We start from the raw sequence: 144179 nt of genomic DNA, 5'->3' as shown, positions 1-144179 counted from the left end.
GTGTTACTATAGTCAAACATTTATGTTTTAATTTTGCAGGTCCTCCATTTTGCCTTATTTACCTGCACATCCATACACACCATCTGTGCAAGCTGTGAACAGGTAAGCTGGAAAAGTTAACTTTTATCGTGAGAGACCAATTATTGAGGTGATACAAACTTTGTTGAGAATGTAAATCATCAGAAAAATTACAGCAATGATCAAGACAACCCTCAAAATGTTGACCCTTCTATCTCGCCGTATACTTTTAATCCACGTCAGCGTTGCAGGCACCCACCTTCATTGTTGTAATTAGTAAGGCAGTCTTAACACTTTCATGGATAATGCTAAATTGAGAAAAATCTCTATAGGGGTGTCAGGAATATGAATATAGCAGTCAGCACCTACACTCGCACAGATGCCATCCGTAACTGCTACAAAGAAGTCTAGAGCCATCCTGTTTTGGAAGGTGACAGACCCTTTGTGCTGTGCATTGCATAGTTATGAGCACAGGAGCATTTGCAGTTGAACTAACCACTCCCTGCAGCATATTAGAAGCTTGCCAAATCTCTTTAATGAATAGTCCATTCAAGAGCTTGGAAATAAGTTGGCAAAGAATCGTGAAGTCTCTGGAATGTCCCTTTTCTTTCTCCCACAAAAGGCAGGCTGGCATTGAGCAGAGTGTCTGAAAGGTGGTACTTCCTAACCAGGTAAGCACGAGCCAGACTAATCTTTGGTTAATCATACATAATCTTGGTTGCCACAAACATATTACATTTCAGCTCGATCAAAGTCACTTCCGCAGGTAAACAGTGTACCTGAAGAAAAACAGTTCTTGGAATATCAACTTGGATGAAAATTAGTTCGGTCATTGAGTCTGCGCTTTTGTGGATAGTCATATTACATTCACTGCATCCCTGGAAAATGTTACAATTTCCTTCAGTGCAATCATCCCTTTGGGGGCAGACGCGTGTTAAAAACAAGAAGAGTAACACAAAGGGTGTAGTTATCACATTCAAGAATAGAGTACCCGTGCAGATATGCATCAGAACACAGCTCTTTCCATTCTGTGTGGATTGGGAAGTCAGTGGGCACATTGGAATACAACCAATCTGAAGAAAGGTTTAGAGCATGCTTGTACTGATCCAGTACTGGAAGTGTACAGAAGAGTAGATTGATTGCTTGTTTCTGGGCATGGTTGTGATCTCAGCACAATCCTTTTCTTCACACCCTCCAACCTGCTCCTTTCATAGTCACACAATGAAGAATGAAACAGGCTTGCTGGGAGGAGGGTCGGCTAGGTTAAGTGTAGGATCATGTCTGGGACGCTTCCTACTGTTATGGTCGCAGGCCAGGAGGTGGGGCTGCATCCTTCTTACACCTTTGTGGTACACCTCTGGTGCCAAGAGCCTCTCTATCAGTAGGTCCAGCATCTGTTGGCTGTTTAGTCTGCTTTCTTGTTAGTTGGTACATTGGAGGCCAAACACATACTAAGATCTGTATTTTTTCACGTTCCTCAAGATACACATCAGAATGAAGAAGCCAGAGCAGGGGTCTGACTCTCCCTAATGACTCAAAGTAAGCTGTTTTGTGTGAGGGCTTGAGTGACATTGATCACCACGACTTTGTAATATGCTGTTCTGCTCACAATGTAGACACACAAATAGCAGTTGTATGTTTGCCATTCTGCATGAATATTGCTTTGGCCAAGGATGGTCCATATGTTTCTTAGAACCCTAGTTCCAAGATGCAGATTTTTATAGCAACCACTTCTATTAATTTATACAAACTGCCTTATGCTGATATTAACAGCTCTTTCCTTTTAGGTGCGGATGGTGAGTTACATGCCACAAGCCTATGTGGGAGCAACTAGGTTTATTACTATACTGTCGGAGGGACGGTTGGAAACAGAAGCGAGGAGGCCGTATAGGGTGAATAATGCGATGTTTATTTGGATTGGGAAAGTAAAATGGGGGAAACCGATAAGGTCCTAAATGAACAAATTAAGTCAAAATGTTTGTTCCAGCACAGGGCACTTGAGTACTTCTTCTTTGGAAGGTCCGTGTCCGAATTAGAGATCCATTGGTCAGGGATGTCGGTGGAATGTAGATCACGTCCCGGAATGTACTCGAGAAAAACAAATGAGAAAAAGGAGCAGTCATTATGGCATTCGATGGAGTTTTCTACCGTCACCAAACCACGTGTAGTAAAGAAAAAGGGGGAACATCCTTTACAACGTGGATTTTACTCCGCAGTACTTTTACAACACGTCAGTTACAGGGCGCTAGAGGATAAAGAATAGTATATTTACTATTCCAACACCTTCCCTAGTATCCACGGGGACTGTTGTTAGAATAGTATATTATACAATTCACTATCAGCACCCCCCAACGCAAGTCGTTGTAACGAATTGCGTTGTTAAAGACGCGTTGTAAATGCACGCGTTGTGACGGTACGCGTCCTACCGTCATACATCCAAGAAAAAGTAATAGAAGACAAATGACGTCCTAAGAGAAAACAAAACACAGTCATTAATCGGGGGAGTTACCCTTGTCGGTTAGAGGCTAGAGGCTTAGGCGGTTGATATATGGTGCCTGTTTACTTCCTAATGGGGTGAGGGTCATAGTCAAGAGAGAGCTGAGGCCAAAAGAGTGGAGACAGAAATTGAAGCAAGAGCAACCATCACCAAGCCGTTTCCTCCGTGTTTTCACCCTCCCTGTATACCTGCTCTCTTCCCCCCCTTGTCCCGTCACATACCTCTAAAAGCCACAACTCTGCAGAGTTGTGGCGGGTCGTGTGTCTTCCGGGGTCCACCAGTCTTCCATCCACGTTTCAGGAGCCTCGCAATCCTCCTCGTCAGCGGTTCCAGCTTCGGTGGTTACAGCAGTGTCAGGTGGTGTCTCAGCATCTCTCCAGCAGTCCGCGTCTTCCCCCTCCGGATCCGTCTTCCTGGCTGACACAGCAGAAGTGTGCTCTCCCCCCCTTTTCTGCTGCCCGTGACCTTGAAGTTGCATTGTTGATTGGAATGGCGGAATATCTGGTCCGCCTTCTTCAAGGGGGTTCCGCTTCCAGGTTAATGGGCTTGTCCTGCGGAAGGGAGAAGTCTTTATTTATTCCTGTCAGAGACATTTCATCATCTTCCAGGCGGTAAGGCGCCCATGCTGCCTTGGTTGTGGTTTGGGGGTTATTCAGGTTCTCAACCCCGGGGTCTTCCTCACATATAACTGTTGCAATTTAATTTGATTGGGATTATTGAACTAAAAGTATGCTATTCAGTGTGGGAGGGGGAAGGGAGTTGGGATCTGGTTGTTTTAATGAAGCACTATCATGGCACAATGGCTTATTAATTCGGCATTTGCATTGTGGATGCAGTTTGGGATGACTGCATCCTGACATATGCCTAATAAACTGTAGAATTTCTTGTATTAAACTCCTGTTGTGGAATATTTGAGAGTTAAAGAACCCTCAGATAGAGAGGCTGGTGAAACCACATTAGGGTAAGCACAACATAGACATTGCCTTTTTAAACTAGGCACACTTTTGTCTTAGGAAACCTTCTTTATTTCCTTCAAAATAGGGTTGATGCTGGTACTTTGCATTCTACAGTGCTTAATTTGAGAAGTGATGCAATGGAAGTATATAGATTTCTAAACCACAGTAGATCCATACTAGTGGAGATAAACTGTTCGATTTTCAACATATAGGGAGACAGTAGAGCGTAAGATCAAATTCTTTAGCAAGTATGCAGTGGCACACAGATACTGGGAAGAGGAAAATCCAAATAGTGTCATACGGCTTGTACCAAAGTATGGTAAAACTGTGCATTTGTCAGACAACATAAATGTTGGGATGGTCCTGCATGCTCACAGTGCACCATCCTAACCCTTAATCTTACAGGGTAACAAATGGGTGGGCAACCTCAAAACATGACAACCCTGATACCCCCAAGGAAATTGTGGTAACAGACCTAGAACCTTTTCTTTTGGATTTCTGTGCATACCTAAAGAAGTACACAAGAAAGACTCAGCAAGACTTTACAATATTTATTGCAGCGTTGTGATTCTTGCATAAAATATGTGCACTGCGATTATGAGTCGAATGATAAAGATTAGCGTAATTAGCATTGAAAGAACAGTGAAAAGAATAAACATTTCCACCATTGTGCTAAGACAGTGTATATAGGCAGGCACATAAGTAATGGTATGTATGTGTTCCTAACAAGCTCTTCCTAATCTAGTCTCTGCCTAGGGTGGGTCATCTGCCAAATCCCTGTCAGCTGAACTAGCTTCTTGTTACCTGTGGGTAAGTGTCATTAGCCTGTCCGTCTTGGTGTGGAGCTGGACAATCCTCATGTTGGTATGCAGGAGGCAGCTGAGCTGGAATTCTGACATTTATTTATTTATTTTTCCATTTATAGAGCGCGTGGTTGCACCACCGGTGTGTCCCTGCGCTCGTAGCAGAATTTCAGGTGGCAATGAAACAGCGAGTAAGGCATGTCACATTTGTCCAGGGGCATATGACTGGAGATCTAGTGTGATTAATGAGATTTACTGGTGGGAAAAAGCCATGTTTTTTCCGGAAGGTGGCTTCACATGGCTCTGTTCTTATGGCCACAGGTAATAAGTTCCAGTATTTGGCTGCCAGATATCTGAAGGAACGACCTCCCATTCTAGCCTTCCTTATTCGTGATACATATGCTAGCCCCTTTCCTTTAGATCTCAAGTTTCTGATGGGGGTGTATGCTGTTGTCCTAGTTTGAAGGCACCGTGGGCCTTTTTTTCCAAGATTCGGTGGCAGTAGCATATTGCCTTAAGTGATATTCTTTCCTCTACCGGTAGCCAATGCATGTTAGCTAAGGCTTTTGATATAGATGTTCTTTAGGGAGATTCAGTATCAGGCGGGCTGCTGCATTTTGTATCGATTGCAGCTTCATTAACTTTTTTTAGACACTCCTAAATATAGGACATTTCCGTAGTCAATCTGGGAGGTGACCATGGCATGTACTATAGTTTTCCTGACGTTGACTGGAAGTAGGTCGAGGACCTTCCTCAAGACTATCAATGTCCCAAAGCATTTGTCAGTTACTTTCCGAATCTGACCTTCAAAAGTCAAATTGGAGTCCAGCCATACTCCAAGGTTTTAGACTTCGGCTTAAGGGATTGGAAGTTGGCCAAGTGTCTTGGGCCACCACGCAGATGTCCAGACAGATGGAGCTCCACCCACTATCATTGCCTCTGTTTTACTGCCATTGAGATTCAGGCAATGATTTGACATCCATGTTGTTACCTCCTCCAGGCATAAGGTAAATTGGTGGGCAATGCGTTCCAGGTTGAGACAATTGTGACAATTAGAGGTGTAACATCAGCGTATGATACAATGGACACCTTTTGTCCTTCCACTATACAGGCAAGAGGCCCCTTGTATAGGTTAAACAAAGTGGGGCTCAAGATTGAAACCTGAGGGACTCCTTGTGGTAGGAGAAAGCCCATGGATGTGTATTCATCTGGTGTAACCTGGAAACCCCGTGACCCCAGGAAGGAAACCATCCAACATAAGGCCATACCCTTAACACCGCACGTTTCTAGTCGTTGGAGAAGGAGGTCGTGGGAGACCGTGTCAAAGGCTGCACTGAGATTTAGCAGGATCAGTGCAGCTACATGTACTTCATCTGTGTGTTGTCTTAGGGTTTCTGTGGCCAGGAGCAGAGCTGTCTCAGTGGAATGAGCAGCTATGAGACCAGATTGCGAGGGATGCAGTAGGGCATTCCTATTGCTATGATTAATGATCTGTATGTTTACTACATTCTCTGCAAACTTTGCAAAAAAAGGGTGGAGCGAGATGGGGCGTAGGCTCTCTAGCACATTTACGTTTTTTTCCTCAATGAGCGAACCATGACTTGCTTCCTTTCATAGGGGACTTCTCCCGCTTGGAATGATCTGGTGATTAGAGCTGAGATGAAAGGCATAATGCGGCTATCTCCCTGCAGCAGGATTTATGGCCGTGCTGGGTCCCGTGGGGAACCTGATTTAATTCCGTTGGCTAGCTTTCTCATCTCCTCTGGCTCTAGCACCTTAAATTCCTCTAGGGTTTCTCCCATAAATACTGTATCTAAAGTACAATCACTGCTTCTGCCCTGCCGTGCTTCCGTAGGGAAGGTGTCATAAATCTTTGCCACTTTCCCTGCAAAGAATTCCGCAATTCTGTTACAGGATTTCTCTGAGTTGGTGGGGGCTCCGTTAATTTTTCCATTGATTGTAGGGATTTTAGTATAGTAAACATTTCTTTTTAAATGAGTGTATGGTATAGTTTTGGTCTTGCTTATACTCCCCTTGTTTATGGTACAGTAGTTCCTACACCATCTGCATTCTAGCTGTTTCGCTTCTGTTTGCTCTTTATTAATATCTCATTAAACAAGGTGCAAAAGCCCTTGCTCTCTTGGTCTTTATTGTGGTCCATGGTGGTACTTCATTCAGTGCTTCTTTAATCCATGTTCCCACTTGTCTATTGGCTATATTTATATCCTTATCCATCTTAGGCTCATTTTTTAGCAGTGCTTGTGTAATTGTGGAATTATATGGTGGTCTGACCAGGGAACTGGCCAGGATTCTCCTACTTCGATGTCTGTTATATTAGTGAAGATTGGGTCTAAGATGTGGCCCGCTTCGTTTGTTGAGCGCTGACCTTTTGCTCTAGGTTAAACATCATCAGGTCTTTACAGACAGTCTGTACCTCCAATTTTTCAACTTAATCAAAGTGTATGTTAAGGTCACCTGAAACTAGGAGTTTGCTGTGGCGTATCGCTGTATGAATCACTTTTTCCCCAGGCTAGTTATAAACTGTGACCCTGGGCCAGGTCGACAGTAAATCAGATAATCCGCTATAATATCGTTATCTGCTAGTAAGAAAGTGAAAAAGAGACCCTCACACTTGTCTAGTTTAGCTGTAGTAAATGTTCAAGGTGTTGGTATAATGTACCCAAAAAGTAGAAATGTAAGCAATGCAGATTCAGAGACATGCACACAAATGTATGTCAAAATCTGTTCTATGTAAAAGATAAGGCAACTTAAGAAACAATAGCATGTAAATGGTGGTGTTTCTGCTAGGACTATACTGGCCACTTGACAGCAGAACACTGGAATGGGTTCTGCTGCCACCGGGCAGAAATGTCTCTGTCTACAAGGCAATCCAGACCAAAGAGGAGACAGAAACTATACTAAAAAGACTATTCTGCAAGAATTTGTTGACTTTTATACCACTTTATATTCAACAAATGGGACCCCGGATACAGAGTATATTAATGAATATCTTGAAGTTGCAGTTGTGGCCTGGGTGAGTAGGGAATAAAGATCTCCAATAAGTAGAGCCACTTAGTGTGGACAGAAATAAACTAGTCATGGACACTGCTGCAGACAGCAAGGCCTGAAGCTCCAATAACTTAACTGCCAAGTTTTATAAGGGATATAAAACATTCTGGCACCGTGGTTGTTGGAAGTGTTCATGAGGTGTTAGATATGAAGCACCTTCTGCCCACCTGTAGAGAGGCGATAATAACTACATTGCTAGAGATGGGCAAAGATGCATGTAGAAGCCAATTGTACCATATAATATCATTGTTAAATCTTTATTTTTACAGATTGGTAAAAGTCATAGCAGAGAGACTAGCCCTCCACAGTCTGGCATTATCAGACTACACAGGATTATTTCCCGGACAGGCTACATCCCATAATTTAGGGATGCCGTTATTTTTGCTGCATAAGAGTAGCCCAGAGCTGGGGGCAGTCTCAGTATTTCTTGACACCAAGAAGTCCTTTTGGTCCCTGGAACGGCGCGTTCTCATGATAATTTCCGACAGAATGGCCTTGGTTGATATATATTAAGCCTGGTCAAATTGCTATAAACTAACCCAATGGGCAGGTTACAGGTTAATGCCTGCATATCCAATGCTTTGCTGATTAGCATGGTCAAAACATCCAAGATAACTCCTGCATAGCTGGTGTGTGCCTACTGTTGCTCCTGTGTTTTGCATTTGGCACTGGAACCACTGCCCTGTGTTCAGGGAACACCAATATGTAGAGGGATTTCATTCCTGTCTAACCAACCAGTAGTATCTTTCTATCATGATTATGTGCTATTATTCGTCCAAAACAATCCTATCTGAATCTACTGCATCCTATAAGTTCTGGGTTGTTCTCTCAAACTAAAATAACGTGGTGGAAGACTGAGATCTTCCCACTTCCAGAGGCCACATGTTAACTGGAAACAGAATACACTCTGCTCTGGCGCTGCACAACAGTGAGATATTTAGGGATATGTATTGTAGTGTAGTTCCAATATTCCCAATAGGCTCTGCGCATTGGAATAACATAAACGATAGCTTAGAAGTAGTACTGAGGTCGACTAGGTCTCTATTGAATATGTTAGACTTAATTGTGTGTGCCAGCTAGCTCAGAGGTCACTAGAAACTTTCTCGAGTAAACTAGAAGGCATTTAGCTTTCCTGAATAGACAAGAAGGGATTCGTTTCTGACAACCATATCACATGACAACTTTGTTCCCCCTGCAATAAGGAATATATCTCTAGACACACGGAAACAATAGATAGCTATTTTACTCAGTCAATCGTGCATGCTTCGTTTCACCAGAAATGCAGAGAAATAGAGAGACGGGCGTTTTCAATAAAAGGGTTATTTATTGAGCAGTCTTCTTTCTCATGCAAGAGAAATGAATTGCCACAATTGCAATACTTGTCATAAAGTAAAGTGCGTACAGTAAAAGGAGTATTATGAAAATAATACTGTAAAAGCATTTATATGGTTTCTAAGCCATATGATACTTAAAATGGATAAAATACATACAATGATAAAATAATGACTAAACGTACTCAACTGGTGTTTCTGAGATACGCCTACCCCAGTGTACCTAACCTAAGCCTAGTACAGGGAAGGAGTAAATGAGTTACAGTTTTTGCCAAGAATCTGAATCAAGAATTCTCTATGGGTCTAATCAGCTCCGTACCTTAGGTATAAAATGAAGGAGGTCTTGTATCTCTCTCTCAGGACTCGATCTCCCAGAAACCCGCAAGGGTGACCGGAAAACACTGAAGCTGGATTTCTCGGCAGGAGAAAAGACAGCGTTTCTCTCAGTGCGTCAGCAGAGAGGGTCAGCTTCCTTCGGCACTCGCATCAGCAGGGCGTCGGGCAAGTAGATAGCCGATTCTGCTCCAAACCACCGTGTGTTGCTTATGGCAGATGCTGGTATATTTATACCTGGAAGGTGCCGAGTTTGACGTAAGGTTGGACATAAGACGTCACTAAGAAGTGGCAGTTCTTTCAGGACTCTCAGGAGTTCTAGGACAAATCAAAACAGAAGCAGGGGAAATTCCCGGGCTGCTGGAGGCTTGGTTTGTTTAAGAACGCGTTGTACTTTCTAGGAGTCTATGGGAGTAGCCTTGCCTGTATTTGGACTGCATTGGCTATGACTTAATATCAATATGATTCTTATGCCTTTATAAGGATATGATTTATTATAACCACACAAGGGCATAAATCGGGAATATCTAATTAGGGTCCTAGATACATTCACAGCAGTATATACTTCATGACAGGGAAGTTGTATTGAGAGATAAGTACAGTTCAGACCTTGAGAGGATAACAAAATCAAGTTGAGAGAAGGGTAAATTAATGTTCTCATTTGCTGGCAGACCTGCTTTTATAAAAATGGTAGTGCTCCTTTAATCCTTGTATTTGTTTACGAACATCCCCATGCCATTGCATAAGACAATTTTTGCTGAGAAACATGATTGGATCCGATGGGACATCTTAACATTAGCCTATGATTGAATAGGGTTCACAATTAATGAATCTGAACTACATTATTTGGCTGCCCGGTGGCATTTTGTGGCATACTAGCTATTTTTCAACTGCTATTGGTGATCGAGAGGGACCATGTTGAGTCTGGGACACTCCAGTCTTCTTTCTCTATTAAGCTACCCAAGCCAGCTTCCATGATTCACACTGGGGGCCTGATTCACAAAAGGCATTCAAACTTGTGGCGAAGGCCCCGCAGTCATAGCGGGGGCCCTCACTTGTAGTGGGACCTCTGCAATGAGAAACTGCAATGCCGAGGTCCCTCCATGAGTTCTTGGCCCTACACGAGTGCGGAGGCCCTTTGTGAATCAGGCCCTAGGTGTTTAGGACCGCAAACAGGAAAGGGATGCATGCTTCATTGTACTATCTGGGCCTAGACACTTTTAGAAAACACTCTGATATCCCCATCACAGTATGTAATGAATTGGGAGATTTTGGTAAATAGTGAACAGCCCCCAATTGGTCATCTGGTCTGGGATAAGAGATTCTAGTCTCTAGATAACTTTAAAGAGTTACAGCCTGCTACTGAAATATTTTCATATACTTCAGGCTGCATTAAGCTGCAAGGGTTGCATTTACTACATTCCCAGTAGATCTTCCAAGTTTTGACTCACTGGCATAAATGGTATACTCACTTTCACTAGAAGAAGTGTGTTGAAACAGTACGCAATTGCAGCCTTGGCCGTTCAGGTAAGGGCGTTGGGGCTTGGGGCCAGGTGGGGTGGGTATTTCAATGGATGATGATGATGATGATGAGAGAAAATACATTATTTATTTAATTTTTCCTCGCCATCGTCTGTCGAAATCCCCCACCACTCTTACCCGTACGTGCTGTGGCTGCATTATGCTCACAGACTCCTGGATGAACGGTATGCATCCAGCAACAATGGGTTGGGAGGCAGACTTGGACATGGAGAATGAAGGTAGGACCTAGTACTACTGTTCTGCACAAACTTAAACTATCCCTGCGAATCATTGCCGCAAACTGCTTAGTTTTACATTTCTGGATGATATCTTCTATATCCTAGTGTTGCTGAATAACATGGAACCCATGTTAATCCTGAAATGTTGCCACAGCCTCGCGAGGGTACAGATATTTAAAATTTTCATTGACATGTCCTGGTTTAGCTGTGTTCCGGAAAGAGCCAAGAGAAACCATGTCAGAAATAACACAAATGTCCTCTGAATTGATGTCAATGTTGGAAAATGTTGCTGACATTGAAACTCCCTGCAGTTGGCCCATGGAACATTTGCTACTAATGTATACATTTTAGGGTGGCCATAGTGTGGTTGAGACGCTAGCTAACAAAGTTGGTGGATTATCTCCATGAGGCTATCTTTTGCAGTGGCTCCACAGACACCTTTCCTTCACTTTGGCCCACATCTAATAAACCCAGAGGCAGCTTCTCCGTTATGGTGGAGGAGCGTCGCCCCACTGCCTCAGCCAGCACATAAAATAAAATGATAATGAAGCAGTTTAATTATCATTTTATTTGCAGGGCACAGGGCACTGCAAGTGCATATGAAGGTTTAGCCAACTGTCTTAGGATGGCCAAACAGTCAATTCAATTCAATTCAAAAATCTTTATTCGACTATTAAAAACAGCCATAAAAGCACAGACAATAAAATACATACAAAATTGGCGTATATTAAAAAAGTACAGACATTGGTGTCATCCATTACTAGTTTATAACACAAAGCTTTCCCTTGCTGAAACTGATTTTAAAATAAACAGGGCAGTGCTATAACATGTCAAAGGATCTTCTAGGCTTACAAGGAATTTCATAACCAATTTATGGGACCTGATTCCACGGTTAACAAGCAGGGGCTTCAAATAAAAATTCCTAAACTGACAGAAAAATTTTCAGAACAATATGAAGTACAGCGTGCTTGGTTTACTCTTATTATCACAAGGGCTGGGCACCTTATCTGAAGGGTGTATCTTCATTTTTGGGAAAGCAACACAATAATGTACAATACCACATCTCAGCCTCAATAAAACAAACTGATGCTGCGCATGAGTCACATGCAACAGGTAACCATTAATTCCCTCTTCTAACATATATATTTTGTATAGAGCCACATTTGGTTTATTTAGTTCCATTTTTTTTTTTGAAAACCTTTATTTTGTAGAAAGGAAATACAGTTACTGACCTACAACCACGGAGGCTGGTCAGTAGTACGCAATACCAGTAGCACAATAATACACAGCTCATCAGCCGACAACTCGAGGGCCCGGCTGCGAAAAGGCACGATATAATGGAGAACTTGTGGCAATAAGAGGATAAATAAAAGGTTTCACATTTTATATTTTATAAATAACAAAAAATGAAACACAAAAAAGAGTCGAGGCGATACCATGCAATGTAATGACTGTCTTATACGGCAGGGGGAGACAAATGATTAATGAGTATTGCTATGAAGGAGGAGAGATCTTGGAGGGGGGGGGGGGGGCCGAGAGCAAAACAATACATCACATACAACGGGAAGCTGAGAAACCGAAACGCACAGTCAAGGGAATTGAGGAATGTCGGGAGCTTCAATAAAGGGGAGGGGGGGGTGCAGATCTCTCCTCGGTATGAATTCCATTGAGCCCATATCCTTCCCCATTTCTTGGGCCTACCTCGGGAGACATATACGATTTTTTTCTCTAAACATGCACCAGTTCATGTTTTCTTTCCAAGTTAAGACTGATGGTGCCCTCTGAGATCCCCACAATTGAGCAATGTCTCTTTTCGCAATCATGTTGCCCAGTGTGACCCATTGAGTCTGAGCAACAGTGCAATCATTCGGCTCCCAAATGTTCAACAAACAGCGTCTGGCCTCAGGCAATAACTCAACACCCGTCACTTCACCCATCACCGCATGCACTCGATTCCAGAAAACTACTACCTCCGGACATTCCCATATAATGCGAAGGAAGGTCGCAAGCATACCACAACCACGCCCACATAGCCCATCCGCAGAATAACCCATCTGTATCAAATGTGGACCCGTGACAGTGACACGGTGCAGAATCTTCAGTTGCACCAGTCGGAGACGCGCCGGAATCGAGACCTCTTTAGGGGAGGATATCGCAGCCTGCCAGTCTTCATCGTCCAATTCCAGTCCATCGCCAGTCCAGGCACCCCGAAGCTGTACAAGGAGGTCCAAACGGTCATTGATGAGTTTTTTATAGATGAGAGAGATAGTGCTATCAGGGACGTACCCATCAAGCACTCTATCTTCCAGGGGAGAAGACTCTGGGATCGTAGTTCCAGCAGGGAAAACCGATTCAAGTGCGTGGCGGACTTGGAGATATCGGAAATATTCCCTATCACTCAATTTATATTCCTGCTTAAGTTCATCAAAAGTCTTAACTCTGTTCTTGGCCCAGAGATCGCCCACTTTACTGATGCCAATAAGGTCCCATCTATCGAATCCCTTCGTCGTCCATAGACCACCCAGTCTCTCCGCAGCATATAGGGGGGTCGCTCTAGTCAGCCTGTCCGTCCACCCCTTAGCCGTAGTTGCACTACCCCATACTCGTACCGCCACCCCAGTGGGGCCCGTCAGGTTTTTCCTGGCGGCTCTAGAATGGAGCGCTCTATTATAGTCGCCCCCGGGCAGCTGCCACCTATCCATCTCGAATGAGGGATTCGGAACAGGACCGTACATGGCATGGTTAACAGCGCTCAGTTGGGATGCCCAGTAGTAGCGTTTAATATCAGGCAACGCTATACCACCGTCGTACCAGGGCAAAGTCAATTTTGCCAATGCTATGCGAGGTCGCCCGCCCCACACCAGCTTCCTCTGGAGGCCCTCAATTTCACGGAAATAGCTAGCCGGTACCGGATCAAGTGTGTTTTGGATGGCATACAAGAATCGGGGGAGAGACATCATCTTGAACAGGGCCGCTCTTCCCAAGGGGGACAACGGCAAGCCACACCACGCCGCAACATCCGACCTAAGCCGGGCAAGTAGAGGTAATAAATTCCGCTCATAGCGTACTGTGGGGTCCAATGAAATGTAGATCCCCAAGTACTTAAAGCCGACTCTAGAAATGGGTATCGGGCAAATGCGGGGCAGAGAAGGTACTTCTCCTGTGAGAGGGTAGATACAGGACTTGGCCCAATTGATAACTAAACCAGAATTTTTCCCAAAGGAACTCAAGACGTCAAATAGGACTCCCAGTGACTTACGGGGAGAGGTACGGTACAACAATATGTCGTCGGCGTATAGTGATATACGAACCTCGAAGTCAGGGGACCATCGAATGCCCTTGAGCGAAGGCTCCCAGCGGAGCCATGCGGCAAGGGGTTTGAGGGCAAGCGCAAAAAGAAGTGGCGACAAAGGGCACCCCTGCCTCGTGCCGCATCCGAGAACAAAGGGTTCCGAGGCCCTACCGTTGACTACCACCTGAGCCAGCGGTTGCTCATACAGAAGTCTGACCCACCCGATGAACTTAGGGCCAAAACCAAACTTAGCAAGGGCTGCCCACAGATATGGCCATTCCACCGTGTCGAAGGCCATCGAGGCATCAAGTGAAACCAAGATGGCCGGCTCATCAAGAGACCCCGCCCTTGCTAAGACGTCATGAAGACGGAGAAGATTGAGCGCGGAGTTTCGATGGGAGATGAAGCCAGATTGGTCCGGATTCCACATTCAAAAGCGAGATCGGCCGATACGATGAACAGTGTTCACGGGGCTTGCCATCTTTGTGGATGACCACAATGGACGCCAGTCTCTGATCCCGGGGAAGGGACCCGAGATCTCGCGATGCCGAAAACATCCGACGAAGATGCGGCGCCAGTTTGTCAGGGCAGAGCTTGTACAGTTCGACTGGTATACCATTCGGACCTGAGGCCTTCCCCGAGCGAAGTGAGCGGATAGCGAGCGCTATTTTTATCGGTGGAAAATTCCGCCTCCATAAGCTCCTTGTCCGATTCCGACAGGCTAGGCAACGCCATATCCCGAAGCAACAAGTGCGAGTCTTCCTCCGGCCTATCTGAGACCAGTGCATAAACCTTCCGAAAATGCGGGGCAAAGACCTCAACTATCTCAACCGGGTCCACCACTCGCGTACCATCCACTTTTTCAGCAACAGGCACCACCCGATTCAATCTATCTCTTTTGTCTAGCCAAGCAATCAACTTTCCCGCTTTGTCACCAACATCATAGAAACACCCCTGTTGCTCACGATTCATTGCCTTGGCCGCGTCAGTCACCAGAGCTCTATATTCAGACTGTTTAAGGGCCAAAGAATGTAGTCCCTCAGGTGTAGCCCCAGACTCCATCAGTTCCTCCAACGCAGTGATTTCATTTTCCAAGCCCACCACTTCCGCATTTTTGCGCCTCCTCTCGCTAGCAATCAAGGATAGAGTCTGACCACGGATCACAGTTTTATAAGCCTCCCACAAGGAGACAGGGGAGGACACCGATCCCTCATTCTCAGCAAAGTAGTAATCCATACACTTAACCACCTCCGTTCCTATTTTGGGGTTACGAAGGTGCCACGGGTTGATCGGGGCAATCCGACCCCCGGCCCCCAGCTGTACGTCAATAGTGAGCCAGAGTGGGGAGTGGTCTGAGATCCCCCTAGCTAAATGCCTGATTTCCCTTACAGAGACCATCTGTACCGCTGGTATGAGGATATAATCGAGTCTCGAGAGACTCCCATGAGCTCCCGAGTAGAAGGTATACTGGAGCTGCCCAGGGTACGGTTGCCTCCAACAATCCGCTAGACCCAACATGTCCAAAAAATTTCCCGGCCATAGCTGCGATGCGGGGAGGAGTCTGGGGGGGCTACGATCTTCATCCCCACTGACAACTGAATTAAAATCGCTACCCACAACCAACATGCCGTCAGGGAACCCTAGGACCACCCTACCCAAATCAGTAAATGTGGTGGACTGTAGACCGGGCGGAACATACACAGACAAAATGGAGATCGTTCTCCCCTCCCACCGACCCGTAATAGCCGCATAGCGGCCTCTATCATCCAGCACTGTGTCATCTATCTCCAGGGGGAGGGAGTTCCTGACTAGGACGCCTGCCCCCCTCGACCCAGTGGTAAATCCAGAATGGGCCACCAGGCGGTAGCCCCGTCTATTCAGTGCATGGCACGTATTTCCTACTAAATGTGTCTCCTGGAGTAAAACTATCTCTGAGGAGCATTGCTTCAAGTATTGCAAAACTATCCCCCGTTTTATCCTATCACCAAGACCGTTGACGTTCCAATCAATCAATCAATCAATCAATCAATCAAGGCATTTATAGAGCGCCCTACTCACCCGGAGGGTCTCAAGGCGCTTGGAGGGGGGGGTGGTGTGCCGCTACTGCTCGAACAGCCAGGTCTTGAGCTTCTTCCTGAAGGAGAGGTGGTCTTGGGTCAGGCGAAGGTCGGTCGGGAGGGTGTTCCAGGTCTTGGCGGCCACGTAGGAGAAGGACCTTCCTCCTGTTGTCGCTTTTCGGATGCGGGGGATGGCGGCGAGGGCGTGGTTGGTCGATCAGAGGTGGCGTTTGGGAGCGTAGAAGTTGAGGCGGTTGTTGAGGTAGCTCGGGCCTTGGCCGTGTAGGGCTTTGTGTGCGTGGGTGAGGAGACGGAAGGTGATTCTCTTGTTGACGGGGAGCCAGTGCAGGTCTCTCAGATGTCCGGAGATGTGGCTGTGTCGGGGGATGTCGAGGATGAGTCTGGCTGAGGCGTTCTGGATCCGCTGGAGTCTCTTCTGGAGCTTGGCGGTGGTTCCGGCGTAGAGGGCGTTGCCGTAGTCCAGTCGGCTGGTGACGAGGGCCTGGGTGACCGTCTTCCTGGTCTCGGTGGGGATCCACCGGAAGATCTTCCGTAGCATGCGCAGGATGTTGAAACAGGACGCGGAGACGGCGTTGACTTGTCTGGTCATGGAGAGGGAGGAGTCCAGGATGAAGCCCAGGTTGCGTGCGTGGTCTGTCGGTTTGGGTGCGGTGCCCAGGGCGGGGGGCCACCAGGAGTCATCCCAGGCGGAGGGCGAGGAGCCCAGGATGAGGACTTCCGTCTTGTCTGAGTTCAGCTTCAGGCGGCTGGTCGTCATCCACTCGGCTACGTCTTTCATCCCTTCGTGGAGGTTAGTTCTGGCGGCGGCGGGGTCGTTGGTCAGTGAGAGGATCAGCTGGGTGTCGTCGGCGTAGGAGATGATGTTTAGGTTGTGTTGGCGTGCGAAGGCCGCAAGGGGGCTCATGTAGACGTTGAAGAGGGTGGGGCTGAGTGAGGAGCCTTGAGGAACGCCGCAGATGACTTCCGTGGCTGCAGATCTGAACGGTGGTAGGCGTACTCTCTGTGTCCTTCCAGCGAGGAAGGAGATGATCCACTCCAGGGCCTTTTCCTGGATTCCGATGTTGCTGAGGCGCTGCACTAGGGTGCGGTGGCAAACAGTGTCGAACGCCGCGGAGAGGTCTAGGAGGATGAGGGCCGCTGTTTCACCGTTGTCCAGCAGGGCTCGGATGTCATCGGTGGCAGCGATGAGGGCAGTCTCGGTGCTGTGGTTGGCTCGGAAGCCAGACTGTGAGGGGTCGAGGGATCCATTCGTCTCGAGGAAGGCGGCCAGCTGCTTGTTGACGGTCTTCTCGATGACTTTGGCTAGAAACGGGAGGAGCGAGATGGGGCGGTAATTCTTGAGTTCGGTGGGGTCCGCTGTTGGTTTCTTTAGTAGTGCGCTGAGTTCGGCATGCTTCCAGCTCTCAGGGAAGGTGGCGGTGTCGAAGGAGGTGTTGATGATGTCCCGCAGGTGGGGTGCGATGACAGCGTCGGCCTTGTTGAAGATGTGGTGAGGGCAGGGGTCGGTCGGAGATCCGGAGTGGATAGAGTTCATCGTGCAGATGGTGTCTTCTGTGTTGATCTGGGTCCAGGCGCTGAGGGTGGTGGTAGGGGGCGTTGGTGCGGTCATGGGGAGCGTTGTTTGTGGGCTGAAGCTGTTGTGTATGTCAGCGATCTTGTTGTGGAAGTAGGAGGCAAGGGAGTTGCAGAGGTCTTGCGACGGGGTGATGTCGTTGATTCCGGCGTTGGGGTTGGCGAGCTCTTTCACGATGTTGAAGAGTTCCTTGCAGTTGTGTGCGTTGTTGTCCAGCCGGTCTTTGAATGCTGTTTTCTTGGTGGCGCGGATCAGTTGATGGTGCTTCCGGGTGGCGAGCTTGAGGGTGGTCATGTTGTCCGGTGTTGGCTCCCTTCTCCAGGCTTTCTCAAGGGCTCGGCAGTTCTTCTTGGAGCTCTTGAGTTCGTCGGTGAACCATGGGGCCTTCTTGCTGCCGGGTCTGCTAGGCGGGGTCCTCAGTGGGGCGAGGTCGTCTGCGCAGTTGCTGATCCACTTCGTGAGGTTGTCGGTGGCCTGGCTGGGGTTCGCTGAGCTGGCGGGAGGGTGCTGGCTCGGCGAAGCGGCCAGCTGGTCTGCTGTGATCTTGTTCCAGTTTCTTCGAGCAACCTGTTGCTGGTGGTGGTGGATCGTGGATCTTCTGAAGGTGAAGTTGACGCAGCTGTGGTCCGTCCAGTGGAGTCCGGTGGCGTGGCTGAAGACGATGTCCTTGCTGGATGAGAAGACAGCGTTGAGTGTGTGTCCGGCGAGGTGGGTGGGGTGGTCACCAGCTGCTTGAGTCCGAGGATGGCGAGGTTGTCAAGCAGGGTGGTGGTGTTGCGGTCGTTGTTGTTCTCCAGGTGGAAGTTGATGTCCCCCAGGAGGATGAAGTCAGCGGAGGGGAGGGCGTGCGGGCTGATGAAGTCGGCGATGTCTTCGCTGAATTGTGTGCGTGGTCCTGGGGGTCGGTAGATGAGGGTGCCTCTGATGGTGGTTTTATGGTCCGTGTGGATCTGGAAGTGCAGGTGTTCGGCGGTTGTCAGGGTGTCGTTGGTGTTGGTCGCGATACGGATGGTGTCTCTGTAGATGATGGCGATGCCTCCTCCAATCTGGTTGCCGCGGTCTCTTCGGGTGATCTTGTAGCCCTCAGGGATGGCGATGGCGATGTCGGGCGCTGAGGAGTCGTTCATCCAGGTTTCCGTGAGGAAGGCGACGTCAGGAGCTGTGGTGTCGAGGAGGTTCCAGAGTTTGATGGCGTGTCTGTGGACGGAGCGGGTGTTGAGTAGGATGCACTTGAGGTGGTTGCTGCTGGTGTTCGGCTTGGCGGGTGCTGGTGCGGGGCAGGTCCGGATGCAGGTGAACTTGCAGGCGTGGCAGCTGAAGGGTCCGTGGGTTCGTCTCGGGGTGGCTCGGTAGCATCCCGGGATTCGGCTGATGTTGAGTGCGTTGAGGGTGGCGGTGTCGTACGTCCGGCGGGTGGGCTGGGGTTTGTGGGGGCCAGGGGTCCTGGCACTGGGCGCGGTCCAGGTGCGGACGGGCGCAGACGGGCTTACCTTTGGCGCACCTTCGGCGCTCAATCGATGCTCCCGCTGCGCGCGTCCGCTGCGCGGTCGCTCTGGGGACGTCATAAAAAGGGAGCCGGTCGGGAGGGTCTGCGGGGGGGGCGGGAGCGGGAGCCAATCGGCTGGCGGGGGGGCGGGGCTAGGGCGGCGGGAAAATCTGGCGCGGCATCGGCGGCCCTCGGGTGGCTGGGGTGGCGGGAGGCTGGTGGGCTCGGCGACCCTCGGGTGGCTGGGGTGGCGGGAGGCTGGTGTGCTCGACGGTCCTCGGAGGCTGGGGCTGAGCAGGAAGGCACAGGAGCGTGGGGGTGACCAGGCCAGGAGGCACAGTGGTTCCAGCTCAGCACCCTCAGCCCCCTACCCCCCATCCCAGAAATGAACACTCTGCCCCCCGCCACGAAACAGGCACATAGGATAAAATATGGAACAACGCACAGCCTCGATACAAACAAGAAAAAACAGACCCCCCACCACCCCCAAAAGAACCCTCAAAACACCCCCCCCACCCTGCACCCCTGCGGTAGACCAAAAAGCCACCCCAAATTGCAGTGTGCCTGTCGCCCCATTAAACTAACCTACAAGAAGAGTGAAAAAAGTCCCCAGAGGAGGAAGAGTCCCGATTCCCCCCACCCCCGGGTATCCACACTATATAGACATAACAGTCACAGAGCCACTGCCATAAGTCCATAAAATTGGCTCCCCGGTGCAGACTCACTACTCCTGTTCTTCCAAGCCGCCTTCGGTGCCCCTCGAACTCTCTGGGCTGGTACGGTGTCTCGGCAAAGTGTCTTACCAGTCACTGGCCACCTCAGGGCGGTCAAAAAAGAGCGCACGTTCTTCATGTTCAATCATCAGGTGGGCCGGAAAAAGCATGGCGTACTTCAGTCCCATGTCCCTGAGTCGCCTTTTCACCCCGTAAAGCCCATACATTGTTTCTGCACCGCCTGTGTGAAGTCCGGATAAAAACTGATCGACGCATTCTCAAATTTAGTGGGACCATTGGTACGTGAGGCTTGCAGGATAGCGTCTCTGTCCCGGAAATTAAAAATCCTGGCTATTATAGGCCTCAGAGCGGCCCCCAGCTTGGGCTTCCCACCGGGGACTCCATGAGCACGCTCCACCGTGAAAAAGTTACTGAGGCCCTTTGGTGCCAAGTGTTTTAAAACAAGGTCTTCCACCAGAAGGTCTGTAGACAAGTCTGCGGAGTTCTCCGGAACACCTACGATGTGGACATTGTTGCGTCTGGCCCGGCACTCGAAATCATCCAGCCGACGGGCAAACAAGTCATTGGACGTTCGGAGATTGCGGACTTCGGTCTGGAGATCCGAGACATCCGTGGTCAGGCTCGCGGTCTTGATGTCCAGGGACTTGACCTGCTCATTGGTTTTCCCCAAGTCCGTCCTGATAAGATTGACTTTGATCGCCACTGTGTCTATCTTAGCTGCCAGGGTTTGATACTGCTGGCCCATAGTTGTCCGAACACTTGCAATGGCGCCCATAACATCCTTCAAAGTCGGCTCCTCAGTTGCAGGAGGACCATCACCAGTCTCCTCAAAGACCTTGCTCGCTCCGCCAGGGGATCCTTTCGGACGGGTAAAGCGATCTATGGTCTGGGATTGGGCAACCCCTCCTCGGTATGAGCCTCTGGTGGCACGCTTCTCGGAATCCGCCTTGCCCGCCATGATGGGCGACGACCTCTGACGGAACCTTTGGGATCTGGTCAGAATGATTCCCCTCGCGGCAAGCCTGTAAAGGCGAGAGGGCGAGGATCGAAAGCAAGCGTAGGACTGGTAGCAGAATCAGGTCAGTCGTGCCGATCGGCAGCAAGTCGCCGTCAACAATGACCAAGAGCGAAACCGAAAGTACCACAAGGCAGTGGGCGTGTCACACCAGCCGTTGTTGTTCAATTGCCACCTGGGCACCTCGGGGACTCAAGCCCGTGGATGGTCTTCGGTATAGGCCGCAAGTTTCAAAGTGCAGTAAGTCCGGTTCCCGGTGGCCAAATCGATTTTTGAAAAAAGTTTTTGTATCAGCAGGGCATCAGCGAAAAGTACCCGTCGTCCAAATCAGGATACTTTGCAGGATAGATGCTGGAGGCGGAAAGGGTCTCGGGAGCCCTGTGCTCACGCGTCCATCTTGTATACGCGCGAAGCTCCTCCTTAGTTCCATTTTTGCTCTACGATTTTGTCTAAATGACAAGAAGGAGGCCTTAAGTTCTTTCTTTTTAATAGTTAGTATTTTTCCAGGGTTCTACCATACAGACATATTGAATGAATTCCCCAGTGTAGTATTAATATAGGACAACCAGGGAATTTTCTGGGCTTCGTCCAGGATTAAGCAGTCTAAAATGATTGATCTGGTAAAAGCAGTTTCTTCATTTTTCCAATTTTGGGCCCATAATAATAAGGGTCCTGCCATCAAGATGTCCTCTAAAAATTGCAGCCCCACCTCATGATGTGCGATGGTATTGGATACAGGGAACGGTAAAAACAACAAGCGTTTTATAAAAACAATCCTTCAATTTGTAACGCAGCACTATTTGTGTAGCCCGGACGACCAGCCACCCTGGGTACATCAACTTGAATTTTCTGCACGTAAGTTTCAACCTTATTAATAAAAAGGGAGAATAAAATTGGGGCTAGCACGCATCCTTGTCGTATACCCCGACCCACTTTAAATTTAGGGGTACATTCTGCCTGGGGGCCAAAACGAACCACGCTGGTTAGTTTTTCGTATAAGCGTGAGAGAAAGTTAACAATTGGCCAAGGTGCTCCCAGGTCGATCAGAGTTTGTCATAGTAAGCTGTTGGCCACTAAGTCAAAGGCGCTACTCAAATCGGCAAAGCTTAGATAAATGGAACCCATCTTTGCCTTAGTGTATTTGCTGATGAGTAGCTCCAGATTAAGGCATACTGCACAGGTGTTAAGATGCAATGCTTATCAACCCATTCCTCCAACCTTTTAAGTAGAACCCTACTCATGACTTTTAAAGAAGTATCCAGGAGGGAAATTTTGCGATAATTTTTTGTGTCAGTTTTGTCCCCCTTTTTATATATTGGGACAATAATAGACTCACCCCGTGTTTGTGGTGTTGTTTCTTTTGCGGCCGAGTTGAACACTCTAGTTAAAATGGGTCCCCATAATTCCGGTTCCGATTTATAGACTTCTACTGGGACTCCATCAGGACCTGGTGCCCGCCCCCCAGAGCTCTCCTGAATTGCCAGTACAACCTCTGCACATGTGATATCTAAGATGCAAATCCTCTCTTCATAGACATCCCTATCTAACCCCCCACTATCTCCTCGGCATTGTTAAAGATTCCATAGAAGTGTGCCAAACAGTCATGCACATTTAGATAGCTCCCGGCTATAGCATATAGCTTTTAGAAGTAGCAGGCACAGGCTCTCAGTCCCTCTGGGAGCGTAAAACCAGCCCGCTCTGTCCAATTCTCGGGGTTGCTCTCATGCTGAGTAATAGTATTACGAGTATTGTAAGAGTAGCGTCTGGCTCTGCGCGGGGGAGTCTGGGAGCCCATGATCATGAGGAGAAGAGGAGCGCTGTGGCAGGTAAGTTTTCTTTTTAATTTATTTTTTATTGTCCCCATGCTGTGTCACCACTTTTCCCTGCTGCCAGCCGCCACTGAATAAACCCAATGATACTTGGGGGCCACTGAGAATTTACCTACCCAGAATGATCAACGTGACCCATTGTATTGAATACATGTAAGACTCAATATAATTCTATTTCTTTCTGGGAACATCTAAAAGTGCTCTCAATAACTGGTAGGGGCTTGTGTTGTGTGGGATGTTGAGACATTAGAACTTATGCTTTTCAATTTGTCAGAATTATTGAACAATGAATGTACATGAACCTTTAAAGAACTGTTCTTATTTCACAATTGTACATACTCCTGTACTAAACTGAAATGTCCCCACTTGCAAGGGTAAGTTCTGTATTGTATATTATCTTTGAGACAATCATAATCCATTTCTTTAAAAAAGTCTAGACATTTTGATGATTGAACAATCTAGGAGAAGATTTGTAATTGCTGTGGTTAAGTGATCCAGTCACGAGAGGAGCATAGAGCTCTTTGATGATAGTTGGAGTAACTCATACATATTTAAATTAATTTCAATTTCATTCGGGTTGCTCATTTGTTTTATAGGCATTAGGCAAGCGTGTCTCTGTTCTCAATGCTGTTTATGATTTGAATACTGGTGGATGTTGATGCTGGACTTGGAGAAGATTTCACCCATAGGTTTAACATACAGCGATTATTGAGTGTGTGTGTGCTAGGATATCTATTTGAGGTTCAGCACAAGGAAATGCTGTAGTAAATTATGACGATTTACCTATTTTAATGCATGGCGTCTTTTTGTCTGACGTGCTATGAACTAATTCAATGCAGTTTCTACAATATCCATTCTATTTAATAAAGTTTGCAGAAGGATATTGTTTACAGTGATGTTGAAGGATGTAGATATGAGGAGCAGTACTAGCATGCAATGCTTGGCCTTATCAAAGATCCCTAATGAGGCATCCATGAGCTTTAGTTTTGCAATATATTCTTCCCTCAAGTGTGCATGCTCGCACACACGCACACACACGCATACACACACACATAGCAAATCACAAAGCATATCACCAATACACTATCACAATTATAGACACACACCCAATAAACATATTCACAAGACACAAGTGCAGCTCTTGCCACAGATAGAACAATGCAAACTCCCACAATGTCACAGAGGACCTTAGGCACAACATAGACCTGCTACTTAATCTTGTTCTCATCAGGAAAGCGTGTTCTGTCACATGTATTTTCAACAGAATTATGATTGCATACTTTTGTAACTAATGCATTCTTTTAATTCAATTAGGTGTTACAAAGTAGTTCATAATATCAAACAACTGCCATCTGTTTTGTACACTCATTTGCTATTTTTCATGGCTAAAATACGCAATAAATGAAATGCATCTGTGTGTAGAGAAAGATGGAATCAGCTGTCTAGTTAACATCTGCATCTAACCAAGTACCACAGGGGCTACCAGAGTAGAAACATTTCCACTATCCTGGCTGAATGGGCAAGTGTAACAGTGGAAATTGTGAGGGCACCACTAACCTTGGGCAGTGAACTCCGCTCCGCTCGCCAAGTTTGCAAAACTTCCGAAAAACTCCTCTTCGCGTTGTGGAGCGGAGTTTTTTTCCTCGTTCACGTTCGTCAACGTCAAGTTGGCAACCACGAGCGAGAAAAATCAACCTCCCGGCAAGATCTTTCCTTGTTCACTATCATCAACATCAATTTGGCCTGCGCAAGTGTGGAAAATCAACATCCCGGCGAGATTTCTCAATGCGCATGTTAGAAATGGGATCTCCGGCTGGCCAAGGCTTGTGCCAAAACCAGTCAGAGAGCACCACTCTAAGTCAGGGCAACACCAAGATAACCCCTGCTCACCCCCTTGGTAACGTGACACGAGCAAAGTTTGCGCGCGCACCAAGCAACAACACCCAAGGCCCACCACAAAGGAAACTACACACAAGGTTATAGAAAAAAATAGCATTTGTATTGTAGCAAAACACCTTAGATAAAACACACACTTTACAATGTGCCAACAGGCACGGGCAGGATTTACAGGGGATATGTACAAGATAGGGCCACCTGGACCACTGTCAGGAATAAGCACTTTTAGAACTAGAAATACTGTTAGAAATAGCATGTTGTAGATCATAGAATAATAATCACTATAGCGCAAAATAGCAACTGTAGCACACAACCAGTAATCACTGGTAATAGGTAAGTACCACATATGCAACCCTAACCACCTTAGGAAAATATTACGCAGGGAACCAGGACCTCACTAGCAACACCTGTACTAGGAAGAACAACCACCTAGGTATCACTATACATTTAGGGGTATAGGCAAGAACACATTGCACATGATGCATCACAACATTTAGAGGTGTAGGGAAGGAAAACACATGATGCATAAACATACATTCAGCAGTGTAAGAACAAGGAACATGACGCATCAAAACACATTCAGAGGTGCAGGGAAGGAAAACACATGATGCATAAACATACATTCAGTGGTGTAAGAACAAGGCACATGACGCATCAAAACACATTCAGAGGTGCAGAGAAGGAAAACACATGATGCATAAACATACATTCAGCGGTGTAAGAACAAGGCACATGATGCATCAAAACACATTCAGAGGTGCAGCACAGAATAATTCGCAGAAATTACGTAAGCCACAACCTGTGGCTGTCCCCAGGCCAACTGACCTCTCAGGGGGCTAGGACGCCCTGTGTCCCAATGTCAGGGGGGCCTAAACGTAGCAGCTGCCCACTACGTGCTGGGCAGCTGGAGAACTGGGGGGGCCAACACGGTGGAGCCTCGCAGGCTATGGCCACCAGAACACTCGTGTCCTTAGGAGCCTCGTGGGCTCGAGAATAACTGGGGGGCAAGTGGGAACGGCTCGCTGATTTCCGGGGCCGCTCTATCACACCTGAACAATGCCCCCTTCAACGTTGGAGTCCCTCTCGGGGGACTCAGAAAAAAATGGCCACCAGGAGCCTCTCAGGTTCGTAAATCAAATAGGCCGCTTGAGCCTCTCCGGGCTCAGTAACCAAGTAATGCCGCCTAAATCTCTCTGGGCTCTTCAAGACAGATGCCCCCGGACGTTGGAGTCCCCCCCTGGGAGGACTCGGAATTAAGTGAGGCCCCACGGGCCTTCCGACACGACGGCCCTTGCTCTAGAGGGGAGGGGAGGGCACCGGCAATGTGCCCCGACACCCCCCCTCTCTTTCTCGGGCACTCACCGGGTCTTGCGGCGGCTGGCTGGAGAGCTCCCGCTCCTCGGGACTCTCTGATGTTGCAGCCTCCTCTCACTTCTCCGGGGCTCTCCCTCGCTCTTGGGAGCCCCGGGGGGAAAGGGGCAACGGTGATCTGGGCAGTGCAGGAGCGCGGAGTAGGCTCCCGTCGCTTCCTGCTTCTTCTCTAGTTGGGACAGCCAATCCCCACTCAGGTCGCCCGGCGAGCCTCCTGCAGCCTCCACCAATGGCAGCGCAGCTCCCGGGTAACGTCAGCGGCTGCTCCCTCAGCGTCTCCTCGGCCCGGTGCTGCGGCGGTGATCTCGGGGGCCAGGACGAGGGGTGGGCTCCCTCTATGAAATATCAATAATTTCCGGCAGGGTCCCTGGCGGGGTGGGCACCCGTCAGGGGCAAATCAAAGGCAGGAAACACTGCAATATGCGGCGTGGGCAGCCGCGAAAATGGAATAAAAGCGCTTTAAGCGCTAGGGGCAAGTCCAGCGCTCCCAGGCGCTGTAGGCTCCAGATAAATAAAAGAAAAGCCCTCCTCCTAATGCGCTCGTGCAATATAAAGCGCTCTCAAGCGCTAGGGGCCAAATAAAGCGCTCCCAGGCGCTAGTGGCCCAAAAGTCCAGCAACAAAGTCCTTCAGGAGGTGGGGGGGCAAGACTGGGCCCAGGATCCAGCTCACAGGGTCCTCCTAGGCAGGGAGGCAGTCCCCCAGTGGTGGTCTTCCTGGCGCCCAGCAGCATCGGCCCCCCTCAGGAAAGGATTCAAGAAGAGAACATTTTTCAAGGGGACACAGCCCCTTTTTATACAGGTACATCCTTTGTCTTGGTGAAGGGTGGGGGGAAACCAGTCGCAGCTGGTTTTGGAGCACTCTTGATGTGCTCAGCCACCCTTCCTATTCACTAATTAGGCTAGGGTCATCAGTCGCACCACAGGGGGCGGAGCCAGCATTGTGTGGGGAAAGCCCAGCCATATTCCGCTGCCAGGTGCACCCCTCCCTCACATCAGCATGCTAATCTCTCCACTCATCACCGGGGCGGACCCATCCAGACTCCTGGAGCCAGGCTCACCAGCCAGCTCCAGCCAATCACGTGCCAGCACACTCACTGCACACGCACACCCATGTCTAGAAGTGGCACTTCCACACTAAACACAATCACACCGCATAAATCATTGCACAGCATTTAATCAAATGATTCCGCACATACCAAACTCATACCTGCACTCCCCACGCATCAGGAACTAACATGGGCACATACATTCCCCATGCATTCCTATGGGAGGGCAGGCCAACCTCACCCCACCCACTCAGAGAGCGCACGCAATTTCCACTGGGACACAGTGAAAGTGCGCAGAAACCAAAAATCACTAGCATTGGGTCACCACACAAAGCAAAAAGTTTAGGGGTGAACCTGCCAGAAGGGCCAAGTCCAACACAACCCCCTTCCAGCCAAAATGCAGGGCAGACCAATCACCACCGTGATGGGCTTCCCTGCTTGGGGCGATAGAACACGGACGCGGGCCCGCAACTGCAGGGACACCCTCCTCTTCTATGCCACGGTGAACCCATGGGGTTCCTTCTAAAACCACTGTCTGGACCAACTGGGCTACCTCACTGGTACTCCCAAGCTGTCCGCGGCCAGGTCCAGGCCCTAGGCCACCCATGTGCCACTGGTCCTTGCCTATTCGCAGAGTGGGGGTAGGAACCCCTGGTACATAGTAGCCATTCTCCACTCGACCTGTCTGCAAGACAGGGCTAGACTGCCACTGGTTCTCCAGCCTAGAGTCTACACCCTCAGGCGGACCAGGAGTCTCAGGGAAGGCTCTCTTCCCCCTACCTCTTCTTCTAGGGTTCCTCCTCCTCCTGCGAGGGGTACCCTTAAAACGCCACTCTCCCAACCTAGGGTTTAACCCCTCAGGTTGCACCGAGGTCAGAGGTGGGCTCTCCCACCCTCTGCACCACCTTCCAGAGTCCTGCATCCTCCCAACTGGAGCGGTACCCCTGGAAGAAGAACCGGTCAGGACGCTGGTTACAGACGTCCCACCCTTCAGGTCAGGCTGATCCTGAACCTGGCCTCCCAACCTCTGGTCTAAAATCTTTGGTGGAGTAATTGCCTGGCACCCCTGGACTTCTGGGGACTTACACACCATCCCCCTGAGGCTAACAAAAGACTCATTTGTCGAGTGACTGTCCGTGTGGCGTAGATCTCCCATCCCCTGTCCACCTGACAGTGCGCGGAGATCCCCCAGAACAGAAGTGGTGTCACCATGGTCACTACACGGGAACTTAACCCCACTGGGTAGTCCCTGACCCAATGGTTCTTCCACTAGGGAACTCATCCCCCAATCACTCCTCATGCTGGACTCCTGTACCCTCCCTACCGGAGTGGCACCGCCAGAATCTAGAACCACAGGAGCTCTGTTTAGAGATGCTCCAGGTCCTCTACTCACTAGGAGATCCACCTCAAATGGACTAACAGGACAGCCTAGGTCCCCAACCTGGTGTTCCCTAAAGAAACCATCCAAGTTCTGAGGCAGGGCTTCGGGCGTCTGGGGACTCTGGGTAACCCACTTACTCCCGTTCCACTGACACAGGCCGTAAGCCCCTACACCCTCCTCACTACTCTGGGACCTATCTGAGCTACACTGAGCCTCTTTCACCACGCTGGGCTGGAAGATCCCTGACCCTCTACTTTGGGAGTCACTCACCAATGACTCCGCAGAACCTCTGGCCCTTTCCCAGTGCTCTGCTTCCTCTGCAAGGGTTTCTGGCTCAGTCAACCCACATTCCAACAGGTGTTGGCGCAACCCTGGCAAACAACTACTGAGCACCTGCTCTCTGAGAACCAGATCAAATAGTTTGACATAATCAGATTCCGTGTGAACCATTGACCAATCAGACAGTGCATCTTGACATTCATCCACAAACTCCCCCCAAGACTGGTGAGACAGTTTCCTACTGCCCCTGAATCTCAACCTATACTCCTCCTCTTGGGAAACAGGTACCATACTCTGGGAACTGGGAATGGGGTTTCCTGCACTGATGCCTATGTAGCTGCCACCACTGTGCTCAACCCTCCCTGGGGAGTGCAGAAAACTACAACTGTGCGCGGGGGATAGTCTACCCTCCAGAGGTAATTTATCTCTGGGGGAGGCCCTCTCAGCCTCCTCTATCCTCTCCTGTGCTAAGACCCTCTCGGTCTCCAGCTTGGCATGCTCTAACCTGAGCTTCTCCATGGCTAGCTGATGCTCCATTTCTTCCCTCCTATCTACCCACTTCTCTGGGGACAGGGAAAGGGATGAGGCGCTGCCTCCTACGCTGGACCCAGCAAGGGACTCCCTATCTATGGGGTCTTCACTCTCTACTGGTGTCCAGGTACTGTCATCTTCTCCCTCTTCTTAAGAATCTTCAGGTCTCACCACAGACCCACCACCCTCATGGCGTGAGGCCCGGGGACTTTCCTCACTGCGCTCCAGATCCCATTGATCCTCTTGTCATAGGATCGGGCTGTCCTTAACTTCGGACTGAGTGCCTGACTCATCCACCCCTATGTCTCTCTCTTTACAGAACCTTACCAGCTCCCACATACTGTATGTAAACACATCACCGAAATCAAAAGCAGACTCCATTTTGGCGGATGTTCTAGAGAAAAGATTAACACAGGGAGCCTAGGGGTCTGAGCTTAAAACAGGAGTACAAAATTCACAAAGGATTCAGCAAGCTCTCTATCCCAGAGAACTCACACTCACTTGTCTAGTGCCACACACCATTCATCCACACACAACCCCCCCCTCGGACTGGTAAGGCGGTTTCTATCACCCCTGATTTCTCAACCTGACCACACGTGACACAGGTACCAAACTCTGGGAGCGGGGCGGGGAACAAATGTACTGGACACAATTACAAAATGACACCTTTAGGAGGAGAAAAAATGGAACTTTAAAAAACAATAATCCCCAAAATGTGGTTATCTAAAAATGCAGAGTTTTGTGGTGCAGCCAGCTCCCACTGCGGTACAGCGCAAACGCAAATCCTTACCCCACCGCTGCCACCAATGTTAGAAATGTGATCTCTGGCTGGTCAAGGCTTGCGCCAAAACCAGTCAGAGACCACCACTCTAAGTCAGGGCAAGGGTGTTACACACCAAGATAACCCCTGCTCACCCCCTTGGTAACGTGACATGAGCAGTAAGGCTAAACTCGGAGGCGTTGGAAGTTAAGCGTTTGCGCTCGCACCCAGCAACAACACCAAAGGCCCACCACAAAGATTACTCCACACAAGGTTATATAAAAAAAATAGCCTTTGTATTGTAGCAAAACACCTTAGATAAAACACACACTTTACAATGTGCCAACAGGCACAGGCAGAATTTACAGGGGATATGTACAAGACAGGGCCACCTGGACCACTGTCAAGAATAAGCACTTTTAGAACTAGAAATACTGTTAGAAATGGCATGTTGTAGATCATAGAATAATAATCACTATAGCACAAAATAGCAACTGTAGCACACAACCAGTAATCACTGGTAATAGGTAAGTGCCACCTACGAAACCCTAACCACCTTAGGAAAATATTACGCTGGGAACCAGGACCTCACTAGCAAGACCTGTACTAGGAAGAGCAACCACCTAGGTATCACTATACATTTAAGGGTATGGGCAAGAACACATTACACATGATGCATCACAACATTCAGAGGTGTAGGAAAGGAAAACACATGGTGCATAAACATACATGCAGCGGTGTAAGAACAAGGCACATGACTCATCAAAACACATTCAGAGGTGCAGGGAAGGAAAACACATGAGGCATAAACATACATTCAGTGGTGTAAGAACAAGGCACATGACGCATCGAAACACATTCAGAGGTGCAGAGAAGGAAAACACATGATGCATAAACATACATTCAGCGGTGTAAGAACAAGGCACATGACGCATCAAAACACATTCAGAGGTGCAGCACAGAATAATTCGCAGAAATTACGTAAGCCACAACCTGTGGCTGTCCCCAGGCTAACTGACCTCTCAGGGGGCTAGGACGCCCTGTGTCCCAATGTCAGGGGGGCCTAAACGTAGCAGCTGCCCACTACGTGCTGGGCATCTGGAGAACTGGGGGGGCCAACACGGTGGAGCCTCGCAGGCTATGGCCACCAGAACACTCGTGTACTTAGGAGCCTTGTGGGCTCGAAAATAACTGGGGGGCAAGTGGGAGCGGCCCGCTGTTTTCCGGGGCAGCTCTACCACACCTGAACAATGCCCCCTTCAACGTTGGAGTCCCTCTCGGGGGACTCGGGAAAAAATGGCCACCAGGAGCCTCTCAGGCTCGTAAATCAAATAGGCCGCTTGGAGCCTCTTCGGGCTCAGTAACCAAGTAATGCCGCCTGAGCCTCTCTGGGCTCTTCAAGACATATGCCCCCAGACGTTGGAGTCCCTCTCTGGGGGGACTCGGAATTAAGTAAGGCCCCACGGGCCTTCCGACACGACGGCCCTTGCTCTAGAGGGGAGGGACGGGCTCCGGCAATGTGCCCCGACGCCCCCCCTCTCTTTCTCGGGCACTCACCGGGTCTTGCAGCGGCTGGCTGGAGAGCTTCCGCTCCTCGGGACTCTCTGATATTGTGGCCTCCTCTCACTTCTCCGGGGCTCTCCCTCGCTCTTGGGAGCCCCGGGGGTGGGGGGGGGGCAGCGACGGAGATCTGGGCAGTGCAGGAGAGCGGAGTAGGCTCCCGCCGCTTTGTGCTTCTTCTCTAGTTGGGACAGCCAATCCCCGCTCAGGTCGCCCGGCGAGCCTCCCGCAACCTCCACCAATGGCAGCGCGGCTCCCGGGTGACGTCAGCGGCTGCTCCCTCGGCGTCTCCTCGGCCCGGTGCTGCGGCAGTGATCTCGGGGGCCAGAACGAGGAATGGGCTCCCTCTATGAAATATCAATAATTTCCGGCAGGGTCCCTGGCGGGGTGGGCACCCGTCAGGGGCAAATCAAAGGCAGGAAACACTGCAATATGCGGCGTGGGCAGCCGCAAAAATGGAATAAAAGCGCTTTAAGCGCTAGGGGCAAGTCCAGGGCTCCCAGGCGCTGCAGGCTCCAGATAAATAAAAGAAATGCGCTCCTCATGCGCTCGTGCAAAATAAACCGCTCTCAAGCGCTAGGGGCAAAATAAAGCGCTCCCAGGCGCTAGTGGCCCAAAAGTCCAGCAACAAAGTCCTTCAGGAGGTGGGGGGGGCAAGGCTGGGCCCAGGATCAAGCTCACAGGGTCCTCCTAGGCAGGAAGGTCAAGTCAAGTCAAGTCAAAAGATTTGTATAGCGCGCTACATACCCAGAGGGTCTCAAGGCGCTTGAAGAAGGTTGGGGAGTTATTTGTCGAATATCCACGTTTTGAGTTGCTTTCTGAATGCGAGGTGGTTCTGAGTAAGGCGAAGGTGAGTGGGAAGTGAGTTCCAAGTTTTAGCTGCTAGGTAGGAGAAGGATCTACCTCCCATGGTGGTTTTGTTGATGCGAGGTACAGTGGCAAGGGCTTGGTTGGAGGATCGTAGCTGGCGGGAGGGGGTGTAGAAGGATAGTCGTGTGTTGAGACATTCGGGTCCGATTTCGTAGAGTGCTTTGTGTGCGTGGGTTAGTAGGCGGAAAGTGATCCTCTTATTGACGGGGAGCCAGTGGAGGTTTTTCAGGTGATCAGAAATGTGTTCTTGACGCGGAATGTCTAATATGAGCCTGGCTGAGGCGTTCTGGATGCGTTGTAGTTTTTTCTGGAGTTTTGCGGTGGTGCCGGCGTAGAGGGTGTTTCCGTAGTCCAGTCGGCTCGTGACCAGAGCGTGGGTGACTGTTTTTCTAGTTTCGGTAGGGATCCAGCGAAATGTTTTTTTGAGCATGCGAAGAATGTTGAAGCAAGATGAAGAAACGGCGTTGACTTGTCTGTTCATCGAGAGTGAGGAATCCAGGATGACGCCCAGGTTCTGTGCAGGCAGTCCCCCAGTGGCGGTCCTCCTAGCGTCCAGCAGCAGCAGCCCCCCTCAGGAAAGGATTCAAGAATAGAACATTTTTCAAGGGGACACAGACCCTTTTTATACAAGTACATCCTTTGTCTTGGTGCAGGGTGGGGGGAAACCAGTCACAGCTGGTTTTGGAGCACTCTTGATGTGCTCAGCCACCCTTCCTATTCACTAGTTAGGCTAGGGTCATAAGTCGCACCACAGGGGGCGGAGCCAGCATTGTGTGGGGAAAGCCTAGCCCTATTCAGGTCCCAGGTGCACCCCTCCCTCACATCAGCATGCTAATCTCTCCACTCACCACCGGGGCGCACCCATCCAGACTCCTGGAGCCAGGCTCACCAGCCAGCTCCAGCCAATCACATGCCAGCACACTCACTGCACGCACACACCCATGTCTAGAAGTGGCACTTCCACGCTAGACACAATCACGCCGCATACATCATTTACACAGCATTTAATCACAGGAGTCCGCACATACCAAACTCATACCTGCACTCCCCACGCATCAGGAACTAACATGGACACATACATTCCCCATGCATTCCTATGGGGGGGCAGGCCAACCTCACTCCACACACTCAGAGTGCACACGCACTTTCCACTGGGACACAGTGAAAGTGCGCAGAAACCAAAAATCACTAGCATTGGGTCACCACACAAAGCAAAAAGTTTAGGGGTGAACCTGTCAGAAGGGCCAAGTCCAACAGCGCAGGGTCAGATTTCTCATTGCGAGTGGTTGCATATGCTTACATTGAGAAACTGCCCATTCACGTTGAGAAAGTTGCCGCTCGAGTAAAAATCGACTCGAGCGGCAGAAAAGGAAAACAGAGACCGCTTGCACTGTGCATGGTGCCATTCGCAATGATTGCACAGTGCTGAAAAGCATCTGGCTCCGTGCAATCACCGCGAACCGCATTTTTCTATTGTACTTCACTGCTTGCGGAGCTCCGCGTAGTAAGGCTGAGTTTATTTTGCACTTCGCAGGTTTTGCATAGTGCAACTCTGCAAACTCTGCCCAGGGTTAGACACCACACACCTTTGTGTCTACCACCATAGTTGAAATAAAAAGACTTTGCAGGATGGAACAGTTAAGTATATGAATTTATTTCATACAACATCAGTTTCAGAGGTCAGTCCTTTTCAGGAAAAGACAATTAGTTGCCCGTAAATGATAAGAAAAGTATGTTGCACTCGGCTAACATTAACAAACACTAGATCGCAACAGGATTGTAACCACAATAATATGCAAACATGCATGAAATACACAATACTTATGCTCATGCTATAGCACACATACACAAACTTAACAGCACAGCTAGACATATTGACAGTCCTTTAAAATGTAGATAGCATGCAATTGGCTCTGCCCCAAGGCGTATTACTCTCTTACCTTGCACAATTGGCTGGCTAGTCATTCCATCATCTATCGAGTGTTTTCTTTGGAATGCATGAGGGACATTTTTACTTCTCAAAAATACACTTAGCAATCATGTATTTTTGTTTTTTCACTGGAGACACTCCAAGACTCAAGATTGCTTTGCCAGTCCTTTTTAACTGATTTTGTCACAGACTCTCCAGATGTGGTTTTTAAAAATTCTGCACACACATTTATGGCCTGTCAACCAGTGCTTGCTATTCCAAATCAGAACATATTTTGCCACTTTCACTAGAATTGATGGTTACCCACAACAACACACCATTGTATCCACCTCTCTTGACCTCCTGCATAGAGTATTCAACATTTCTTTCAGAAACCTCACATCCTGCCTTACATTCTAGGTTTTATCACTTTGAGTCACAATGCTACCAAAATGTACCTTCACAATTTATACAGGTTCGCCTAACTGACTTTCTCTCAGCGGGATGGCATATTGACAACATTTTTACACATTCTTCCACCACAAACTCACAAGCAACAATTGTCTTCATCTTATGTTTTCAACCTCTGCTGTGCGACACTTACTCACTCACTAGTTTGCTTCTCAGCACCTGAATCTCATTTCTCTCTGATATATAATTTCACCACTGCTTGATAATGCTACCTAAACAGACCCCTTCCTTTAATTAATTGAAAGCACCTTCTACAATACCATAATGTGAAGTGATTCCAAATTACCATATTTTCCCTTAGAGAATCTAACCAAGGAACATCTTCACCAACTACATTTTCCATATTAACTATTTTAATACAGTTTATGACACACACTTGTCAGTCGAACTGCATACAATTCAGTATTTAACTAATAAGTTGTATATCATTCTCCATTTACAGTGCTTTACGTGTAGCACTAGGATGCCCTGTTCTTGACTCACAATCTGCTTTATAGGAAGCCTATCAATTGTTCTGCTTCTTCATCTTCTTCATCGTACTGGCATCCCTTACCTGGATAGCCTTCAGATGCATTCCATAGGCCTATGCTACAGCCGTATTTACTGTCTTTACAAACTTGACTTCTGGCAACACCAATTGACAATCTACATTTAACACAGTGCACCTGATAACTGTGTGAGCAAAGCCATACACTGTGCAGAAATTTCCATTGCTACCTTCTGCCATGCATGCTGTGGCACCGCCCTGACCATTGTTAACATCAGGTCAGTTGAAGCACATGTATCATGTCCATTTGTACACCTATATACCCATATGTGGCTATCTGATCGTGCTTGACTGGGTCAAAGTCAACAATTCAAGCCCACCGCGATGAAGCACGGGTCAGATACAGTGCCAGATAAGTCAGACTGAAGGTTTACCATCTCAGGTTTTGCACCAAGAGTCCCGTTCCCATCGGAGAGGATTGCGGGGAGCATGGAGAGCATCACGGGCAGTGGTCGGCATGGCCCGAACAGCAGGCCGGGTATCACAGATGAGCGGGCTGGTGCTTTGAGATGGCAGTCCTCCACAGATGATCGATGCTTGCTGTGGAAATATACAGGCTGGAGGTGGCTTGCTCTGAATTTTGGTGTGAACAGAGTGGTCTTGGTGTGAATGGGTCCGTTCAAGGTTGCGAAGAGCACAAAAACGTGATTTAAAGAACCCATGAGCTACGCCAACATAGCATGTGTATTTGTAAAGCGCACGTTCACCCTTGGGTATCTTGGCGCTGAATAACAGATGTTTATTGTTACCCAACTCAATGGTACTCATTTTATCGACCTCAGTTGGCTGAAAGGCTGAGTGAACCCCTGGGATTTGAACCTGTGACCATGAGGTCGAACACAGGCCCCTGCAATGGACGCATTAGTCCACTGAGCCATCAGACCCGCCAAGGAGCTGAAAGGCAACACTTGGGGGTCTGAAAGTAACTGCAGCCCGGTCCAGGAGCTGGTTGAGGAGCCTTTTATATCCCCAAGGCTCAGATCAGAAGGTCAGCAGACTAGCCCTAAGTTCAGGGTAAAATTGCATGTCCAGTTCTTCCCCAGGCAAGAGGGCAGCATGTGGCAGATCATCACAGCATGGTAGCAGTTTCTTTAGAGCAGTAGTCCAGCAGAGTAGCAGTCCTTGTAGGAGCACAGCAGTCTTTCTTCCTGGCAGAGTATCCACAGGTCCAGAAGTGTACTGAAGAGTTGGTGTCTGAAGTCCAGTATTTATGCCCTTTTGTGCCTTTGAAGTTGAGGAGAAGCTTCTAGAGGGTTCCCTTTGAAATCCCCAGACATGCTGCCTTCCCTGGCTCCATGCTAACTAAAGGGGGAATGCAGCCATTTGTATGGAGGCAGGAGACAGCCTATTCAGATGTAAGTGGGGCTGTGCTCAGCTCCTGTCTCCCATCCTGCCAGTGATGGCCCATTCAAGCACACCAAAGCTCCATATTGTGTGTGACTGTCAAGGAGGAATACACAATGCTCAAATGTTATCTACACCTAGTCATGTGACCAGAGACAGTCTACAGGCACTAAATGGTTATGACAAGAAAATGCCAAGTTTCTAAAAGTTGCATTTTCGAATTGCAGTTTAAAATCTGACTTTTCCATAAGTTCGGATTTTAAATTGTGATGCCAGAGACACCAAAAATGAACTGGTTATCTCCTCCCATTTGGAAACTGGACTTAAAATGTAATAAGGCAACTCCAATGTTTTCCTATCAGAGTGATAGGTCTTGCAATAGTGAAAAATAAATCTAAGAGTTTTTCACTACCAGGACATGCATAACATAAAATTACATTGCACCCTGCCCTCTGGACCTACCCTGGGAGTGACTTATGTGTACTAAAAAGGAAGGTTTGGGCCTGGCAAAAATGTTTATTTTTCCAGGTCGAAATAGCAGTTTAAAGCTGCACACGTAGGCTCAGTAATGGCAGGCCTGAAACATGTTTAAAGGGCTACTTAAGTAGGTGGCACAATCAGTGCTGCAGGCCCACTAGTGCCATTTAATTTACAGGCCCTGGGTATGTGTAGTACAACTTAACTAGGGTCTTATAAGTAAATAACATGTTCCAATCGGGCATAAGCCAATATTACCATGTTTAGAAGAGAGGCTTTAGCACTGGTTAGCAGTGGTAAAGTGCACAGAGGGCAAATACCAGCAAAAACGACATCAGCACGAAATGGAGCAGAAAGTCAAAAAGAACAACCTAAGTCTAACAAGTCTAACATTCACTCTTTGTTAAATCTGATTTTCTAAGCCCTCAAGCAGCACACTTCTGTGAGCTCTGATCAACAAGACATGAATACACATCTCCTCCAGCACACAGTCACTAGAATGTGCTACTCCTTTCTTCACTTTCATCAAATACACCCTCTAACACACATGCTTTTTAAAGTCAAATGCAACCACACCTTTTTGCTCACCAGCATCTTATATTATGTTCTATCTCTTCAATAAGCACATGTATGGAGAACTTCTTTTCCGCTGTTGAGGAGAACACTACTTAAAATTTAGCAAATTAAATTGACCTGAACATGGTAAAACATATGCTCAAAGATGAGCGGGACAACACACTGATGATTAAGTAGCGAGGTTTTAAGAGCTTTCCTAAACCTACCATGTCTTCTGTACTTCCCTGAGAACATCGAGGAACTGAAGCCGCTCAAACACTACATCAAATTCATGTAATTCTTCTTCACAGCACACCACAAGGCAATCACAACAAACAATCCACTGTCATTGTTTTTTTTATCGAGGTGCATATTTGACTTCCATTGAATACTCACGTGACACAAAATAAAAAGGTAATGATCACCGTAAACAGAGAGGATAAAGATCTCATCAAAGGTTCCTCCAAACAAATTTGATTGTCGGAATTAATTGACTGCCCAGACACTCACGGTAACAACCTCGATTTAATCACAACTATTTCCTTTCTGTATCACTTAACGAGCATGAAACATAAGCCACATTCTACTTAGATCTAGCTCCCAAGTAATAGGCTCTGGAATCTGCAGTAATGATACAGACCCTTCCCATACAAAAAGTTTAAATCACATTATTATGCTGTATGTTTGCCAGATACCGTAGCCAACAAATTGGTGAGTTTGCTAAACTGACCAAAGATGTTATGGACTCTTGATTTCAGATCTACACATGAGACAGAATTGTTAACTAAATCAAGAATAAACTTTGGCTGTTAAAATTCAAGAGAAGGCTAGTCACATCTTCTCTTTTTTCAGAGGGCAATGGACCGCTTATTTAATGGTATGAATTTTTACTCCAAATGTTTCCCAAGTGGCATTCTTATTTAAAACAAAGATGTAGTTTCACATGAACATTTGCTAATGAAAATGTTTGATGGATTAGAGAAATTTGACACTAAAAGCAGAAAGTGAATATTATTCCATGTTACCCCCTCATTCTCTTGTGGGTGAATGTTAGAATGCGCAGCTCTGTGTTCAGAGGCAATCGTTTTATCAGTAGCAACTTTTTATGGGTACCACATCAAATTTGACCAAAATTTAACTGATGAGGTGGAGCCTCAGTGCACGTTGTTGTGAAAAGGTGGAAAAAAGTTAAAAGCAATTGACCTTGTCTGCATATTTACACATGCAATTATGTTGACCGTGAACATTTACAGATTCAAAAATGGTTTCACGGCAGAATAAACAGAACCCGGAAATTACGCCAGCATTAATGCACATGCAGACGGGCAAGGTTCCAGGCCCAAATGGACTGCAAGTAGAATTCTTCTGCAAAGTGTCCAGAAGAGTAACTCTCGATGTACCAGGGTGCCTTCCTCAGTGGAACATTACCGCCGGATATAAGGACAGCAACTATTTTCCTCATCCCAAAGTCGGGGAAACCCAAAGATAAATGTGAATTTTACAGACCAATCTCACTGCTTAATGTGGACAAGATAATCCTTGCAAACGTGCTTGCAAATAGGTTGCACAAAGAATATTAGATCTTGTCCACACAGATCAGACTAGATTCATGCCGTATTGATCAACTAACTGAATTTGAGACACCTCCACAATAACATAATGCAGGTTGGTGTGGATGGGGAGCCTTGAACATTGTGTCTTTAGATTCCGACAAGGCATTTGATTCAGTGGAATGGCCTTTCCTGTTCACAATCCTTGAAAGAATGAGTTTTGGACCTGTGATATTAAGTGGCTCAAGCTATTATACAAAAAGCTGCAAACTAGGTAAAAAAATCAATGGCTGCCTCTCTGGATGGTTTCCCATCTGGAGAAAGACACATCTGCAGAAGTATGGGACGCCAATGGAGTGGTAACCTTTGACTACCTGCAAGCAGAATAGAAAATGCTGACCACCCAAAGGCTAAAATACAGACAGTTGAGACATGCACTCAGCTGTAGCAAAGACAGTGAAGAGAAAACCCAGAAGGACTGCCCACTGAAAAGAGACTGCTGGATGGGAAAGTCTGCAAAAAATGGATTTCCCTGACATATGGCACAGTAATGCGAAACACACAAGGGACAATGACACATCCCAAAAACCGCTAGGAACAGGACGTAGGGGAAATTCAGGATGAAGACTTGCAGGAGGCATTACATTTCCAGATGGAACTGGCTATTAAAGCCAGTTACAACTTGATCCACATAAAAATCCTCCATCAGGCGTAGTACACCAGGACATTAATACACAAAACTGGGAGTTTGCTCTATGCCTAAGAAAGTGTGGTATGGAGGGCACATTTCTCCATACATGGTGGTTCTGCCCATGGTTATTCCGTTTTTGGGAACAAATAGTAAAATCCCTTGAGGAAGCAGTTGGGGCTAGCATTGAGCTAACATCCGGGTGACCCTACTGCGGATGTAGAATCCCTCAGACCTCACAACATACCAGAAGATTCTAATAAACATGTTTATGGGGGAAAAGTTAGATATTGCCCAGAAATGGGGCTGCAAGACACCTCCGCTATTAAGAGACTGGTAAACAGGGATAGAGCACTGTAAAATTGTAGAAAGAGAGCTATACAAGGACAGAGGATGTCAGAATTTCTTTGGCAAGATTTAGGGACCTGGGACTCGCGGCAAATATGCTAGAGAGTGTCGAGATTGGAGGTAGCTACATCTGGAGGAGTGATGCATGGGACATAAGAAGGAGGAGGTCATGGGGGCGAGAATGTGCATTTCCAAGACTGTTGGGGCAAGTGACCTGCCGATGTCATCGGGGATTACACCTCAGAAGAACTATGTTTATTTTTAATCCACTTTCTTCTGCCTGGGACACCTCCTCAATCAGCCTGCTGCAGCGCCATGAGACCCTTCGGTGATATGTGCGCTCAATAAATGGTCATAACATAACGTAACATAACATGGTTGTGATGCGGGTGGGGGAGAGGGGAAGGAGGGAGCGAGATCTGTAATTTCCAGAAAGGTGCTGTATAGTTATGGTGTCATTGTATTAATGTATTCACTTTTATTTCACAATAAAATGTTTAATGAAAAAAAGTGGTTCACAATGAATCAACTAGGAACTCACAATATAATTTAAGAACTATCCATGGAAAACTGCAAGTGTTGCAAATTCCACAGCCTGGTGGAAAATGTTGTGAATTCCACCAAAACGTAAATGCACTTCAAACAGAGCAGTAAGTCTACTGGTGTAGATTTATGCTTTCTTTTGGGAATCTACGTTTGCATGCACTAAGGGCCCCTTAATCTACATGTCTCTGAATTCCAAGCTCCTCATTTTGCAAGTCTACTCCCAGGGGCGCATTCACAAAGTTATTCAGGGGTGGGAAAGTAGCACTCCTGCCATGTTCGATCACGATTTGCCTTTGTGAATTGACCAGAAAACATCCCCAATGGGAATAAAAAGGAAATATTAATGGGATATTAGTATACAATTAGTAGAAATAGAAAAGCCCTCATTGCACTTTTACTAAAATGGAGTTGGGTATTTTGAGGGGAATTCAAAAGAGTGAGTAAAAATGTAGGGGCATATTATCAAGGGGGTTTATCTCCGCTTTTTTGGCTTTAAAAGCCAAGAAAGCGGAGATAAAATGATCTCCCTATTACCTAGCTGTCGCTAACACCAGTTAGCGACAGCTAGTAGGAGATAGCGACAATCTTGGGCCCCACTTTGCATGTCAGTGATATTTATCACTAATGATATGCAAAGTGAGCGTGCCAAGATGTTAGCGACTGAAAACAGTCGCTAACATCGCTATCGCCTATTACCAACTTTTGGAGATATTCGCGCTAAGCGCGAATATCTCCAAAAGCTAACACCTGCCCTGAGCAGTTCTTAGCCATGTTATCCAATGAGAGGTGGATAACATGGCTAAGAGCATTAGCTCGGTAATGCATGAATATCGCTGACTTTTCAGCGATATTCATGCATTGCGGCGATTTTTATCGCATTTGCGATAAACCTTGGTAATACCAAGATTTATTTGCGGTAAAAATCGCCGCAGCGCAGCGGTAAATTTTTGTCTCTAACCAAGCAATAGCGATAATTATCACTATTGCTTGGTAATATGCCCCCACTTCGGTAGTACTCCTTCCCATACTCATAAACACTCTTCTGAATCAGCCGCATTGTGTCTTTTTTCTAACCCTGGTGTTTTATGCTGCAATTCTATGTGCTCATGTGCCCAATGTGCCTGAAGCTGCCCAAGATACTCAGATTACCTGTTCAGGTGCTGCATGCTTCTCATTCTGCATGTCCATCCAGCCCAAGCAACTACATGTGTATGCAATATCAACACTATTTGCCAATATGCCCCAAACTATCAAACTCCTTAAACTATGTGTCATTGCATGTCTTATTCATTTCAGCCTGCGACACATTCATTTCAGCAAAACTCATATTCAATGTAAGGCATGTCATAGTGATTTAAACATGGGTCAAATTCGTTTTAACACTTGACATATTCATTTCAACATTTGTCATATTTATTTCAGTACATCTTGTGTTCATTTCAACAGTGTCATATTGATGTTAACACATTGTTTACATTGTTTTCAATGTGGATCATATTCCTTTCAAACTGTGTCAAAGTCACTTGAACACATATCCAGTTCAACATGTGTTATTCCTTTCAATTTGTGTTATATTACTATCTATCCATGCTATTTCAATTTCAATGCATGCTGCATTAATTTTTAGGAAAGTGGATTGTTATGTGGTGTGGTTGTGAGACCACATCATATAATAATGTCACAGTCTCTATGAGGTCCAATTAGGTTCTTTAATAAAATCTTTCGCTCAGTCCTGGGAACCTGTGGCACAGATAAAGCAGGCTTAATCAAAAGAATAACTGCAAAGCATTTAGAAGTACCAAAACAGTCAGTAAGCAAGAAATGCGACACAATAAAAACTGGACACCAATCTATAAAAATAGGTTATATTTTTATCATAAAATAGGCACCATAATGACAAAAATCTATTGTAGGAAACCGGAGATATGATTTTTCAAAGTTAGAATAAATTACTGTAGTTTAGTATTAAGGAGACATTAAATCGCTGTAGGTAATTTCAAAGTTTCGAGCCAATGGGTTGGAACGGCTACGGAAAGTCTCTTGAATGGGTCTCAATAGTTGGGAGCCAGTCAAAGGGACCACTCAGGTCCAGGGAGTTAGTTACCTGCCAGGTCCAGCAGTCTCAGGGTCCCCACTGTATTTTTTATCTCTGTTGCGGGTCCAACAAAGAAGTAAACATGATGTTGAGGAGGCTGAGGATGCTGAAGATGCTGAAGATACTGAAGAGGTGCAGCAAGTCTTCCTGGTGCCACCCTTGGGTCCACGAATGTCAGAAGTCATCTTGGGCCTCAGGACTCGTTCTCTGTGGGGTCCACGTCAGGTCCAGTCGCAAGTGGTCAACTGGTCTCAAAGTTACTGCAGTCTCAATAGTTACTTGCAAATTAGTAAATCTTTCTTGTCTGCGGCCAAGAGTCCACTCTTTACTTCAGACATAGGTCCAGCATCCTTGGGGGCACTTCATGACAGTCAAGAATCGGCCTCTCAGTCTGCACTTACCTGTCCAGGGCGGGCGAGCGTTCCTGGGCATTTGGGCTCTTGAGGGTGCAGGATTCTTTTGCTTTTGTAGTCCTGATGCTTAAAAGGGGTATAGCCAGCAACCCATTAGAGTCACTTCTGTCCTGACACAAGTGGAGATCTTTTCCACAAGTGGGCAGAATAGGCACAGTCCTCTTTGTGGGTCCCTCAGGTGCAGCAGGTTTAGTCCAGTATTTGGTGCAGCCTCTCTTTGCTGGGTCCAGGGCTCAGGAGGGCAATCCTCCTCTTGTATTCTTTCCAGCCCACTAGTGATCTGAAGACTGTGTGTGAGGGGTGCCACTTTATGCCACCTCTGTGTTTGTGGGAGGTGAGGACTGACTAGCAGTGGGGTAACAGTTCCCACAGCGCATTCCTTCCCACTTTACATCACTTCTTGGGGGTTTGGCCAAAAACAATCCCAGAGTACCCATCTCTGTCTGAATCCAAGATGTTTCGGGTCTACTTCCCCAGTGTGGAGCTCTTGGGCACATCGTTAGGGTGTACCGAGCAAAATTAGCCACTCGACATGTAAAATCAATTATGAATCGGGTTTTCCCACTCGGAAGGAGATCCCAGCAATATACATAAAAAAAAGACGATTGACTGCTTCCTAATCCATTCGTATAGCTTTGGGGGCCTGGAATAGACTGATTTGTCACACTTTTAGGAGTGTGATGATTAGTAATTGTGTTGATACTGCCATTGGCAGTGCTGGGAGGGGTAGTGTGTGGTGCAACCTACAGTGGCCTCCTGACGACGACCCTGGAATTTAAAGTTTTTTTTTTAACAAATTAAGCATTGGTCCCAATCATACTAGGGATGATTTTGTCATTTGCCAATATGAGTGAGCATATTCAGGATCATTTTGGCGGTTGCCAGTGTGGGAGAGGTAGTCTACCACTACGAGGGGCTTTTCTTCGGGTCTATTACATATACATGCTATGTTTATTCAAAATGGCTCTTTCACACCTGTGGGTTAATTGTCCAGCTGGTTTATGAGGTGATAGGAGATGAGCTAGGACCTCTACCATTACTTGAACAGCTTTCTCCAGCGCCTGAGGTCTAGGAAGCTTCTGAGGGCACAGGAAATCGCATTTGGAGCCTTTCCAACTTTCTTTTGCAGATATTTACTTCTATCTGTTTGATCAATAGATGCATGCCTCATCGAGCAACCTGAGCAAAGCACAGCTGGTAGCATAGCTAGGGTGTGGATATCTAGGGCTGGCCTAGCCCAAAATAGTCAATGCCCTTTCTGTGGTCCCTGTCCACTATCATAAATGGACCATGCAACTGAGATGAACTCCCAGAGAGAGAGAGAGAAAGAAATACAGAGGTGGAAAGTGAGTGGGTGAGAGGAAGAGATAGAGAGAGAGAGAGAGAGAGAGAGAGAGAGAGAGAGAGAGAGAGAGAGAGAGAGAGAGAGAGAGAGAGAGGAGGAAATACAATTAAATTCATGGTATGTAACACAATCTCTTATTTCTAGTAGGTGGTGTTAATACGTATGAAAGTACTCACATAACACGTTGCAAGCTACAATTATTTGTTTTAATCTATAACACAACAAACAACATTACCTACTCATTCCTATAGCAGCCTATGACAAGTCACCCAAAAACTCCTCGGCCTCCACTAGCTGAGAGATTTCACTGGTCAAATGAGCTTATGTTTCTTGGAAAAGGAATGGCTCTTATGCACTGTGGTCAGATCTGAATTATAACACGGAAGAACCCATAATGAGGAGAGTTTAACATGCTTAGCTCATCCGTTCCATGTATGACACCAAAGACAACTTCAGCCATAGGACAAGGGGGCATATTACCAAGCAATAGCGATAATTATCGCTATTGCTTGGTTAGAGACAAAAATGTATCGCCGACCTGCGGCGATTTTTACCGCAGATAAACCTTGGTATTACCAAGGTTTATCGCAAATGCGATAAAAATCGTCCGCAATGCATTAATATCGCTTAATAGTCAGCGATATTCATGCATTACCGAGCTAATGCTCTTAGCCATGTTATCCACCTCCCATTGGATAACATGGCTAAGAACTGCTCAGGGCAGGTGTTAGCTTTTGGAGATATTCACTCTTAGCGTGAATATCTCCAAAAGTTGGTAATAGGAGATAGCGATGTTAGCGACTGTTTCCAGTCACTAACATCTTGGCACGCCCACTTTGCATGTCATTAGTGATAAATATCTCTGACATGCAAAGTGGGGCCCAAGATGGTTGCTATCTCCTACTAGCTGTCGCTAACTGGTGTTAGCGACAGCTAGGTAATAGGGAGATAATTTTATCTCGGCTTTCTTGGCTTTTAAAGCCAAAAAAGCGGAGATAATCCCCTTGATAATATGCCCCAAGTTTCTGTCACTTGCAAGCCGACCTGTTAGCCTCATGCACAGTCGCCGGCTAGCTGCCTTCAGAATAGTGTACATGCCAGTTACAGGAATGGGCCGTCTTGAACCCCTGAGCTTTAGGGAACAAGGGCAAGCCAAGTCCAGGCCACATGCTCTGGCTTGCACACATGTGTGCTGTCAGAAGCGCCTTCAGTCTATTCCTGCAAGAAGGAGCTAGTGCTTGTAATCCTGAGAATGGAGGTCATTAGAGGTCATGGGAACCTCTGAGTCTGTGGCAAATATTTGAGAGAAAGGGGGCTGGGAGGAGTTGGGCATGGTCAACGGATAAATGAAAGAAAGCAGGAACAGACGAAGAGGAGGTGGTAGTATGCAAGGATAAAGCTGTGTGTGGGGTTAAAGCAAATATCTCATCTATATTTCTGTCTCGATGAAAGTGTTCCCACGCATCCACGGATTCTGCAACATTCCCAGATTTACCATTAGTGGTAGACCTGGGATTGTGTCAAAATGCTATGCCTTTTCAGATGAGGCATAACTAGGAGTAATATCTGTATTTCTCCTTGCTTTTTCCTCTTTCTGTGAGCTGTGTTCTGCAGCCCACATAGAAAGAGGAAAAGGCCTCCCAGGATTGTTTTTGTGCAGGAAGGCGTCCCTTCCTGGACTCAAACAATCCTTCTTACAGCACAGGCAACCTTGCACCATGGTGCCTCCGTTGACGCCAGGCAAACAAAAGTGCGCCAGAGCACGGAAAGGACAGGATGATGTTAAATATGGTGCATTCCTGCCCTTTACCTTTCGCGCAGAGCAGCACAGCCAGCACCGCATGAAACATTGATAAATCTCCCCCTCAATGTCTGAGGGTAACTCCGAGGAAGCGCCTGACTGACATACGCATGAGCTATGCAGCTTTCGGACCTATAATACAGGCCTCTCTGGTGACTGTGCACATCTTTCAGATAAGTTTGGTATAGATTCCATATTCTTTCAAACATATTGATTATTCATTCTATCATGGACTAATGCAGCTCATTTTTTCATGACATATAATAGCATACATGGATCGACCATAACTTAGACCCCCACGTTGACAACAGGAAACGAATAGGATTTCCATGAGTGGGAGACTGTGTGTGGAAACGTCAGTATTTTCATGATCTACAACATTCTCAGAGCCCAAGCTTTTGAGCCAACAACACTTTGCTTTCTGTGGTTTGCAGTTTAATTGTTCAAGTTATAGATGTGGCCCTATATGTGCCAACATGTGAAGGCCTTCTATCTAATAAAAGACGACGGCATTAAGCGTCACACCTGACATGACCTGACGTCGGGCACAGACTACGCACAAGTGACCAGAGCGGATTGTGCTCCGGGTTTGCAGCCAGGAGGTAGATGGGGAAATGGAGCTCTTTAGACAATTAGCAAAGAACATTGCTGTGAAGTAATGGCAAATTAAATTGAATCATTATTAGGTACATATGTGCTATTATTTCCTCTTCAGGTTTGGTTTTATAAGTTATACACAAGGGAGGTCGACTATTGTTTCAGCATGGCCCTCTAAAATGAAGGCTCTAAGTGAAGGCAAACACTTAAATAAAATAAATAAACCTCCATTTTCGAGCAGGGGGTGGAGTTTAACAGGAGGGGCCTTTCCGTGGTAATGTGAACAGCGACAATTTGCCATTTAGTAGGTGTGTACGGTGCACCTGCAAGAAAGTCTGGCTCCCACCACTAAACATAGCACGAGTCTTGCACGACTAACAAATACAAGCGCAGCTCAAAATATGCAATATTTTTTTTCATGAATGCAAGACATATTAAAAAGGTGCCTTTTGCTTTTTGTACACACAGGTGGCGAGGGGACCCGCGTAGAAGTATTCTACTTTTACCTTCAAAGGTTGTTAGTGTGTAATAACTTAAGTACGTCTTCAAAGGCCTATAACCTAAATAATATCTAAATGATACAACAATGCCTAGCTTGGAAGGTCCAAGTAAAAAAAAATGCATGCCTTACAAAATAGAAGAATCCTAGCTGCTTTACCTGTAAGCATATACCGTGTATACTCCCTAACACACGATACATATTTTCAGTTACTTGTTTGCGACTCTTGCTGTGAAAACCCCATGGCTGATTTAACAGAAACAATTGTGACCCACGGCCAGGTGTCTCGTCAGACTCACTGCTTCGCCTCTTGCAACAAACAGGTCTGATTGCGGCCTCACAACAAATCATGCCATATTTCCAGTTTAGCACGCTGACAACTAACCAAGATTTATTAGCGCCACCTTCTGGAATTACTTATGTTTTCATGTAGAAGAGAGTCATGAGGAATTGGGCACTTCATTCAAACAGCAGAGCCCTGCAGCCATCTTTTCAATGGCGTAATTCCCATTGGGGAAAGAAAGACTGAGCAACTTTATCCAGGTTAGGTAGCAAACTTTGACACCCTTATTTTTCATGAAAAAAATCTGAAAGTTAAATTAACTTGTTGGGATTACGTTTGCTGAAATCAGTTTTGTGAAGGCATATTACTAACAAGTACGTACTTGAGAGAGCGCAAAATTGTGTTAGAAATTGTAGGGGTGCACCATATTCCCGAGTAATCAGCACCCGCATATATAGAGGATTATAATCATGTTTGAATATGACCCCGAGCTATGAAACCATGTACTAGAATTTACATAGCTGTAACGTAAAGTGTTTTGAAAATATTAATGTCATGTTAACCAGAAATGTGTTTGTAGTGTAATACTAATTCAGATAAAGGATGTTCGAATAGGCATAGATGTGTTTAAATGCATGTTTGGACATTCATTATTGTATTCATGTAACGATATAGAAGTGTTCAGTTAGAAAATGTTTTCTTTTTACTATAATGATGTAGGCCTAATGAACGAAAATGTTTGCCAATGTTAGGGGGTGGTATCCTGAAACGTGCAGAGGCCCAAGTGGAGAGAGAGGATTGTGTAGGCCGAACTAGGAATGTTTCTTTTAACATTAAATCATGGAAATGCTGTCCCTAGAAGGTTGTTTTAGAAAACTAATTGCAAGTAGCATGGAACTGTGAATCGATTTATGTGCGTTCCTCTGCAGGTGCAAGGTTAACTAGAGATAGTGGAGAAGGGCCCATTGTGTATGAGCGTCAGGATGGTAGTACCAGACATGGAGGAGTGGCTGCGGAATTTTAGGGAAGCAACTTCAAGAGGAGAAGACTCTGGGACCCAAGGACGTTTTTCAACGAACAAGGATGAAGATGTCGTAATGGAAAAATCTGAAAGTTAATACTTCTGAAAGGGGCGTACCTTAGGGCGTGTCGTCCATATTGTGGGGTTTTGTATTATTGTTATTGTTATTTGTTATTGTTATTTTTGATTTGTAGCGCGCTCAATCACCTACAGGCCTCTAAGCGCTCGGGAATCGATGGTAAACAACAACTTTGACAGTACAGAGGGCATCCACTAGCCTACGTGGCTCTCCTGAACAACAGCGTTTTCAGCCCCTTTCTGAAACGTAGGAGGTTTCCTTCCTTTCGTAGTGGCTCAGGTAGTGTGTTCCATAAATGCGGAACCAGCACCGAAAAGGCTCTACCGCCCTTGGTGGCAAGTTTGTACCGAGGGCAGACTAATAGCTGAGAGTCTGAGGACCTAAGAGCTCTCTTTGGGTTATACATTGCCAGGCGATCTTTGATGTAAGCAGGTGCCATGCCATAGATGGCTTTATGGGCGATGCACAGATTTTTAAATTCCACTCGCTCCTTAATAGGGAGCCAGTGGAGGCTTTGTAGAAGGGGGGAAGCTTTAGTGTGTCTTGGCTGTCTGAAGATAAGACGAGCGGCATCATTCATCACCACCTGTAGTCTATTTATCAAGGTTTTTGGTAGGCCAAGGTAGAGGGCATTTCCATAATCTATGCGTGAAATCACAGTAGCTGCGACGATGGAACGTAGCATAGATTGGGAAATGATAGGCACTAATTTCTGTAGCTGTCGGATGATATTAGTACAGCTGCCCACCACTGAAGAGATTTGGCTGACCATAGAGAGGTCACAATCCAGTTTGATACCCAGGCTCTTCACGTTCAAACTGGGTTTTGGGGCTGGACCTAACTCTGCGGGCCAGTAGAGGTCACACCATGGTGAGGTGGTAGATGAAATAACCAAGACCTCAGTCTTATCTGGATTGATTTTTAGGAGGTTTCCTGTCATCCACTGGACCGTGTGTCTCAAGATATTCTGAGTGTGGAGTTGGGCGGTGTTTGTATTGTCAACACTCAGCAGCAGCTGCGTGTCGTCTGCGTAGTTATATACTGTGCAGCCCATACTCGCCAGGGAGGCAATCAGAGGCTGCAGATATAGATTAAACAGCAGTGGGGATAGGGCCGAGCCCTGAGGTACCCCACATTCTATTTCTCCCACTGCGGAGATTTCTTCTCCGAGTTGTATTCTTTGTGTCCTTCCTGACTGAAAGGACTGCAACCACTCGAAAGCCCGGCCTTTGATGCCAAAGTCACTCAGCCTTTCCAGTAGCAGCGCATGACTGACGGTATCGAACGCCGCTGAAAGGTCTAATAAAATCAGGGCGCTCGGTTTTTTACCGTCAGCCAAGCCTCTCAATTCATCCAGCACCGAGAGCATCACCAACTCGGTGCTGTGGTGTGCTCGGAACCCTGCTTGTCGTTCGTGAAGCAGGGAGTGGGACTCCAAGTACATGGACAAAGATTTTAATACATGTTGCTCCAGTACTTTAGAGAGGAATGGTAGCTGAGAGATCGGCCTATAGTTTTTTAGTATTGCGGGGTCTGCGCCAGGTTTTTTCAACAGCGGTCTTACCCGCGCTTCCTTAAGTGCTGCTGGTAGTTGTCCTAATTCCAGAGATCTATTTAGGAGATGGATGACTTGCTCCTCCAATAGTGGACGGGCTGCCTGAAAAACTTTAGGTGGACAAGGGTCCGCTGGAGATCCAGATTTGATTCTGGCCATCAACTGCTGCAGGCTCAAGATGTCAATCTCTGGAAACAGTGTGATAGCACAGTCAGTTTGATTTTGGGGGATTATAGGTGTATCCATTCCATTAAGCGGCCCATTTTTTATGTCCTGGATGATGGTTCTTACTTTCTCCAAGAAATAATCCTGAAAGCAATTGCAGTTTATGGGAGACTGAACGCTGTCTGGTTTTTTGGTCAACTCCGACAGGATCTTAAAAGTCTCTTTCTGCACGTTGACTGCCTTACTTAGACGGGATTCGTAGTACTCGGCTTTGGCAAGGATGATATGTTTTTTGTATGCGTTCAAGGAGGCACGGTAGAGGTTCCTGGTTGAGTCCAGTTTAGTTTTCCTCCAGCTTCTTTCTAGGGCTCTAAGTTTCTTTTTATGGTCCCTCAGTGCTGGCGTGAACCAAGGGGCATCCTTACCCGGGCCTTTTAGCGCCTTCATTTTTATTGGCGCTATCTGATCAATAGCTAGTGTCAGGGAACGCGTTACATCCGCGTTTTGCTGATCTAGACTATGATCTAAGTTCGGGGGGCAATCTCTGGGCAGGAATACCTCGGTCAGGGTCCTCAAATCGACCTCTGCCCATTTGCGGGATTTCCTAGCCTCCAATGTTGGTTTGATTATTTGGCCCTTAATACGTAGCTCACAGGAAATTAGGTAGTGATCAGACCAGATACATGGGGCAACTTCTTTCAGCGTTAGTGAGGGGTCTGTAGTCCATACCAGGTCAAGGGTATGACCTTTGGTGTGCGTGGGGACATTCACGATCTGTTTAAAGTTTAGCGCTGACATCAAAGTGTCCAAATGGCGCATAGGAGCGTCCCAGTGAGGTTTATCCCAGTGCAAGTTGAAGTCTCCTGTGACTAAGATTTTCGAGTAGCGAGTACAAAGGTCAGATATGATGTGGGCGAATAAGTCCTGGAAGGTTGGGGTTGCGTTGGGAGGGCGATAGACCGCTAACACCACCCAGCATGAGCTGTTTACTGTGACTTTCACCCCAAGCAGATCAGCCAGGTCGACTGTCTCTGATAGTAGGATTTCTACTGACAGCATCTTTTTGAAAATCACAGCTACCCCTCCTCCCCGTGTGTTTCCTGGGCGGTTTTGCCATAAAGCATCATAGCCGCTGGGGAGAGCGGCCAGGATGTCTGGCATTGAGCTCTCACTCATCCAGGTCTCTGTTAAGGTCAGTATATCAGTGTCGTTGTTTTGCAACAGGTTATAGACCTCGACGTGGTGGCAGTGGAGTGATCTGGTATTTAGACATGCTATTTTCAGGGTGGAGAATGCATCTTGATGTATAATGTTCAATGGTTTGTAGATAGCATGTGTTCTTAGTATCTTCAGGGTGTTGTTATCAAGGCAAGCCTCACCCTTATCCAGATTACGTAGGTCTTCCGAGGTGTAGGAGCGCATTAGTCCAGAGGTCCCTGCCCCCGAGCCCGTCCGTGCGTGGACGGGCGCAGACGGGCTGGACTCTGGCGCGACTCCGGCGACACTCCGGCGAGCCCGCCGCGCGTGCCCGCTGCGCGTCAGCATGGCTGTCTTAAATACTGTTCTAGCGTCCTTCTGACAACTAGAGCAGCCAATCCTTGCTTTGGATCCTTGCCCTCACCAAAGATGTCTGCCGTTCAGGCAGTGTGGTGCCCTTCCCTGATAGAAAATCTCAGCTCTAAACACAGTAATGTGGCGAAAAACGGGTGCAGGTATGCAGTCACAATGATTTTTAAAAGCAGGGTACAGTGCCTAAATAATACAGCAAAAAAACGGACAAAACGGGGATTTTTAAAAATTCAGTATTTCGCTCTCAATAAGTGTACAAGTAATATACATTTAGCGGAAACACCTCTGATCTGTCCAAGAGGCTATTCCCAAGTAGTTGGCCGCCTAATTTGCCTGTCTTAAATACTGTTCTAGCGTCCTTCTGACAACTAGAGCAGCCAATCCTTGCTTTGGATCCTTGCCCTCACCAAAGATGTCTGCCGTTCAGGCAGTGTGGTGCCCTTCCCTGATAGAAAAGCTCAGCTCTAAACACAGTAATGTGGCGAAAAACGGGTGCAGGTATGGGTGCAGGTATTAGGGACAGCACCCCGTTAGGAGGGCAGAGCAGATTCGCATGAGGGCGAAGAAAGATGCCGGGTAGGCAGAGTGGTAAACACAACAATTGCCAGTGCTGGAGGATTGATTTACAATACACTATTCAACTTCGCGGTGTGCATCACACAAGACATGTACACCTGCTTTATAAATTGCAATGTTATTTATTTCTTTCGTCATTCAATTTTTGATCTGCATCATTTTTTAATTTCATGCAAGGGAACACAACATTTTTTATACATATATATACAAACAAAAAATAATAAATAATAGACAATTAATTCGGTATGTACAAGAAATATACAACTTCCATACACCTCATTCGTGGCCTTCCATTCATACAAAACATACACTCTGGTCCCAGTATCACTCAAAGAAATAAAATTCAATTCAACCAATGAACAGTCTGATTTTTGTCTGTTAAACGTCAGATTTAAATTTTTCAGGCAAATACAAAGGAACACAGTACAATTTTTAGTTCCCCTAAGGGGTTCCTTTAGGACAGACTCTTAGAGGGTGACCTGGGACAAAATAGGTCGACGCGTTTCGAGCCCTGTGGTTTTCAGGGTTCTCTTCAGGACCAAACGTTTACTGTAAGGGAAAGGAACACAACTAATGAGTGTGGATACTAAGGGTTCAACACCTGATTCACAACCAAACCTATCTCAGCCTACCTCGTAAGTGGGTCATAGCTCAAACACGGTGTTCCGTGATGCAGCGTGGGGAAGAGGAAAAGGCTGGAACAAGTAGAAAAAGAGGGGGGCCATCAGTGTGCTACATTTACACTAACGCATTCAACTGTTCAGAGTGGCATAGTGTGGAAAGCTTACCTGATATAAATTGGCCGTGCGGCAGGATGGATCTGTAAGAAGGGGGAGGGCATGAGTATTTGCTGTTTGAATTAGGGCTAAGTGTTGGCGGAAGACCGCGGAATTAGCTTACCCGCTATGGAGTGAAACTCCGCTTTAATCGGTCGGTCGGCTGCTGCTCCAGTCGGAGTCTGAGCGCTCAATGGGATTGTGAAGTCAAGGACTATTCTGGAAGAAAACAATAACGTATTACGGGCCGATTTTTAGATAAACGCAATTTTTGTGGCAGACGCGTGGGGGGCGGCGGGTCTCCTGATAGCTAGTCTTACCAATAGTCCGCTTCTGTAACGGGTATGTGCCGCGCTTGTTTTCTCTCCAACCTCTTCGGTCTGTGGAGGCTGAGTGAGGCTTCACCCAGTGTAACGGGGTGTGGGAGTGGCTTAGCAAACTGAGGATTCTGGGACCTGTAGTCCACAAAGGTTATTAAGGCAGAATCTAAGTGCTTGGTCTATAAATTTCTGACAGTTCGTTGAGCCCATTTACTGCAGCATTATATTTCATAATGAGCATCGCCTCTCTCTGATTGAGTCTCAGTTCAATGTTTCCACCTCTTGGGTCATTTTCGATTTTAGAGATTACAGTCCATTTGACCTTGGTCTTATCATGTTTCAGGTAGGCAGAGAGCTTTTGCTATGCGAGATGGGTTTGTAGGCTAAGTCTGAAACAAGTGAGTGAGCTTCTTTGGAAGTCACCACAGCTGACACCTTTGTTAGGAGGTAACTCTGTTAGGTAGGGATGTCACTTAGTATAGTGTAGGGACAGCTTAATCTGGATGTATTTCTCCTTTTCTTCGATGCCTACCAAAAACCAGATAATAGCAATTCTTGCTAGTCTGGTGGTTCTGGAGATTATACTTGTGTTGTTTCTTAGTCGACTGAGACTTTTCCGTAGGATTATGTTTGTATTAGTGCCTGTTTATCTTTTGAACCTGTTACTGAGGTGTTTATATACACGACTGCTTTTGGCTTTATAATAAATCTTCGAACTTGACTTTTTGTCAGTGGTTCTTTGGGGAAAGTAATGGGGATGGTTCGAACTGATGTTATGATGTTGAGATAGATTGCCCTCCACACTCTATGACAGGTAAAAAGGTCTAGTCGACCTGTGGCTGGATTCTAGAAAATCGTTCTGATTCTAGAGCGAGAAAAATCCCACCTTTCCAGTTGGTAGCAGAGTAGGATGGTTTATCTTCTGGAGTGAGGGTAATCTAGAGTAGGCTAAGATTCCCCAAGGCCCATAGAGATCTGGAGATGTGAATCCGCAGAACCTCCGACGGAGGATGGCGTTCCACAGAAAATGACGGAGAGTGACGGTGCGGCAGAAAGCAGCAGGTCGTAAGAGAGTGAGTATAAAAAGGGTCATGCGTGTTAGATTGCGGTGTGCAGTATGTTGTTGAATTGTATTGTCTAGCGGAGTTGAGTGCCTGTAGTGTGAAAGGAGAACAGGTTGTGAGCGCGCGCAACCGGTGAAAATCTTAAGCTCAAGGAGAGTTTAAGTGGTTCGGGTGTATCGAACACCTACAGTAATTGTCGACCAGTGAAAGAGGGTCATGAGGTGCCATTGACTGCCCGCAGGACCGAGATAGGGGGAACGAATGTGTGAATGCGTGGGTAACGGACGCTGGTCGGAAGTTGCCGTGTGTATGTAACCTATCAGAGAAGCGATTGTCTGGTCGTTAAGCGGACAGACAATTGCCAGTCGGTGACAATTACAGTCAGACTGTGGATGTACAGTCAGAGAAGTGGTTGCTTGGTCGGAAGTGATCATTTCAAATTGTATGATTGGGACGCATGCATGACCGAGAAACGAGCGGAGAAAGGAGGGGAACTGCTGCGAAGCGGAGGCGATTGACGTCAGAAAGAACCGCGCTGGGATAGGACGGTTAATGTGGAGCCGTGCTGAGATTGGGCGGTTAGCGAGAAGCGAGTGACGTCAGAAGAGAGCCACGCTGGGATAGGGCGGTTAGAGTGAAGCCGCGCTGGGATTGGTGGATTGTCATTGTGAAGTAAACGAGCGTAGTAAACAAGGAAACGTTGTGGGTTTCATCATGAAATGTTTAAAAGGATTGCGAAGTTGTTTTTCGGGAGAAAAGAGGCTAGAACCTCGGGGTGGGGAAGAGGCTCCGCCCGAGGATACGCCAGCTCATTACATGGCTATGAATGTTGGGTTACATACTATATTGTGGCTTGAGAACTGGTGTAAGATGACTGACGGGAATGAGGAATTGACTTTTCCTAGGTACGGGACATTCAGATTAGAGGTGTTGTACCAGCTAAAAGCGATCATGTCTTCCTTGCGACCTTTGCCTAGGCCAACACAGTTCGAAGCATTGAATGCATGGATCAGGGCAGCCCACGAGAAGAACAGGGATAGGAGGCAGGAAAGAGTGAATAGATCAGTCAGGGCGGTACAGGACGCGAGGTGGGATGCACTGGCCAAGAGATGGAGAGTGCAGACCATAGAAGGAGATAGGTTTTACCCACTGCTGGTCAATGAAAGGGAGGTGCAGAAAAAGAATACGGAGGATGATGACAGTGAAACAGAAGACAGTCTGATAGAGAGTTCACCACCACCGACAGGAAGAGAGACGTCGACAGTGGACGGTGGAGTCCTAAGAGAGAGCGACTTGGGCCCAGTAGGGAACAGGTCTGGCTCGGTGGAAGGTGAGGGGGTACCTCAACGGACCCCAGAAGCGAGAGTAGTGGTAAGATTCACTGTACAGCAGGTACACTGGGAAGAGGGGGCCAGTGCTCAGAGGCTACCGGATGCCCTTACGGTACCTGTCACCATAGGTCCCATAGTGTCAGTGTACAACCCAGAACAGACACAAAATGAGAGTTTGCCACAGATAGACAGGGAAAGGAACGTCAGCGAAAATAGGAGTAATGTGGTGGACGAGTGGAACCAATGGTCCAGACCTATAGAGAGAAGTACCCCTTTGGCAGCATCGGCAGATTCCTCTAGGGAACAAGGGGGCTTAAGAGGACCGATGGATCTGAGAGGACCACGGCCCCGGTCGATTAGAGAATTGAGGCCAGATTTGAGAACTTGGGAGACAGTCGCAGATACCCAGAGCGACAGGTCAAGGGACGATTGTAGACATTGGGGTCCAGAGAATAGGGAGGTATCCCAATGCAAGTCTAATGGAAGTAGACAAGAAGGGGACCGTGGGAGTGAGGAAAATAGGAGTACGTTCACCCAGGGAACTGCAGAAAGAAAGCGAGAGTGAAACTGCGAAAGATGGGAGCAGGGAAGTGTTCCCCATAACACCCCAGAGGAAGACAGACGAGTGAGTCAGGAATGTAAAGGGAAAGACTCTAGCGAAACCTCTAGTCAAGGCACATTGAGAGCGGTGATAAAGGCTAGGAGAATAGATGTGCTAAGACTTAAGTCAGAGGTGGAAGAGATAGTGGAAGGCACAATACCACTAGAGAGAATAGAACTATACAAACCAGATGAACTACTGTTCGTAGCGAAAGATGTAACTCGCAGAGCTAGGACAGCTCACGAGAAGCTAACGGAACTAGCGAACAAATATTCAGTGGATCTGACTAGGATGAAAGCCTTGCAGGGTGGCCATAGGCTGCAGTACTCAGATCAAGATCTAGATGAGAAGAGAGTGATCGGATTAAAAACCCACATAAGAGAATTAATAGTGGGAATCCGAACATGGGTTCAACTGGATAAATGGGAGGAAAGGTGGTCAAAAAAGAGGAGTGTTAGGCGGAGCACCATAGAGATATTCCCAGGAGCAGGGCTGATGCATGCAGAAGCATACCCCTTGAGGGAAGTAGCTCATGGAGGATATGTGCATGTACCCTGGAGCAGGGGAGATTTGGCTGCTTTTACGAACACGTTTCCGAAATTAAGAGAGAGCCCAGTAGAGTGGTACAAACAGGTAGAGAGGTTTGTCAAGATCTCGAAAGTACTGTGGGTTGATTTGAACACATTGTTTGACATTGTGGTCCCGGGAGATCTGTGGGTAGCATGTAAGGTCAGTGTTGAATGGCCCACAGAGGAACCAGAACGAGATGCACTCACGAATGGACCCTCACCAAGAGTAATGATAAAGTACGAGCAAGTGATTACGTGGTTAAAGACAAAGGTGCCACCACAAGACATAGACTGGGTGAAAATAGATAGAACTAGACAAGAACCGAAGGAGACAGTCCATGAGTACTATGAAAGATTATTGCAGATATTTAAGCAGTGCAGTGGCTTGGATGTGATGGATCCAAAGGACATGGGACAGTTTGTGTCCAAGTTTGTTTTGGGACTGAGACCTGAGATCTGTCTCATGATACAACAACATTTGATTTGTTGGCAGAACAAACCCCTAGACGAGATCCTGAGGTACGCAAGGTACTGCAGTGATGAGATAGACTCTAAGACTAAGAAGCTCAAGGATAAGCTGATGCTAGTCCAGATGCAACCGGGAGGACAGGGTCAGTCTGGAAGTGGAACATTAGGAAGAAGAGGGGGGGTCAGAAAAGGGACAGCGAGGATGGTCCAAGGCCGAGGGTAGACCTGGCGACTCTGAAAAAGACAACTAGGTGTCATCAGTGTCACAAGATCGGGCATTGGAGACGCGAGTGTCCCCATAACCCGGAAAATCAGGTACAGGAAGAGGAAGAAGAGAGTCAGGCCTCTCAAGATCCGAGATCAACAGTAGTTAAGCTCAAGGTGGCAAAAGGGGGGACGTCCGCTCCTAGAGCTCCAGTACCCCAGACACCGAGGATTGCAGCAGGGAACAAGACATACCATCCAAGTTGTGGGAGTCGCAAATAGGAAGATGACGAATCCATTGACTGAACCAGTCCCAGTAAGAATAGGAAACTTCAGGGACAACCATCAATTCGTGGTATGTGATTCTAGTCCTGTGTGTCTGCTAGGAAGAGATCGACTATGCAAACTTAATTGCACCATCTACTGTACACCTAAGGGAGTAGAGTTAGAGACGAATGATGATGATGCTGCCTTTAAGGTTGCAAACACACGTGTGTGCATAGAACTGTATCCTGCACTAACAGTGGAGGAACTCCCCTGGGATTTGAGAGAGCCAGTCAGTCAGGAAGTTTGGGACTTTACAGGAGAAGAGATTGGACTGATCAAAGGTGTGGAGCCAGTTAAGATACAAGTGAGACCTAATGCAGAATTTCCAAGAACACCCCAGTACAAGCTGACCCCAGAAACAATTGCGGGAATAAAACCCGTGGTTGAATCCATGATTAGACAGGGAATCCTGAAGGAAATAATGGGCAGTCCGTGTAACTCTCCGATCATGGGCTTGCAGAAGCCTAGCGGGAAGTTCAGGATTGTGCAGGATTTACGAAAGGTGAACGACATAGTCGTTCCATGCTGTACAGTGGTACCGAATCCATCAGTGATATTGTTCCAAATTCCAGCACAGGCTGAGTGGTTCACCGTGATTGACTTGTGTCAGGCCTTCTTCTCAATACCATTGCATGAGGAAAGCCAATTTCTTTTTGCTTTTAAGCTGGAAAATCGTGTATTAACATGGTGTTGTATCCCTCAAGGGTATACTGAGAGCCCATCGATCTTTAATCAATTGCTGAAAAGAAATCTTGAGAGTCTAGTACTGCCCCAGAACTCGGTTCTTGTACAGTACATAGACGACCTCCTTGTTGCGTCAGAGACAGAAGATGCCTGTAGAATAGACACCATCGCTCTTTTGAACCATCTGGCAGAAAATGGTCACAAGGTATCTCCCAGCAAATTACAGTACTGCCTGTCTGAAGTCCAGTATCTAGGACACAGAATAGAAAAGGGCAAACAAAAGGTATCTCCAGATAGAATAGAGGCCATAATGAAAATGATGGTGACCTCTACGCAGAGAGAAGTTGGAATGTTTTTGGGAATGGTTGGTTACTGTCGCCAGTGGATTGCTAACTTTTCCTTAAAGGCAAAGCCCTTACAGAAACTGACGCTCAAGGACGTGAGTGATCCGGTACCATGGGACACAGACTGCATGATGGCTTTCCTTGAGTTGAGAGAGGACTTATGTCGTGCTCTGGCTCTGGGAATGCCTGATTACACCAAATTGTTTTCATTGTTCTGCTGCGAGCGAGAGGGTTGCGCGTTAGCAGTTTTGACCCAAGATCACGGAGGTGTCCATAGACCAGTTGCCTATTTCTCGGCTACTTTAGACCCAGTAGCCGCAGCGTTGCCCGGATGTCTCAAATCCGTTGCTGCAACAGGTGTCAGCATTGAGAGGTGTGAGAGCATAGTGATGGGACATCCATTGGTGGTACACGTTCCACATTCAGTAGAACTGTTAATGACCAGGACAAAAACGCAGCACTTGACCAACAATAGGCTCACACGCTACGAGCAGGTTATACTTGCCGCGGAGAATGTGACCCTAAAGAGGTGCTCGGTTTTGAACCCTGCTACGTTGATGCCATTGCCAAATGTCTTAGATGATGATTGTGAAGACCATGACTGCCTTGAAGTGACAGAACTATGCACCAAACCTAGACCAGACATTGTCGATGAGCCTTTGGAAGACCCTGATGAAATTTTCTTTGTAGATGGCTCATGTATAAGAGACAATGCTGGACAACTAAGAGCGGCTTTTGCCGTTTGCACGATTCATGGAATAATCGAACCTGCCTGCTTAGAAGGAGTACACTCCGCTCAGGTGGCTGAGATAGTTGCGTTAACACATGCCTTTCTGGCAGCCAACAAAATTCGAGTCACCATATACACCGACAGCCGATATGGGTTTGGTGTGGTTCACGTCTTCGGTCAGTTGTGGTCTCAAAGGGGTTACATGACATCATCAGGTTCCCCTATCAGAAATGGAGAATTTATCAGGCTACTGCTGGAGGCTCTGCAGGGGCCAGCAGAAATTGCTGTGGTGAAGTGTACAGCACATAGTAAAAGTACCGACTTTGTGTCCCTGGGAAACCGCTATGCGGATGAAGTTGCACGTTACTGTGCCGAACAAGCTTACTCATTCACTGACCAAGTTATCGAGGGGATGCATAGGGGGACCGAGCTAAACATGATACTTGAAGTGGCAGATACTTGGGATGAATTGAGGAAGATGCAGGAACAAGCGTCTGATTTTCAGAAAAGAGTGTGGGTGACTTCTGGTTGTATCAAAGGGGATCTGGATTTATGGGTTTCAGCTGATGGGAGAGCGGTGTTGCCTAATGAACTAGTGAGCCCGATGGCTCGCCAGATACATGGTCCTGTGCATTTGGGAAGAGATGCAATGATACGAGTGTTCAGGCAGACTTGGTACAATCCCAAGTTTAGAACGGCTGCGGAAGCGGTGTGTCAGAGGTGTGTTACGTGCCAACAGATGAATGTGGGGAAAAGGACACCAGTCACGTTAAGTCATGTCGGGAGGTCTGGAGGGCCTTTCAACCGAATGCAACTGGATTTTATTGAGATGCCGAAGTGTAATCGCCTCAGATATGTCTTGGTGATTGTATGTGTGTTTTCCAGATGGGTTGAGGCATACCCAACTCGTAGGTGCGACACACTCACAGTAGCAAAATTCTTGTTGAGGGAACTAGTGGCTAGGTTCGGGGTCCCGACCTCTTTGGAATCGGACAGAGGGGCACACTTTAACAGCGAAGTTGTGAAAATGCTCTGCGCTGCACTGAACATTGATCAGAGACTGCATTGTAGCTATCGACCAGAGGCTTCTGGTATAGTGGATCAAATAAACGGGACACTCAAAACACGAATGGCGAAAGTGTGTTCATCCACGTCCCTGAAATGGCCGGATGCTTTACCGTTGGTGTTAATGAGCATGCGTAGTACACCGGACAAGAGGACAGGACTTTCACCTCATGAGGTGCTGATGGGAAGAGCTATGAGATTGCCGTCCGTCCCGTCAGCAGCCTTGCTAAATATCACAGATGATCTGATTCTTGACTACTGCAAGGGACTATCTGACGTCATCCATTCTGTGTCCCTTCAGGTGCAGACCGCTGAAATCCCGGCTTCTCGAGACCTTTGTCACGACCTGTGCCCAGGTGACTGGGTTCTGGTGCAGAAGCACGTGAGGAAGAGCTGCTTGGACGTCCGCTGGAGAGGGCCGTTCCAAGTCATCCTGGTGCCGAACACTGCTGTGAAGTGCGGTGGATTGCCAAATTGGATACATGCTTCACACACCCAAAGAGTCCCAGCGCCCCTGGAAGAAACAGCTCCTCTCGTTGAAGAAAATCCAGCTGTGGAGGAAGATCCATTAGAGGGGACAAGTCAAGCTGTGGGGGTGTCTGAAGAAGCTGGTAACTCATCTGACCGGGCTGGGGGAGATCACGACGGCAGTGACACAGAATCCGCCTCCGAATGGGGAAGCTGCTGTGAAGGTGATCTCAACCCTGAAAGAGCTGAAGGCAGTGATGAGCAGGTTGTGCCGACGCGGAGCAGAGGAGTGAACAGCACAGAGGCGAGTTGGCCTGAAAGACGGAAAAGGCTGAACGTGAGACTGTCCTCTGAAAGAGATCTTGCACCTGTGTCGGAAGAATCAGATCCAGGAGGAGAAAGCCAAGAGTCAGAGGAAAAGGGTCCGAGGAGATCAAGAAGGGTGAGAGTACCTTGTAGAAGATACGCCACCCCGGACTGGACCTACCCGTTGACAAATGCCAGGTGTACTGAGATCCGGGAGGGTGAGGTCGGTGCTTGTGACTGATTCAACTCCCAATTTTAAGTTGGAGGTGATACTGTTGGTACCTGGACTGGAAATTGAAGGTATACTGACAATACAGTCCCTAATCCCCCTTTCCTAAGCAAGATAAATGACTTAATCCTGAATAGACTGGCTTTTCCTACATTTGGCCCTGAAATACCTGCTTATGAATCAGTAGTCCTTCACATGGAGCTCTTGGATTACGTGCTTTGTGCAGTTGGAGAAAATCTCATCATTGATCAATAAAGACTTTGTAAATAACTGTTAAAATTTCCTAGGCCAGAGTGGAAGAAGAAGAAAATTAGGGACGTCCCTTAGAGGATGGAGAAGTGTCAGGGACGCCTGAAGACCAATGAAAATGAAGAGTGAAAGGGGATCCTCGCTTCTAGGTGTGGTTCGAGAAATTTCATAAAGCCAAAGAGGAGACTTTGTGTTGCTGCTAGGAACGAATCGCACTGTCTGAGACCATGGAGGCTGGGAACCCGACTTGTAGGGCAAAATGTATTATGGGCACACTTATAGGGTTAGTGATTTTCTTTATATTTGTAGTAGTTTTAGTTTCTTATTTAGCACCACAAGAGCAGGAAGCGGAGGTCAAGGGAACACCTACACCTACCACACCTAGCCAAAAGGAGGTAAACATAGGAGCCGAGAAAGCTTTGCTAGCAGAAGAAAGCCGTAGATTACATGCTGATTTGTCCAAAGGAAACTTTAGGAAGAATGCGTATGCTAAGTTGTTGTATGAGTACATTGATGCGATGGATGCGAAAGATTGTTATGTGTGTATGCAACTGCCAGCTTCAGTAGACGAGGGTATTAGATACCATCACTTGCCGTTGACGTATGGAATTTCATGTAGTTTACTGCTTAGCATATTTTATGGGCGGACTCCTTTTGAATATTTCTTTTCGAATTACGATGCTGTGCTACCGGAAGTCCCAAACTATAAGCACCTAAACAAGTGGGATTATTATAAATCAGAGGATAGACTTCGATACTTTTTCATTCCAACGAAAGCATTAGACACCTCATATGCACACCGACACAACTTGACCTGCTCATTGACGGAGGTAGAGAAGAAGTTCATAGAACAGGTAGAAGATAGATATCAGAAACAGAAGCAGTTACAGACGTCAGGTCAGGGCAAAGTAGATTGGACGCATGAGGAGCTTGGACATAAGTCAAAGGGAAGCTATGGTCCGATAGCTTTGGATGTGGTGCAGAAGGGGAGGTTGTGTTTGCATAGGCCAAATAATGTGTATGTGGGCGAGACAACTTGTGAACACACTTTCAAGATTGAATATTACACCAAAGATTTCCTGAAGAGCGTGATGCAAGTGATCCCTACGGTATAGTTTGTGTGTGGGAAAAATGCGTACGTGAGGTTGCCGGATAAGTGGTATGGGATATGTTACCTGGCGATTATTTTTCCTAAGATATATCACACCACGGCTGACACCTTTGTTAGGAGGTAACTCTGTTAGGTAGGGATGTCACTTAGTATAGTGTAGGGACAGCTTAATCTGGATGTATTTCTCCTTTTCTTCGATGCCTACCAAAAACCAGATAATAGCAATTCTTGCTAGTCTGGTGGTTCTGGAGATTATACTTGTGTTGTTTCTTAGTCGACTGAGACTTTTCCGTAGGATTATGTTTGTATTAGTGCCTGTTTATCTTTTGAACCTGTTACTGAGGTGTTTATATACACAACTGCTTTTGGCTTTATAATAAATCTTCGAACTTGACTTTTTGTCAGTGGTTCTTTGGGGAAAAGAATGGGGATGGTTCGAACTGATGTTATGATGTTGAGATAGATTGCCTTCTACACTCTATGACAGGTAAAAAGGTCTAGTCGACCTGTGGCGGGATTCTAGAAAATCGTTCTGATTCTAGAGCGAGAAAAATCCCACCTTTCCATACTCTACTTAAAAACACTTCTTATGTCTTCAGTGAGAAGTATGTATGTACCTTTAAAAGCGTCAAGAAAGACCTACTGATATCCAGTGCACTTTAAAGTAGCTAAGTCTGAGCACTGTGGTGGGCAGTCTACGGAAGATGGTTGTGGCAGATGTGCAGTGCACCCTGTTGGTGTGTTTACTTCGCTGTGTCCCACATATTCGTGGAGTGACTGGTACCTTTGTGAGATTAGCATTGCTACTGGCGGCGCAAAGGGTGGCTGTTACATGGGGTGGCAGGTCTAAGCCCACACTCAAAGTTTGGTTGTCGGACTTAGTTTATTGCAGAGACAACATTAACATCTATGTGGAGGAGTTGCTAGTCAGGTCACGGCCGAGAGACATCTGGGAACCATTGAGGCTATATCTAATTAGTGAGCCAGAGTGATGCAACACATATGTCAAAGGTGGGGGGAGAGGTACACGTACAGCTATAATGCCAGTCAGGTGGGGTGGATAATCATGTGCCTGGTCAGACTGGAAGGGATGCTGATGGCCGAAGCACAGTCATAGAATTTTTTAATGATTGCCTTTATTCTTTTTGTCTCTTTTTTCTTCTTTTCTCCTTTTTGTTCCTTATGTTGATTATTTGAGTATGTTTTTTTTTATATCATTTGGTATCATGTGATGGTTGCTCCCACTGCCGTTACAAAGTTATGCAGTTCTATAGGATTTGAATGTTGACTGATGGATATGTCAGGTAGCTGGGAAGGGACGAGACTCTGATTGATTATGGCCACTACTCTTCTTTTACTTTTGCTCTTATTTTTATATTATATATTTGTATATTGCCCATGATGTGCAGATGGTATGTCATTTATGTTGTTTAGTTAATAAAATTTACACAAAAAACCCCCAAAAAAGTAGCTAAGTCTACGGAAACAGCCTTAATAATGGCGGCAGAGGAGATACGTAAGGGCATGGACGAGGGAGGTAGAGTCACTTTGGTCCTGTTGGACCTAACAGCGGCCTTTGACACCGTAAACCATGAGGTACTTACTCAAAGGCTCAGGGGCTCTGGTGTCAAGGGCATAGCGCTGGATCTCCTCACCTCCTTTTTGTCAGACAGAGAACAAGTTATCCTCTGGAATGGCTATCAATCAGAAAAATGTACACTTCCTGGAGGCGTTCCGCAGGGATCTGCTTTGTCACCCACTCTGTTCAACATCTATGTTGCCCCTCTGGCGAAATTAATTAAAAAGCAAGGCCTTAAGCTAGTGTCATATGCAGATGACACTCAGCTGATAGTGTCAGTCTCTCACTCAGTGGAAGCCAGGGCAGCTGACTTTTCCCGTTGTAATCTGAAGTTATGTTTTGGATGAATCAGAACTTCTTAAAGCTGAACACTGAAAAAACAGAAGTCCTTGAGTTCGGCCAAAAAGCATCCATTTGGAATTAGCTTTGGTGGCCTAGATCAGCAGGGGCTTGTCCGCTCCCAGTGGCTAAAGTTAGGAACCTCAGCATAGTGTTTGATAAAGACATGTCCCGGTGGCCACAGATTAATCAAGTGGTCTCAGCATGCTTTTTCATGTTAAAAGGGCTAAGAAAGATACTGCAGTTTATCCCTTTCTTCCTCAGGAAAACGGTTATAATTGCCAACCTCTTTTCTAGAATTGATTACGGTAATGCCGTTTATTTGGGAGCTGGCACTGCTCAACTGGCCAAGCTGCAATCAGTTCAAAATGCAGCAGCAAGAGTACTTTTTAACCTGCCTAAGCACCATCCTACCTCCCGCTCTATCAGGCAATTACACTGGCTTCCAGTACAACGGCGGGTGGAGTTCAAAGCATTATGCTTGGTTCATAAGGCATTGTCCGGAGATGGGGCTTTGGATCTTCAATCCCTATTCTCCCGATACCAGCCAACCCGTCTCTTGAGGTCTGCTGCGCAGGGTCTGGTAAATGTTTCTAAGATCAAAAGACTACGATGGGGAGGCAAGGTTTTCTCCCATCTGGCCTCAAGGCTATGGAACTCAATCCCGTTACACCTCAGACAGATCACTAACCGGACGCTGTTTAGGAAGGAAACTAAGACATGGCTTTTCACCCAATGATGGATCGGTTAGTACTTGTTTAGTTACTTTACTTAGCGCCAAGACGCCTCGGCATTAGTGCGCTTTAGAAATAACATCAGTCAGTCAGTCAGCTGGGAGAAACGGGGTTAGAAATGAGGAAAGTCAGCTGGTAACGGTAAGGCAACCTTTCCAAAGTAGTGACGAACAGATATATATTACAAGACAAGTGATTTATCTTTTCTTTTATTTATGCAATGAAGTTCGGCATTTGAATCTATGTATGAATGGTACAGAAACACCCTATTGGCCAGGCATGCTCAACGCAGAACACTGTTGATTTTTAATGCCTGTATAAACTATGATAAAAAACATTGTTTGTCGCTACTGTTTTTAAGTCACTTGTGGTCAATGTCAAAAATCCCCTCGGTTAAATCTATGAAGAAAGTTTTGTGACGGCCATTTTTATCCCAGTATATTCTAGTACATGGGTTGTTAATTTTTCACAGCAAAACTCTTACGGGCTTGCTTGTTGTTCTTTGTAGAGGGTGGAGTGGGAGGAGTATCCAGGACCTATGTTGGTCCCACGCTTATAGGAAAGAGTAGGTTATGCATGAAAACAGTTTTTTTGAGACCCAAGTCAACAAACAAATGGGCATATTTACAAGCCCCTAGTGCCACCACAGCGTCACTTTCAGTGACATTGTGATGGTGATAGGGGTTTACCCATATTTACAAGGCAACGTTAAGCCACTTAACGTGGCTTAATGCTGCCTTGTCTGTCTGGCACCCTTTCAAGCTGTACTCAGCGTAAAAGGGGAGGGCAATGGGTGCTACGGTGGGCGTTCCACCGCAACACCCATTCATTCTGATACTGCCTCCTATTTACAAGGGTGACGTAAATAGGAGGCAGCGTCAACATTAAGGCCAGAGAAAACCTGATTTTACCCTGGCGCAACAAGGAGAAATGCTTTATTTCTCTTCATTTTTGCTGTTTTCATGAGTGCTGCCTTGGGCAGCACACATAGAAACAGCAAATTGCCATTGATTGTGTATGTGCAGGAAGGTGACCGTTCCTACACAAAAACAATAACAACAAAAAAAGAGGGTTTGCAACTTCTATGTATGCTGCATTGTGCAGCACACATAGAAGTTTCAAAACGGCATGAATGATTGTTTATGTGCAGGAAGGGAGACCTACCAGCACATAAACAATCATTTCCTCCAACGCACACACCCTTGCACTATGGTATTTTATTGTATTGTAATTGTATTTATATAGCGCTTACTACCCCTGACGAGGCATCAAAGCACTTTTTCGGCGAGTAGCACACGACTCCGGGACCCATAGAGGGTTAGTGTTGAATTAGTATAGTGAAACATGCAAGTACATTTTAAGTGGTGGATAGGTTAGTCAGTTATTTGGATTTGGAATGATAGCAGAAGGATAGAGGAGGTGCCTTCGCTAAGGGAAATGCAGGGGTGCACCTCATTCTTGTGACTACGGCACATCCCTGTGTTTTCAGAATGAAGATGCATGGTGCTAAGCAAAGTTTGCTTAATGCCACACTTCTCCATTCTGTTGTAAATACGCCCCAAACTCCTCTGGTGGTCTTTGCGTTTCAGCTTTGGTTACTCACTGACCGATGGCATGTCACCACACCTGAGCCCAGGCTGGAAGGTAGACCAAGAGGAGAAGGCTCTCCTGCATATAATACTCTCATTTAGCAGGAACCTCTGTGAATCCCAGCTAAAGACTTTGTTGCCTAAGGAAAACATGCCCTGCCGTTCAAGGGAATAGTGAAATCTTAGGTTCCAAACACCAGTTCAATAGTCAACCCTTCGAGGCACAGAGAAAGAGGTGAATTCACTTCAGAGGCACTCAGAAGAAGGTGCCCACAGTGCAGTGTGGTAACACAGAGCCAAAGAAGCTACACACCTGACTATGGTGAGCAAGTGGAGAAAGCACAAAGTCCTCTGGTAGATGTTTCCTAGACTTTGCCCAAGTCTGGGCTCCTTGCCTGCTAATTTGGGATTCATCTTGATGGAGCGTGATTATTTAAGATAATCAGACTTGATCAAATCCTGCTTATTGGGTGTGATACTAATACCTACTTAAGAAACATGACTAACAGAAGTGTCTTGTGAGTCGTGAATATGTGAAAGTTTAAAACTGCATATTAAAATCATGCAGAAGTAACTTTAAAATTGCATTGTAAAAGCATGCAGAAGTGTCACTAAGTGGTTTGAAAATGATGTAATTCATGACAGAGAGAGAGACCTACTAATGTGCTGTAATGATAATGTAAAAAGTATTAAAGCAAATGTAGTTTAGCAAAACATGATTAAGAAAACGTTGAAGTAAAAAGATTTCTGTTTAAAGTTTCCTTGACACGTACATTTAAAAGAAAAAGTGTTTGCTTATATTTTAATGAATCGTAATCAGACTATGCTTATAAGTCTAATGCAATGATGCTTCTTATATTATTTCTTATGCATTTTAATTTCTTTAGTGTTTTCAATATTAGTGAGTTTATTCATTAGAAAATGATGATTTAGTAGTTTTCGAAATGTATTTAGTTCTTGTTATTTCCTTATTTCCTGTGGATGGAGTAGAAATGCTGACCCGATTGCATTGTAGCTATGAATATTATCACCGAAGTTTCTTTCCTACAGTTTGAATAATAGACATTTTCTCTGTAACGAAAGAACTGTATCAACCATGTTGCAAGCTCAGAGAAGAGCGGACATGACAAGTAGCAAATGTTAAATGTATTTCCTATTTCCGAAGGGAAGTGATATTATACATTCTTAGAAAACAGTGAACACTGCACAAAGGCATTACATATGGGTTCCGGATGATTTGGGATAAAAAAAGATCACACCATGGTGGCACCACAGATCTTGACCAATAAAAATCAACCAAACTGTGAAAAAATTATTTTGTGAGAAGGAACTGATAATGTGAGGAGGTATAATTACCCTGTGGGAAAAGGACTGGCGCTTCTCCTGGCTATTTTCCTTGCAATGCCTGAGCCTGACATGCTGCCAGCTTGAACCCTCATTTTCCCTGAACTGAATTCTCCTGATTAACCTGCACTTTACCGGCTGGTGAAGTTGAGCAGTGTTTGGCAATTGAACGCTGTACTCTAGCATTCTAAAGGACTCATCTCGTCTTTTGACTCGGAAAAAACTACAACCAAGTTTTGGTTTGTTTGATTCCTAATTGCACTTTGTATTTTGCAAATGTATCCCTCTTGCTCTCTCTCTCTCCCTCTCTCTCTCTCTCTCTCTCTCTCTCTCTCCCTCACACAAAATGTTATTTGATGATGTGTTTGCTCTAAGCTGTGATGTATTGTGATTTGCCTGTATTACAAAAGAATTGCTGCTATTAAATGATTCTAATGTATTTTTTACTTGCTTTGACCATTAATCCTGAAGTTTAGATAAATGTATTTGATGACTATTCCATGTGTTTTGTTTCTTTATTATTGATATTGTAAAGGTATTATTACAGCTTGGCACTTCTTTATTGCAGGTCCTAATGAATGAGTGGCTTTCCGACTCCAATTATCTAAGTCCTTATTATCTCTTACAAAGATCTATTGAAGGACCTTATGATTGTGATTTATTGATGAGTTTCTATTGGCCAAACTCTGTGTTGTTTTGAACAGTTTGCTGAGGATTTTGTTTAGGCATGGTAAGTAGCTTATGGTGCGAAAAAACACCTAGGAACCTCTTGAACAAGTGGACCTACAAATTTTCTTTAAAATATATGAATACAACCAGATGTATAATTTATCGTCCAAGACATTTATTAATTCAAAATTGTTATAAATGAATTCTCAATAGTTACATGTTTGTACACAATAAACTGAAAGTAGAATCATGTTCTAAATCCAGATCTCTAATTTATAAATTCTAAATATATTATTTATTCATACTCCCATATTCAAACCGTATCTCACGCTTCCATAACTCCTCAGATAATAAGTACAAGCCTGTAATATGTGCCTATAGGTACATTGATGATTTATATATGTTTATCTTTATCCATCCTTTTATACACAACATTCAATTCTATAATACAGATTTCCCATCAATTGAGAGTTTCTGCCACAATGTTAGGTACATTATTTGAATTGACCAAGAGGGCTATATTATTTGAACTACCAAGTAGGGTCAAAACATAATAATGTTTCTTTTGTCACTAGAGAAACAAAACAACATTCACATGGCTAAAGAGTCATGTCCTACACGCATTTCGACTGTGAACCTCCGCCAGGAAGCCATGAAATCATAAACACCTGAAATGCTTTGGAAAACATCTGGATAAAATTAAAGGTCAGTCCTCTAAAACTACACTTTAAATTGAGTGTGTGTTAAACAGAAAAGGTGTGTCACAGGAAGAATCTAAGTCTTTAAAAGCTTCAAAAGAAATGGAAGCAAATATTTTGAAACCATCATGCATATTATAGTCACAACACATGAGTAAAAGATCTGTGAGAATTAAATGATACCATTTTTTTATTAATAAATGTCTTGGAAGATAAATTATACATCTGGTTGTATTCATATCTTTTTAAGAATCTTTGAAGGTCCACTTGTTTAATAGGTTCCTAAGGTTTTTTTTTTCGCACAATTTTTATTTTTGCCCTGACTTAGGAACGTATCTGCTGCTCAGGGGTACCCCCTCTTTTTGACAATAGGTAAGTAGCTTATGTCTGATGATCTCTAAAATTTACACACCCTTCTGCTGGATCAGTTTTCTGGTTGCGTAATCGGATGGTTATTTTGACTAAAATACTAGGTAATGAAGAGACAGAGTTAAGAGACATTGACATACTATATAATTTAGTATCTTTATGTTTCATGCTGTAGTCCGTCATTGATCTTAATGGAAGTAAACAGGTCTGTCGTTGACCTAAGATCTGGGAATAAAGCCTAAGGGCGGTCTTAGTCTGGCATACACTAAGCGTGTATTTGTCTGCTGTGGAAGTAATACTGTGCAAAGGCATTGCCAAGGCTAGCATAGGGAAACCTGAAGTGTGAACAGTGGAGATTCTTGAGTTTTCTTCAAAAGAGCGCATTTGAGGGGATCTCAAAGGGTTTTCATTTAAGTGAGAGCAAAATTGCGGTGGTTGAGATTTTGCTGGAAGCGAAAGAAAATCTCATATTGTGTAGTTCTATCATTTTCTTTTAGAATTTTGCAGACAAGTTGTTTTACATTGTTTGTTTTGTTAAATACTTAGTAAGACCACAACGACTTTGTAAAGGGAGGGTCAGTCGCAGGAGTTAAACTGACATCACAGGTGCCACAATGTTATTGGTTGGTTGGTGAGAAATCATCATAGGGGCAGCTGTGGTATTGGTTGGCTGGTATGAGGCTGAGCTTTTATTGGGCAGCGTGATTGGATTTGATTTGTGTAGAGAATCATAACATTGAAAATTAATTTGTTGAAGATTGTTTTCATAGAAAGATTTGATTTTACCGTATGAAAATAATGACGTTTTTAAAATTGTTGAAAACCTTCTTTCTTAAAGACGAACCAATATCAATTAGAAAAGGAATTCCAGTGGCTCCGGAGAGAACAGCTGCTTCATTTATGTAATTAGGGAGGGAATATCACATGTGTATGTGGTTGAAGAACTGGATGAAATATACTGAGCAAGATGGTAGTTTAGCATTTCCAGAATATAGGACTTTTAATATCAGAATTTTAGAAAGTTTGAGAAATCAAATTAATAGTTTGAGGCGAAATTCTAGACCTATGCAGTATGAAGCTCTAGAAGAGTGGGAACATGAGGTACATAAAAGCGAAAGAGAAAAGCATCGGAAAAAGTACAGAAATACTGTGAGTTGATATACTGAAGTGAAATGGGATGCACAAAAGAAAATGTGGAGAAAAGATATAGCTAAAATAGAACTAATATTTCCATTTATGATAGCTGAGATCAGTGAAGGAGAGAAAAGCAAAGAGAAAAATCAGTATGTTGAGGGATTGAAGTAAAAAATACTGAGTTACTTGTTGAGGGAGGTGAGGCTATAGATGATGATTTCCTGAATGAGGTATTACTGAATAGACCTCCACCTTATCATGAAGAGCAGAATGATGTGGAGTCAAGACCTTTTGGGTTACAACCAAGTGCCCCAATAAGGCTTGAAAATTCGGCACATGAAAAAACATCATTAGTACAGAATCAGACTCCAGTTAGAGAAGGGTTGCCGGAAATAATGACAGCAATTAATCCAGATGCATTATAGGTCCCAGTAGCCAAAGATCCTACTGCTCCATTATACAATAATGGACAAATGATTTCGCAAGTCCATCTTCAACAGTCCATAATAAAAATATGAGTGGAATTCACCTTGTTTTGAAGAGAAAGAATATGAGGAATCAGAGAGTGACCACAAGGAATGGGTCAAATGATAGCAGTGGTGTAAATACAATTAACAGAGAAGGATTAGAGCCATTAATTTGTATTTCAGACAAATCAGCTGAAACACCAAAAAGAGGTTCGCACATAGAGCCAAGAAGGACGTTGCAGATGGAGAGGTGGATGACATCCTCATCAGGAGGGTCAAAGACAGGCAGAATAAGTGAAGAGATTCAGAGATCAGAACTAGGTTCATCTTTAGGACCTTCCCCATAACAACTAGATGAATGGATAAAAGAGATTACACCTGGTTGCAGCATAAAGAAAAACTGTTCTTTTCAAGATACGTGTATAGATGTGAGTAGATTAAAAGCGGAAATAGAAGAAATGATACAGGGAACGATCAGCCCAGAAAGGTTAGCTAAATTTTGAGATGAGGAATGGCTCTTTACCTGCCTTACCCGGTTGTTAAAAAAGCAGTTGCTGCTACTTGTGTACGTTTGCAAGAGAGTGGGATGATTGTAATGGGACATCCATTGAGAGTGCATGTACCACATTCACTTGAGATTTTGTTAAGGAGAACTCGCACATAACACCTTACAAGCAGTTGCTCAACAAATTATGAGAAAATGATCTTGGGTGCATAGAATGTGTCTGGAAAAAGATGCACAAGTTTGAATCCAGCTACACTGTTACCTCTTCCTAGTTGTGAAGTAATGATAGACAAAGCAGATCATGATTGTCTTGACGTGACTGAGTTGTGTACAAAACTGAGACCTTATATACAGGATACTCCATTAACTGAATCTGATCATATTTTGTTTAGGGCTGGATCATGCTTGAGAGACAATGGAGGTATGTTGAGAGCTGCATATATGTGATTTGCACAATGGTGGGTGTTGTTGAAGCATCATGGTTGAAAGGAGTGAATTCAGCACAGGTGGCAGAATTACTTGCACTTACCAGGGCATGGTGCGTTGCTGAACAATTTTGAGTTACAATATTTCCGAATAGTCAATATGGTTTTGGGGTGGTGTATGATTTTGGGCAGTTGTGGTCTCAACATGGGTTTATGACCTCTTCAGGTTCACCAATACGAAATGGAGAGTGTGTAAAAAACCTATTGATGGCACTACAACTGCCAGCCCAAATTGAGGTAGTGAAATGTTCAGCACACAAATCTGGTTGTGACTATGTCACAGTTGGCAATAAATATGCAGACTGATTTGCACGCTACTGTGATCTAAATCTTTATACCGATCTGTTCTCAGGCAAGGACAGTAGTGGTAAAGCGGGATGGGATTGGGTCCATTCCTGAAAAGAAAGCCATTCTTCAAGTGGCAGTAGGGGATGAAGGTTCCTAAGTCTACTCAAACTAAATATGGAAGCCTCAGACCATTCTTTGACCTAAGAAAAGTCAATGTCATGACCTTGCATTTCAAGATGGACTTTCTACTGCAGATCATTTGTGTGATGTAGGTGGAAAAATACATTGTGACAATGGATATTCTGGAGGCATATCTACATGTTCAAATTCTGCAGGGACATGTATTATCACATTTTACACATCTCTGATTTCAACAGTTCTGTTTGCATTTGTTGCCCCAAGCATTTACAAAGATTACGGCTCATATTGTGTGTCTTTTTTATTACACGTGTGTACTCTTTCATTTGTACAAAGGTGACTGAATGGAGCAATTTTCAACAAGACAGCAGACAGTTAGGGATATGGTATTGGTTGAAATGTTTGGTACTACATTAAGGCTTGGTATTCCGCCTGGACCATCACTCCCTGCAGGGTGCATGATTATTTGGGAAAATGTGCGCAGCAGGGGTCTGTTGTGATTCAACATTGATTCAGAGTATTGTAATGCATTGTATTATAGTTTAATTAATATAAAAATGCATACCCCTGATTAGACCTAAAAGCATACTTGAGGATGGATATTATGGTAATCTGGAAGAGTTCTTGGATAGAAAAGTATGTGTCTTTCATGTGTCTTTTTTGGGATGTGTTCCAATGCTGTGTGTATGTACTAAAGTCTTTGCTTTACAACATTTTTTGCTGTAGAATGGCGTGTATTGAAGCAAAAAAAAGTAAGCAATAGGATGCTTAAGGACTTTATGCTACTGTTTATATTGATAGAAGATGTGCAAGTGCAGTATGGCAGATGTGGAAATGTGGTGGTGTTGTCGAAGTGTGCCAAAGACTGCCCATACCACGTCTTAGCAAATATGCAACCTCTAATGTGTATTTGGAGCACCAAGGAGGATAGGTGTCAATTAAAAGGAAAATGCAGAAGAGGGAAATAGTTTGGATTATATGAGATGAAGGGAGAGAGAGTATTAAAGTGTTTTGAGAGCAAGATAACAAGGCCGAGTTGGTGAGTATTCCTATGGAAGAACTAGCATGATTAGAGGATTAAATGGGAACGACAAAAAGGAGAGGTGGAATCTAAAACACCTTAGTACATCACTCTACACTTACAAAATTATCACAGCAATACCCATGGTATATAACATCATTATCATGTCAGTGAAGGGATAGTCCTTATTGTTATAGAATATACCACACCTACTAATTACTCCATAATGACTGATAAACATGATCAAAATATGTCAAAGTTCCTGAAACAGATTTGAGGATCAGAGCCATTAAAATCCATTTCAACTGCTTTCCTCGCCGTTTACTAGCCTTGGCCTAAAAAATTGGTTTTCAATATCTTCTTCACTATGTGTTTAGTTTTCCATACATCTCCCACTTAGATGGCATTGTATAGTTGAAACATTATAAATCGACCACCCGTGCCTGAACTCATGTATAAGTAATAACATGAATCTAAGACCTAAATACTTGAAAAGTAAGCACTAATTTAAAGAGGTGGAAAGATAATCCTGTGGCTTAGTGCCTGTGTAACTATCAGCAATGAGATGTGGGAAGTAGGAGGACAGACACAGATCTTTCTCTGATCTATATGAGGGGTAACAGTGAATATCTTTCACCAATTTAAAATGTTCATGTTTGGCCACTGTAGAATTGGATTCTTGGAAATGCACAGCATTAAGAGTGATTACCTACACTGTAGAATGGTTTACCATTGTGGATTCCTGCCAGTCCTTTTTCTCTAGCACACTGCATGAGGACAGTCGACTCTTGTTCTCATTTGTATTTAGAGATAGAGTTTTGGCATGGAGTTGAGTTGCCCAAGGGTATACAAGGAGTCCGTCCATCATTAATCAGATCTTTAAAAAAATGGACACACTCCAGATGCCTTGCAATTCAGTTCTTGTACAGTACATTGATGACCTGCTTGTGGCTTCAAGTACACAAAATGATTGTAACCAGGACAAAATTGCTCTTTTAAATCATTTAGCCTGGAACAGACACATGGTATCTCCGAGCAAACTACAATACTGTCAGAAAAAAGTCCTATTTTTGGGATATCTCATTGAGAATGGAATGAGAAGGGTCTCACAAGAGAGAACTAATATAATTTTGAAGATTAACCCACCCAGAGCTCAGAGACAAGTCAGGATGTCCTGGCAATGGTTGGCTGCTGTGGAAAGTGGATACCCAACTTTTCCCTAGTGGCCAAGCTTTTACTGGGGCTGACACACAAACATGTGCATGATCCACTTCCATTGGACAACGATTGCTTGAAACCATTCCTAGAGCTTAGAGAAAGTATCTGTTGTGCCCCAGCACTAGGTGAGAGGCAGGGCTGCGCTCTTTCAGTGCTTACTTAATTGCATGGAGCCTCTCATTGATCTGAGGCATATTTTTCAACCACTCTTGACCCTGTTGCCACAGGACTGCCTGGCTGCCTTAAAGATGTTGCAGCAGTTGGTGTCAGGATTGAAAGATTTGAGACCATAGTGATGGAACGCCTTTTTACAGTGATGGTCCCACACTCCATGGAAATTTTGCTTACCTTTACCAAAGCACAGTACTTGACAAACAGCAGACTTACAAAATATGAACAAAAAATACATGTTGCGAAAAATGTTGTTCTCAAGCGGTGTAAAACACTCAATCCAGCTACTTAGTTACTGTTGTCTGAAAGTGAAATTGATGGAGATGAAGTTGAACATAACTGCTTGGATAATATGGATTTATGCACCCTGCAAGACCAGGCATTAAAAATAAACCTCTCAATGAACCCAATTATGTAATTTTTGTGGGCTGCTCATGTTTATGAGAAATTTAACAGCCGCTTACACTTTTTATTCAATACAGGAAGTGATAGAAGCCTCCTGGCTTCGAGGTGTTACCTCTGCTCAAGTGGCAGAATTGATTGCCCATACAAGAGCTTGCTATCTTTCAGATCAATTGAGAGTGGCTACATTTACAGATAGTCCGTGTGGCTCTGGAGTAGTCCATGATTTTGGGCAGTTATAGTCACAGAGAGGATTTACAACATCATCTGGTTCCCCATCAGATAATGTAAAAATGTGATGACATTGTTAGAAGCTTTGAAGTTACAAGACATTGCTGTAGTTAAATGTGCAGCCCACAGAAGTGGCAATGGTTATGTCACTATTGGAAATAAGCATACAAAAGAAGTTGCATGATTTTGTGGAATTGTGGCATGCCCATTTAACAGCTAATATACGTATGAGTCTGATGAAAACACTATTTTTTCAGTGTTGTTGTCGGTAGCTGATACTTGGGAGGAAATCAAAAGATTACAGGAAGAGCAGGATACGTTAAAAATGCCAATGACATTTGAGTTTCAGATAGCCTGTTGCTTCCCCATGATGTTTATGTTATATGTTTATGTTTATTAGATTTGTATTGCGCACAAATACCCGAAGGTGTCTCGGCGCAGTGGATTATCAATTGACGAGTTTAATGCAGAATGGAATCATTGATCAAAGAGCCAAGTTTTCAGTTGTTTTTGGAAAATTAAAAGGGTTGGACTGGTCTTGATGGTAAAAGGGAGAGTATTCCAAAGCCTCGCAGTAGCTACTAGGAAGCATCTATCTCCCCAAGCAACTGTTCTAGTGCGAGGGAGAGGAAGAAGGTAATTGGATGTCGAGCAAAGAGACCTGCTCGGGGTGTAGATCTTGAAAGCCTTTATTAGAAATTGAGGGCCCGAATTGTGGATGGCTTTGTACGCAATACAGAGGGCCTTGAATTTGATGCAGCTTCTGACTCTAAGCCAGTGCAGTTGACGTATGGCCGCAGAAACTTGATACTTGAGAATGGAAAGTAGTACCATTGCCGCCGCATTTTGGACTGATTGCAATTTGTCCAATACCTGCTGCTGGGCATTCATCAAGAGGGCATTGCAATAGTCCAATTTTGAGAATATTAAAGTTGTTATAAGAGTTTTTCCTGCTGTGGGAGGTAAATAGGGAAGTAGGTTTTTTATTTTTCTGAGTGTGAAAAAGGAGGATGAGATCACCGTATTAACGTGATGGAGAAATGTTAATTTGGAGTCGAAAATGACCCCAAGATTTCTGACCTTGACGACTGGTACTGGCGGGGGGCCAAAGTCAGTAGGCCACCAGCTGTCCGGCCATACAGGCAACAAGTTGCCAAAAGTCATCACCTCTGTCTTGTCCGAGTTTAATTTTAAGCAGTTCATCGACATCCAGGACCCTATGGCTAGCATAGCTTCCTGGAATCTTGATGCAACTGCCAATTCATTCTTATGAACAGCCAACACCAATTGGGTGTCATCTGCATAGGTGGTTAAACTCAGCCCATATGATTTTATGACCCTCGCCAAGTCCGACACATAGATGTTAAATAGTGTCGGACTTAGCGATGATCCCTGGGGCACTCTGCACGGCAACGTGGATGTGAGCGAGTAAAAAGTGCCCAGTTTCACCGATTGGGAGCGGTTAGCCAAAAAAGAGGCTATGAGATCTCTGGCTAGATGGTTAACTCCCAGTGTTGAGACACGGTCGATCAAGGTGGAATGATCGACCGTGTCAGAGGCGGTGGAGAGATCTAGCAATATGAGTGCCGCCGCCCCACTATGATCTAGAATGGTTCTGATCTCATCAGCCGACTTTATCAGTGCCGTTTCTGTCCCATGGCCTCGTCTGAACCCAAACTGGGTATCATCCAGCAAATGATGTTGATCAATAAATTCCGAAAGCTGATGGTTCATAAGTGATTCGAAAATTTTTGCTGGGAAAGGAAGGCAGTCTATGGGTCTGTAACTGGCTGGTTCTAGAGGGTCCAGAGAAGGTTTTCTTAACAAAGGTTTAATTATTGTTTTTTTCCATATCTCTGGATGCTCACCCGTGAGAAACATAGAATTGCAGATATCAGTAAGAGGTTGAGTGATAATCCCACTAAGCAGATTAAGTACAGATGGTGGACAAGGGTCTAACGGGGAGCCTGAAGTAATGGTTACTGTATATTTATTGATCGTGTCGGCTAAGACGGGATGAAACAGGGAGAAGGTTAGACCAGCAGCCGGTATAGGAACAGGTCGAGGGTCCAAACCTTGAGAGTGGGTTAATGAAGAAAAAGTTGCATAAATATTGGTGACTTTGCTAATGAAGTGATCTGCCAAAGAATTACAGAGGTCTTGAGATGGCTCAATAGCTGAAACTGATGGGGGAGTCGATAAGATGTTAACTGTTTGAAACAGTTTTCTGGAAGAATTTTGTGCAAGCTCTATTTGGGATAGATAGTAAGCCCTTTTATGAGAGATTATGGCACGCTTGTAAATGGCTATAGCAGCTTTATAGCATTGTTTATCATGAAGGTTGTAATGCTTTCACCAATGTCTCTCAAGGTTCCTGCAGTGCTGCCTCTGCAGTCTGAGTTCCTCCGAAAACCATCTCGCAGACTGGGTGGATCGATTAGGAAAAATTAATTTAGTGGGTACAGCCATACTAAATGCGAGGAGCCAATCCTGGTACCTGATAGATGCCTGATTAGGGTTAACAGACGTCTCAAAAAGGGGAGTTGTAAGTAATTGAGTGAGAAGGGGGAGGTCTAGATTTTTCCAGTCGCGGGTACTTTGAGCAGTTTGCGATTTATATTGTGCTGGGTTAGGGTTATGTTCTTTTATACTTAAAAATAACTACTTCATGATCTGACCAGATCAGGGGCAGCATGTTAGTTAGAGATATGGCTGAGTTGTTGGTGAACAGCCCATCCAAGGTGTGGCCAGCTTGATGGGTCGGGACTGAGACTAGCTGGTGTAGTCCTAGCGCCTCCAGGTCGGTGATAAGATGAATCGTATCTTTGTCCACGGGGAATTCAAGATGGAAATTAAAATCTCCCAGGACTGTGTAGTCCGATGGTCTGTACAAGGTTGTAGTATCTCACCAAGATTGGAGAGAAAATGTCTACGTGGACCAGGAGGTCGATAAAGAAGAGTACCCTTAAATACTTGGTTGTTGTTTAGTATGATGGAAAATTTAAGGGCCTCACAGTCCAAAGTGGACACTGGTTCAGTTTTTAGAAAGAACCTAGCTTTATGAACTATAGCAAGTCCCCCGCCCCTACCTAAGGGCCTGTCTAGTTTAGATACACGAAAACTCTCAGGAATGGCTGAACAGAAGTCAGGTCCCGACGCCGCATTACCCCAAGTTTCTGTGATAAACAGAATGTCCAACTCTAGGCTTGTGATTAGCTCCAAGATTTCCAGATTATGCCTGGGTAAAGATCGTGCATTGATGAGAGCCGCAAGATAAGGGGGCCTTAACTTTGAGCGGGAAGGCTGGATAAGTGGGCGAGGATCCGGGAGAGTGAAAAGGCATGTGGGACAGGAGGTAATAGGGGACGTAAATAATGACACACTGGGCAGAGGAGAGCAATGGAGTGGAAACGCACTTACATTTATCTCCCTTAGCTGGTCAGCGGTGTAACGAATTTGCGGGTCTTGGCATGGAGATGTATTTCGCACAGGGAGGGTGGCCCTGGGCCCGGTCCCGGCACGGACGGGCGCAGACGGGCTTGCCTTAAGCATTTTCATGATCTTGCACACATTGGAAGGGACACAACGGTTAGATTGTTTAGGCAGAATTGGTCTCATTCCTGATTTAGAGTTCAGGCTGAAGCGCTATGACATATGTGTGTGGCATGCCAGCAGTTGGATGTAAGGAAGAGAAGCCCTGTAATATTGAGGCACATTGAAAAATCTGGAGGACCCTTTTATAGGATGTAGTTGGACTTTTAATCGAAATGCCTGTTTGTAATGGGCTGAGGTATGTCCTGGTCATAGTGTGCATTTTCTCCCTATGAGTGGAAGCCTACCCAACACTGAGAAATGACAGCCTCACCGTAGCTAAACTGCTGTTACGTGAATTCATTCCATCGTTCAGATTCCTGGTTTCTCTGGAGTCAGACCGAGGGACCCATTTCAATATTGAGGTCATTAGAATGCTGTGTGTAGTGCTTCAAATGAAACAGCGATTATGCTGTTGCTATTGTCCGGGAGCTTCGAGATAGTCGAACAGCTGAATGGTATGCTGAAATCCTGATTGGCCAAAGTCTGTTCATCTACCTCTTAGAGTTCGGCAGATGTTTTACCACTGGTTTTGAAGAGTCTTTTAAGTACCCCTGACAGAAGAACTGGATTATCTCCACATAAATTTCTCATGGGTCTGAAGAACCGGGTTTTTCAGAACCCAGCGGCGCCAGGGACACGCCCGAAGTCTTCGAGTTCACCTGTCTTGGTATACAGAGACACGGAATACTTCTAGGTGGTGTCAGAGATCAAATTTATTAGCTGCAGTTAGTAACAGTAATCCCAGAAATACAACACGGTGTACAACTCAAGAAACTGTTCAATTTTCGTAGAGCAAGACATCAGTATTTATCCATATTTTACTCATTTACAATGCACACCCACTGCGACAAATTCGAACAAATCAAATAAATTTTCCCATGCTTCGTCATATCGTAAAACACTCACTTTACATTGTACCAGCCCACAAGTAAATTATTAGGAATGTCCCAAATTCAATTTCCACGAGCCGGACAAACCCATAATTGAAAGCACTACCCATGTCACGAAAAGACATAAGGAAAGAAGTAGTTTAGATATTGAGTAGGATAAGATATGTGCAAGCGAACTAAAAGTTAACGATATCCTGAACAGTGATTGGCAATTTCAGACAACAATCAGCCAGGGAAATTGGCTTCGCAAAGGGTCAGTTTCAGGTGACGGGGTCAGCGTCTTACAGTCCACTCGCAAGTCAGAAAATGCCTAGTTATTATGTACATGAACAACGAATCCCATGCAACTTTGTTCGTTCGGTCACCTCCACGGCCTACGTGAGGGCAACACAAAATGGCGGCACAGACAAAATGGAACCCATGTTCAGAGACAAAGTCTCTGAATACGTAATGAACTCGCTAGTTAACGCGACAAATTCATTCCATATTGGCCGTACTTACTAGATACGATACAACATCACCAAAATTGTGACGGAACCATAACCGCACAGGACAAGGCAGAATTTTACAGAGCCTCAGACCCTCCTTTTGCCATTACGTAGGCAATAACCTAAACTCACGTCAATCTGAATCTAGGTCTATGTCTATTCTCATCAGATCATCAAGGTGTTGCTGTAACATCATCCTATTCTCTGTTACTTCTCTCGAGACAGGTCTCACACAGATCGTAGCACAAAGACTACAAATGGAGGGACCACACTGGATGCATAAGCAACACGAGAAAAGGATAGCTAACGCCATACCAAGGAACATCAGAACCTTCCATCCCCATTTGGACAACAATTCCCAAATCCATCCTGTTAATGACCAGTCCCCTTCGTCTACATGTATAGACTCAGCGGACTTAAGTAACTTAAAGATGGCTTGGTACACAGTCGCGGCATTATCTGGTATGAAAACGCAGCAACTATATCCGATCAATTTACATACCCCACCTCTATCTGCAAGTATGATGTCTAAAACCATACGATTTTGTAACGTCATAAGACGATCCGCCTGAAGCTCCGCTGTAATATTGCTTAGGGCACCAGCAGTCTCATTAATAGTGGCCTTGACCACTCTCGTAAGCTGACGAATATTCCTGCTATTGGCCATAGGACCCCAAAAGGGCACAAAACCCTTAAAGAAGTCTCCAGCTTCTTGTGCGACAGTATCTTCCGCATCGATTACACCTCTACCATATCTTGTCTTGTGGTAATCGAAAACAGCAGTGTATGTAGGGGGAAGCAAAAATGCCACGTAACATGTGCCAGAAAAATCAGATGGCAACCACGTGTATGCTCTATCGTGACAAACAAAATACGTGCCCTTTGCTGGCACGAACGGTGGAGAATTCTGGGACGTATAGACATAGGTGTGAACACACACACTCTTACCAAACTGAGCTCTCGGATTCTGACCATTACCTTGCAGACAAAAATGACCTCGGTGGGGTACAATCCAAATAGGGGGAGACCTTTTTCGTCTCTCCTTCTCTGTTAAGCTAATGCTATACTCTGTCTTGTTCCAACCAACATATGCTTGTACCTCATCCTTAGGGATAGCATTATATGCATCGATATCTCTGATCATATCTACTATTCCCCGTATCAAGGCAGTATTACTCGCATTATCTTTCACAGAACGTACAGGTGGTGCTTCATTCGCATAAATAAACATTGACTGGAGTGCCCAAACTGACCCATTAGGCGAAAAAGGCAAAACCAAATAAGGCATTCCCTTATCTGTCGTATGCGGCATAAGTCCACATACCCAGCAGTTCGTGGTATTCACAACTAACTGATGCTGATGCAATAACCGTATAAACGAGTTGTTAACAAATTCTGATCTTCGTATCTGTTCATGTTCAGGCAACGTATGAAACTCATGTGGAGAATCAGTAAAGGAAGAAAGAGTAGGTTGGGACGTAAACGTAGGCATATGTTGTATGGCATAGAAAATCCAACCCACACAACCCATCATAATATTCAAAAGCATTAGGAAACACAATATTAAAAAACATTTGCTACGGATCAATATATACATTTTCATTTTTAAAACCATTTTCCTTAACACTCTTATCAGACCCAAAAGACTCCATCCTCTAACGTGCTGCTCACGGCTATTACCTTCTTCACTTAAGCGTGCGTCAAGATCGTACTAACAACCATGAACCACAAACCTTTCATCAATTCGCGGCTCACCCCTTAAGAACTTTCTACCGTGACCCTGCAGCTGAGTCCGGATGGTAACTCGAAAAAGTAAAAAGTAAAAAAGTCTCTCGGTCTGAAAAGGTGTAACTCACATAAAAAAAATATTGCTTTATTAGTCCCTTTTATCTTTTCTCGGTCTCAAATTGTAACGTTCTTTGCCAGGCACAGTCTGGTCTTGAAACAGGGTTTCTGGATCCATCGTATCAAGTCTCAATTCAGGAGGCACAGCAGCTTGTAAGATGTCGTCATCTGCACGTTCTGATTGAGTCCATTCCAAATGCGCATCACTAAAAGGCACGAATCTAGGGGTTCGTTCGCATTCAGAATCGCCAATACCTCCCCTCACCCACTTGTCATACGGTAAGGGTAGCGGAACTTTTTTACAATGGGTGGCATGCACCCAGTTTTTTTTACCAGCTACTCTAACAGCAGTCCGAGTTACTAACAAGACTAAATGCGGTCCAGTCCACCTCGGCTCCAAGTTTTTCGATCGCTGGAAATTCTTTAGCAGCACAAAGTGGCCGGGTTGGATCTTGTGACCAGGATCCGCAGACGCTGCCGGCAAACTGTCATAGACCTGTTGGTGGAGAACACGTAATTTAGCAGTCAAGTCATGTAAATAATCCACCAACATAGGGTCCTCGATGTCACTGTACTTTTTGGGCCTAGGGACACCCCAAACATTGGCCGGACGACCAAACACAATTCCATAGGGACTAAGTCCCATATGAGAATGTACTGTCGTCCTCGTTGACAAAAGAGCCAATGGCAAGGCATCTGGCCATGTAAGACCAGTGCTCCCTTGTATCTTAGCCAGTTTCAGCTGTAACATGCATTTGTAACATTCAACAAGACCAGCTGACTGGGGTGATTCGCAGCGTGAAACTTCTGATGGATACCCAATCCCGCACACACTTTCTTCATGACCTGGCCCACAAATTCACTCCCATTGTCACTCCATACAATTCTCGGCAAACCTTACCTAGGGAAGTACTCTTTGAGCAAAACCTTGGCTGTAGACAAGGCAGTATTATCCTTTAGGGGGTAGGCCTCTATCCATCTGGAAAAGGTGCAAACAACCACAAGGACATACTTCAAATTGTTGAATCTCTCCATGGGAACGTAATCTAACTGTATCACCTCAAACGGATACGTCGGAGGAGCAAAATGACCAGCTGGAGTTGAAGTTCCCTTTCCAGGATTATACATCAGACAAATCATACAATGCTTCACCACATTCTCAGCACACTTAGGAATTCCAGCATTCTGCCATACTGGAGCCAACAACTTGCATATTCCTTTCGAACTTATGTGAGCCATTCCATGAGCCATAGTAACCACTGGGAGCACATACGCATCAGGTAACAACCATCGCTGGTGCTCCGGCAACTCAACCCAACAAACTGTTGAATCCAACATACCCGTACTTTCTCTCCACGTACTCACTTCCTTCTCAGTAGCTTCAGCTTGAATCAACTTCACACTTTCTATTGTGTCTTCACACATTCCACTTTCCACGACCCATCTTGTGGGGCCTGCAACATACATTTGACTCATCATATTCCTCGCTGTCTCTTTCGCAACTTCATCTGCAAATGCATTTCCTTGACCCACATCGTTAACAACCTTTTTATGCGCACTGCACTTCACAATTTCAATCTGCTTTGGCAACGTAAGTGACTCAAGAAGTTCATTCACCAATCGCCCATGCTGTATTTTCGTACCATGCGAGGTCAAGAATCCTCTCTCTCTCCACAGACGTCCGAAACTATGGGCAACACCAAACGCATACTGGCTATCAGTGTAAACATTCACTCGCTTTCCTTCTGACAACACACACGCTCTCGTCAATGCTATTAGCTCTGCTGCTTGAGCTGAATTCTGTGCAATACGTGCTGTTTCAACAACTGTATGTAAAGTTGTGACAGCATATGCTGCAGTCGTTTCTCCATTTGGAAGCTTAAAACACGAACCATCTACCCATTATTATTATTATAATTACATTTGTTAAGCGCGCAGCTACCCGGAGGTTTCCCGGCGCTAAAGCAAACTGAGCGGTCACATCCGAAAGAGGAGTATCTTTTTTGGTTTAAATCTTTTATTGAAAATTTAACACAGAAGACACAGGTTACATCAACATCTCGGGCGAGCATGCGATCGCCTTGCCTGGAATCGTTACCCCACCCCTCCCACCGGCAGGGTCTCGTGTGTCTGCAGGGTGCATGTCCAGCCGCACCGAGTAGGCTTTGCACAGAGAAGCGAGCGATGATCCAGTCTTCCAAACATCCAACTCCCACCCCTCCCTCCCTGCCCTCCCCCAACCCACCCCCAATTTCCCCTCTCTGGCGTGGTAAATTCGATGGTATCAGTTTGTCGTGTGAGGCACGGTCTTGGCGTCTAGGTAGGTGAGCAGGGTTCCCCCTGGAAATCTCTCGGAAGCCTAAGTACCCTGAGATATTTCGGGCAAGTAATTTCGTGGAACTCCGCCGACAGGAGGGAGACGAAGGGCTGCCAGATGTCCAGAAAGGTGTCCCGTGTTTGGGTGAGGGAGGCCTGTATTTTCTCCATTCCCATAATATACCATAAGCGGTGAAGCCACCCCGTGTGTGTGGGTTTCCTGGGGGTGCCCCATAGTGACAGGATATGTTGAGTGGCTGCTCCCATCGCCAGCCCCATCTGCTTGCCCCTGACCGATTTCAGGGGGAACGTGATGGCGTTGGGAAGGCCGAGGAGTGTGTAGGCCGGGAATCGGGGGATTTCTGTGTCGAAGTGCTTATCAAAGCTGTGGAGCAACTCTTCCCAGTACCCCTGAACCTCAGGGCAGTCCCATAAGATGTGAGTTAGTGTCCCTCTGTGCCGGCACCCCCTCCAGCACCCGGGGTCTCTGCGTGGGTTGCCCTGGTGTAAACGGGCCGGCGTGAGGTGCCAATAATACGCTATTTTCACCGCTGCTTCTTTACTGGCTACATTGTGGGCGGTGTGGTGGGCCCTGAAGTAGATGTCCTGCCATTCCCTGTCTGTGAAGGTGCGCCCTAGTTCAAGTTCCCATCTGTTCTGTCCCGCTGACCGAGCAGCGGGGGGAGGGGGGCCGAGCATCGTGTACATATCTGTGATTGCATGTCTGTCATTCCTTTTCGTGTGGAGCCAGCGCTCATAGACTGTCAGGGGCCTGCCCACATGAGGTAGCACGTCTTTCTCAAGAAGCCAGTGTCTAATCTGGAAGTACTGAAAGCGTTGTATGTGCGGGAGTGTGTAATAGTCCTGCAAAGTGCCAATTGTCAAAAAGCCCTCAGGGTTGAAGAGGTCGCCCGCCGCCTTGCATTCTGAGTCGCGCCACTGCAGGAATGACCGAGGGGCCATACCCGGGGGAAACTCCGGGTTCTCAAAAAGGGGGGACATCGGGGACGGGAACGTGGTGAGGCCCTTTGGCACCGCCACCTTGTCCCAAACCTGCATCACAGTTCTCGTGATGGGGGACTTCTTGAGATATGAGGGCCTGTCCTTGCGGCTCAGGAACGGGACCTTCCATAGGGACATCTGGCCCATGGCGCGATCTTGAAACAGCCCTCGTTTTTCAGATTCGGGTCTGTTCCACTCCAAGAGGTAGCGGAGCTGCGTCGCCTGAAAATAGCGGAGGAGGTCCGGCACCCCTAGACCGCCTTCTGCCGTGGTCCATGTGTTGAGGTCCCTACGGAGGCGAGGATGTTTACCTGCCCACACAAATTGCGTGATGGCGTCCTGCAGTTGCTTAAGCACTCCGATCGGAGGCGTGACCGGGATGGTCTGGAAGAGATATAAGATTTTGGGGAGCAGGGTCATTTTCACCGCTGCCACTCGCCCCTGCCAGGAGAGCGGTTGACGACGCCATCTCACAAGGTCGCCCTTGAGGGCTAGGACCAGCGACGCGTAGTTCTCCTCGACCGTCTGAGTAGTGCTCGGGGTTAGAGAAATGCCTAAGTAGGGTATGGACATCTGCACAGACAGGTCCCCATATGCGCGATGTTCGCGTCGCGCTGCCGTCGCGTTCCGCCCCAAGGGGAGGACTAAGGATTTCTCCAGGTTCATCTTGAACCCCGATGAGGATGGGGTAGCAACGGTCCAGGGAATTTAAGGCTTTGAACAACACTTGAATAAGTAGTATTGATGGGTGGGTGGAGACACACTCGAAGCTCTGGGCCTCTTGGGCTTCAAATAAGGAGACAGTTTTGAAATGTGGTAAGTGTGTTCTCCACATAAAGTTACATCAGTTTTCCAAGATTAATATCCATTCTTTCCAGATCGTGATATGGAGGACAGAGACATTTTTGTTTGCAGTGAAGTTTCTTTATTTTTATTCATAGAACAAGGACAGCCGACACGTGTTTCGCCCCCTCTTGGCGATTTGCGCCGGGGCTTTCTCAAGGCTGTTGAAGGGGATAAGAGAGAATGTTTAAGTTGTGTGGTCTGAGGGCAGTTGACCCCAAGAAAAACAGAGGAAACACCTAGTGTGAGGAAGTGATTAAGGTAATTTTGTGATACCATGGCAAGAAAAAGCTTATCTTCGTGCTCAAAGAGAGGTGGTGATTCTTAAGTCAAATGCAGTGATTTGGAGAGTTCCAGAGCCGCGCAGAACAGAATTCGGAAAGAAACAATATAAGTGTTTTTAGAATTGTTTTAGAAAGACGGCAAGATCTAGTAAGCGTAGAAGCAAGTGTCACGATATTCAGTTTATCAATCAAGAAGAGGGTCCCAAAGTGCCAGAACAGAAAAAGGTAAGTGGGTAGAAAAAGGTGCAATGTGGTAAATGGAATACAATCATAATACCTAGGTTGGTTAAATCACGTAGACAGTTGTCGTTTCCAAATATTTACAGTGTCCCAAATACGAAAATATAATTCTTCAAAGGTAAAACATTTTCTGTCAATTCAAACAGAACAATTCATAAGTACGATTGTATTGACATCCAGTCTTTTGTATAACATGTTTGAATAAAACATTGTGAGAGGTACAGGCAAACTTGCACTATATAAAAGCATCTATCTATATAAAAAAAAAATTCAAACGTGAGTATCCGGGTTCGTGATATCTTTACATGAGGTTTATCTAACCCATTGGCGGTAGTGCCTATTATTCAGTTAGTTTAAACATGGCTATTGTGCCTGCATCACAAGGACTGCCATCCAAAGGATCATATATTGGCAATTAGTTCGAAATGGTGATGGTCCTAGTGACTTACATTGGGTTATAACGTGCATGTAGCAAAGTCATGGGTTGCCTCTATTAAGAGGAGTTTGGTTAATTTCTATATTCAGGAGACACATAATTAAAAAATATTAGCCGATCTATACATCTTCATTACACATTTTTTACACATTTTGTAGCATTATTTTAAAACGGAAAGGCATTCCTGTATTCTGTTGATTTATCAAAACGGGCATCATTTGCATAGCGGTACAGGTATTACTGAGTTTATTAAACCCCAACACCTCCCCGAAGCGCTCCACCTCCGAAAGGAAAGCCGGTACCGATGTCGAGGGGTCCTCGAGGGCCACCAAGATATCATCCGCGTATAAGCTCACGGTTTGTGGTTCCCCGCCAAAATGAACGCCGGATATGGACCTGTTGTCTCGGATTCGCTGGGCCAAGGGCTCGATATACAGAGCAAAGAGAAGGGGTGAGTGAGGGCACCCCTGTCTAGTGCCCCTTCTGATGTCTAGGGGGTCCGAGCGTACCCCGTTGACCGAGATCCTGGCCTGCACGGTAGCGTAGCAGCTGGCAACCCACGTGCGGAACCTGTCTCCAAACCCATAGCGCAGTAGGACAGCGTCCAAGTAGCCCCAGTCCACCCTGTCAAACACCTTCTCGGCATCCACGGACAGGAGGACCGCGTCGGAGCTGCTGTAGTGAGCTTTATCAATGACATGGAGCAGTCTGTTAGTGTTGTCAGCGCATTGTCGGTTAGGAACAAATCCCGCTTGATCTGGTTCAATAATCCCCGGTAGACATGGGCCCAATCGAGCAGCCAGCACGCTCGTGAACAATTTGAGATCGATATTGAGAAGGGAGATGGGTCTGTATGCCTTGCACTGGGACGGGTCCTTCCCCGGTTTAGGGATAACCACGATGTCCACGTCCAGCATGTCCTGGGGGATGGAACCTCTACCCTGGAATGAGTTGAATAACCTGGTTAACAGCGGAGCGATTTGGGGACAGAAAGTTTTATAAAAGGTGGCCGAGAAGCCGTCCGGGCCAGGGGCCTTCATAGGCTTGAGACGCGCGATCGCGGAGATGACCTCCTCGGTCCTGATAGGAGCATCGAGGGAGGCCTTGGCGTGTTCGTTCAGGGGTGTTATGGTCGCGGAGGTAGGTGTCAGTGAGTGTCTGTTCGGGTGGCGGATCCGCGGTGTGCAGTGAGGCATAGAACCCGCGAAAAGCTTCAGCGATGTGGACATCATCCTGGGCGATCGTTCCGTCCAGGGCATGGACCGGGGGCACTCTCGCTTTCAGGGTTTTAGCCTTGAGACAGCTCGCCAGTAGGCGTCCCGTTTTGTTCCCCCCCCCACATAGTACGTGTGGCGCAGTCGTAGGGCTGCGTATTCCGCTCTGTCCAGGTCTAAGCTGGCCAGTTGAGCCCTAGCCGCTTTAAGTTGTCGCCATATCCTGGGTGCTCCGGTTCGGCTGTGTGCTTGTTCGAGTTCAAGCACCCGTGTCGATAGGGAGAGCCTTTTATCTTTTCGATTCTTTGCCTCCGCCGCGGCCACCGAGATCAGCTCGCCCCTTACCACCGCCTTAAGCGCTCCCCACAGCGCCGTCAGGGAAACCTCTGGGGTGTCGTTAGACTGTAGATAGTCTGAAATACGGTCTTGGAGGTTTTGCGTGACTCCCTCGTGTTGCAGGAGGGCGTCATTGAGACGCCATCTGCCTCTGCGTGAGTTAAGCACTGGGGTTCGCAGGTGCAGGTGCAGCAGGAGCGCGTCGTGGTCTGAAAGTGCAGCCGGAAGCACCTCTACGTCCTCCATCAAGGAGGACACCTCAGCGCTGCCGAAAAAATGATCGATGCGTGCGTAGGTGTGGTGTACATGGGAATAGAATGTGTATCCCGGAGAAGTGGGATGTTGCGCACGCCACAGGTCCGTGAACCCCTCCTTTGACAACCATTGGCTCCCCTCCTGTGTGATCGCCCCCGCGAACCCTTGTCGGTGGCCTGACCTGTCTAAGTCCGGATTCATCACTAGGTTCGCATCTCCTCCCACCAGGACAGCCTTAACATTGGGTTGCAGCGCCTCTGCTAGTGCCCCCTTCAGAAATGGTTCCTGTTTAGAGTTTGGAGCATATAAGGACCCGACCACCATCTCCAGCCCCACTATGCGTAGTGTGTAGGCCAGGAATCTCCCTTTAATGTCGGCTACCTTATCTCCTATAATCCCTTTGAAGTGACGTGCGACCAGGAGAGCCACCCCTGTCCTTCTTCTCTAGGGTCGAGGAGTAGTGTTGTGTCGGGAATGCCCTGGAGCGCATCCTGTGCCAATCTTTAGAGAGCAAGTGCGTTTCTTGAAGCAGACAGACGTCGGCCCTCAAATTTTCTAGAAAGGACAGGACGGCTCTGCGCTTTATGGGATTGTTAAGCCCTTTCACATTTAGGGTGAGGATTTTCAGCGGAGGGTTAGCCATTCACAGGGAAAATGAGGACTCAGCCTTGCATGCAGTGTGCCCTATGTGCGCCCGGCCTCCGTGCCAGTGTGCGTCGACTTAGATGAACCACGCCGGGAGGGGTCCAGAAACACCCACCCCATCCCACCCCAGCCCTGACTTCCCGCTCCCCCGGTACCCTTCCCTCCCCAGTGCCCCTGAGTCCCCCAGCCCAACACCCGGTCCCCCCTCTGCCCGCCCTAACCCCAACATGTAACTCCCGACCCCCAGTCTTAGTCCCAGGCCTATCCAGGGTCAAATCAGGCCTGAAGGTAAAGCGGATGAAGAGGAATGTGTCAGCGGCAGCCTTTGCGGCCCCTCACCCCTCTCCCCCCCCCATTACGGAGTAGCAATGTAAGGGTGGCCCCCCACCAATGCATAGATCAGGGTACAACAGTGGTGTCCTTAACCACCTCCTCGATGGCTGCGGCCTTGTCTTTCGCGATCGTTCCCGGGTCCGGGCGAAGGGTGTGCCTGGGGCCCCGGCGTCTCCTCACCTGCTGCCAGGCGCCCTCGGTCGAGCGGGGTCCAATTGTTTGCGACAGTCCCTGAGAGGAGGCTTGGTCTGGGTCGTCGTCTGGGAGGTCGATACCTAGTAGGGTGCAGGTGTCCTGGAGTGAGCGGAGTTGGTGTAGGGAGCCCTCCCATTTGAAAATCAGCCAGAATGGATGACCCCAGGAGTAGGGCACCCCCTTGTCCCTCAGGAACGTGGTGACCACTCTGAAATCCTTGCATTTCTGGAGAGTAATCGCCGAGAGATCCTGGTATAGTTCAATGGGGTGGTCACGGAATCGGATGGGTTGTGCCTTGTGCGCTTCTCTGAGGATCCTCTCCTTCAGGGGGAAGTCCGGGAGGAACGCCAAAATGTCCGGAGGGGGGGCAGGGGCCCGGCGAGGCAACCCCACCCGATGAGCACGGTCAATGCGGATGGGGAAGTCGGCTGCTTCACTGAGAACTTCCCGAAAGAGGTCCTGTAGATATTCCATGACGCTGTTCCCCTCCGCTTTCAAAGGCACACCCCGGACCCGTATGTTGTTCCTCCGAGAGCGGTTTTCGAGGTCCTCAGTGTGGGCCTGGAGGCCCACCGGCTGTTCCTGAAGGCGGATGACTTCCTGTTGGAGGAGCACCAGATCGTCCCCCCGGGTTTGATTTGATTCTTCCACCGCCATGACTCTGTCCCCTAGGCAGTCCAGGTCTCGGCGCAGTTCCCTTTGCTCACTACTCATGTCCTGCTTCAGAGTCTGGAAGTCCTCGCGCAGCGTGTTGAACAGGGACTCCAGGAATGATTTTGTGATGGGGGCCTCCGCAGGTTCCCTGGTCGGGGTGGCAGTTTGAGTTGCCGGCATTGTGGGCGATTGGGTTTTCCCCGATTTGGAGGAGGATTTCTGGAAGAGTTTGCTGATTGGGCGGCCCATTTTGCGCGTGGAGCTCGACATAGGTGGGTCGGGATCCGGCCGACTACGTCCCAGTTCAGTGAAGGAGCCCTGTCAGGGGGGTCCACTAGCTCCGGTACCAGCGTAGCTCTGAGCTCCGGGGAGAAAGGAACGTGGCCACGTGGGCCGGGGTCGTTCCTGTAGCGAGAGGACAGCCGCCGCTTTTAGCTCCTACCTGGAGGCCAGGGTGCAGTGTAAGTCAAGGGGTACAGTGTATGCACAAAATGTGTCTCAAGGGTTCCCGCCGGGGGGGTCCTGGGCTCCAAACTCCCCTCCCTTCGCCGGGGGCTCACAGGCCCCGCGAGTGCCCAGCTCCTCACCTTAGTCGACGTTGGGTCGTGCGCGGCCCCCTCAGCCGTCTGCGGGGCCTTGTGATACAGCTTGGTCGGGCCTCGGCCGGCCCGCAGGGTCTGGAGCGGGGGGGCCGGGCCGGGCACCAGGTCCGCTATGTGCCGCTTGTCCTCCTCTGCTAGGCCCAAGCCGGGGTTCAGCGTGAGGCGTCCTACAGGCACAGGTCGCCCCAATCGTCGGGTGCTCAGGGGTCTCTGAGGCGGCGTGTCAGGGCCCCCCCTGGGTCCGCTGTCCGCCTGTTCACTGGAGGGGGCCGGCTGCATACAGCGCTGCCGGCAGGTCCGGGGTCCGCGTAGGCCCAAGCCGGGGGGCAGAGTAGCAGCACTCCCGGGCAGCGCCGCAGGACAGTCCCGGGGCCCCCGGCTCACCGGAGGCAGGAGATGGCGCTTATGCTCGCCGGACGGGGTCTCCTCCCCAATCAGCGGTCTCCGACCCCCTACCGGCCCTCCGCAACAACGCCCGGCCCCTTGAGAGCGGGGGAGAGCCGTTGAGTGCTGGGCCCGGTTCTCGTCATCTTCCCGCCTTGCTGAGCGGCGGCGGTGGGGTCCGCAGCAGTCGCCCTCCGCAGCGGGTACTGGGGTCCTCGGGTGCTCCCCACAACGTGTCGCATTGGCTGCGACATGTGGGGGGCCAGATGTGCCAGAAACTAGGGCTGCAGCGGGGTTTTCAGGGGATCGGACGAGGAGCTCTGTGGCTACACATTCGCTCCGGCCGCCATCTTGGCCACGCCCCCCAGAGGAGTATCTTTTAAATCAACTCTAGCCTTTGTTTCTTCCTCTATCCGAAGAAAACAATCATGCTGTTCCTGAACATCCGTCTCTACAGAAATCAGCAACAACGTAGCTGGATTCAACACATTGCATCTTTTGATGTGTACATGGCTATCCAAAAGCGTCAACTCGTAACCTGACAAACGAGCACTAGTAAGGTGCTGTGTCTTGGTCCTATTCAATAAGGTATCCACTGCATGTGGGACCATCACAATCAACGTGTTATCCATTACCAAACCAGCAGACTGTCGAATAGAAACAGCCGCTGCCGCTGTAGCTCTCAGACAACTCGGCAACGCTCTAGCTACCGGATCTAACGTAGAGGAGAAATACGCACATGGACGCTGCTTATCGCCAAATTGCTGTGTCAGAACCGACAACGCACAACCTTCTCTCTCGTGGACATACAATGTGAAAGGTTTACTGTAATCCGGAGTACCCAACACCGGGGCAGAACACAATGCATCACGTAATTCAGAAAATGTTCTGCTTGATGATTCACAGTTTGCTTTCGGAAAATGCATGGTACCGAGACTGCGCTTATTAAAGCCGCTGACGACATCAGAACCATCAGAGACCAGGGTGGCACGGCGGTTCTGGTTTTGCTGGATCTCTCTGCGGCCTTCGACACGGTCAATCATTCCATCTTGATTGACCGTGTAGGGGAGTTAGGCATCCACTCCAGGGCTCGAGCCTTGCTCGCCTCCTTTCTGTCAGACAGAACCCAGGCTGTAACACTGGGGTAATTTAAATCAGCTGACTTGGCTCTACCCTGTGGAGTTCCTCAAGGCTCATCCCTAAGTCCGACACTTTTTAACATCTATGTGTGGGACTTAGCTAGGGTTATTAAGTTCTACCGGATGAGCCTTACCACATACGCCGACGATACCCAGTTAGTGCTAGCCATCAATAATGATGGAGACAGGGTGGCGGCCGAGTTTCCAGAAGACATGCTGGCAATTAAAGAGTGGATGGCATGTAACTGTTTAAGGCTGAACTCCCAGAAAACGGAGGTGATCATTTTTGGCAAATTGTCACATATGTGGTCATCAATTTGGTGGCCTTCATTACTCGGAACTTTACCAACTCCTGTTCAAAAAGTCAGAAATCTTGGAGTCATCTTTGATGAGAAACTAAACTTTGCTAATCATGCCAATCTAGTAGCATCCTCAGCATTTTTTAAACTTAAACTCCTAAGAAAAATAATTTAATTTCTTCCAGAAAATGCTGGGAAAACTGTAGTGAAGTCTCTGGTACTGTCCTCCCTGGATTACTGTAATGGTTTATTTGCAAATGCTCAAGCTCGGGTGGTCTCCAAGTTACAATTGATTCAAAATGCGGCAGCAAGACTGTTATCCGGGACCCCCAAATTCAAACCGATTAAACAAGTAATCAGGAATTATCATTGGCTGACGGTCAAAAACAGGATCAAATTTAAAACTCCGTGTCTCACCTTCAAAGCCCTCCATCAGTTAGGACCAACTAGTGGTACCTAGGCCCAAAACTGTCACTTGGGGAGACAGATGCTTCACTAACCTCGCAGCCAGACTCTGGAACACGCTTCCTTTGGCGATTAGATCTACACCCACACTGTTACAATTTAGGAAACTGTTGAAGACCTGGCTGTTTGACCAGTAGCTCCGTTCTCCTCTTTATCACCTTTTAAATCGCACGCTAATCGCTCTGAGGGACTAATGAGTCATAGCGCCAAGACGCCCACGGGCATACGAGGCGCTTTACAAATTTTAAAAATAAATAAATAAATTAATAAATAAATAAATTTTCTGACATTCGTCAGACCAAGGGAGAGGATGCGGAGTATCTTTAAGAGTCAATGCCGACAAAGGTTTTGCTAGCAAGGAAAAATTGGGGAACCATTGCCTACAATATGAAGTAATACCTAAAAATGCACGCACTTCTCTCTGCGTGGATGGCACACTCATTTGCGAAATCGCTTGAATTCGTTCTGGGGTCAATCGTCGTCCCTCCTTCGACAAGAGATGACCTAAGTAGGTCACTTCTTGGCGGCAATACTGTAACTTAGAAGGTGACACTTTATGGTGAAGGTCAGACAAATGTCGTTACAAAGAAAGAGTAGCTTCTTTACAAATCTTTTCATCATCAGCAGCAATCAGTAAATCGTCAACATACTGGATAAGAGTAGCACCAGAAGGCAATACAAAATTATCAAGCTGAGTTTTCAACGCCTGACTATTGATCGAGGGACTTTCACAATAACCTTGAGGAGCTCTCTTAAACTGGTAGCTTCGGCCTCCTAAAGAGAAGACAAAAATATCTCTACTCTCCTCAGCAATCGGAATACTGAAGAAAGCATTCTTCAAGTCAATAACCGAAAACCAGGCAGCTGAGGCAGGAATCAGAGTCAACAAAGCGGTAATGTCCGAAACAACAGGAAACTGTGGTACCACAATCTTATTCACCTCTCGAAGATCAATCACAAACCGATACACAGGTGGCTGAGAAGCATCAGTACGCTTAAGGACAGGCAAAACAGGACCTTTACACACGTTACCTCTCATTTCTTCAACCACACCCTTCTCATCCAAATCATAAATGATCGCTAAAAGAGCCCTCTCGCCATCACTCGAGATATTATATTGCGCAATGCGAGGTAGCCTAGCATTCGACTTGAGAGTAACAACGTAGGGTGGAATCTGCAAAAGACCAACATCATTCGGACCTGTAGCCCAAAGTGTATCAGGAAGAGAACGCAATTCCAGTGGAAGACAATCTTTAGACAAAAACATCGGAGAAATCACTTTCCTACCCACCGTAAGATGTACTCCTTCAGGAGAGCAATGCAATGTTGCATACAGTCTTTTCAGCAAGTCCAAACCCAACAAATTCTCACCACAACCAGTCGTTAAGGATGTGCAACAACCAGGGGTAATGGAGCTGCAGTAGCACCCTGCACATAAGTGGTTGGTAATCTCAGTAAATGAGAGATCAAAGGATCTTTTTCAGGGTCTTCATTCACTTTTGAAAGGGAAAGCAGCAAGGCCGGATAACATTTATCGATAGCCATGCAACGCTGTCTATCTAAGACTTCACTCGCACGCTCTTCTGCATCTTCCTTGAACTGCCTAGCAGCTTGTAGCACTGACATATTCTTATCTTTCCTATCCCTCTTTGCTTGCTTAATTTCTCGCTGTTTGGCTTCCTTACGCCAAAGGCGGAAAGAATCAAACATCGCCGGCCGGGCTTTCTGCTTAAATAGCACAACTTCCAGATTATCTAAAATCTCTGATTCGAAACTACCATATTGGGGCCATTGTAAAACACCATCTTTCCTAGTATAGCGGGCCAATACTTCATTGTACGTAACGGGGCCCACTGTGTGTTTTGAATAGAGCTCGTAAGTCGGAGTTCCAACCGGAGGTATCGGACACGAATCCTCCAATCGGGAATCCCTGTTGCAGCCACAACCAAACCATTTCCCAATTTTGCTAAAACCTGGCATCTTATAGCTCACTAATCTAGCTTCAAACTTCAAGGGGTTATCAACTATCGATACACTTGTAAATATACGAGCCCCTCAGCTTCAGCTATTGCAATATCTGAACAAACTAAGGACCAAAACAAAGATCATGGGAGCGACCCACTTATACTTAACCAAGGTATCTGTCACGCCACCAGAAGACCGTCTATCGTCTCGCTCTACAAAGGATCAATCAAGGGTCCAAGACAGGGCGACAGTCAGGGCAGCAGTCCTTCGTAGCTGTCCGAAAGCTGGAAGCCTCGCAGCAAAAACCTTCAGACCACGACGACATACAGGGGTCGATGAAGTGGTTGGCCTTCCTCCAGAATTTTCTCACGTGGCTCCTCACGATCCTTGGGCTTGGACCGGTACCGCTGAAGTCGCCCCACGTGGGACACCAACTGAAGAACCAGGTTTTTCAAAACCCAGCAGCGTCAGGGACACGCCCGAAGTCTTCGAGTTCACCTGTCTTGCTTCACAGAGACATGGAATACTTCTAGGTGGCATCAGAGATCAAATTTATTAGCTGCAGCTAGTAACAGTAATCCCAGCAATACAACACGGTGTACAACTCAAGAAACTGTTCAATTTTCGTAGAGCAAGACATCAATATTTATCCATATTTTACTCATTTGCAATGCACACCCACTGCGACAAATTCGAACGAATCAAATACATTTTCCCATGCTTCGTCATATCGTAAAACACTCACTTTACATTGTACCAACCCACAAGTTAATTATTAGGAATGTCCCAAATTCAATTTCCACGAGCCGGACAAACCCATATTTGAAATCACTACCCATGTAACGAAAAGACATAAGGAAAGAAGTAGTTTAGATATTGAGTAGTATAAGATATGTGCAAGCAAACTAAAAGTTAACGATATCCTGAACAGTGATTGGCAATTTCAGACAACGATCAGCCAGGGAAATTGGCTTCGCAAAGGGTTAGTTTCAAGTGACGGGGTCAGCGTCTTACAGTCCACTCGCAAGTCAGAAAAGGCCTACTTAATATGTACATGAACAACGAATCCCATGCAACTTTGTTCGTTCGGTCACCTCCACGGCCTACGTGAGGGCAACACAAAATGGCGGCACAGACAAAATGGAACCCATATTTAGAGACAAAGTCTCTGAATACGTAATGAACTCGCTAGTTAACGCGACAAATTCATTCCATATTGGCCGTACTTACTAGATACGATACAACATCACCAAAATCATGACGGAACCATAACCGCACAGGACAAGGCAGAATTTTAAAGAACCTCAGGTCGTCCTACGAATCTGCCTGCTGTGCCTGTGAATGCGATTGTAAACATAAATGTCATGATACTCAATTACTGCAAAGGATTAGCTGGTGTGGTACATTCCATTTTTCAGTAGATTGAAGCTACTACTGCCGGTCCACATCAGGAGCAGTGTCACAACCTTAATCCTGGGGACTCGGTTTTGGTGAACAAGCATGTGAAATAATCCTGCCTGGAGCCGAGGCGGAAAGGCACCTACCAGGTTATTCTGATTGTCAAGTGTGCTGGGGTGCCTAATTGGGTCCATGCTTCGAAAACCCAGAGAGTGAGGTGTCCATATGAAGAAGTAGTGTTCTTTGAGCCAGGTTCAAGATCTCCTGTACCTGTACGCTCTGATGGATCAGAGGGGGTGAAGTACAGCAAAATCTCCGACAGGTCAAATTCTTGAAATCCCGCAGAGTGGTGTGGGAATATCCACTGAAAATAAAGAATTGAGAGGCAAAAATAAAAGAGCTGCTTGATAATCACAAGAACATCCAAATGATCCAGATGAAGGGACAAGTGTGAGAAGAGAAAGACCCCTTTGGAGATTAGAATGGCCAAATGACAGGAGGCAATTGAGATCTAGTGTTTCAGTTGAACTTACACCACAAACCATCATCCAAGAAACAGAATATAGTGGTATAAGCAAAACAGAGGAAGATGAACAGACATCAAGGATATCCAAAAGAGAAAGAGTATTCTAAACCTGAATGGACCTATTACTTAGAGAATGTGCCTAATGCATCAAGTCAAAGTGTTTGCAAACTGAGATCTGAATCTTTTCAACCTCCATGATATGTCACACCAAAACAGCATTGATTAAATTGGATTTCTGAAACACAAATTACAACAAAGATCTTGACAAGCACTATTTAGTGATCTCAAGCCTAAAAGAACTGATACAACAAATGATGAACTGTGTTTAAAGCAGAAACATACAACACTGAAATAAATTAATTAGACAACAAACAATTAATAAAGGTAAATAAAGAAAAGAAGATTTTCTCTAGGGGTGAGATTGCAGTAGAAGAGTAGGGATAACACATTTAGAAGAAGATGGAGCATGGCTAGGGATGTCTCACAAAAATGTTTGTATATAAGCTGAACAAAATATCATCAAGCAGGTCATCGAAAGTTTTGCTTCTTTGCCGAATTAGAAGTCAACACAGAATATTGAATCTGCCTACTGCAACATTCTACTAAAGGTCTGATGTAGACACACAAACAAACATGTGTGTCCTTACCAAGTCTAAGTGTAGAATAGTGATTATTGTCACATTATTAGTTGTTGTACTAGCATTTGTAGTCCTTTTAGTTTGAGTGAGTCTTGCACCAGAGATAGAAACACTTAGATCTACACCTGCACCTACAATGCCTGTGCACAAAGTAGATGAGAAAAAATTAAAAGTTTCCTTTGTAGATTTCTCAAAAAAGTCTTGACTAATGTTTATTCTAGATTTGTTCTGGAATATACTCAAGTTTTAGACACAAATGATTGTTATGTCTATGTACACATACCTTCTTCAGCTGCAGAAGATGAGATTTACTACCACATTCCACTTTCATATGCAATTACATGTAGTATTTTACCTAGTTTATTTTATAGACATGAGGGTTTTGAATATTATTTTTCCAATTATGACATGATTCTTTCCAAAGTTCCCCTGTCGAAAAGAATGAATCCTCATCCATAAGAAAAAGACATGAAAATTGCATGATATTTCTTTAGGTCTCCCACAGCTGTAAACACTATCAAAGCATACGAAAATAATCTAAGCGGTGTAATGAGGCAATTAGAAAAGAGGTTCATAATAACACTAGAGGAAAGACGAGCTCACATATTTCCTAAGCAAATAACGAGGAAGTTGTTTTAAAATATGTTTGAAACAAAGAAGAATACACAGTAGTGGCTGCTAGTACTGTGAACGAATGTATGACGTTACAACGCATACTTTTACAACGTCTAACTTTACAACGTATTTTCTACAACTCAACATCCATTACAACGCATTCCATTACAACGCATGCCATTAAAACACATTTTTTAAAACTACCTTTACAACGCATTCCATTACAATGCATACTACCTTTACAACGCATACCATTACAACGCATACCATTACATTGCATGTATGGTAAGTATTGGATAGTGTAGGGGTAAAAATTACTATTCTAACTCCAGGGGGGTGCAACAGTAGGGTACGTGTTGGATAGTGTAGGGGTAAAAATTACTATTCTAACTCCAGGGGGTGCAACAGTAGGGTACGTGTTTGATACTGTGGCTTCAGACAAGTCCCAGTTGTTAGTGTGTTTGCTTTTAGGAGGTGGTTGGCTGGCATCCGGTCACCACAGCGGGGTCACTTGGGAAGGGAAGAGCACGTACATAAATAACAGGCACCACATGTTTCACTGGCACAGTGATGGACCAATAGTCAGGATACCCTTAAAGGCCATTGGCTTTGTTATTTACATTTCCATTTCATGAATTGCTTTAAGGCCTATAATACACCTCATCTACACAACAGGAGAGGACAAGGCGACGAGGAGGACTCGGAAGGTTAGGCAGCACCTGCCCGGGCTACCCACTATTACAGATGAGAAAAGGAACAGTGCACCTTGTAGAAAACAGTGCACCTTGTAGAGAACACTGACTGAGCCTGTGTTAGCTGCTCAAAACAGTGGGAAATACGGAAACAAAAACCTATCCATGACTGGGTGTGCCTCTAGTAAGGAAGGAGGGGGATGACAACAGGACTTTAGGCAAAATAACTTTTGTCATTAGCAAATAGCATGCAACATTAGGAGAAGGACTTTTTAGAGTCATAATAAAACCTGTATTAATCATTGGCGTTTGTCTAATAAGCTTATATGTTTTACAGAAGGGATGTAGATGCTATTTTACAATAAAGACAACTCAGCAAAGAGGGAGAATGCACAGGAAAGATTAATTTCTGAAGGAAGAAATTCTGATGGTTTTTCAACCATCAGATGAGGGAAACTTCTAGAGTGAATCTTATTTGTAAACAAAAACATTTTTATTAAGAATGTACAAAAACCTATGTTTAAATAGCACATATAGTAAATGCAAAACTTTGAGGTAGGTAATCATACTCATATGTTATAGGCCTACAAGTGAAGTGAATTAGTGCTGTTTTAGCTTAGCCTAACTGTTGATGCCATGTTAATTGAAAATAATGCATTAACATTGAAAGGCCTGCTTTTATACTTAATATTTATTTTTCCCACAATTTGTTTTTTTTCCCTTTGTTGCAGGTGTTGTTACTTTCAAGAAGCTTCCTGTTAATTAGTAAATAGGCCTTTTTTATATCAGATAAGTGATAGTTATATTCTCACCAGGAGTAGTGGAGGTAACAGGAAGGATGATTTATGAGGAGAACAGTCTGGATTGCAACATGTGAATGATGTAACTTTTAAAGGACGTTACCTATTCCCAGGAATTTACTACAATCCTATTGGATGACACAGGAGACGAAAAGACACATGTTGCCATTTGGAATGTTGTGTGTTTATATTAGTGCATGTTCCTAGAGTAGCAGCTAGATTCCTTCTCTGACTCTCTGACTGGAGACTCATCTTTGAGTTTCTTATACTTCTCTACATGGGAGGTTGCTTAGCTTATTTCTTTGATGTCTGTTGATTTATAGCCGAGAGTATTTCTTGGCTTATTATGAAAAGGCTTAATGCTTTATGCATTGATCTTCTCATCAGAACTTTTCATTGAGTATCTGAACTGATACCTTATTTTGACCTTATTCCAACATATTTAGATATGGGAACTTCCTTTTTGGAACATTCTTGCTGCATTATTACAATATTTATTGTTATCCTGACTAATATTCTATTTTACCTTATATTGAAATATCAATCATTGAATTCTGTTAATTTCAAAGATGATGCTTAAAAGACTAATTCTTATTGAATACATGATTAAATACTAAAGGAACTGAAAATAAAAAGCTTTACATCAAACAAATGCCCTTTATTGACTGTACTACAAGTCATTAATGATATAACATGTTATTTTGGATTGATGCAGTTGTTTTTATTTCTTCTTGTCGATTAACAATGGTTCATACGACCAGTGGTGGGGATTGTTTAATGATGACATCTAAAGATTAAGGCATAGAAAACCCCACTCTGACATTTGTATGGGACCTGGCCTAATCAAATAGTTTTTCTTGTTGAAAGCCGGGCCTTTCACTATCAGTGTTTATCGCCCCACCAATGTCTCCTGAAACAGTAACAAGAGACTCAATATCCAAGCACAGAACGTGACAATATGTCGGAGTGTGAATTAATAAATTGCAGGCAAAGACAAACTCCTAAAAAATAAGAGTAGAGTCTATTTCACCTATTTTATGACTCCATACTTTCCTTCTCCAATTCAATACACATTGATAAAGTCAATCGTTATCTTTGCCAAAGAAATTTTCTGTCTTCAAACAGACAGGTAGGCAGAAATGTAGAGGGACGTGATTGGGGCACAAATAATGTTGCCTCTAGACCACTTTCAGAATGCCAGATCTTACAATAAGATAATTATCTAAATTTGGATTTCTGTTTTTGGTTTTCTTGTTACTAAGCTTCCTCTGTAAGCAAGTAGTATGGATAAATGTGTTAATGTCCTGTTATAGATATCTGCAAGCAACTTGTAATTCGTGGATGTGAATTCTGGCTGATCTACTCAGCTTTTCTTCCTTCCAAGGTCAATAGGAAGTCCTGGAACAGAAGACTCCTCTAAAATATTTTGCACCTGGCTCCTGCAAAGCTTGTGACAGCGCTGCCCTTGGCCAGGTTTGATTTAGGTTAGCTGAATCTGCTCAATTTCATTCCTTATGACTTTAAGGTGATCGTTTGTGTTACAAAATATGTACAGTAAATGCACTAGTGGTTCATAGTTTAGTTTATAGTTTGATTAATAAAACACATACAATAGAAGACAACATAAAACATATAAAACTTCATATAAATGAAATACCTTAGGCAGGTCACAAACCTCTATTACCGAATCTAAAATACACATTGAAATTACCTCCCCAGGTTATCATTATCAACAATGCAAACCTCACCAGCTTTGATTCCTCCAACAGTGCTAAAATAAAGATGCCTTGTGATTAAGAAATCGTTTAGCAGATTCTATTAATTTTACAATGAAGCTGGCAATTGAATGTTTTTACTTATGTATGAACTGTTTCTTACTCTAGGTCATCAAAAGCCTGTACCAAGTATAGCTACCAAGGATCTTTGTTTCGTTTTTTACAGTTGGTTTGCATTAATATTTAAAAACAACTTTATGGACAATATACCTTATTTACCTTACAAATTAATTTCTTGTAATTCTTGTTTAGCACTTTGGTCTTGTCTAAACCCCCCAAGGCTATAGGCTTTTCTTAAGTAGTCCCACGTTGCTATTAAAAAATCACATTTTCTTTTATGAGATTAGTGGAGACACTCACTAGACATTAGAAAGTCAAATTTACACCACTCTAATGTAATTTTCCTTCTCAAAATAACAAGTTTCATAAGGTAATAATAAAATTGTAAATGAATTTAAGTCATCTGTTCTTTCTACAGATTTCTTCAAAATTCTAATTATAGAGTAGTGATTCCTTTTAATACATGGATCAACCTAAAATATCCCAGAAGGCCAAACAAGAACAGCAATGTGAACAAATAGTACAATACAGTCTTTCATCTACAACATACATGTGTGTAATTTATTGGCACACTTGAGCTAAAGTAGCCGTTAAATGCTCTTAACCCCTTAAGTGCTGCTGACGGCCAATGGTCGTCAGCAGCGCTACCTCCCCAGTGCTGCGCACGACCATTGAACGTCCATTCAGCACTAGTTCTAATGGACAGCGCAGCACTGGGGAGAAATGTTTACACGCAGCTAAGGTGTTAAATTAACACTGTGCAAGTAGCCCAAAGATGTTATCACCATTATGGACACTCCCTTGGATTGGAACGTTAGCTTTAGAAATACCTCAGGTAGTGTCCAACAAATCCAACAAATCATGTCAGAGGTGATAATTAAAATAAGACTGTAAATATTGATAGCCAAAATCAAACCCTTGCTATGATTGGTGACTAGTTATTAAAGTTACTAAGAAATATTTCAGTAATTGAGATATAACAACCAGTGCCAGATTTTAATACACATTCACAATTAGAAGCACCCCGTAATCTTAATCACGTAAGTGGAATACATGGCTGAGTAGCGCTTCCCTAAATAGAGTAAATAAATACATGCAGCGCGCCCCTTCACAGCCCTGCTTCAATTGTTCTTACGAGTAGCCTTCATAGGGAACTCGTGAAACACACCTGGATGCAGCAGTGTCTTGGCCCAGGTTAAAAAAATCCAGAAAATATTACGTTCTTTGGGAATTTGAGTTCCTTCTAAGGCCCTCATTACAAGTGGCTGTGTGTGTTGGTGTGATATTTAGATATGTATTGGCCCTGATGAAATCTGACTGGGAGTGGGGTAATTAATGGGGATTTTTTGAAATTACATTAATGCAGGTTTGACCAGCTAAAATTTAACTCAGGGGTGGGGGTGGCACCTGTCCATTACCTGATGTGATAAAATCTGTATACCATATCATTTCAAACCCTGCAAAATGGGGCTTCCACAGGGCTAGCAATTTTTAAGACCTTTCACCCTGAGTGCCTATGTGTTCTAAAATTAAATTTAGGCTGCCAACATTCCATGGCAGGAACTTCAGCTTGTCTTCCAGGGTTAAAGAACCTGAGCTGTTATCCCCTATGAAGAACAACCTCATCCAACCCATAGGCTTCGAAAGAACTATTAAAATATTTATTTTCTCCGTCTGGTTCAACCCCGATTTTCATTATAGGACAGGTGAAGCTACTAGTCTGAGAAGAACCTCTGCATGTTGTAAAACCGGTGAACTGCACTTCTAAAAAGTACGTGCCTGAGAAGCCTTTTCTGATGTTCAGGCAACCTTTTCCGATCATTGTTACTCTTTGTGGTAAAATTCTTTGAATATTGACCCCCCCCATCCCCCAGCCCATAAATATGTGTGCTGTAGATAGAGCACAATCAGCATTAGATGAGCATCAGGTTACTTATATGGGATGATTACTGACTGAAATGAGATGTGCTGAAAGTAAAATGAAATATTCCCCATATCTATTATGTCGAGTGGGCATTTGAAAAATTGACCACCACAAAATTTAAACAAAATATCTCATAATGGACAACCTAGTGAGTTACCAGCAAAGCGGACCATGGGAATAGGAAATACCACAAAGGGACCTGCAGAGCAGCTAAAAGCTTAAAGCTTAATGAGAATAATAAACTGCACCTTCTCACACTGCTAAGCTATGCGTCCCATAGCACAATAGTTGCACCACTGTGGTCATTACGCATGACATGGAAACACTTCTCACATAGAATGGAAACTAAGTAAACACACTTCCAACCAAACACCCTGCACCGTGTAGCTTGCTATCCATGTAGGCAATTGCTTCAGCATGCCACACAGGGATTATAAGTGCTGCATAAATGTTGCATCACAATATGATACAATACCTCATACATTCGTTCACAAGATTAATGGTCTCAGATTGTGCAATTAAAGCAATAATATTAGAATATGCTCTACTAAGTTGTCCCTAGCATTCAGATGGTTCCTTGGAACTGAACTTTTGAATAATCTTCCATAAGCTTAATTTAAATGATAAATTAACAGTGGCTAAAGCTCCTCTGGTTCATTTATTGGGATCCTTGGATCTAGATGGAGGACTTGACGAATTAACTATTACTGTACAGATGTTGACCTTTTGAACAATCTTAAGTAAAGCTTGTGCTGGATATAAATTTACAGTGTACAAAGCTCCCCTGATCTTTTATTTAAGGTCCTCAGAACTCATTGATGTCTAAATTAATCTCTATTATACAATACATATTGACAACAATCAGTCCTTGAAAACCATTCCTAGTCATCGCTTGTTTATCTCCTTCTACATTGTTGTAATAAACAAAAGGAGTTTCTATGGGATTCAAATGCATTCAAAAGCACTGGGGTTTCACCAAGATTCCCCCTGCCAAGTCAATATCAGGTAGCCCTTACTGCAAACAGTACACAGTAGTGACTGCTTGAACTTTGAAGTTTGGTGGATGTGGATGTGGATATGGGAGAACCCCTCTTGTAATGCTAACCCTACCAGAAGCTCATCTTCTTTTTTTGTGTTTAAAGATTGCATAACTTTAATCTGATCAGGGCTCATAAATGGTTCTTAAAGCATTTAGATAATTATCACTTTTGTGCTTTCATTAATCTTTTCATTTTTCTCATGAATTTATAGATTGAAACAGGGGCTGAGCATCAGCCTGACACATGAGCCTCAATAGTTCCACCTTTCTTAGCTGCAACCTAAATTAGCCTTGCGCTCAATTATGATTAAGGCTTCCAGTTTTCCACTTTTACTGATTTTTACAGAAAAATACAAACAGAAAACAGTCTATTTCCTGTCTGTATTTATTTTCAAAAGCGAAACAATACAGAAAATTGTTATTTTTGAGAGTGACTCTACTTCTTGTTTTTCGTGAATTCAGAACCATCTGCTAGCAGATAGAGACACACAGGGGGTTTAAAAATAGGATGAGATTCCCTTAAATACAGGCATATGTTAACATATATTTTTATATAATGCTAATATTTACCTGTCATTGTAGTGCTTTGTTATATATTTGGTTTCTTATTTTGCTAAAAACAACAGGCATCGTAGTATGATTACATGTTTATCAGTTACTTAAATGTGGAAATATACCATTTTACAACTCCATTTGTTCTCAAAACATAAAATAAATATGGACAAACACCAATAAAATGAACAAAATATAAATATGGATAAATACAGATGGAAATGTTAAAACAATAAATACCATAAAACCGGGAGCCCTAATTATAATCATATGTAATGTGTTTGGCAATGCAGCATGGTCATCAGTATTGGGAGAGCAAGAACAGTTCGGCTTTGAGATTGAATTAGATTCATTGCTAGCAGACAGGTTCCTCATTGTTCTAATTGTGTTTTGATTAATGGGCATAACAAGTTGCCAAGGCCTGAAAAAAGTCATCATGAATACTTAGTTTTTCAGATTGTCACGATAAGTCTTGCAAAGCAGTGGTCGGGGTGTTATTTGAAGTCAACACATAGCCTAGAATCATGTTGCGGTTGACTTGTGCCTACCTAAGTCAATATACCTGTGAGAAATAAATCATTCAGACCTCAGTTGTTTTATAATTGTAATTGCATTTGTATAGTGCTTTGTTCTGTATTGTGAGATATTGAAGTGTATGTATGACATTACAACGCATGCTTTTACCACGCATGCTTTTACACCGCAAGTTTTACAACGCATACCTTTACAACGCAAAGTGTTGAGGGGTGCTGGATAGTGAATAGTTTAATTTACTATTCCAACTCCAGTCCCCGTGGATAGTAGGGAAGGTGTTGGATAGTAAATTAAATCTATTCCCTATCCTAGAGCGCCCCCCAGCGCAATGCATTGTAATGGTTTGCGTTGTAAAAGTTGCGATGTAAATGCACTGCGTGGTAAAAGTTGCGTTGTAAAGGATGTTTCCCTATTGAAGTGCATTATTGGAAAGATAGTATGTTTTACCATGGCAAGTGCTTGGCAGGAAGCTTGTCATACTTGCTATGGACCTAAATGAGAAGTGTTTCGAGATTGTGCATGAGTGACCAGAGTGGTGCTCTCTTCAGACCTGATTCACAAAGGCAATAGTAAGTTACAACTGTATGAACACTGCAGTAGTGGCACAGAACTCTCCACATAAAAAGGTAGGCTTCCAAGTAAATCCCCCTGTGACGTACAATACACAGTATCACTCAGCTTACATATAAGGATGGGCGGAATGTTTCAGAATTGGAGGAATGTGGTGACTCTGCATTGCTCTTGTATCTTGGAGTTCCAGCCAAGTTACCCTAATCACCGCATGGCAGAATTCTTTCCCGTGGGGCTCCAGTAATGGAAGCACCAGCAAAATGTGGCATCCCCTAGCGCCATTGTCTAACATGGGAGAAGAGGGCTGCCTCTTGAGTATATTTGCTGCAGCTCAAGTAGATTTTCTACTCAAGCAGCAAAAAATCAACTTGAATGGCAGCACACTATTGTGCACCGCATAGCCTACTAGTGCTAAACTGCAGTGCGAGCAGCATGACATGCATATTTCCGGCCCGTTGGTGGAACTTGCTGCGTTTCGGTCTGCGGAATTCTGCTGTGTTACATAAAAACTCCACGAAATTCCACAGAGTGAAACTCTGCAAGTCCACACACCCTTACTTAAATAGCAATTGCCTCCAGTAGGTTGGCAGGCAAGGAAGATCTCAATAAGAACATTTGCTGGTCTGATATGGAGCTAGGGAGCTAGAGACAAGAGCAGAAACAGAATCAGGACTGCCCTTACTCAGAAAGTCAATTATGCCCACAGTTCTTCCTGGGAGCAGGACGACAAGGAAATCAGATGCATTAAGGGCAGTACAGCAGGCTTGGGTATCCATGAGACTGGGCCAAGTTGGCCTGAATGATGGGTGTGACTGGAAAGTTAGACATATGTGGTCTGTTTGTGCAAGCTCTCTTCCAGTGTTTCATTGCTCACAGTTGAAATAGGAAAACTCAGTAAGCGAAGGGAACCCACCCCTTTTCCATTCCAGCCCTCTTCAATATTCCTGTGAAAACTCTATTTTCTCTCATTTCAGATAAAGAACCTTCACTAGCCCATTAAATACACATTCTAAATCATTGACCCATCCCAAGAAGGAAAACAACCTATACTTTCAAAGTCACAGGCAGACATCCAGAGCTTGCTGGAAGACATGGAGAGAGAAAAATGGCACTCTGCACATGCGAAAGCAAGCATGCACTCCTACAAAGAAACCTTTCCGGTGAATGAGTGCTTTACAAAACACTACTAACATAACATAACATAACATAACATAACACCGTTGCATGCTGTGAAGGCTTTGCCAAAGAAACAGAAGATTGCATTCATTTAAACATGCTTTATATTCTCAAAACATTACCCTCAGAACAACATTCAATGTAAACCATATAGTCACAACTAGCATTTACAAAATAATGCAGACTATAGAAATACACGCAAGAGTAATATATAACCGACACACTAAGACACAATAACAAGTAGGAGCATACTTTTCCGTATTAATCTGTCCCAATATTCTATGGCTCATAGAATTCTCAATAATTGGTTCATTGCATTCCAGTCAAGTAACACACCTTCCAGCACTGGTTCATGGGCAATGTGTTTGGTAAAATATGGAAGGACATTGACGGGGGTTTCCCTATCTTTCTCTTATGTTATGAAAAGTGCACACTCCTAACTTCGTCATTTGTCTAGGACTTTCACAGATGATGAGATGATGTTATGTCTAGACAACCGAGCACCGGTCTCAGCAGTGACTGGTCAATCTGTGCTCCAACAAGAGACATTCATTTGGAACCTCATACTGTCTGGTGCTGATGATTTCCCCAACCTCCCCCGCTTTTCCCTGTTACCCAAAGAGCAACTCTTCTTAGCTCCCCTTCCCAGTAAATCCAGACCTGTCCCGGGTATTCCTTCAGGTGTATGCAAGACACCACCTACTCTAAGTCAGTGATTTCCCGTTTACTCCCCTGTATTTAGGCAGTTCTGCTCACTGTCCGGTGGGAATCGCAGAGCAGCCATTGAAGCTGAGATCCAGTTAACATCTCCAACCTTCTTGCATACATTGGTGGGGTTGATGGTCCATAATAGTGGAAGGTGATCACACTTATCTTAACCCCTTGAATCACCCCTCTTAAATTTACTTGCTCAGTCACATTTTTTAACATTAATAACAAACATCAAACAGCAAATGTGTACGATATACCCTTTCTCTGTCTAACTTAGTAACAGCTTGATACCGGGTCTCTCCTTTCTTCCATGTCCCACAGAGACAAAACTGTGTTACCTTGTTTGGCATGCCTGGGTGTTGGAAGGTAAGGTGTCCAGATTCAGCAGCCACCTCAGTTGAGAGCCACTCAAAGGCATCAACATTATGGAGGAAAAATAACTTTCTACTTTGCAATTTAGGCAGAATGTATATGTATGCATATATTTTCTGATCGTAACATAAGGAGGCGTACTGACAGAGGTTGCCCTGGCAGTTGCTTTGAGGGGCATATTATCAAGGGGGTTTATCTTCACTTTTCTGGCTTTAAAAGCCAAGAAAGCGGAGATAAAATTATCTCTCTATTACCTAGCTGTCGCTAACACCAGTTAGCCTGACATCAGACAGTAATAACTATATCTGAACAATAACATTATATAGAGGCCAAACAAAATCCCAATGATATACGTTGGTTCATCTTAGAAAAAATCAGAAAGTCATCAGGGACACAAAGTACTCAGATACGAAAATGTAGAGAAGTGTACTGGATTTTCACTTTGGACACCTATACCAAAGGGCTGAATAACAAAATACCTTGGGACCAAGTCCTCAAGTACAACCATAGCTAAATCATTGATACATTTGCAGTACTGCACCCCTTAAACTCTATAATTTTGTAACTAAAATTTTCCATTTACATACTAACCTCCAGCTTCCGAAAATCTACATTCTTGGAACCTCCTGGTCCTTTAACTAAATCCCCTCCTTAATAAACCTTATCTGTGATCACAGCCATAAACTGTAAAGATACCTTCACACATGCGTGAATTCCTTTGGCTGTGCCTTTCTTTCAATTCAGATATAAATACCCTTAATAGGACCCCTACCATCTGCTTTGTCACACTACAAACCCGTTCCAAGATGTCTGCCATCTAAGCTGAAACCGCACAGTAAACTCCGACCTGTCCTTTTACACTTTCGGATATCAAGAACCGTGACTCGGCCTCCAAGTAGGTCAGATTACGCGCGCAACCTGACCATAAAAACACCATTAACTTCCTGGTGCTTTCTCTTCGCTCGGACTGTTTATGGAGACGCCAGATGACCCCACCATCGGATTGCATGCGGGACCCTTGAATCAGGTACTTATTCGTCCCTATTCCGACAGACATCAGCCCCACAGCCATAGCATCATATCGTCTCAACCAACTTTTTCCCCCTTAATTTTTGCCCGTATATCTACTCTGTCCCCAGATAATCCTGCTACAGAGATTTTACTCCATTCAAAACGTAGATTGAAGCTCCCGACTAACAGATTCCACCATTGAAAGACGCGGCGGACCGCATGAGCAGGTACTAAATCCTTTTCCTCCGTTTCAGACTTCCAACCCTCCGTTTTGTAAAGCAACCATGCCTGCACTTACAGGTGTGTTTTAATTTCCGACAAAACTTCCATTTTCACCCTTAATTTTTGCCCGCATATCTATTCTGCCCTCAGATAATCCTGCCACAGAAATTGCAACCTCATTTAAAACGTAGATCTAAGCACCAGTTAAACAGACTCCTCTATTGGAAGACGCGGCGGACCTTGTGAGCAGGTACTTAATCCTTTCCGTCCGTTTCAGACTCCCTACCCTCCGTTCAGTAAAGTGACTATGACTACATACACAGGTGTGTTCCACTTTTCGAACAAACTTCTATCTCTATCCCTAGAAAAATACTCGAGTCAATCGATTCAATCGCTTTTGGGACATCCACACTTATGGTTCCTGAGACACCCAACATCATAGAATAAGGTATATGGTTTTCTTATAAATTATAGCACTCTGTTTTTTTGCAATTTGGACCCCCAATCTAATCACTGGTTTTTATTGGAACCCATTGTCATCCCCCTTTGTAGCTTTCATTACACAGAGGCGTAGCAATGGTCAATCCTTCACAAGACCACTTTCAATTCAACGACTCACTCCTTAGGTACCTTTAAACCCCCCCCCCTTTTTTCATTCCCCCAATCACCACCACCAACCTTTTGCTTAGCCTCATGCTCCCGGTTTTAATCACAACCTTGTAAATATTGAAACACTGTATGTTTTTGTAATTTTGTATGATTCGGACAACACACTGACACTGATAGGTATTCTCATGTATTTTCTGTTTGCATAGGTTCATTTGGAAAATTCATCATGGCTTCCTGATGAAGGCTAACAGCCGAAACGTGCGTAGTAATCTTTAGCCATGTTTTTAGATTGAAATATTAGTTGGATCAATATCCAAAACAAAGTCTCCGCACAATGAATTGTAATGCAATGTACTGTAAACTGAAATGAACAAATCTGTACAGCATTATGTATATGTAGATTGTTTATCACAAATACATAGGAGACAAAAACGTATGCTTTTTAGACCATAACTAAATAAAATAAATATATATTTTTGTACCATGCATATTGTTCAGATATAGTTATTACTGTCTGATGTCAGTTTATGTCCACCAAATATCTTTGTTCCTAATTACCTGTTTTTTCAATTGATTCATATATCCCGAATTAGGAACTATAGTCGGGGATACCCCCTTTCTTCTTACATACATTATCTCCACAGCCTGTCTGTGCGGGGGTTAACTTAGTTTGTCTGTGTTTTTTGCATATATATTTTCCCACATTTGGTACTACACATCCTGATACCTACTTTGCGCATCTGCCTCACTAGCCTCATCAACGGTCATCCCTGTCGGTTCTCCTTGTCCCACCTGCATTCCAATTCTATCAGCAGATCAAAACCCACACCCCCCCCCCTCCTTATCACACCCCTTTGTTCTATCTCTCCTTTCCTGTTCATCCCTCCCCACCATGACAAACTACTCACTTTCGGGTTTTCTGATGAAGATTTTGTCTCCTTGGTGGAGAGATTTAGCTGCAACAGAAAACCCAGCCAGCAAAAATTTACAAAACACTGAATACCAGCAATTGTTAGCTCTAAAGAAAAAAACAAAAAGAATAGAGCTACATGGTCACTTCATGCTTCAATACCTTAAAGCAGGAGTTATTCCCCAAGGTTTACGAGTCAAGAATATCCCTGGACTGTTCGTACAAATACGTAGATTCCTAGAAAGATGGTCCCTCATAGCAAATAGATGCTCGAGGGACCTCATGATGTTGATATTAGAAACTGCCAAACATCTAGTTGAAGCCCTCCTATTAGAAATAACTGATCTTGAACTCAAACTTAAAAACAGCTAAGCGGTAGAAGATGCAGTCAAAAAATTGGAAGATATGGAACAAGAAATGCAATCATATAGTGACTATCTTCTAAAGAGGAAAATGGACAAACTGAAAAAAGATGTCCAATATTTCAGCAAAGAAAAGGTTTACCCTTACCTTGCGGACAATTACTATCAACCAGAACCGCTAGGTGACACATCCAACACCCCCAATCAACAATTCATGCCTAAGAAAGTAACCACCTTCTCAGACACTTCGGGGTCTGATAACGAAGGCACTAACAGTGACACTGACCTAGTAACACACCAGAGAGGAGGATACAAGAGAGGTAACAGGCCTTTTTTATCCAGGCGAGGGTACGCACAGGGACGCTGGAAACCCAGACATCAGTCCTGATTCAAAGGCAATTTCCAACAGTACAATCAACATTATCCTCCGCCTCCCAATCCCCAATATCCTGGACCACTGATGCATGGCTACCCTCCACCTCAGAACTATCAGGAGGCTCCTGCAATATACCCCAACCCAAACCAATATCTAGTGACTCGACATGCACAATACTGGCGCGACTAGAGGAAATTCCCATTTTCAATCTAAGTAGCAATTCACTAAATCCAGCCACTGAAAAGCTACTAACTAAAGGTCTTTCCATTGTTCCACATTGCAATATCAACAAATTTGAGCTTTTCAAAGATCTTATGAACTTCTTTAGAAAGGTCAGACTTCATGTCTTCTTTGAACAAACTGATCAAGACACAGAAGCCAGTACTAATTTATCAGGCCTAAAACCTATATCCACCTTCTTACCCTCATTGGAACAAGTATCTCCTGAAATAGCCATATTTGAACATGTAGTATTTAATAAACTTACAGCCGCCACTAAATACATACCGTCCCCTAACTTCAACATCACATATGATGAACATCAAGCACTAGCAGCATTTAAGACAAATAAAGACATTACCATCAAATGCTGCGACAAAGGCGGTGGTATTGTGATGTTAGACACTGAACAATACATACTAAATATGATCATTACATTCCGATCAAAAAAGACCCCACTAAAAAAGTCCAGTCCACCATTCTTGCCTTAACCACCAAGGCACTTAATGATAACGTCATCTTTGAAAAAGAATGGCAATTTCTTAATGTCCATCAACCCAAAATGGCAGCAATATATGGAGTCCCAAAGATCCATAAAAATAGCCATGACCCACCCTATAGACCCATAGTTACCACCATTGGGTCTATTACTGTGCCACTATCCAAATACATCGACACCATCTTAAGGCCACACATCCCCAAAATCTCCTCACATATAAAAGACACTAGGGATATTATCAATGTAGTGGAAACGCTGCCTTTCAACCCAGAGATGCAATGGATGGTCACTATGGACATAGAGGCCATATACTCAAATATCCCCCAATCAGGAGCGATCACAGCTGTCTCCTGGTTTATAGACACTTATGAAATAGATTGTCCGAAAACATTCATTTTAGACTGTCTGAGAATAGTCTTATCGGAGAATACTTTCGATTTCAATGGCTCTCTCTACCAGCAGACGAAAGGCGTAAGTATGGGGGCTTCGTGTGCGCCAACAGTAGCCAACATATATATGGCCGAATATGAATCAAAGTTTATCTATAACGACATTGCCCCTTTTAGTGAGTCCGTTACATCTTGGTCTCGCTATATAGATGATGTTTTCTTTATTTGGACCTCAGAAACAGAATCTCTCTCCACCTTTGTGTCTTGGCTGAACTTATGTGATGAGAACATTCACTTCACTGCTACATCAAGCCAAACACAGGTAGAATTTTTGGATATCAATATAATCAGCAAAGATAACCACCTCAATGTAGATCTGTATGTGAAGCCAACAGCTCGCAATACACTTTTACATTATACCAGTTATCATCCGAAGACCCAAAAATCCAGTATCCCTTTCGGCCAATTCCTTCGAGTCCGAAGGAACTGTTCCTCATTAACAGACTTTGACAAAAGAGCAGCTGAGATGAAAAACAAATTCATATCTCGAGGCTACCCCAAACGTCTAGTCCGCGATTCCTATAAAAGAGCCAGGTTCTTTGATAGGCAACATCTATTAACACCACATATCAAAGAACCAAACTCCAAGATGGTCTTTGTGACAAGACATTCAACTATGAATGCGAAACTCCAACACATCGTCCTTGTAAACTGGCATATTTTGAATGCCACAAAATCCAAGGAAAATCAGCTTCCCAAACCAGTCTTTGCATATAGGAAAAACAAGAACCTCAAAGACTTAGTTGTACGGTCGAGAATGGAACCAAAAACACACCGCCCCCACACAAAGATCACTAACTGGCATGACCCCTGTCGTGGGCAACTTTAAATGCCTTACATGCACTGCCTGTAACCACTCGCATGATGTCAACACGTTTGTCCGAACACAGATCGGCTATCCGAACGGGGAAAATGCAAGCCCCTCTAGTCAAACATTATATGGAGGCCAAACACAATCCCAATGATATACGTTGGTTCATCTTAGAAAAATCCGTAAGTCATCAGGGACACAAAGTACTCAGATACGAAAATGGAGAGAAGTGTACTGGATTTTCACTTTGGACACCTATACCAAAGGGCTGAATAACGAAATACCTTGGGACCAAGTCCTCAAGAACAACCATAGCTAAATCATTGATACATTAGCAGTACTGCACCCCTTAAACTCTATAATTTTGTAACTAAAATTTTCCATTTACATACTAACCTCCAGCTTCCAAAAATCTACATTCTTGGAACCTCCTGGTCCTTTAACTAAATCCCCTCCTTAATAAACCTTATCTGTGATCACAGCCATACACTGTAAAGATACCTTCACACATGCGTGAATTCCTTTGGCTGTGCCTTTCTTTCAAATCAGATATAAATACCCTTTATAGGACCCCTACCATCTGCTTTGTCACACTACAAACCCGTTCCAAGATGTCCGCCATCTAAGCTGAAACCGCACAGTAAACTCCGACCTTTCCTTTTACACTTTCGGATAACAAGAACCGTGACTCGGCCTCCAAGTAGGTCAGATTGCGCGCGCAACCTGACCATAAAAACACCATTAACTTCCTGGTGCTTTCTCTTCGCTCGGACTGTCTATGGAGACGCCAGATGACCCCACCATCGGATTGCATGCGGGACCCTTGAATCAGGTACTTATTCGTCCCTATTCCGACAGACATCAGCCCCACAGCCATAGCATCATATCGTCTCAACCAACTTTTTCCCCCTTAATTTTTGCCCGTATATCTACTCTGTCCCCAGATAATCCTGCTACAGAGATTTTACTCCATTCAAAACGTAGATTGAAGCTCCCGACTAACAGATTCCATCATTGAAAGACGCGGCGGACCGCGTGAGCAGGTACTAAATCCTTTTCATCCGTTTCAGACTTCCAACCCTCCGTTTTGTAAAGCAACCATGCCTGCACTTACAGGTGTGTTTTAATTTCCGACAAAACTTCCATTTTCACCCTTAATTTTTGCCTGCATATCTATTCTGCCCTCAGATAATCCTGCCACAGAAATTGCAACCTCATTTAAAACGTAGATCTAAGCACCAGTTAAACAGACTCCTCTATTGGAAGACGCTGCGGACCTTGTGAGCAGGTACTTAATCCTTTCCGTCCGTTTCAGACTCCCTACCCTCCGTTCAGTAAAGTGACTATGACTACATACACAGGTGTGTTCCACTTTTCGAACAAACTTCTATCTCTATCCCTAGAAAAATACTCGAGTCAATCGCTTTTGGGACATCCACACTTATGGTTCCTGAGACACCCAACATCATAGAATAAGGTAAATGATTTTCTTATAAATTATAGCACTCTGTTTTTTTGCACTTTGGACCCCCAATCTAATCACTGGTTTTTATTGGAACCCATTGTCATCCCCCTTTGTAGCTTTCATTACACAGAGGCGTATTTATTTATTTATTTATTTATTTAGCATACTTATAGAGCGCAGACCTGTCACCCAGAGGGCATCCTGGCGCTTTGATCAGAGAACCCCCGCACTAAACAAGCACAGACGCACAACCATTACTTGGGAAAGAGATGGGTCTTAAAAGCCTTCCTGAATGGAAGATAGTCCTGGTAGCTCCTAAGAGTAAGTGGGAGAGAATTCCACAATTTGGCTGCCGCCACTCTAAATGAGCGGCCGCCCATCCTCACTCTTTGAAACCTAGGCACCACCAAAAGGTGAGCCGATGACGACCGCAAAAGCCGTGGGGCAGAATACCATGCAAACATGTTTTGTAACGGGATAGGGCCTAGGAGGTGTACCGTTCTAAACACCAAACAGGCCGCTTTAAATTGGACCCGTAGATCTACCAGGAGCCAATGCAGATCACGAAGCGCAAGAGTAGAAGAGCTAGATCTGGGTCGTGAGAGGGCCAGTTTAGCAGCCATATTCTGCACCCTCTGCAGCTTCCCTATCAAGTTTATTGGGGCCCCCAGGAGAAGACCATTACAATAATCAAGCCGGCTTAAAATAGTCCCACGGACTATTTCCGGCCTGGACTGGGCGGGGAGCAGAGGCAAAACTCTGCGTAACATACGGAGCAGCATCATACATGTTCCCGTGGTTTTGTTGACATGTAGGTCTAATTGTAAGTTAGGGCCAAACATGACCCCTAAATTACGAGCTGACTCCGATGCCAACACTGGTTCAGAAAAGGTGCTAGGCCAGAAATCGGTGGGTAGAGCCCGCGGGATCCGATCAGTGGAACAGTGGAGCACCTCCGTCTTCGAGCTATTGAATTGCAAAGAATTTGCTCGAAGCCAATCCGCTGTAGCTGCCATACAGCGATGGAAGGTGCTCAGCGAAATCGCATTGTTCCCTTCCAAGGAAAACACCAGCTGAGTGTCATCGGCATAATTAAATGCCGAGACCCCAAAAGATTTTATTAGCTGGACAAGTGGACGAAGGTACAGATTGAACAATATCGGGCTGATGGCCGAGCCCTGTGGCACCCCCTGTCCGATTTTCCTTGGCTCCGAGCTGAAAGGCGGAAGTGACACCAGCTGTTGCCTGCCCTCAAGATATGAAACCAGCCAATCTCTGGCCCCCTCGCAAATCCCGCACTCTTCCAGCCTCCGAACCAGGGTCCGATGGCAGACCGTGTCGAACGCGGCCGACATGTCGAGCAGCACCAAAAAGGCTGCCCGACCACTGTCGACACGCGATCGCAGATTGTCCAGCACGGTCACAAGTGCGGTCTCCGTCCCATGACCAGGTCGGAAGCCAAACTGGTCCTCATCGAACCACCCAATATGTTCCAGATAGCCGGAAAGAGAGCGAGTTACCCACTTCTCTAAGATCTTAATAGGAAAGGGAAGTAAGGAGATCGGCCTATAGTTGGAAAGGCCGGCTGGATCCAAGGTTGGCTTTTTTAGCAGAGGCGACACCACTGCTAGCTTCCAGCAATCTGGGACAGACGCCGATTTCAGAGATTGCAGACAAATTGAAAACAAAGGCGGGAACAATTCTTCATGAAAAGTTTTCCAAAATTTGGGGGGCAGTGGGTCAAGCGGGGAACCAGATGACACCGTAAGAGCCGTTTTACAAAATTCTTCAAAGGACGGGAGGGGGAAAGAGTTCAACCGTGGTGGACTGGGTGAGATTCTCAAGTCCCCCGACCCAGATGCCAAGACGGCCGTCTGGGGTCGACTGGGTGAGCAGCCCGGAGCTCCCAGATCAGAGACTCCAGTATGCGTCTGGGGTCGACTGGACTGCTCCCCCGGAGCTCCCACACCAACCGGCTGGGGTCGACTGGGTGAGCTGCCCGGAGCTCCCAGATCGAAAGCGCCAGTGACCGTCTGGGGTCGACTGGGCTGCTCCCCCGGAGCTCCCACAACAACCGGCTGGAGTCGACTGGGTGAGCTGCCCGGAGCTCCCAGATCGAAAGCGCCAGTGACCGTCTGGGGTCGGCTGGGCTGCTCCCCCGGAGCTCCCACCACGACCTGCTGGGGTCGACTGGGTGAGCTACCCGGGGTTCCACGCCCCCTGTCCGCGAGGCTAGCAGGGCAGGCCTCCTCAGTTGCAGGAAGTGTTAGGCCAGCCAGGATCTTGGCGGTCTTCTCCTCAAAAGCCAACGCCAGCGAGTCGCATAAAGCCTGAGAGGCCCGCACTGAGTTAGCCGCACAGACCGGGTGGGACAAGTCCTTAACAATTTTAAACAGGGCTTGGGATTTATTAGGCGCCTGTAATAAGGACGTTTGTATAAAGGTCGCCTTAGCCTGCTTGATCTGCTCCTTATAACCTCTAAGTGCAAGTCTAAACAAGGCTTTAGCCGAGGGGGAATACTCCCTTCTCCATGCTCTCTCTGCCCGTTTGCAGCTCAGCTTCAGGTGTTGTAACTCCACCGTATACCAAGGAAAGGCCCGATTCACCCTCGCTCTTGCTTTCCGAAGTGGCACGATGTTATCGAGTGACTCGGTAATAGATCGGCAGAAGGAGGAGTAGCTGTCTTCCACTGAGTTCCTCAGATCAAAGCTGGCAGATAACAAAGGGGGCAGAGGGGCTAGACTGAGCAGTTTGGACCACTGTCGACCCACTTGCGAGGATCCTACCCCTGTAACCTCCGGGGGGTTATTCCCAAGGCATAGGGAGAAGACCACCAGCGCGTGATCCGTCCAGCATTGGACAAGGATGTCAATGATCGCCGCTAAGTGGGCGCCTGCGAAGATAAGGTCAAGCATATGACCGCCCCTATGAGTCGAGGAGCCAACCAGTTGTTGCAGATGGATGTCGGTTAAAGCTTGGCAGAGTGAAGTAAACGCTCCATCTGAAGGACCCCCCTTCACAAGACCACTTTCAATTCAACGACTCTCTCCTCAGGTACCTTTAAACCCCCGCCCCTTTTTTCATTCCCTCAATCACCACCACCAACCTTTTGCTTAGCCTCATGCTCCCGGTTCAGTTTTTGGTCTTTATTCCATGTATTTTCAAAACTGTCAGGACAGAATGTAAATCTATTAACCTCCATGGAAAACTTAGACTCTGTATTGGAGCTACAGATAGCATTTGCCATTTAAGATAAAAAGTGAGTTAGGATGCGCACAAAGTTGAAGCAAATACATGCAATCGAATTTGTATATGTATATAGTAGGATAGTTTTGTGTATTTTCAGGGCAATTTCGCTCTTGTTTTTAATCACAACCCTTATAAATATTGAAACACTGTATGTTTTTGTAATTTTGTATGATTAGGACAACACACTGACACTGATATGTATTCTCATGTATTTTCTGTTTGCATAGGTTCATTTGGAAAATTCATCATGGCTTCCTGATGAAGGCTAACAGCCGAAACGCGCGTAGTAATCTTTAGCCATGTTTTTAGATTGAAATATTAGTTGGATCCATATCCAAAACAAATTCTCCGCACAATGAATTGTAATGCAATGTACTGTAAACTGAAATGAACAAATCTGTACAGCATTATGTATATGTAGATTGTTTATCACAAATACATGGGAGACAAAAACGTATGCTTTTTAGACCATAACTAAATAAAATAAATATATATTTTTGTACCATGCATATTGTTCAGATATAGTTATTACTGTCTGATGTCAGTTTATGTCCACCAAATATCTTTGTTCCTAATTACCTGTTTTTTCAATTGATTCACATATCCCGAATTAGGAACTATAGTCGGGGATACCCCCTTTCTTCTTACATACATTATCTCCACAGCCTGTCTGTGCGGGGGTTAACTTAGTTTGTCTGTGTTTTTTGCATATATATTTTCCCACACTTGGTACTACACATCCTGATACCTACTTTGCACATCTGCCTCACTAGCCTCATCAACGGTCATCCCTGTCGGTTCTCCTTGTCCCACCTGCATTCCAATTCTATCAGCAGATCAAAACCCACACCTCCCCCTCCTTATCACACCCCTTTGTTCTATCTCTCCTTTCCTGTTCATCCCTCCCCACCATAGACAAACTACTCACTTTCGGGTTTTCTGATGAAGATTTTGTCTCCATGGTGGAGAGATTTAGCTGCAACAGAAAACCCAGTCAGCAAAAATTTACAAAACACTGAATACCAGAAATTGTTAGCTCTAAAGAAAAAAACAAAAAGAATAGAGCTACATGGTCACTTCATGCTTCAATACCTTAAAGCAGGAGTTATTCCCCAAGGTTTACGAGTCAAGAATATCCCTGGACTGTTCGTACAAATACGTAGATTCCTAGAAAGATGGTCCCTCATAGCAAATAGATGCTCGAGGGACCTCATGATGTTGATAGTAGAAACTGCCAAACATCTAGTTGAAGCCCTCCTATTAGAAATAACTGATCTTGAACTCAAACTTAAAAAAAGCTCAGCGGTAGAAGATGCAGTCAAAAAATTGGAAGATATGGAACAAGAAATGCAATCATATAGTGACTATCTTCTAAAGAGGAAAATGGACAAACTGAAAAAAGATGTCCAATATTTCAGCAAAGAAAAGGTTTACCCTTACCTTGCGGACAATTACTATCAACCAGAACCGCTAGGTGACACATCCAACACCCCCAATCAACAATTCATGCCTAAGAAAGTAACCACCTTCTCAGACACTTCAGGGTCTGATAACGAAGGCACTAACAGTGACACTGACCTAGTATCACACCAGAGAGGAGGATACAACAGAGGTAACAGGCCTTTTTTATCCAGGCGAGGGAACGCACAGGGACGCTGGAAACCCAGACATCAGTCCCGATTCAAAGGCAATTTCCAACAGTACAATCAACATTTATTTATTTAGTTATTTATTTTATGTGCTTCTATAGCGCCTGAATAGACCCCCGAAGGGGTATCTCCGCGCTTTTGCTAGTTGAAGGAGATTTATACCATGCCGGGTCACTTACAGAGGTAGCAAGGCATGAACAGGTTAACTAATGTACCTGCAATGTACCCCAACCCAAACCAATATCTAGTGACTCGGCATGCACAATACTGGCGCGACTAGAGGAAATTCCCATTTTCAATCTAAGTAGCAATTCACTAAATCCAGCCACTGAAAAGCTACTAACTAAAGGTCTTTCCTTTGTTCCACATTACAATATCAACAAATTTGAGCTTTTCAAAGATCTTATGAACTTCTTTAGAAAGGTCAGACTTCATGACTTCTTTGAACAAACTGATCAAGACACAGAAGCCAATACTAATTTATCAGGCCTAAAACCTATATCCACCTTATTACCCTCATTGGAACAAGTATCTCCTGAAATAGCCATATTTGAACATGTAGTATTTAATAAACTTACAGCCGCCACTAAATCCATACCGTCCCCTATCTTCAACATCACATATGATGAACATCAAGCACTAGCCGCACTTAAGACAAATAAAGACATTACCATCAAATGCTGCGACAAAGGCGGTGGTATTGTGGTGTTAGACACTGAACAATACATACTAAATATGATCATTACATTCCGATCAAAAAAGACCCCACTAAAAAAGTCCAGACCACCATTCTTGCCTTAACCACCAAGGCACTTAATGATAACGTCATCTGTGAAAAAGAATGGCAATTTCTTAATGTCCATCAACTCAAAATGGCAGCAATATATGGAGTCCCAAAGATCCATACAAATAGCCATGACCCACCCTATAGACCCATAGTTACCACCATTGGGTCTATTACTGAGCCACTATCCAAATACATCAACACCATCTTAAGGCCACACATCCCCAACATCTCCTCACATATAAAAGACACTATGGATATTATCAATGTAGTGGAAATGCTGCCTTTCAACCCAGAGATGCAATGGATGGTCACTATGGACATAGAGGCCCTATACTCAAATATCCCCCAATCAGGAGCGATCACAGCTGTCTCCTGGTTTATAGACACTTATGAAATAGATTGTCCGAAAACATTCATTTTAGACTGTCTGAGAATAGTCTTATCGGAGAATACTTTCGATTTCAATGGCTCTCTCTACCAGCAGACGAAAGGTGTAAGTATGGGGGCTTCGTGTGGGCCAACAGTAGCCAACATATATATGGCCGAATATGAATCAAAGTTTATCTATAACGACATTGCCCCTTTTAGTGAGTCCGTTACATCTTGGTCTCGCTATATAGATGATGTTTTCTTTATTTGGACCTCAGAAACAGAATCTCTCTCCACCTTTGTGTCTTGGCTGAACTTATGCGATGAGAACATTCACTTCACTGCTACATCAAGCCAAACACAGGTAGAATTTTTGGATATCAATATAATCAGCAAAGATAACCACCTCAATGTAGATCTGTATGTGAAGCCAACAGCTCGCAATACACTTTTACATTATACCAGTTATCATCCGAAGACCCAAAAATCCTGTATCCCTTTCGGCCAATTCCTTCGAGTCCGAAGGAACTGTTCCTCATTAACAGACTTTGACAAAAGAGCAGCTGAGATGAAAAACAAATTCATATCTCGAGGCTACCCCAAACGTCTAGTCCGCGATTCCTATAAAAGAGCCAGGTTCTTTGATAGGCAACATCTATTAACACCACATATCAAAGAACCAAACTCCAAGATGGTCTTTGTGACAAGACATTCAACTATGAATGCGAAACTCCAACACATTGTCCTTGCAAACTGGCATATTTTGAATGCCACAAAATCCAAGGAAAATAAGCTTCCCAAACCAGTCTTTGCATATAGGAAAAACAAGAACCTCAAAGACTTAGTTGTACGGTCGAGAATGGAACCAAAAAACACCGCCCCCACACAAAGATCACTAACTGGCATGACCCCTGTCGTGGGCAACTTTAAATGCCTTACATGCACTGCCTGTAACAGCTCGCATGATGTCAACACGTTTGTCCGAACACAGATCGGCTATCCGAACGGGGAAAATGCAAGCCCCTCTAGTCAAACATTATATGGAGGCCAAACACAATCCCAATGATATATGTTGGTTCATCTTAGAAAAAATCCGTAAGTCATCAGGACACAAAGTACTCAGATACGAAAAAGTGTACTGGATTTTTACTTTGGACACCTATACCAAAGGGCTGAATAACGAAATACCTTGGGACCAAGTCCTCAAGAACAACCATAGCTAAATCATTGATACATTAGCAGTACTGCACTCCTTAAACTCTATAATTTTGTAACTAAAATTTTCCATTTACATACTAACCTCCAGCTTCCGAAAATCTACATTCTTGGAACCTCCTGGTCCTTTAACTAAATCCCCTCCTTAATAAACCTTATCTGTGATCACAGCCATACACTGTAAAGATACCTTCACACATGTGTGAATTCCTTTGGCTGTGCCTTTCTTTCAAATCAGATATAAATACCCTTAATAGGACCCCTACCATCTGCTTTGTCACACTACAAACCCGTTCCAAGATGTCAGCCATCTAAGCTGAAACCGCACAGTAAACTCCGACCTGTCCTTTTACACTTTTGGATAACAAGAACTGTGACTCGGCCTCCAAGTAGGTCAGATTGCGCGCGCAACCTGAAAATAAAAACACCATTAACTTCCTGGTGCTTTCTCTTCGCTCGGACTGTCTATCGAGACGCCAGATGACCCCACCATCGGATCGCATGCGGGACCCTTGAATCAGGTACTTATTCGTCCCTATTCCGACAGACATCAGCCCCACAGCCATAGCATCATGTCGTCTAAACCAACTTTTTCCCCCTTAATTTTTGCTCGTATATCTACTCTGTCCCCAGATAATCCTGCTACAGAGATTTTACTCCATTCAAAACGTAGATTGAAGCTCCTGACTAACAGATTCCATGATTGAAAGACGCGGCGGACCGCGTGAGCAGGTACTAAATCCTTTTCATCCGTTTCAGACTTCCAACCCTCTGTTTTGTAAAGCAACCATGCCTGCACTTACAGGTGTGTTTTAATTTCCGACAAACTTCCATTTTCACCCCTAATTTTTGCCCGCATATCTATTCTGCCCTCAGATAATCCTGCCACAGAAATTGCAACCTCATTTAAAACGTAGATCTAAGCACCAGTTAAACAGACTCCACTATTGGAAGACGCGGCGGACCTTGTGAGCAGGTACTTAATCCTTTCCGTCCGTTTCAGCCTCCGTTCAGTAAAGAAACTATGACTACATACACAGGTATGTTCCACTTTTCGAACAAACTTCTATCTCTATCCCTAGAAAAATACTCGAGTCAATCGCTTTTGGGACATCCACACTTATGGTTCCTGAGACACCCAACATCATAGAATAAGGTATATGGTTTTCTTATAAAAACTCTGTTTTTTGCAATTTGGACCCCCAATCTAATCACTGATTTTTATTGGAACCCATTGTCATCCCCCTTTGTAGCTTTCATTACACAGAGGCGTAGCAACGGTCAATCCTTCACAAGACCACTTTCAATTCAACGACTCGCTCCTCAGGTACCTTTAAACCCCCCCCCCCTCGCCCCCTTTTTTTCATTCCCTCAATCACCACCACCAACCTTTTGCTTAGCCTCATGCTCCCGGTTCAGTTTTTGGTCTTTATTCCATGTATTTTCAAAACTGTCAGGACAGAATGTAAATCTATTAACCTCCATGGAAAACTTAGACTCTGTAATGGACCTACAGATAGCATTTGCCATTTAAGATAAAAAGTGAGTTAGGATGCGCATAAAGTTGAAGCAAATACATGCAATCGAATTTGTATATGTATATAGTAGGATAGTTTTGTTTATTTTCAGGGCAATTTCGCTCTTGTTTGTAATCACAACCTTGTAAATATTGAAACACTGTATGTTTTTGTAATTTTGTATGATTAGGACAACACACTGACACTGATATGTATTCTCATGTATTTTCTGTTTGCATAGGTTCATTTGGAAAATTCATCATGGCTTCCTGATGAAGGCTAACAGCCGAAACGCGCATAGTAATCTTTAGCCATGTTTTTAGATTGAAATATTAGTTGGATCAATATCCAAAACAAAGTCTCCGCACAATGAATTGTAATGCAATGTACTGTAAACTGAAATGAACAAATCTGTACAGCATTATGTATATGTAGATTGTTTATCACAAATACATAGGAGACAAAAACGTATGCTTTTTAGACCATAACTAAATAAAATAAATATATATTTTTTACCTGTTTTTTCAATTGATTCATATATCCCGAATTAGGAACTATAGTCGGGGATTCCCCCTTTCTTCTTACATACGCTAACACCAGTTAGCGACAGCTAGTAGGAGATAGCGACCATCTTGGGCCCCGCTTTGCATGTCAGTGATATTTAGCACTAATGACATGCAAAGTGGGCGTGCCAAGATGTTAGCGACTGGAAACAGTCGCTAACATCGCTATCTCCTATTACCAACTTTTGGAGATATTCGCGCTAAGCGCGAATATCTCCAAAAGCGAACACCTGCCCCTGAGCAGTTCTTAGCCATGTTATCCAATGGTAGGTGGATAACATGGCTAAGAGCATTAGCTCGGTAATGCATGAATATCGCTGACTTTTCAGCGATATTCATGCATTTCGGCCGATTTTTATCGCTTAGGAGATATACCTTGATAATAGCAAGGTTCCTAAGCGATAAAAATCGCCGCAGCTCAGCGATAAAAATATCGCCGCTAAACCAACATAGCGATAATTATCGCTAGTTGTTGGTAATATGCCCCTGAGTTCCCTGAGTCCTGAACTGTCCCAAATTTAAGTACTGTATAGTGAGGAAAGAAAAAGTTCCAGCTAGAGAAACATGGGTTAGCAACGATTGCTCTATTGGAGGCAATGTCCAAACAATTTTTTGGGCACAGGCAGCTTTGGTGGCAGCCTTATGAATCTAGTTATATTTTCTGACACTGCTGTCTGGGTTCTTCATAGTTTTTGTAGTACAAAGCATGGAGCACATGCTATTTGCATAATTCACCCTGTATACAATGAGGAGGAAAATGGTCTGGGACTTCTGATCGTACCTCAGATGAGGGAAGAAACACCTTTGTGTAGAAAGTACTCTAAGTGATTTCATTAGCATGCAGGATCAAGGGTAAGTTTAAGTCCAGGATCACTCCAAGAGTTCTTACCTTTATTCGTGTCATATGTGAAATCTTCAGTTTTTTGTGCCGTATCATTTTAAATTGTTGGTTTTCCCATTGTCCACAAGTCAAGATATACGCTTTAGTGAAACTGATTTTAAGATGGTTGGCCATCATCAATTCCTCGATTGCAACGTGGCTGTTACATGTATGCTGAGAGCAGTGTCATCAACTTACCAAATATGGTGTGATTTCAAAAAGGAAAGAAGCACTTCTTGCACTGCCTGTCAATGTATTACAAAAGGTTTGGCATAGATCTTGGCCGAGCGTTAGTGGTGCCCGGACCACTCTGGTGTCTTCACTATTACAGTCATCTGAAGGATGTTCCACAAGCTTCCTGGAGTGCCATGCTGAACGCCCACCAGTAGGACTCTTGAATCCAGTGCAAGACAAAAGATGTCATACTTGGCCTTCTTATTTGTTCTCCAAACGAATGTCATGATTTTCTAAAAAGTGATGTGGATACATCTTCTACCCAGCCCTTTTCAAGATGGTATCCATAGCATGGTATCCATAGCATGTTAGTCAAGATTCCCAATATAAAATTAAATGAAGTCTTTCCTGTGATGTTAGTCCTGTTTCTATCATACATGAGGGTTTCAATCACAAGAGAATGTTAGACCACAATAGATGTGTTCCCTTACTTTTCATTGTTTTCTTCACCCCATGTCAATGGGTTTTGTCCCAGATATGTGCTTCTAGCAGTTTTATCTTTTTCTGAATTATATGCCTGGAACTATTTCCTGACTCTTTTCTCTTGAATTAGCAGGGGTTCCGTGCCTTGCTAATGTCTTCTAAATTAATAATCTTCACTCAAGAACTGAAAGATGTCCAAGAGTTTTCCTCTTTGTGGCATTTTGCTACTAACTGGGACCAAATCAAGGTGTCACTTGAAACCTCTGATATTAAGTTTTCTTTGCAGAGTGGCACCCAAACTCCTGGGAAGAGTCACCCTTACCTCTGGCAATCAAGAAGAAGACTCTTCTCATTGATCAGTCCTTTTTCAGAGGCATTTGCCAAGCCTAGAAGTGTTCCTTAGGGATATCCAGTGATAGAATATTCTACATGTCATCTGCAACGTGTAACATGTGAAATCAAATGATCTGATCAGGTCTGGTGTGTGGCTGTGATAGAGATTAAACAAGATTTGAGAAATAAGTCTTGTGGGACGTGACAGTGCAGGGCTGGAGGAAATGAGGTGAGCAGCGATGCTGGGACCGGTTTTGTCTATCTATCTAAAACCAATTTGAGAGTATTTCCCCATATGTCAAGCTTTTCTACTCTCAGTAGTAGTATCGGATGATGGATAGTGTTGAAAGATGCTGCAAGGCCCAAAGGTAGTAGTACTGCCACTGCAGTTTTTGTCCACTGTTTGTATCAGGCTATCCGAGATGGATATCAGTGCTGATTCTGTGCCGGTACCTCAGCAGAGACCACATTATTGGTCAGAGTAAATTGTTCCATTCAACAAAGTTGAAGATCTGACCAGACTGCTTTTTCTATCCGTTTTTGCAGGTCTTCTGTTAAAAGGACTGGATGGGTTAAGGTTCTGATTCTTGATGAGTATTCTAATAAATAAGATCTTACTTTTTTGATAGGAAGGATCCTGTTTCTACAGAATTTTTCAGAATGTTTCTTGCCGTTACATGGTAAGTGTTTGTTGTTTTATTACTGAAATAGCCTTAAAGCTTCGTTATTTTGAATACGAGCTTATTGGAGATTAGGTAATAGATGGATTGTAACTGAGGAATCGTGGTTGTGCATTCTGGGTTACGGAACACTTCAAGCCTCATAGCCATAATATCATAATAAACATAACACTATTATAACATTAATAACACTTCACTTTTCAACCTTTTTAGATGCTGACACAAGCAGAGGGCATTAGTGGACAAGCACAAAGTTAAATCAATATGTTAATTTTGTACTACTAGAATTTGTTACACAAAAGTAGAAACGTCTCCTCTTGGTTCTACATGTTCTTCAGCTTCTTTTAATGGTGACCTAATGAAACTGCTTAAAATGTGTTTTTATGGGGGAATTGCAAGCTTCATTATGCAGTACATATTCTGTACCATTCATATGAAGGAGTAAGAAACCAGTTATTGAAGAGGCTGAGGGAAAATGTTTCGTAAGGAATACAAATGTCAGAGCTACTCATTTGTAATAAATTATTAAAGTTGAGCTGCAACATCACAAAGATGACTGCAATAGCCAAAAGACAATGAAACAGGTCACTGATCAAAATTACAAACATTCTTTAAGTAATGTAGGATAGTGAGCTATTAAATTGTTTCCTCTGAGTTGCTTTGCTCTAGAAATTCAGTATAATCATCTGATTATGGAAATATGGTTTGCCTGTTAACACACATTCTGAGATACACCAGCTTTAGGAAGTGATATATTAAACAGCTTTAAATGCATTTTAAAAATAATTATAGGTTGCATATTTTTTCATATCCACAGTACTAATGTCACATTGTTCTGGCCCATCAGCAAAAATATTTCTTTGACATAAAGGAGTAGAAGACCAAAGGTTTAAAAGTAGACAGCGATAATGGTGACGTGGTGATCAAGTCCCATAAGTAATAAAGCACCCTCTACCTTACCACTGCTGTGCAGTAAAGGAACAAATAGTATATCAAGGTGAAGAACTTATATTGTAAGTCTCCAAGTCAGAGATGTTGTATTCTCAACACAGTCAATTTGTTAAGAATGAAAGCATCGGTCTTCCTTGATTGTCTTTCCAGTGCAAGAGGGAGTACTTGTTAGCTGGTAGAAGTCTAATGCGGGTCACCTAGAAAACACACATGTGTAAGGTATCTATCAGTCCCAGGGAAAGTTGCTTATAACCTCAGAATAACACTGAGAACAACAGTATTCCGGAAGGTTTACATCAGTGAAGAGGAAGAATGTGCTTCTATTGAGTTCCTCAAGAGTGTGCAAATAATATTTTTAAATGTGTCTTTGTTTCAACCAGTGTGGTCCTTTAACATTACAACACAGGCCTTTCATAATATTAAAGAAGAGCTCACTTTAGCCTCCTCATCCTCTAAGAAGAAAGGAGCAGGTTTTGAAGTTTAAAATGGACTAAACATTGCCTCAATTCTCACCTTAGACTGTGGCCTGGCTCTAAGGGACACAGTGCCTGGCTCTTGCCATAGACTGACTCCGTTAGCGGAATCATCACGGTAGCCTCTGGACACAATGTTGTCTGACTACATCTATGTTTGAGTCTCTGGTTTTCTGGCTCTCTAGATGCTGGTTCTGTTCTTGGTGGCTCATGTGGGTCTGGTGGTTCTCTTCGTTGGCCTTCCAATCAAGAGCTCATCTCCACTGGTACTACTTACCTCACTCTGCACTCATTGTTTTTCACTCCTTATGATCCCACTGCAAAAATGGGAGGCTACAGCTGTGTGTCTTTTGTCTGCATCCCATCTATCCTATCTTGACTCCTGGTTCAGACCATAGCCACAGGTACCTGCCAAATAAGATCATTGGCCGACTTATTCATGGCACAGTCCTAGTTAGCGTTTAAGGATACTGGAAAAACATCTCAGGGGTCTGTGACTTTATAAACTCTGCTTTCGGCCTCATTCCTCTTCATGATGACAGAACTTCTTCATGATCTGTAATATTTTCATAATTTACAGTATACGGTACTTTAGCCCATAGGTTATTAAGAGCAACGTTTTTAATACCTCTATAAAAACTATCCAGAATGTCCCTGTTGCAGTCTAGCTGTGAAATCACTAGTCACCTGTGATAAGAACCAGACATAGATATTCTACTTTAGCAAGTAATTATGGTTGAGTTGTGATGTCAAAATGCTTACTGGAAGAGACTCTAACATACATTATGATGATATTACATGTCATCCTGGAATTGAGTGACTTTATTAAGGACCTCAGCCTTTCTATTGCATGGTTACTGAACTCCTTGGTAAATTGTAATATCTTTGTAAAATACTTTAGCGGGTACTTTATCCCATATGTTTTTAATAGTATTATTATGCGCTTTCAGTTTCAAAAGAACTAACTTGAATAAAGCCTTCCTAAACCCGAGAACAACTGACCTAAATGAAAGAAAACTATATGATAACATGTACACTTCAAGGAATAACATTTAAAGCACTGGCAAACGTGCTTCACATGCTCCTTAGTCAACCAGTTCAACTGTATGAATTAACAAAACTTGCTTGAAATGTTTTTCCAATCCTTGATAATGGCCGGTACCACAGTTCCTTCCTTGTGGAAAGTTCAATAGTCCACTTAATTATGGTAAATATATACAGCCCCCCCTCCGTCCATCACCACCCCCTTTTCTAATTCTTTGTTTGCCATAGGTTGGCAGGGTATGCTCATACGTGAGTCCCTTGCTCACTTTGCCACTGGATTCAAGCAAGCCTGGCTGTAGACGTCTGAAATGCCAGAAACCGGTCCTAGGAAGCTTGTTTCCGGTCCAGGGAAGGCATGGCTTGGCAGTTCGGGCTGGACTGTTCCCATGAGGCACAGGGTCAGACTGATTTGCATATGGCCATGTCTGAATTGGGGTGGCAGAGTGGGCTAAAAAACAGTGATGGATTAAACCCAGATCTGTTGACTGGGTGTGAGTGTTTGATTGGTTCAGATGCTCCGTCCATCACCACCCCCTTTTGTACTGTCTTGAAGTTAGGGTGACTACAAAAAAGGGTCTTTGCAGTGAACACAGGCCCTTTCTTCCCAGCCGTGCCTAAAAACTATCAATAAAGGGTTATCAGCCCTTTGTGTGGAAAACTGGACACTGCCTATTCAGGTGTAAGTTTCAGCTCCCCCCTCTCTTTCTGCCCAGGGAGAGCTATCAGAATGCAGATGAATGCAGATGAGTTCTCTGTCACACCAACTCTTTCTGTGTTTTTGGCTGTCTAGAGGGAATACACAAAGTGTAGCTGTCACCCACTCCAGAGGAACACCGGAGTCAGGCTGCAGACACATAGAGCAGTACGAGCAGAGAAACACCCACTTTCTAAAAGTGGCATTTCCAATATAGTAATGTTATGTCCAACTTTACCATTAAAGTGGATTTATCATTTCCGTTCCAAAGATATAAAACATGATCAGCCACTCATTTCTGATCATGAATTACAGCTTATAAGCGTATTAAGGAATTTCCAATGCTAAACTATGAGAGAAGTAGGCATCACAGTAGTGAAAAACAAATGTAGGTGTCACTATTACGACATGCAAAACGTACTAGTACATGGTCTAACTTCTACGTACACAGCAACCTGCCCTATGGGCTACCTGGGGCCTATCTAATGGGTGACTTATGTGTAGTCAAATGGTAGTTTAAGGCTTGGCAAGTAGTTTTAAATTGCAAGTGGAAGTGGCAGTTAACTGCACACACAGGCCATGCAATGGAAGAACTGAGGCAGGTTTGAAAGGTTACTTGTGTTGCGAGCAGAAACAGTGCTGCAAACCCAATAGTAGTGTTTAAGTTACAGGCCCTGGTGTATATGGTATAACACTGTACAAGGCACTTACAAGTAAAATAAATATGTAAATTATGTATACACCAGTGTTTCCATGTTTAAGGATAAAGCACATGTACTTTAGCACTGGTCAGCAGTGGTAAAGTTTTGCGAGTCCTAAGTCCCACAAAAAGAATCTGCAAATAGAGGAGGTAAGCAGGCAAAATCTTTGAAGTAAGACCACCGTATGGGTGACAAGTCTAACAATGTGTAACATTGATATCTACCTAAATATTCACATGTACTTCTGGAAAAATGTGAGAATTGAAAATTTGCAGAACTTCTCCTGGAATTCTGTGCATTTTTTAAAGGAAATTTGCTCCACAGCAAAAAATAGTAAGTTTTTCCCTCAGTTTCTCCATCTATCTGTTGGCAATGATCACAGAACACTCATTCCTACAAAAAGGTCTTGTTTTAAGATGTTGAAGTTGCTAGGAAAGTGTGCCTTAGCTAGAAACTGAATACTGGCGAATCTCAATAAGAACATTTGTGATAAAGATTCTATCTTGTTGTCACAGACACATTTGAAATAAAAAGAATGACAAAATTGATCAATTAGCTGAGGCCATGCCTCTCAAGAAGGACACGTAATGAAGGGAAAAAGGCTTCCAATTAATCGAATGTGTCTAGGAACAATTATTTAGTTGTAAAAAAAAACGTGAATATGGACAGATTGTCTGGCTACTTTTCTTTCCACCTCACGCCTCTTCCTCCACTACTACATACTTAACTGCTTCTCTTGCAGACTCGTTTTCGTCTCTGCTTTCTCCTTCTGGTATTTTTTTGCATTTCACACTCTCTCACACAGGAGCAAAGTCCGATGAAAAATATGTCCCGGTCTCCGAAAAAGAAGTGCTGGTGCCCACCAGAATCCCAAAAGATAAATAAAGATCAATCAAAATACACTTCCTGTTGACAAAAGAAAAAGAAAAAACACTCAACTAATTAGGTAAGCATGGCACAAAATAAACTGACCCAAAACCTACAATCCCTAAGCGCTAATAACTTTAAATACACATTCCAGTTATGTAATGTGTCTGGGTGATGAGTCGTCCCGCACACACCATTTGTGGTGTTTCATTTGATGATAATATTGCTGTGCAGTTTGTGGCTGATGTTCATCAAGGTTGTGAAGCTGACGCATTGAAATAAGATGGACCCCACTGTGACTAACAAATAGCACCACAGTGAGGTCCAAGTGTTACATTCTCATTGTGGTTTTAGAATAACTGCAACGCTACTGAAAGAACCCACAAGCTCTCTGTAATTACGGGTATACTGTTGATTACATTTGACTTAATTAAAATGGAGTCAAAAACTTTTTTCCACTGCATTAGATAATTAATGTAATTAGATGAAAGGAAATCGTCGATATTGTTGCAATTAGGGAAAGCTCAAGTTAAACAAATTTGACTTCTTTTTTTAATTACAAGAATTCTGGTGATTCCTTTTTAGTTAATTACAGCATTGTCTATGCAGCGTAAAGCACTGTTATCCTGATAATACAAAAAACAAACAGCCAATTTGTATTTCAGTGAAATAATTAATTTTTCATAATTCATCTGATATGTCAAGCGGAAAGAAAGACTTAAGGATGCTGGTATATTAAAAGGCAACTTTTTAAAGAAGAAAACTCCATGTGGATGCAAGGTACATCAGTCATCTCAATATAACTCTCTATTACAGCTTGCCTATGACCCCACAGAGATGGGAGTGGTCAACATCTCAAATGAAAGTGCAAAGCCCCTTCTATGGTTGAACTCCGACGTTTGATTAACCTCGCAGTTGTCAGAGCAACTACCTTCAGCTCATGATTCTAACAATGGTCCTGTTGCTAAATCAGTGAGAAATCTCCAGTGCTTTAGCTTTGAACCTGCTGGAATACTGCAATATTGCCTGTACTCAAAGTTAGTATATAATAAACTACACTAAAGACATAATCAGCCGCTAAAATATTCATCAGGTTCAGGAAACCCAATCTTAAGATATGCACTCTAAAAGAAAATCCAGTGAATCAGAGTCATATTCAAAACAGTGCGCTCGGTTTTTTAAACCAATCGGAAGAAAAGGACTATAATATCAGAAAAAACTACACCACGCATTACAGCAGTATAGCAAACAATATGAGATCTAGTAATACCAGCAGGATCATTCAATTTAAATACATGGAAATAAATATGCAAGCAGATTCGTTATTGCACTGCGGCTAAAAAAGTCAAATGTTTTTTACGGCAACGCTACTGTAGGAAAGTGGGGTATTAGGTAGTGAGACTGGTTAGACTTCACTATGCAATACCTTCACGGTACACCATATAGGTCCTCTGGATTCTCACTAATAAATCCCTAGCTGGTAGTGTGGCACAGAGCAATCAGGCTTTGCTAGAGGAACATGTGTTCAGCATTTCTGAGTACCAACATGGACGATAAGTAATTGACATGACTCGAAAGAAATCTGACACCAATTTATAACCACAAAGCAGGTTTTTAAATTATTTTAGACACCAAAACGTAGACAATTGGAGGCGAATTTCGCAGTTATGGATTTTTTGAAGGAAAAATAAAGCAGTGCATTTAACTTTTGCAAAATGATAACTTTGCGATCAATGGGAAAACACACTAGTGACATTTGATCACTTGCAGGTCGAGTCCAGTAGAAACCACTGGGCGGTAAGGTGATGTGGGTTCCAAGACCAGGTTCTGACAGTCAGTTGAATTTTATGTTTCATGTAGGGTCCAAGTGCATAGTTGTCCTGGCTGTCCCTGGTGCTGAATGCCAGAGCCGCAGGTGTAGGTTTTTCTGCTTTGTCAGCACTGTTGAGGAATAGGATGCACAAATTAGATAATTCTAATTTCTAATTTAAAATACTTATAGAGCGCAGCATACACCTTGCGGTTTCTTGGCGCTGAAGGTTCAGTGGCTGAGGGGAAAGGAAGACCGGGGAGGAAATTTAGGCGGGGAAAGCCTGGCTAAATAGGAAGGTTTTCAAGTCTCCACGGAAGGAGAGGTACTGAGTTGCGGAGCGGAGGTTATCAGGGAGAGAGTTCCAGAAGGAGGGGGCCAGAGTAGAGAAATTGGATCCACCCCACTTTTTGCGCGAGAAACGGGGGATCAGGAGAAGGGACTTGGAGGAGGACCGGAGATTTCTTGCGGGGACGTAGGGTTTGATAAGTGAAGTGATGAAAGCAGGGGCAGTGCTCTGACGGGCCTGGAAGACCATGCACCCGATTTTAAAGAGGGAACGTTGTTTCACAGGGAGCCAGTGGAGTTTCTTTAGGAGGGGGGTAGAGTGGTGATAACGTGGGAGGCCATATATCAGTCTGGCCGCCTGGTTCTGGATGGTTTGGAGTCTACGCAAACTGTAGGCAGGGATGCCATGGAAAAGAGCGTTGGCGTAGTCCAAACGCGAGATTACCAGAGCGGCCATAATGGTCTTGAGAGCCTGAGGGGTGAAGAAGCGGGAGACAGAGCGGATGGTTCGAAGAGTGAGGAAACAGGAAGAGACCACGGAGCTGATGTGTGAGTGAAGAGTGAGCTGATTGTTCATTTTGACACCCAGTGTTTTGACAGTGGTGGAGGGGGAGGGTGCAGGGCCAAGGGAGGGGGGCCAGAAAGAAGAGTTCCAGGGGCTGGACGAACCACCAGTGAGAACCAACTCAGTTTTATCAGGGTTCAGTTTAAGATGGTTGTGATTCATCCAGTCCCTGATGAATGTCATAGTAGACTGGAAATTGGAGACCGAGAGAGAAGAGGGGGACAGATCAAAGATGAGCTGGAGGTCATCCGCGTAGTTGAAGACGGTGACCTCCAGCTGCTGGAGAGCAAAGATGAGAGGAAAGATATAGAGGTTGAAGAGAAGGGGGGAGAGAGAGGAACCCTGGGGAACACCGCAAGTGACAGGGAGGGGGGTGGAGGTGAAGTCGCCTAGACGGACCGCCTGGGTGCGGTCCCTCAGAAAGGAGGAGAGCCAGACAAGGGCTGATCCCCCGATGCCGGCCGCCTTGACACGGGTGAGTAGGATGGTATGGTCCACCGTGTCAAAGGCGGCGGAGAGATCGAGGAGGACCAGTGCCTGGTGGTTGATAAGGGGGCTATTTAGGTGATGAGTTGAAGGTGCTGTGTGGATTCCTCGAGGTACAGAGTCGACTAAAGTAGTGGTAGCCCCACTGGTCACCGACAAGCCTTAGCAGTAGCAAACACAGTGCATGGTTACTTCAACATCCAGGAGTCTGGGCAAAAACAGTAGCTGCCTGAAACTTCCTGAAGGTCAGGACCACATTTCCCACAATGCACTAGACCATTTAATTTTGGGCAATCCCTCTGTGGGCCAGATGGCCAGTGATTCTTTGGTTCCGGCAGTGTGATTTGCCTGCAAGCTGCCGGAGACTAGTACCTATAGTCCAAGAATATTCTGGAGTTGCCTTTGGCTTGCAGAGAGGTTTCTCTTTCTTTTGTAGCTAATCTCTGGTCCAGAACGAGTTGTGGTTGCGCAGTTGCAGGGTGGATGCCACAAGTGCAGATTATCGTCCTTTTGATTTATTACAGTCCTGAAGTTGCAGTCATGGGTCTCTTCTTTGTCCTTGGTCGCAATTCAAGCAGATCTAAGGTTCTGGTGTCAGGAGTGCCCCTTAAATCCTAGATTTAGGGGCAATAGGCATTGACTGACCCGCCCCTCAGGTGAGCATATTCGGGGGGGGGGGTGCCACCTTTTCTACCCAGAACCCTCTAGTCTGCCACTTTTAAAAATAGCAGAACCCATACTCTGCTGTACAGACCAGGTAGCCCACCCTAGAGGTTTGGCTAGCCTTCTGGGTGTGTACACCTCCTGACTACCTAATTGTCCTGCCTTTCCGGCTGCAAATGTGCCTGGGACAGGGTGCAGGTTGTTTCCTCCTTTGGGAGGCAGCCTGGTTGCAGATTAGAAGCGGTGAAAGATTTAAAGCTCACCGCCTTGATGTGCCACTTCACAACCCATCTCTCTTATTGGTATTTATCCATATTTATTTTGTTTTGTGATTAAATTAAGTCAGAACTTGGATATTTCCACATTTATTCAGCCAAAAAAAATGCACTCTACATTAATGCCTGCCGAAGTTTAACACATTAAATAGTCAAATATAATAAAACAATACACCTATATGAAAATATTAACATTATACACAAATTATATGCTGATATATGGATGGATTTAAGGAAATCTGAAAAACTGTTTTTTTATCTCCCCATGCTGTTAATCTGCTCAGCTGCTGGCCTGGAATTCATGAATGACTGCATGGAGTGTATTTTTCTGCGTTTTTGGAATCTCACTTAGAAGAATAATAGTGTTGGTTTGAAAACTTTAATCAATCTCTGGCACTGGCCATTATTTGTTCAGGATTCCAGTCCATTATTTTTGCCTACTATGTCACCCTGGACAGAGATCATCCATATGCAAATTGTTCTTAGTTCTGCTCCATGACGAAGAGTACAGCCAGAACTGCCAGACAAGGTCTCTTCTGGACGGGAACATAAGGAATCCCAGATATGTTTCAGCTTTTTGGGCATTGTCAGTGAAGTGCAGCTTAAGTTCAAAAGCACATTAAGAACAGGACCCATATCTGGGTTTGCCTGTTCCACTTATGGCATCTCACTTGGATAAACAAAACAGTGATGGGTGGAATGCTTGAATTAATCTAAGCCTATAGTTATTACTCTGGCAGCATTCCAGTCCACCATTTGTTTGCTCACCATACCACAGAGACCCTATACAGAGACCAGTCATGGGGAAATAATTCTTGGACTAGATACAATAGGATCAGTTTAACTATACAGACCCACTGGGTGCCAAATATTGCCAAAGTCAATAGGTCTAACTTATAACTGAAAATACAACCCAGACCTATTGTCTTTGCCAATTTTTCTATCTCTTGATGTTTGAGAACATAAGGAGAATTTTTTTTTAAATGCCACTGTGGGTAAATGTAAACCTTTAACCACATGGCTACCAGGGTTTTCTGCCCCTGGTGCGGAGCCCATTTTTGGATGTCTCGGCAGTTTGTGCTTAAACCTCCATAACTTTTTTCAACAAAAGGTATCCACATCATATTTGCGTCCTGTTTTTCCAACATCCCGGGAATTCTAAAGGAACCCAGGGTTTGTGGATTCCCCTAGAGCAGGAGACTACAACAGGTTGATTGCAAGCTAGCAGTAACTCATAACCTTTCTTGGAGTAGTTTACTGCCGCTACCCTGAATCTGAATGCTGCTGCCTCCATACAGAATCTGCATTTGTAAAGTCTGTGCACTTGTCCTGTGATGCAGATAAAGGCAACCGGAAGCGCAGGCACCTACCCTCTCATTAAATAAACAATGCTGGTGCTTTGGAAAGAAGCCTGACCATAAATAAATGTCTCAGACCGGAGCACCCTGTTTGAAAACACTAACCCTAAAAAACATTGCTTTTCTGAACTTTTAATTAATTACATATAAATTAAAAATATTTGGAATGGTATTACACTACATCCAAAACAAAACATTTTCAGAGTAGCACTATACTTATTTTTTCATTTAATCTATCTTTATTTCTATTCTTTTTCCTTCTCACCATCTTTTTCTCGCTTTTTTAGGTCGAGCATTCGAGACCTCTTGTATATACTTTAGTATATACTTATTAGATACGTTTTTTGATAATCAATTTTATTATCATTTTGAAGAACAAACAAACAGAATGACAGCATACATCTTACACAGTAAAACCGATTCCATCTCCAACAGGCTATAAAAAAAACACTGTTAGGGTAGGACTATTTATGCAAGCCACCCAAGCTGGCAAGCAGCACCCCGTTACATGGGAGAGCCAAAGCTGGCAATTTAAAACAGTAGGTTCAGCCATTTGCCCCAAACCCTATGGAACTTCGCGGGACAACCACGTGCCTCAAAGAGGGGTTCCTCCTGGGCTGTGCACCAATCCATCCCCGGCGCCACTTTTGCAGGGTAGAGGGGTTGGGCTGGGCCCAGAACACTGCAATATCTCATTTAGCCACAGCGACTGCTGTTCCCAGAAAATGTTTGTCCGCTCTAGAGCCGTCCAAACCATCAAATACAACCAGGAGAAGACATAAGGGATAGTGTGGAACCTGCCAACCCAAGGTCTGTGTGAGCTCCGATTTCACCCTGGACCAGAATGGGTCATGGTCTGGGCAAAGGCAGACCATATGATAGAAATCGGTTAGAGCTTGGCCGCATCGTGTGCAGTCTGGGGAGGGGCGCAGCTCAGCCCTGTGTAGGAGCTCAGGAGTGAGATAGGCCATGTGGAGATAATAGAGTTGAATGAGGTGGAATTTTGAGGAGGTTGTAAGAGTTTTGGGAGCCATAAGGGTATCATGCCAGTCCGTGTCCTCTAGGGGGCCCTGCCATCCCTCCAAGTGGGCCCGGGGAGGGTCCAAAGAGGTTGGGCCATTGTTTACCAGGAAACGGTATATTCGTGACACCCCTCCCCTACCCAGATTGCCCATCATGACTTGTGCCTCTAACGGGCTAAACTCGGGTAGTGATGTACCCATTGGGATGTGTACAGTGAGGGCGTGACGGAGCTGCAATTACTTGTAGAATTGGGAGGTGTGAAGGGTGTGGCGTTGCTGTAGATCAGGGAAGGCACTGATGTGATCCCCCACCCAAACATCTCCAAGCAGAGAAATCCCAATGTGGTCCCACTGTCGAAAACCTCTGAGTGTCGACGCTTCTCGCAACCACGTGCCTTGCCAGAGAGGTGTATACTGAGTGAGTCGCTTATCCCAGCGCGTGTGTCACAGAGCAGAGCGCCAAGTCACCAGGACCGCTCTGGTGATTGGTGGCATCGTGTGTGGTATGGGAGCCCTGTATAAGCAGGCTTGAATATGTGGAAAGTCCATGTCTCTTAGTTCTGTCCGATAGGCCGGGTCAGACCACCCCCTAGTGAACCAATCATGGATGATGAGGAGTCTGGAAGCCAGGTAATAAAGATTGAGATTTGTCATGCCCATGCCTCCATTAAAGGGTGGAATCCTGCAGGGGCCTGGGCGATATGTGGCCTCCCCCCCCCCCCCCGCCACAGAAACCCCGTGATCACCCCATCAAACCCCCGGAACCAGCCCTCGGGGAAGTAAAAGGTGGTATTCTGAATGATGTATAGGAAGCGAGGGAGGATCATCATTTTAAAATGAGCCCCTCTTCCAAGGGGATTAAGTGGTAGAGTCTGCCAATGTTTGAGGTAGTTTTTGGCTTTCGTGACCAGGGGGGTAATATTAAGTGCCCATTCCAGCTCTGCGAGCAGAGCCACCCCAAATTCCAAGGTACTTGAAAGATAGTCTCCTAATGGGGATACTCGACTGCCAATCAAAGCAATCCCTTGACAGACGGAGGGGAATCAGGGTAGACTTAGCTGGGTTAAGTCGCAGGCCCGAGATACTCTCAAAGGCACGGAGCACCTTAAGGCACTGGGGACCGGAACATTCTGGGTCTGCCAAGAAGAGCAGGGCATCGTCCACGTAGAGGGTGATTTTGTCCACATGATGGAGGTCCCAGGACCAACTACGGATTAGGGACTTGCTTCGTATGAGGCAAGGCAGGGGTTCCATTGTCAGTGTGCGAATAAGAGGGGTGAGAGGGGACACCCCTAGCGCATACCTCTCCGGATTGGGAATTCCTCTGAGATAGCACCATTGATAAGGACCCTGGCCTTGGGACTGGAATACAGAACACGGACAAGACAGAGGAAGTGGGAACCAAAGCCCATCATCAGAAGGACGTCCTCTAAGTATCGCCAGTCCACTGTGTCAAAAGCCTTCTCGAAGTCTGTAAGAAGGAGGGCAAGATACAGTGTTAGGCAATGGCGGTGGGCCAGGGCTAGGTGGAGGCTCTGTATGCAGTGCCTGGTACCACAGGCTGGCATGAAGCAGCACTGTTCTGGATGGACCAACTTGTGCAAGAGGGAACGGAGACACTAGGCTAGGGCTGCAGCAAAGATCTTCATTTCGTTATTAATTAAAGAAATCGGACTGTAGTCGGCACAGGAGGCAGAGGGTGCTTGGGTCATCATAATTACATCAACAGTGGCCACGTCGGTCTCGCGGGGAAAGGAGCCCACCTCGGTGAGATGCTGGAAGAGCTCTACCAGCTGGGGCACCAACAAGTCTGTAGGCCGTGTAGTACTCCCTGGATTCAGCAAAGAGATGGCCTTCTGTATCTCCTCCAAGGTAAAGGGGAGATCCAGATCCGTCGTCTTCACCTTGGTGAGGCAGGAGAGTTGATCGTCCGCACGTCCCAGCAGAGCCGTCAGGTTTTTCCTCGGGGGGGGATGTCACGGCGAGCAGAATACAGCTGAACATAGTAACCCGCAAAGGCCTGTGCAATGGCCCCAAAGGTGTGGTGGTGAATTCCAGCTGCGTCCTGGATTTCAGGGGTGATTCTGTTGCCCCCGGGGTACGAGACCAAGTTATGCAGCAACTTTCCATTTTTGTCTCCCCAGCCGTAGATAAGGGCCACAGAGGAGCGCCACAGCATCTTGGCAGAGTCGAGGGATATCTGTTGGATTTCGTCACAAATTGCTGCCAGCTGCCTAACAGGTTTGGTGTTGGCCGTGTCCGAGAACTTATTATATACTTATATGTGTATGTACTATGTGGGTTCTGGAGATCAGCCCTAGGACTTGTCTGCTTCCGCTTAGGGACTTTTTTTTCTGTTCAACTGCCTCTATTTAACTGTCTTGATAGAAAACGACCAGCAGACGTCAGTAAAATACCAGAATTGCTTTCTGCTGGGAGACTTCTTTTTTAGGTTTCGCTGGTGAGCGGAGCTAGGCTCCGCCTCCAGAGAAATCTAATGAGTATAGTAAGCACTATGGAAGACGCCCCCCCGTCCGATTGGCTAGCTCCATAAACGGAGCCTAGCCATTGGACGAGGGGCCTGTCCGTCAATGCCGGACCAGACACGGGGGCGTTCCCGACATTCTTTGGCTTTTGCCGACGTCACGGGACGCCGGGAACGCCCCCGTGTCTGGTCCGGCCGGCCGTGCTTGCTGCTGTCCTCCCTCCTCCCGCCGTCCCCACGTTTCCCTCCTCCCTCCCGACGTCCGTGTCCTTTCCCGCCCCCCTCGTCCTCTCCCGCCCGCCCCCCTCGTCCTCTCCCGCCCCCCCCGTGTATGGACTTGTGGGCCGATCGAGTGCCCACCTCGATTGATTGTTATCTTTAAAGAGCCGGTGCCCACCCGGCATTTGCCCGATAAAATCAGCCCCCGCCTGCCTGCCTAAGGAGAAGGGCCGCTGCGCTGCCCGCAGCGACCCGGAAGTGGTTGGCCGGAAGTGCCCGCCCCCGCAGCCCGGGGGGAAGAAAGAAGAAGCCTGGCGGCCGGTTTGCAGGGCTCCCGTGATGCGAGGGAGCCCTGCTGCATCTAGGAGAGCCCAGGAGGAGAGGAACCCCGCCCGCGGCCCCAAAGCGACCGCCGGAGGAGTGCTGCAGGGAGCAAGGCTCCCGTGTGAGGAGGTTAGCCCCGCCCGCCAGAAGACAGCCGGTGAGTGCGGGTGCTTTCAAAGGGGGGGGG

The sequence above is a fragment of the Lissotriton vulgaris genome, chromosome 5, assembly GCF_964263255.1.
Source record: "Lissotriton vulgaris chromosome 5, aLisVul1.2, whole genome shotgun sequence".
Taxonomy (NCBI): domain Eukaryota; kingdom Metazoa; phylum Chordata; class Amphibia; order Caudata; family Salamandridae; genus Lissotriton; species Lissotriton vulgaris.
The sequence above is the reverse complement of the archived record's forward strand: the minus strand, read 5'-3'. Positions refer to the sequence as shown.